The sequence below is a fragment of the Hibiscus syriacus genome, unplaced genomic scaffold (assembly GCF_006381635.1).
Source record: "Hibiscus syriacus cultivar Baekdansim isolate YM2019G1 unplaced genomic scaffold, ASM638163v2 tig00001728_pilon, whole genome shotgun sequence".
NCBI lineage: Eukaryota > Viridiplantae > Streptophyta > Magnoliopsida > Malvales > Malvaceae > Hibiscus > Hibiscus syriacus.
The window spans coordinates 356,036-500,214 of record NW_024061884.1 but is presented as its reverse complement, the minus strand read 5'-3'; the positions used below and the strand labels follow the sequence as shown (position 1 = coordinate 500,214).

The 144,179-nt window shown below is 36.0% G+C and overlaps 3 protein-coding genes, 1 long non-coding RNA gene and 4 pseudogenes across 4 annotated transcripts; 4 read left to right on the top strand and 4 right to left on the bottom strand.

Moving 5' to 3' along the window:
- Nucleotides 1-33,743: 33,743 nt before the first annotated feature.
- On the top strand, nucleotides 33,744-38,422 carry LOC120132659 (annotated as a pseudogene).
- Nucleotides 38,423-53,236: 14,814 nt separating this feature from the next.
- LOC120132408 (uncharacterized protein Mb2253c-like) lies at nucleotides 53,237-54,853 on the bottom strand. Its single transcript, XM_039149174.1, has 2 exons — nucleotides 54,712-54,853; nucleotides 53,237-53,670 (listed from the first exon to the last, which is right to left on the bottom strand). The coding sequence occupies exons 1-2, from the start codon at nucleotides 54,851-54,853 to the stop codon at nucleotides 53,237-53,239; spliced, it is 576 nt and encodes a 191-aa protein (XP_039005105.1).
- An 8,859-nt stretch (nucleotides 54,854-63,712) lies between these two features.
- Nucleotides 63,713-66,940, top strand: LOC120132397 (annotated as a pseudogene).
- A 546-nt stretch (nucleotides 66,941-67,486) lies between these two features.
- On the top strand, nucleotides 67,487-70,375 carry LOC120132755 (annotated as a pseudogene).
- A 5,583-nt stretch (nucleotides 70,376-75,958) lies between these two features.
- On the bottom strand, nucleotides 75,959-79,707 carry LOC120132386 (annotated as a pseudogene).
- Nucleotides 76,731-77,556, top strand: LOC120132652. Its single transcript, XR_005517016.1, has 3 exons — nucleotides 76,731-76,784; nucleotides 77,016-77,128; nucleotides 77,444-77,556. It is a non-coding gene; the product is annotated as an uncharacterized LOC120132652 (long non-coding RNA).
- Nucleotides 79,708-93,410: 13,703 nt separating the features above from the next.
- On the bottom strand, nucleotides 93,411-97,423 carry LOC120132641 (hydroxyproline O-galactosyltransferase HPGT3-like). Its single transcript, XM_039149367.1, has 11 exons — nucleotides 97,080-97,423; nucleotides 96,555-96,618; nucleotides 96,335-96,384; nucleotides 96,134-96,219; nucleotides 95,914-95,971; nucleotides 95,696-95,768; nucleotides 95,333-95,456; nucleotides 95,131-95,218; nucleotides 94,273-94,323; nucleotides 93,984-94,055; nucleotides 93,411-93,627 (listed from the first exon to the last, which is right to left on the bottom strand). Exons 3-11 carry the CDS (start codon nucleotides 96,349-96,351, stop codon nucleotides 93,426-93,428), a joined length of 771 nt encoding a protein of 256 aa, XP_039005298.1. The 5' UTR covers nucleotides 96,352-96,384; nucleotides 96,555-96,618; nucleotides 97,080-97,423; the 3' UTR covers nucleotides 93,411-93,425.
- A 9,472-nt stretch (nucleotides 97,424-106,895) lies between these two features.
- Nucleotides 106,896-132,604, bottom strand: LOC120132365 (ER membrane protein complex subunit 7 homolog). Its single transcript, XM_039149147.1, has 6 exons — nucleotides 132,492-132,604; nucleotides 127,556-127,660; nucleotides 107,666-107,728; nucleotides 107,444-107,566; nucleotides 107,248-107,351; nucleotides 106,896-106,987 (listed from the first exon to the last, which is right to left on the bottom strand). Exons 1-6 carry the CDS (start codon nucleotides 132,602-132,604, stop codon nucleotides 106,896-106,898), a joined length of 600 nt encoding a protein of 199 aa, XP_039005078.1.
- Between the last annotated feature and the right edge of the window lie 11,575 nt (nucleotides 132,605-144,179).

Genomic DNA, 144,179 nt, shown 5'->3' with positions numbered 1-144,179 from the left:
TCATCTTCATTCAAATTCGGTATATGGTAATAACCCAGATTATTCTCAGGGTTAGATACAATATTTTGTATATTTACAGTAGATGGGGTCTTCACTTTTGCAGCGAATGAGTACCCTTGAAGTTCTGGCAAGATTCCAGGTGAGACAACCACTTGTCGGGTAGGTGGCAAAGTTACCCATTCCGATGAACCTGCCCCAGGTGCACTTGTCTGACGTAGGCCAACTAGCTTGGCAATAATCTGATTGACCAAGGAATCTTGGGTCTTTGTAATTGTATCTAGAGTACTCAGATTGCTCTGGTTTATCTTATCTTTTATCTCTCTCTCTGTAACTTCAACATATTTACCTCGAGTTAAGCAATTTCTGCTTCAATCTTCTTCTTTTTTGAGCGGGTGTTATGCGGATGGGGCGTGTCCAATGCTTGAGGTGGTATATCCAGTATTTGTTCCTTTTGATGAGACATGCTTCTGTTAGTGAATGCGAATGTAAAGAAATGAAAATAACAAAATGTAAAATATGTCTAAATGAATTATGCATGCAATGTTCGAGGCATTGATCCAAAAATATGTCTGTTATTATAAATAATCCTTATTGGGGACAAAAGTGTTATTTCTTAAGAGACAAAAACATTTTAAAGTATATTTTGACAGGTTGATTCATCTTTCGCCTTTTTCTATCATCGATTGAATACCTTGTCGAAACGTTCCGGCTCCTCTGGCTAAATCATACAAGTGACGAGCTACTTTTTGCACTTGTCCCCAGAAGTCTCGAATGGCTGCATCTTTGGTTTTCACTCTCTGTTGAGGCTGCACTCAACGAAAGTGCATTTGGAAGTCTCTATTGAAGGGAACTATCTGAAACTCACTTGTTTGTTTCTTGGATTTGTCAACAATGGCCTATTTTCTTTGAAGGGACTCTCCAGGTCAATAACCTTTTTCTCTTCTTGCCCCTGCAACCTTTCCCAGCTTAAAAAGTTAACTTTTGGGGTGCACAATGTAAATCTCAGTCCATCCTGAGTATTTTCTGACCATAGCTGGACTTATGAGCTTTTCATCTCTTATATTATGACCCATTTGTCCATTAATGCAAATTATTTACGTTTAACGAACACATTTTTGGTGGATCAACACCTCTTTTGAATGATGTAAATGATAAAAATGAAAGAAAACCAAAATGAAAAGAGTTAGTGAGGTAAGGATAATAATCAAAACAATAATGAAAATAAAATCCCTACCCCACATATTAATTTTGAACCAGTCCTAACCGCATAAATTTCTAGTTCACATGCTTTGAACAGAAAATAAAGCAGGAAATAATCTCAAAGTAGCCTATGGTTTAAAATGAGGTTTTAGAGTGGGCTCTAATTCCCTGTAGTCTCTCGGTTTAGGTTTTAAAGAAGGTACCAGAGTTCTCCTTCCTGGTGCCCCCTTGGGCTTGTTAGACCCTTAGTCCTAAGCCTATTACAAGCTTATGTGGACTAAGTTAAACTCGAGAGGATACATTCCCTTATGTCTGTACGGTGAATAAATTAACACAAAGACATAAGGTATATGAATCCCGAACGTTACTTGATAGGCCTGTAATACCCCAAAAATTTAGATAATGACCCAAATGCAAAATTTGAAAGTTTGATGGGCAAAAAAGAAAAATTGGGAAAACGTTTAGGGAATTAAGTGATAATTTCCTAAAAATAATTTTATTCCATAATTAGATAGTTTACTCTTGAGAGTGGGGTTTTATAGAAATTATATTTTTTGGATTTAGAATTTTGGTAAAGAAAAATTAGAAAGAGGTAAAGCCGGTAAGGAAACGGTAATTTCAGATCGAATTAGAATTTTACAAAAATTTGAAGGATGTTATAAAATGGTTGGAAATATTATTTTAATATTTTAGATCAGAGAAATTTGGGTTGAAAATGATGAAGGGAGTATTCTACAAGTCTTAGAAAATTTGAGGACCATTTTGTAATTTTTGAAAAGTTGGGGATCGATTTATAAATTCTGGAAAATTGATGGGTTGTTGTGTAAGTGTTATATAATTGATGTACTATGTTGAAAATTGTTGTTTGGGAATTAAAATGAGTGTTAGAATATGAAATATAACTATTTTGGAAGTTTGAAAAGATTTGTGATTTAAGATTTAAGTACAACATTTGCATAGTTGGAGTACTTAAATGTAAATATGCTTTTGTAAAAGAATTTGAATGGTAATAATTTCAATGTTGGAATTATTGGTATTAAGAATCTAAGTGATAAAATAGTGAATGACCATTTGTGTAATTGGAAAAGTTGGTTTCAATGTTAAAAGGAATTAATAAGTGTTAAAGTATTTGGTGGTAAATAGTTTCAAGTATGATTATGGAACTTATTTTGGAAATGCATTTATGTTAGTACAATACTAACACATTTATAGATATGAATCTATATTTTGTACAGATCGTGATTTACTCGGTGTTCAAAGCAAGTCAAGTATAAAAAGGGTTTATTGTGGAACATAGTGAGGCATATATTTTGAAAGATATAAAGTGTCAAGGTGAGTGCAATACATGCATGAAATTATATGTGGATGTTTTATACATCATCAAGAAGACTTTTGATAAGTCGACCTTGTTTATATCAGCATTATATTATGTCATATTTTTATAAATTGACATGACATTGGTATGTCACAGTATGAAATTATAATGCATTGATTATGGGAAATGTGATATTTTACCATGAATGTTATTTCGGGTATGAACTGCCCAATATTAAATATTGATAATATACTTTGTCATGGATGGATTGAATAAAATAGACTATATGCCCAAGTAAGTTAATGAGGGACAGGGTATAGTTGGCATGCCATAGAGTATAGCAGTTGCAGGTTTTATAATAGCACTATAGTGTGTAAGGACATTAAGTGAAGGAAAGGTGGATACGATCTTATGTATCACGTCTGGATTAGCACTATAGCTTAAGCTTAGTGTAGGTGGTGGGCAAGACCTTATGTGTATTATTCGGATTAGCACTATGGCGTAACTTAGTGCAGGTTTAGCACTACGATGCAAGTATTTTACTCGAATACCCAGTGTCTTCAGGGTGTTATATTGGGCTATTGTCTATGGTTTATGGTTTATTGGTTAATAAATGGTAAACATGAAAATAAGTTTACGAGCTTATAGAATAATGACAAGTGTATTGGTAAAATATGCTTACGAGCTTATGAAATAAATGGTAAGTGTATTGGTAAAATAAGCTTACGAACTTATGAAATAAATGGTAAGTATATTGGTAAAATAAGCTTACGAGCTTATGGAATAAATGGTAAGTATATTGGTAGAATAAGCTTACGAGCTTATAGGATAAATGATAAGAAATTTTATATCATTCTTTATCAGTGTAAAATATTGGATATGTTGGTAACATGATTTTATGGCATTGTGATTTGGACATTGAAATTCATGCATGAATTGTATTGCACTGTTTATTATTTTAATTGCCTCGCTAAGTATATACTTAGCGTGTGATGATTTTCACACGTAGGTAAAAAGCCAGTAGTGGAATAAAGAGTTCAAAGTGACATCAAGCATCGAGGAGTATATTACAATATCAGTAAGACATCCTATGATGGAATTTGACTTAGATAGTGGCATGTAATTAATAATGTTCGATTTGTTTTGTTGAACAAATTTAGAAACAAAATGGTAACTTTATGGTGAAGAAAGGTTAAGTTTTTATGAGTTTTATATATATTTGGCTGAAATTACTGTAGCAGTTATTGTAGCAATTACTGTAGCAGTGAATAATACCAACATTAAAATTTTCCAGAATGCTACAGGGGTACCGATACCCTCACTGTTCACTATTTACGGTGCACTGTTCATGGTACTATTCATAAAAATCTTTTGAATTAAATTTGTTATAACGAAACATAATTTATATGATACGATATTTTTATAACATCAGTTACTATTTTAAGAAAATAAATTTTAAATCACTTTTGAATCGGAAAATGGTTTTAGAAATTCGAGTGACATCTATAATCTGTATAGGTATAATTGTACGGGTTATGGGTGTTACAAGGCATATGCGGAGTGTAAATCCTGGTCCATCCTAAGTATTTTCTGAACACAGCTGAACTTATGAGCTTTTCATATATTGTATTATGACCCCCTTTGTCCATTAATGCAAATTATTTACGTTTAACAAACATGTTTTTGGTGGATCAACACCTCTTTTGAATGATGTAAATGATAAAAAATGAAAGAGAACAAAAATGAAAAGAGTTAGTGAGGTAAGGATATCAAAACAATAATGAAAATAAAATCCCTACCCCACATATTAATTTTGAACCAGTCCTAACCGCATAAATTTCTAGTTCACATGCTTTGAATAGAAAATAAAGAAGGTAATAATCTCAAAGCATCCTAGGGTTTGAAATGAGGTTTTGGGGTGGGCTCTAATTCCTTGTAGTCTCCCGGTTTAGCTTCTAAAGAAGGTACCCGAGTTCTCCTTGCTGGTGCCCCCTTGGGCTTGCCAGACCCTTAGTCCTAAGCCTATTAGAAGCTCATGTGGACTAAGTTAAACTCGAGAGGATGCATTCCCTTATGTCTGTGCGGTGAATAAATTCACACGAAGACATAAGGTATATGAATCCCGAAGGTTACTTGCTAGGCCTATGTGGAGAATAAATTCTCACGAAGACGTCGTTTCACCTCCACTTAAAAACCTAGGGTTTGAAATAAGGTTTTGGGGTGGGCTCTAATTCCTTCTAGTCTCCCGGTTTAGGTTCTAAAGAAGGTACATGAGTTCTCCTTGCTGGTACCCCCTTGGGCTTGCCATACCCTTAGTCCTAAGCCTTTTAGAAGCTCATGTGGACTAAGTTAAACTCGAGAGGATACATTCCCTTATGTCTGTGCGGTGAATAAATTCACACGAAGACATAAGGTATATGAATCCCGAAGGTTACTTACTAGGCCTATGTGGAGAATAAATTCTCACGAAGGCGTCGCTTTCACCTCCACTTAAAAATGGTTCGAAGCTCAGGTATAGAGCTTTAGATGAAAACTTTTCAAAAAAATCTGAAATCATTGAAAGAAAACATCAGTACAACTATTTATTTGAAAAATAATCAAAGATAAATAATTGGAATCGTCAAGCTGTCGCAACCGTCTTTCGGGTAGGTTCGGAATTGGGCTTCAACTTGAATGAAATGGTTTGAGTCGACTGATAACTCCGTAAAAAGGTCAAATTTGGGACCTTTTCACTTAAGTTATTGATTGTCTAAAAGCCCATTTAGGATCATATAGATGCATTTAGGAGCATATAGTTGCATGTGGTGAAATTTTGTCTGTCGCGGTATTTTATTTTGTAATCAGTGTTGCATTATGGGGAAGGTATTTTGTTTAATGATATGTAGGATTTGGGAGCAAGGAAAAGAAAAAGGGAAATGCCATGATATAAGGAGACTACTGAGCAAAATGCGATTGTCGCGACATCTCGGACGGTATTTCTGGGCAGAAAAAGTCAAAGAATATATTTTTAGTAAGAGCCATCTGTCATGGCATAGAAAGTGCTTTCTGCAATCAGCATTAAAGGAGGGGCCAGTTACCATCTTTGTACCAACTCTCGCATAAAAAGAATGAACTTTAGGGTGCAAGGGTAATTTTAACACAAAACCCTAGGTTCATTCTCCCCTATAAATAGAAGAAGAAGCCTGACTTTTTAAGGAGAGATTTGGAGATTTTTAGACAGCCGCCAAGAGCCTAAACATTCGGAGAAAAAGTTCTCTCTTTTTCCCGTCAATCGTTTTTGTCGTGGCATTCCTCCGTTGACAGGCTATAGGGAGTGGCGAACTAGGCGTCTGAGAGGAGCTAGATCGCTGGGACTGTTCGTGGTGGCCGAGGGAAGCTCCGGCAGTGCACGTCGAAGGCTTTTCCTCCTTCCCTTTGCTCTTTGCTTTCGTTATTTATTATTTGGGTTGTAAGGAACGGATTAACTTGCTTTGTGCTTGCTTATTTCGAACCCCACCATGAACTAATCCTATTTGGTGGGAATTTATTTTGGATATTTAAGATTTGCTTTAATGAATGATTGTTTTTCTATGTTATAATCTGTTTTGCTTATGAATTTTAATGCCTTAATGTTGTAGGAGCTATGAGAGTAGCCATTCCTTAGGTGATTACTTAGTGTTCGAGAGAATGCCTAAGTAGCATATCCTTAGTATTCGAGAGAAACTAGGGAGGAACCACATAAGCAAGGGTTTCTAGATAGTAACTAGGCCTAATCTACATTAGAGATAAGGCTAGGATTTTATTCGACTAAAAGGAGTTGTGCATGAGCGATAGGTTAGATGTTAATGCTGCCGCAAAAAGGTATTGCCTATACATATCCTGTGATCTGGACCAATAGGATCCCTGCAGTAGCTAACGCAAAGCGGTTTTGCCAAGGCATCTTCAATCTGTCGAGTCCCTTAACTAGAGATAGCATAGAGCACCCTTAGTAAACTTTGTCGGGCAGTTAAGTCATAGAAGTAAAACCATTCTGAGAAGTGGACTTAGATTTTCTTAGGTAACTCCCATCACTCATTCCCATAGTAGCTTGTCGTATGAGGAGTCTAAAGTTCTTATAAGCAAATCCAGTATTTACAGTTTATTTTGCCTTTACATTTTTATTTGATCGCACTAAACACAATCCATTTTGCCACAACATATTCATCTGCTACCACATTGCCATCGTTCCATTTCCATATCATCCATTCATTTTGCCACAGCATCATCATTTGTATATATACCATTTCTAACTTTACTTAGTGACAGAGTAAAGTGCCGTGACAAACTTATTTGATTTCCCCCAATCCATGTGGAGAACGATACTCACTCATCACTTTATTACTTGTTCGATTGTGTATACTTGCACACATATCCGCACCATTTATAGTACTCACAAACAGCGGACAAGTTTTTGGCGCCGTTGCCGGGGATTGGCAACTGGAAGTTAAATTATTTTGTCATAGCATTATTATTTTACTTGTTTATTTATTTATTTAATTTTTTTAAATAGTTTTACTTTTTATTTTCCTTATCTTTTTCAGGTTTTTTTTGCGGTGTATGACCAGAAGACATTCGGACAAGCCATTAGAACCGGTTGAACCTGAGATCGAGAGGCTCTTTAGGAGAAGAAGACGTGATCAACGTGCAAATATGTATCAAATCGGAAATCAAGGCATTGGTCATGAGGATGATCAGAATGTCGGGGCAATTCCAAATGCTGGGAATGCAGCCAGACCTTGTGCCATTCGTGATCACTTAAACCCGATCTTAGATGATTTAAATCCTGGAATTGTGGCACCAGAAATTCAGGCAACCTACTTCGAGCTTAAACCTATCATGTTCAATATGCTGAACTCTATAGGGCAATTTGGGGGCATGCCAAATGAAGATGCCTAGCAGCACATTCGTAACTTCTTGGAGGTTTGTGATTCCTTTCGCCAACAAGGAGTGCACGAAGATGTCTTGAAATTAAAGCTATTTTCGTATTCTCTGTGTGACCGAGCAAGGTCTTGGTTGAGTGGTGTTCCAGCGGGTTCAATGGAGTCTTGGACTGATCTCTGCAAAAAAAATTTGTTGTGGTATAATCCTCCGAACATGAACACCTAACTGAGGAACGACATTGCTTCTTTTCATCAGGCTGATGAAGAATCAATGTATGAGTGCTGGGACCGATATAAAGCTTGCTTCGTAAGTGTTCGAATCATGGTTTTCAAGATTGAACGCAAGTGGTGATGTTCTACAATGGAATTAATGCACCCACGAGGATGATGCTAGATGCCTCGGCAAATGGGACGTTACTTGACAAATCACCAGCAGAGGCATTTGACATTCTGGATCGGATTGCCACCAACGATTATCAATTTCCATCCATAAGGCTTAGACTTGGGCGAAAAACACATGGAGCTTTCGAGCTAGATTCCAAAGATACGGTGTCCACCCAACTTGCTGCTATCACGAACATGTTGAAGAATTTGCAAAGGCCAAGTGAGGTGAGAGAAGTGAAGGCAGCCCATTCAGCACGTTTATTATGCCACGGCAATCACAATGAGAGTGACTGCTCGACCAATCAAGAATCCATCAACTTTGCAGGCAACTTCAACCGAGGCAACAACAACCCTTATTCCAACACATATAATCATGGATGGCGTCAACATCCAAACTTTTCATGGGGAAATCAAGGAACCAGCACTATTCATCAACCAGCTCGGCAGCAGAATTTTAATGACTCCCAGGGATTTCAATCGAATATGCCATGGCATAATTCTCACAAAGGAGGGCCATCTTCATCAAGCACCAGTTCTTTGGAGGTCACAATGCAAGAGTTTATTGCAACAACGAAGATAATGCTGCAAGATCATATGATCTCCATCAAAAATCAAGGAGCCCTGCTTCAGAGCGATAAATCATCATTAAGGGCGCTGGAGAGTCAGGTTGGTCAAATTGCCATGATATTACAAGAACGCAGACCAGGACATCTACCGAGTGACACTGAAGTCACAAAACCTCATGGCCAAAACATTACAGTGTGCTAACTCTCTAAAGTGGTACACAAATTAATGTCGAAGATAAGTTTGGGGGAAGACCGAAGGATGATTCACCCCCTGTAATCATGTAAGTTGAGCAAGAAGTGCTGGAAGAAGCACTAGATGAAGAGGACAAGGCTGAGGATTTGTCAAGTAAAGAAACTGATGGGGAAAATAAAAATGCCAAGGCAACTTCTATTCGCACCCCGTCAGTACAGGAAGCCCGACCCCCACCTCCTTTTCCGCAAAGACTGAAGATGCATAACGAAGATATCCAATTTTAGAAGTTCGTTGACATTCTGAGTCAACTTCAAATCAATGTTCCTTTTTTTGAAGCCATGGAACAAATGCCCACTTATGCTAAATTTCTTAAGGAGGTTGTTACTAAGAAAAGAAAGGCTGAGCAGTACGAGACAATTGCCACGGCAAAAGAATTTTGCTATTCCTTAAGCAAGCTGCCACCGAAGAGACATGATTCGGGTAGTTTTATCATCCCATGTTCGATAGGATACAAATTTGTTGGGAAGGCACTATGTGACCATGGCTCGAGTGTAAACTTGATGCGTAAATCAATTTTCCTAAAGCTTGGGATAGGAAATGCGAGACCCACATCTGTCATTTTGCAATTAGCCGATCGTTCACATGTACGTCCTGAAGGGAGAATTGAAGATGTCATCGTGCGGGTTGACAAATTCGTTTTTCCTGTCGGTTTTCTAATTCTGGACTGTGAGGTTAACACCACAGTACCCATCATCTTGGGGAGACCCTTCCTAGCTACCTGTCGTATTCTCATCGACTGTGAGAATGGTGAGCTGACCATATGAGTGGCCGATCAACATGTCACTATGAATGTCTTCCGATCTCTCAAGTACATGGATGATTATGAAGAATGCCAGAGCATTTTAGAAGTGGATACATTAATCACGAAAGAAGCAAATCAATTTTGCCAGGACAATTTCATTCAGCTGGAACCTAAATGAGGGGCTAATCGAAGACTTAAAGATTGGAGAACCTAATGATTTTTTATCCAAGGAACATAAGACTAGCTTCCTCAAAGCTAACCCAGGTAAGCGCTTTGAACCTCTTAATTTTGAAGAGTTTGTTCCTCCCAAGCCCTCATTACAGCATACTCCTACCCCCAAAACTTAAGAATTTGCCACATCATCTTAAATATACTTATCTGGGTAGTAATGAAACTTTACATGTGATTATTTCGTCTGCCCTTACTCCTAACAAAGAATCTAGTTTGCTAAGTGTTTTGTCACAGCATAAGCGAGCGTTAGGATGGACGATGTCAGATCTGAAGGGAATAAGTCCAATAATCTGCATGCACAAAATCCTGCTGGAAGAATGTCACGACAAATCCATTGAGCCACAGCGCATACTAAATCCAATCATGAAGCAAGTTGTGATGAAGGAGATTCTTAAATGGCTTGACGCTGGCGTAATATACCCTATTTCTGATAGTTCTTGGGTGAGTCCCGTTCAATGTGTGCCAAAGAAGGGAGGCATAACAATGGTGACGAGTGAAGACAACGAGTTGATACCTACTCGCACGGTCACCGGGTGGCGGATTTGCATGGACTACCGCAAGCTCAACAAGGCCACCAAGAAGGATCACTTCCCTTTGCCGTTCATCGATCAAATGCTGGATCGACTTGCTGGCAAGGCATTTTATTGTTTCTTGGATGGATACTCGGGGTATAATCAGATTTTCATCGCACTGGAGGACCAAGAGAAGACAACATTCACGTGTCCTTATGGTACGCAAGCTTTTCAAAGAATGCCTTTTGGACTCTGTAATGCCCAGACAACTTTTCAGCGCTGCAAGCAAGCCATATTTTCAGACATGGTTGAGAATTTTCTGGAAATTTTTATGGATGATTTTTCAGTTTCTGGAGATGATTTTTCAAAAATGCCTCAGTAATTGGACGAAGGTACTGAAGCGATGCGAGGAGACCGATCTCGTGCTGAACTGGGCAAAATTCCACTTCATGGTGACCGAGGGCATTGTTCTTGGCCATAAAATTTCTGCAAAGGGCATTGAGGTGGACAAAGCAAAGATCGAGGTGATCGAGAAGTTACCCCCACCAAATTCTGTCAAGGGCATTCGGAGTTTCCTTGGACATGCTGGATTTTATCGGAGATTCATCAAGGACTTCTCCACAATATCCAAGCCCTTGTGCACCCTGCTGCAACAGAACCACCCGTTCGTGTTCGATCAGAAATACCATGGTGCATTCAAAGAGCTGAAGCAAAGACTTACCTCTGCACTGATCGTGGTTCCCCCATATTGGACGGCAATGTTCGAATTGATGTATGATGCAAGTGATTTTGCAGTGGGAGCTGTACTTGGGCAACGTAGAGGTAAAATTTTTCATGTTATATATTATGCTAGTCGTACCTTGAATGAGGCACAATTGAACTATATACCACTGAGAAAGAATTACTTACCGTGGTATTTGCATTTGACAAGTTTAGGCCATATTTGATAGGGACCAAAGTCATTGTTCACACTGATCACTCAGCTATAAAATATTTAGTGAACAAGAAAGATGCCAAGCCTAGACTTATTAGGTGGATATTACTATTGCAGGAATTTGACTTAGAGGTAATAGATAGGAAAGGTACTGAGAACCAGGATGTAGATCATTTATCTAGGCTAGAGAACATTTCAGAATGCCATGACATTTTCGATATTAAAGAAGAATTCCCTGATGAAAAAACTTTATATGCCATGGCAATTCCGTGGTACGCTGACCTTGTCAATTTTCTTGTTAGTGGTGTTTTTCCTTATGAACTAAACAGCCAGGGCAAGAAGAAGTTTCTGCATGATGCCAAGTTCTATTTTTGGGACGAGCCGTATTTGTTCAAACAATGTGCCGATCAAATGATTCGACGGTGTGTCCCCGAAGAGGAGCAACAAGCCATCTTACACCATTCCATTGCCACACAACACCTTGTGGAGGGCCTTTTGGAGGTGCGAGGACAGCTGCCAAGGTCCTCCAATCAGGCTTCTACTGGCCATTACTATTTAAGGATGCCCACGCATTTTGCAAAGCGTGCGACAGATGCCAGCGCACTGGAAACATTTCCAGACGACACGAAATGCCGCTGTAAAATATTCTGGAGATAGAACTTTTCGATGTTTGGGGCATTGATTTCATGGGACCATTACCATCTTCGTTTGGAGACTTATACATTTTGCTCGCGGTGGATTACGTTTCAAAGTGGGTTGAAGCAATTGCTACACCAAGGAACAACTCTAAGACGGTGCTCAAGTTCCTTTACAAGAACATATTCACTCGATTTGGAGTCCCAAGAGCCATCATTAGCGATGAGGGCACTCACTTTGACAACAAGCTAATTGACAATGCATTACAGAAATATGGAGTGGGACATAAGATTGCCACGGCATATCACCCGCAAACAAATGGGCAAGCTGAAGTGTCCAATCGAGAAGTCAAGCAAATCCTTGAGAAGGTGGTGAACCCTCGAAGGAAAGACTGGTCCCTAAAACTCGATGAAGCACTCTGGGCATACCAGACGCCATTTAAAACACCTTTGGGAATGTCGCCCTTCAAGATGGTATATGGAAAAGCCTGTCACCTTCCAGTTGAGCTAGAACACAAGGCATACTGGGCAATCAAAAAGCTAAACGTCGACGCGCAACTTGCTGGGGAAAAACGACTGCTCGATCTGAATGAAATGGAGGAGTTTCGAGCACAAGAATATGAAAATGCCAAGCTCTACAAGGAAAAAACCAAGAAGTGGCATGAAAAAATGCTTTTGCCTCGACTTTTTCATGTGGGCCAGAAAGTGCTGCTGTTTAACTCTAGGCTCAAACTCTTCCCGAGCAAATTAAAGTCACGTTGGTCAGGACGGGACCATTCGAAGTCCACCATGTTTACCCGTACGGCGCTGTTGATATCAAGAACATGGACGATGGGTCTATCTTTAAAGTCAATGGACAGCGCCTGAAGGCTTACCAAGGAGTCCCACCATTGCGTGACAAGACTGCACTTCTTTTGCATGAAGTTGATACTGGCCCAACATCTTAAGGATGCCGTGACATTTTAGTTTTATTTTTGTGCATAAATAAATGGTTATTTTGTTACTTTTTTATTCAGTTTCCTTTTAATTTACTATTTTATTTTTCTTTGCAAGGTTAGGGTCCATCCAAATTTCAACCATACCAGCATCAAATCATGAACAGTCCAGCTCCACACAATTTCAAAGGCGCACACGTCGTACGACCGCCGCACCACCACAAGCGTAAAGTCAAGGTACCTTGCATTACATTGCATGTCATAACATGTATTTTAATTTTCAATAGTTTTTTTAAGCATTGAGGACAATGATTCTCTCAAGTTTGGGGGAGGTAGGGTTCTTAAATCATTGCATTATAGTATTAGTAGAATGAATATGTCATGACATTAGTAAGTGGTTGAATGGGTTTTCTGGAATAAATTAATGATGCCCGATGATGATGAACTCTTGATGGATATGATTGAATGTACATGACTATTGAGGATGATAGAACCAACTCTAAGACTTGTTTCTTTGAAACCTTTGAATACACGATTGTATATTTTTCATGCTTAAGGAACTTGAATATTTTTTTATAAGAGAACTCTTGCATGTCTTGGCATAAACGATGAAAACCCCACTTTGTAAAAAAAATGAAGCTGTGAATAAATTCTTCGGCATATCTGTAGAGGGACACTCCGCTATGCCATGCCATTTCCTAGAAACTACAAATAAATAAATGGCAGTTATGGTATATGAGTGAATGAAAATAGTCACGGGATGACTCTCTACCTGACTAGCTTAGGGGTGGAAGATATGCTCCCTTTCACCTAGAGTATGGGATGGTAGGTGTGATGGGCTGACTCCCCTCGTAGCAGTGTTAAAAAAAGCAAAAAGGAAAAGAAAACAATGTGGGAGTAAAAATTGTAAATGTCGTGGCAAAACAAGAAAACTTGCGTAGAAAATTTTTAGGTTTGTTAAGCATGGACTGGATACAAACACGCACACACCCACACAAAGAATCTTGCCCTAGGGGACAGTACTTGATTTCTCAAACTAGTCTAACATATTGAAGCCAAATATTCTAAAGGCTGAAATTCTATACCATATAACTATTCTGCTTCTGAACTTGCCAGAGTATTTTTATTTTGCTTAATACTATCCATTGCTTGAGGACAAGCAATAGCTTAAGTTTGGGGGGTGTGATAACTCCGTAAAAAGGTCATATTTTGGACCTTTTCACTTAAGTTATTGATTGTCTAAAAGTCCATTTAGGATCATATAGATACATTTAAGAGCATATAGTTGCATGTGGTGAAATTTTGTCTGTCGCGGCATTTTATTTTGTAATCAGTGTTGCATTATGGGGAAGGTATTTTGTTTAATGATGTGCAAGATTTGGGAGCACGGAAAAACAAAAGGGAAATGCCATGACATAAGGAGACTACTGAGCAAAATACGATTGCCGCGACATCTCGGATGACATTTCTAGGCAGAAAAAGTCAAAGAATATATTTTTAGTAAGAGCCATCTGTCATGGCATAAAAAGTGCTTTCTGCAATCAGCATTAAAGGAGGGGCCAGTTACCATCATTGCACCAACTCTGCATAAAAGGAATGAACTTTAGGGTATAAGGGTAATTTTAACATAAAACCCTAGGTTCATTCTCCCTTATAAATAGAAGAAGAAGCCTGACTTTTTAAGGAGAGATTTGGAGATTTTTAGACAGCCGCCAAGAGCCTAAAAATTCAGAGAAAAAGTTCTCTCTTTTTCCCGTCAATCATTTTTGTCGTGGCATTCCTCCGTTGACAGGCTATAGGGAGTGGCGAACTAGGCGTCCGAGAGGAGCTAGATCGCTGGGACTGTTCGTGGTGGCCGAGGGAAGCTCCGGCAGTGCACGTCGAAGGCTTTTCCTCCTTCCCTTTGCTCTTTGCTTTCGTTATATATTATTTGGGTTGTAAGGAACGGATTAACTTGCTTTGTACTTGCTTATTTCGAACCCCACCATGAACTTATCCTATTTGCTGGGAGTTTATTTTGGATATTTAAGATTTGCTTTAATGAATGATTGTTTTTCTATGTTATAATCTGTTTTGCTTATGAATTTTAATGCCTTAATGTTGTAGGAGCTATGAGAGTAGCCATTCTTAGGTGATTACTTAGTGTTCGAGAGAATGCCTAAGTAGCATATCCTTAGTATTCGAGAGAAACTAGGGAGGAACCACATAAGCAAGGGGTTCTAGATAGTAAATAGGCCTAATCTACCTTAGAGATAAGGCTAGGATTTCATTCGACTAAAAAGAGTTGTGCATGAGCGATAGGTTAGATGTTAATGCTGCCGCAAAAAGGTATTGCCGATACATATCCTGTTATCTGGACTAATAGGATCCCTGCAGTAGCTAACGCCGATCAGTTTTGCCAAGGCATCTTCAATCTGTCGAGTCCCTTAACTAGAGATAGCATAGGGCACCCTTAGTAAACTCTTTCGGGCAGTTAAGGCATAGAAGTAAAACCATTCTGAGAAGTGGACTTAGATTTTCCTAGGTAACTCCCATCACTCATTCCCATAGTAGCTTGTCGTGTGAGGAGTCTAAAGTTCTTATAAGCAAATCCAGTATTTACAGTTTATTTTGCCTTTACATTTTTATTTGATCGCACTACACACAATCCGTTTTGCCACAACATATTCATCTGCTACCAGATTGCCATCGTTCCATTTTCATATCATCCATTCATTTTGCCACAGCATCATCATTTGAATATATACCATCTCTAACTTTACTTAGGTGACAGAGTAAAGTGTCGTGACAAACTTATTTGATTTCCCCCAATCCCTGTGGAGAACGATACTCACTCATCACTTTATTACTTGTTCGATTGTGTATACTTGCACACATATCCGCACCATTTATAGTACTCATACAGAGCGGACATCGCCACCGATCATTTTAAAAACATTTAGGTGGATCGGACAACATCTTACCTGATCTTCCTTTTACCAGAAATGTGTCGGGTTCGGGGGTCAGTTACAGTCAAGGAAGGATTAGCACCCTTGTACTGCCCTTTCGGTACCAATTAATTTGTTGGTTGTCTTAATTGCGAAATTTTGAAATTAAATTAAAATTAAAACCGATTTGAATTACTTACCTTTGATTGGTTGGAATACTTTAAAAAAGTCGAAAATGTTAGATAAAAATAAATATTAAATAAATGAACAAATGAAAAAAATAGGAAAAATAATAAAATAATAAATCAAAGGGAAAATTAAAAATTAAAAATAATTAAAAATAGTAAATAAATCAAAAAATAAAAATAGTTAATATTGAGGAGAGGAAAAAGAAATTAATGAAAAGAAAAAAATTAGATAAAAAACGAAACAAATAAAAACCTTTTTTAATAAAATGGCTAAATAAAAAATATTTAAAAAGATTTTAAAAAAAGAAGAAAAAGAAATAAAAACATAAAAACATAAAATAAAGAAAGTAGAAAAAAATGTAGATTAAACCTTGAATTAAATTAATGAGGGACCGAATTGAAATAACAAATAAATCAGTGATCAATTTTAAAAGAGAATTCGGATTAAAACTAAATTTGGGGCTCAAAACAAATTTATAAAATAAATAGGGGACCCGATTTGTAACTTAACCCTGTACAGAATTATAGAAAGATCCCTCCCCAAAATGACGTAGTTTTGGGGATGGTATTTATTTCCCAAAACCGACCCAAATCCCCTCCAAACTCTCATTTCTCATTTCCACTCTCTCTCTAAGAGAGAGTTCTCTCTAGAATCCATCGCTGGAGGGAAAACTGGCCACCAGCTGGCCATTGACGGCGGCGGCCCGAAAAAACCAAAATCTCCCAAAACGCTTCCCTCTACACCCCTAACACCGATCCAAAGCACAAATCCACGAAAACACCACGAATCGGCGTAGATCTAAGAAAAATCGTTCGAGTTTTCTTACCTTTTTCGGTGGCTTTCTGACTTCCATTGACCCCTTTGTGGTTGATGCTTCGTTTTTTTATTCTGGTTTTTTGTTGTGTATTTGCTTGCTTGGTTTTGCTTCGGTGTTTGGATATTTATGGTTTGTTTTTTGTTTTTGCTTCGATGTTTGGCTATTGATGGGTTCCAGTTGTGTTGTTTTCGGTCTGTTGTGGCTTGATCCTTCTGTTGTTGTTGTGTTTTTGGTACCCCTTTTACAACTTGGTCGGAGGCTTTTATAGCCTGGAATCTGACCGTTGTTGCTCCAACATGGGTGGGTTCTCCACCCGATTCTCCCACTGGTCGTTCGGACGAGTGGTGTTCGTGCAAATGGTTACACCGAACTTGTGAAAATATCATCCGGTTTACAAAATATGCTAGCGTGTGATCGCCACGTGCTCTCACATGCGACGCAGTACTTAATGTTGAAACCCTAACTTGGAATATGTGCTGGGTCAGGCCCACCTGATCGGGTCTGCTGGGTCAAGGTTACCCGATTGGATTTCCCATGGGATTTCAAAAATCATTTGCAAATTTTAATATATATATATATATATATATATATATAATAAAATAAAAAAATATGGACGAATATAAGTGTCTACAATAACAACTGAATATTTTTAATTAAAAAAACAGTTTACAATTAATTTAAATAATAAGTTGTTTAGACAAATAATTTATTTAATTTTCTATCCTTAACAAACTTTTAAAAGATAAATACAAATTATTGTAACTTTAAACTATTGGAGATCTTTAGCCCAATGGTTTGGGTGCCTGTTGCTTTATTCCCCAAGACTCTGGTTTGATTCCTATGAGCACCCTTTATTTTCATTTCAATTGGTGGTGACACGTGTCACCACCTTGATTGGATAGAAAAAATATTTAATTAAATAATTTAAAATTCATAAATAAAACCTTCAAATCATGTATTAGCACGTGTCACGTTCTAATTGGATAGTTACATTTATTTAATTGAATTAAAATAGTGACTAAATTGATAGAATATGTAAGTATTAAGGACCAAATATATATTATGCCAATTTTATTAACAGACACATCACCACCTCTGTTAAAAATTAACGACCCATGGTTTGATTGAATAAATTAAATAGTTGACTGTTCTAATTGATTCAATTGAAAGTCAGGTGGTCACATTGATTTTTTACCATAGTTTAGTGGTCTTCCGCCTTACTTTTAAGTTCTCTTCTGTCTTTATTTCAAAGACGTACCAAACTTTATTAGGAAAATTAATTATTAATTAATCTATACATTTATCTTTTTTCAATTTTGATCAATCTGGAAATAATTGATTGATCTAAATTTAAATTTGATTTGTTAATAAACATAAATGTTTGATTCGAGCTCATTGAATTTAAAATAATTTAGTCTTAAATAACTTGAATTCAAAGTTATTAAAATCTAAAATGATCTGATTTAAAATCTCGAATCTCAATCTTAATTGTCTTGTGCTAAAAGATAATCCGAACTTAAAATCAACTTATGAAGCACACTCCATAGTTGAATCTCATCTGATACTCGTTTCCTTTTAGCCCAATTAGGCCGCACAAGTAACACATTACAGTGAAAACTGAAAAGGTTAAATTATGTAATTAGTCCACCTATTATTCATAAGTTATGATTTAGTCCATATTCTAATTTAACTAAAAAGGGTCAAATTATACATAATTTATGATTTAGTCCATTTTCATCAACAAAATAGCATTATTATTGGCTGTATATACTTTATATGAATCTGGAAAAACAAATTAATATTGTACAAGAAAAGAATCACTCAATTACAGTTTAATATCAATATATATCAGTTTCAAATGATCAAAAGAACCATATACCGCATATCCCAAGAGATACCCTTTATTTATCCCATTGGAGCTGCAAATCTAGCAGAGAAACCAAGGTATCCAGCATCATCTTCTCTATGGACCCCTTCATCAAAGTTGAGTTCATAGCTTTGAATATCGTACAGCATCGTCGTCGACCTTCTTTTCTTGTTGATCCCATAAATACTACACCTTCGAATGAAATTCTTCCACCTTGGACCCGCCAATAACTCCGACATCTCTTGCAGTTTCTTGGCTTTCCTCTTCTCCCAACTCTCTCTGTTCTCTTCGTATTGCAGCAGGTATCCACGCCGCCACCGGAAAAGCCCCCGGAGACACCCACCGCAACCGGATGATGATAAAGGGTCTTCGAAATCTTGGAAGTAGTCTTCGTCTTCTGCTCTGAATGGCCGTGTTTCTTTAGCTTGCGCTGGTTTTTCTGGTGATGTGGCCGCCACGGGATGAAGCGAAGCAAAAGACTTTGTGGGATATCGCTTGGTATAAATAGAAACATCTTACGGGCATCTGCCGGCCATTTACAGCTCACTTGCTTTAGCCTACGTGGATGCAGCTGCTTCTCGGCCGTTGAGAAAGGGCCAATGTGGTCTAACTGGCAATTATATAAATTTATTTATTAAAATAAAAATCCCGCTCCGGCCACTCTCCAACTGGTACTGCAATCATGGGTTCTATCTAGAGGATTTAAGATAACGAGATTAACATATTTATCGATAGCATGTCTAGTTAGATTAACACATCAGCATGGTCGGACAATCTAACAGTTATATAATCTTCGAGCAATCATTTGCACAATCCAAAGGGGTGGTGCATATGTTTAGTTATGTCTAATGTTGTAAAAATGAGATTTAAATCAATTAAATAATCATCCAATTGATTTGATCAATAAAATTGTCAGGTATATTTTTTGTTTGAAAGGTATGGACTTATGATTTTGTTAGGGATAACCATACAATATCGAAACCATTTTTGGGTGGTTCAAAAATGATCATAGCAAGAATATTTGTTTTGAAAACAGGAGTCGCCATCGATCGTTTTAAGTTAGATATGACCGAATATCTTTAAATTGTGTCTGTGTTTAAATACATATAAAATTCGATTTGAGAGTCGGGTGTGTAGGGAAGGTTAGAGCACCTCCACAACACCAAAAAATTGATACCTTTAAAAATACACGATATTCATTTTTATTAGAACTGGGAATATGAATTTAGCATAATTTCAACCTCACATATAATGCAATTTTTAAAGAAATATAGAGGCACACATCATTTGAGGAGGACATTAATCAATTGTGTACAACTAAAGGGTTGTAATCCAGCTACTCAAGACACTGCCTCGTTTAGATATATAACTAAATAACATTGCCTCAATTTAAAAAAGAAAAATAATAATTTTCATGTAATGCAATTTTGGAAAACGTCGCCACGAAGAAAATCATTAGTAGTCGCATATAAAAACATAATAAATGTCTAGACATGAAAACTAACATAGAATCAAAGTCCGATTCGTTAATCAATTTCGAATAACGGTCTAACTTGAAAGTAATTAGGATTTTTAGCCACATTTGATAACCATCTTCACTTTAAGGATTCAACTGAATTAATTTAAAATTAGGCCAAGGTTCATTAATCAATTTTCAAATTATGAGCGCATTCAAAATCAATTGAAAAATTAAAGTCGAATTTATTAATTAGTTACATATTAGAAACAAATTAAATTAATCGATAAATTTACGCCAAATATTAGTTAAGGACCAAATTGAACCTAATTAATAATTTATGCTAAATTAATCAATTATCCTTTAATTAGAACCTAACTAAAACTAATCACAAAACTAATGGTCAAATTCTAAGTGATAAAACCCAACTAGGACCAAGATGCACTTAATTAGAGATTTTAGGCTAAATTCGAGATCACCCAAGTTGCCTAAGTGACCAAATTAAACTAAACAATAAATTTTAGATCATATGTATAAAATTAAAACATATAAATAGGACAAAACAAATACCGTTCAAAGATAGCATGACTTCAATATGGATTGAACCTTTATAAGTTATGACCCAAACACACGTGGGTTACCCAAAACAGAATGAATCAGGCTATTAAAACGGTCCCATATATATAACATATTTTAGATTTTCATTTACCCTAATATTCACCTTCACGTTCATAGCAGCCGTTCTTTCCAACTGAAACACAAGAAATAAAAATGAAAATACTAACCCTTTTACCTTTGATTACATTAGATTGAACCGTTGGATCGAACCGTGATCGGAGTATCTTGATCTTGGCTTTGTCTCTCACTTGTTGATCATTGGATCTTCCAACAAGTACCTCAATCACCGGACTTCGTCCGAATGGGTAAACTCTTCTCGTTTTTTTTCACTCTTCCGACTTCTTCTAACCTTTTTGTTTGTATGACTCTTTTCCGTCGCCGGCTATGATCTCGAGTTGGGCACTACTCGGGTGAAAGAGTGGTGGGCACTAGTGTTATGGACGTGGTAATCGACTGGTTGTGAGAACAGCGTTGAGGTGCTCGACAAAAGGGTTAATGGGTTTGGTATAGAATGATGAGTGTGTGTCTAGACTTGAGTCAAAGTTGGTGTGGCTATCGTTGGTAGAGGAGTGCGGCCGAGAGTGATGGCAGCCAGGTCAATGGGGGATGCTCTACATCGATAGCCATGATCGAGAGGCCAAGACTTTCTCCTCTTCAATTGTTTTTGTTTATATATTTTAGCTCTCGTATCGTTGTTCGTGTCCAAATATCTATGTTTGCTCTACTTTGTGTAGTATCTCTCTTGCTGTGCTTTTCCATTCGTGAAGCCCCCTGCCGTAACCTTCTATTTTTATCCTTCCCACCTGTTGAGCATTTCTTATGATTTATAAGGTAAAATATAGTAGGTCGCACCGGCCAGATATTCAGGGATTCTAGCCGGATTTTCGGGGTTATTGAAATGGTTGAGATACGTGGGAGGAGATTGGACGAGTTTGACTCGGGTTTTATCAGATCCGGGTTAATTGGGTTTTGGTATTTTTACGGAGAAATGGGTCTTGGTTTCTAAGTTTGGGTTTGAATCCAGGCCTACAAATAGATCCGGACAAAATTTGGTAATGACAGTACTGATAAAGATATAGAACTTGTTACAAATCTCCCAGGAGAAGAACTGTGTCATATCAGTGTCCAAAAGACAATGAGCAAAACAAGAATTAACACTAGAATTCATCAGCCATTGCACATACTAACAGTTCCACGATAAAATGAAAACAGACACATGATTAGGAATCAGAAACCACCACTAGTTTGCCTCCTCTGACTAACACAACTAATCTACACTGTCTGCGCAAAACTTGGCCAAATCGAACCGTCTGTTGATCCCTTTCTTTGCCGGTCTATCGGCGACACCATTTTCGTCTCTCTCTACCAATCAGACCAAGTGAACCCCACTTCTGGAAACGGCAACCTTACACACTTCAACTAATTCCTTGAAACCGGCAGGAGCAGACTCTGGATTTTTAATTCAATAGCAACGCTGCAGTCAGATTCAAAAACAAAATCGACAGCTCAAAACCAGTCTGAAGCAAGGAACATACGCAAGCTTCTTTAATGGTTAACATTTTGCAGGAACAGGATCCGAACTGCCAATGGATCGCAAAACCGAATCAACAATTTAGCATTATGATCTCTAAGTAATCCCTATCCCAGCAGGCCTAGTCATTGACTGGCTTATGGCCTAGGTGGTAACTGTATGGTTTTTTCTTAAGGCCTGATATAGGTTTGTTTCATTCGAAATGGTCTCAATATAGGCGAGTTGATGATGGCCCGGGAAATCTATGCCAGTCGATCTGAATTCTGAAACTAGAACTAAAACCCACCTATTTAGGATTGACATGAGACCCGTATCCGATGGGTTCAAGGCTTGATCGGGGTTGAATTTTAAAAAAATGGGTCAGATTGAGTTTCAAATTAAAATTTTATGTTCGGGTCATAGTTGGGTTTAAAGTTTAAAACTACTCGCCGACCTAGGTACTTAAGGTAATATTTTAGTTATTTTTTTAAAGTTTTTTTTTTTTTTACTTTCCTTTGTAATCTCATATCATCGATTGTATTTGCAATAGAAGTGTAGAACAGTCTGAATAGTCCTAAATTTACCCTAATTCCTTTTCAATTTTCTCACAAATTCTTACCCTTTCTTGTGCAAGATTCAATCCTACAATTTCGGTTCATTCTCCTATCGAAAGCCCCAATCTCTTCTTCAGCGGTTCATACTTTCATCGGTTCTTCCTCCAGGGTTGATACCCAGTAATCGACAACAAGAAGTCAACTTAAGAGTAGAACAACTTTAATTTTTAGCATGATAAGTACTTCTTTTCATAATTTTTGGCTTTGTTTGTTTTGCATATGTGAAAATATGCTATTTATGGAACCCATAAAGTGCTATGGAGATTGGAGAACATGTTATCTTATTTCGTGATTTTCTTTTCTTTTGATTTAATATTATAATACTTGCTTAGTTTACTAGTTAAGGTTTAAGGGTACGTTTGGTTCACAGAATGTAAAATTACCAGTGAGAATGTAAGATTACCAGTGGGAATTAGAGGTGCACAAAAAATCCGAATATCCGATTTTGTGCAAAAAATATCCGAAACCGGATTTTCGGATTTGGGAAAAACCGGTTTTTTTTAAACCGGATCGGATATTTTAAAACCGGATAGTATAACCGGTTTGAGAAAAAATTGGACGATCGGATTTTTTACCGGATTAAAAACCGGTTTGAAAAAAATCGGATAAAAAACTGGTTTTTTATCCGGAAAAAAATCCGGTCTGGGGTTTAAAAATCCGGTCTGGGGTTTAAAAATTGGATGACCGATTTTTTACCGGATTAAAAACCGATTTTTTTAAAAAATCGGTTTTTTTCAAACCGAAACCGGTTACACCGGTTACATCATCCGACCCTCCAAACCGGTTATGATCCGAACCGGTTTTTTTTATAAACCGGTTTTTTGGCTTAGTGAAAAAACCGGATTGTTTTTTATCCGATCCGGATCGGATTTAAATCCGGCTATGTGCATCTCTAGTGGGAATGTAAGATTACCAGGGAATAAGATTACTGGGAATGTTGTATTTTGTGTTTGGTTGGCTTAGCAAGAATGTAAGATTACGTGTTTGATTAAGGATTAAAATTATTATGAATGTATTTGACCAAATTGTCTTTATTATATATTTATTTTTTAACAAGTTGGAATATTTATATATTTTCTTTAAAAATTTTAAATTCATAAAATTTATATAATTTTTTTACAAAATTAAAAATATAAAAAAGTTTAATGAAAGGGTAAAATTTTATTTTAACCCCTGAACTTAATATAAAATTTTAATTATAGATTTTTTTTTGTAAATCTAAAATAATTTAAGGATAAATTTGTAATTTAACATTCGTAGAATTTTTATTATTCAATGACAGAAGAATGATATTTTTGAAAGAAAATTTTTTTAAGGGCATTTTAGTCCAAAACGCCGGTAATCCAACAATACCTAAGGAAAGGGAGGTAATGACATTCTCGATAATATACCCCAAAAAATTCACTATTAGTAATCTTACATTACCGGGAATGAGATTCCCGGACTAACCAAACGAGGGAATGTGGATTCCATTCCAATGGGAATCTCACATTCCCCCCTCCAAACGCCTCTAATAGTATGAAGCCATCGATTAATCTACTGTAATCTTCATTCTTAAACTAACCAATTAGTTCTACCAAATTAACTAAAGAGTAAAGATTACAAAAACAGTAATTATTTAATTTTAGGGTAAATTATAGTAATGATCACTGAACTTTTTTGACTCTTGCATTTAGGTCCCCAACTTTTAAAACTTGCAATACAATCCTTTAACATTTAGTCCGTTTACAATATGGTCTCCGACGTAACTGACCGTTTGACGCCGTTACACTACCGTTAGAAGAAGATAGCGTGGCAGTCCTCCAACATTTAATCCGTTTGCAATATGGTTACTGAACTTTTCAGACGTTTGCATTTAGGTCACCTAACTTTTAAAACTTGCAACACAATCCTCAATTTCATTCTAAACCCTAAATTCTAAAATAATATAATTATATTTTAAACCCTAAATTCTAAAATACTTTAATTTAGGTTTGGAATATAATTGAAGTATTTTGAAATTTGGGTTAGAATAATTGAAGTGTTTTGGAATTTTTAACTTGAATTGCTATTTGATAGTGTTTACTTTAATATAAATTTGAGGTTTGTTGCATGCACATCCAACAACTATCGCACTTTGAACATGAAAAGTGCACCTATCACATTTATTGGTAAAAGTAACAATGCCAATTTATCTTGTTCGCAGCTGCCGCACTTTGGTATAACAATTCAGTAGGTTTTGATGGAACTTGAGCATGCACAACCAACGGCTGCGAAAATTGTAAAGAGTTTTAGTTCGTAGAACTACAACATACATCCAAACAATAACTAAAATAAACCAAGAATATCAATTAATAACTCATTCGAAAGGAGAACTTAAAATAAGGGAAAGAGGTTCGATCATAGTCACTCTAAAAGCTAAGGCGTCAAATGAGTTGTTTAAAATAGACATTAGATGCCAAATACAACATTACCAGTTGCAATGTATTAATGGCCTACCCTTTTAACACATAATTGTTTCTAATGCTCCATGTTTAATGTTTCTCAATAGTCAACATGATGAGAATCTAAAGCAAATAGCGGAACTAAAATCCTAGGACCACATAATTCTTGTAAATTCATGGCATGTCATTTCGAAATCGTCTTTCGGGTGGGCCCTGGAATTGGGGCTTCGACATAGGAAAATGGATTGGGAGTCGCCACCGATAATTTTTTACAAAAAATGGGTTGATCGTCTAAAATACCTTTTGTTTTTGCAAAATAACCTCAGGGAGCATAGATATAGAAACAAGTTTCGATATCCTCGTTCCAAAAATACCTTTTGTTTTTGCAAAATAGCCTCAGGGAGCGTAGATATAGAAACAAAGTTTCGAAGAACCCCCTTTTTGGTCATCGACTAAAATATTTCGTGGGTCAAAACAAACCAAACACGTTGATGCATGCAAGAACAAACGGAATAAAGGAAAAAATGCTACCTTTCTTTTATTTGATTTCGGATTTTCCTTGCTTTTTTCGTGACTTTGATAGTATTTTTGTGTGTGTGTTTTTTTTACCTAATAATCGTGAAAAATTTGTCCCCTTGTGTGTTGATTTCAGGGTATTTATACATAATAATGCTATCTTTAGTTCCGAATCTTCAATATTTTACTTGGACTAAAACACTTTTGGTGGTTGTTTGCTTGAGCCGAATGCTTCGGAGATGGAGGCGTGCTGCCGTGAAACTCGATGCTGGGGGTGTGCTACGGCGCCGCTTGGATCGCTAGGCTTCTGGAAACCCTAGCTGGGCTGGTCTGGTTCGCATATGGGCTGCACACGTGGGCTGCTAGAATTGTAAATGGGGTTTATTTGTGACATACATGTATACAAACATAAAAAAATATAAGTATGTATATATAATATAGTTAGTAAATATATAATATAACAACATTATTTAAAACGGATGAAATTTGGTGTCTTCAGTCAGCAATAAAAGAAATTGTAAAACATAGAGGACTGCAACAATATATATATGCCAGAAATGAAGGTGCAATGTGCAATGATCAGACAATATATCAAGTAGTTTGCTCCAAATATACTACCATGTCATAATGTCTTTCGAGTTGCGTGCATGCATAATTGTCTTCTAAAGCTATAATTCATACATATTCAACTGTAAAATTTTCAAAACATGTAAAAAAATCCAGTTCGTTCACGATATATCAGCCCCATAATCAACATGAACTTATTAAAAAAGAATACGAGCTCATAGGCTTCGAAAACCACAGTCAAATCAATACAATTCCAGCAACTATACCAACAGTCTCTCGATTGAGCCTGGCGATTTCACTATATCGATACTCACAACCTTGATTTAAAGAAAAACCAAACAAGAAGGTCAAAAAATTTAGCCTAGGACCCTCTTTTCACTTCTATTATGATGGGCTGAATATCTTTCATAAGGAGTACTAAAAATTTTGATTAAGAAGAAAGAAAGAAAATTAGATGGTTTTGGTTCAAAACACAATATCTCCAGATCTTTGACATGCAGTTCCAGAAACATAAAATTTCAACAAAAAACACACAATTCTTCCTCCATTTTTCTTTGTAAATAAAAAACTAAAAGACAGAGCACTGCTTGGGTTTACAATTTTACATGGTGGAAAACTAAAGAACAAAAACCAAACAAGAGTGCATGTGAGCAAAAGAGATAGAGAGGTGAAGACGTTGTTTGGGATTTCATTATATTTGATCATATGTTGGAAAATCTTTAACCATAAGGATTAAACAAAGAAATTGTTATATGCATTTATACAAAATAATTCCAGCTTTGTTGTTGACTTTCAACAATGATACTTAGTTCATCTTAGTAGTATTTGTCATCTGTATTTTTAACCCATTTATTTCTCACAAGCATTTCATTGAACATCTATGCTGTAACCATCCGCAATACCGGGTTAGTGACCAAATTGTAAAGTTTCAGAATTTGGTGACTAAAGTATAAGAATGAAATAGTTCAATGATTATTGGATATATATGATGAAGGTTATTAGTAATTATTAAAGGAAATAAAGGGCAAAAGGTCAATTGACCAAGAAATGAATTAAAAATGGGATTATAAATGCACGTGGAAAGGGAGAGAATTCTCCAGAGTTCTCTTCTCCTTTCTTCTTCTTCTTCACGTGGAAGCCAAGAGCCAAAGGTAAGTTCTTTGTTATAATTGAATTGTTGATTTTAAGGTTGAGTTTTAATTATTAGATGAACTAAGCTTAAGGAAAGCTTAAATCATCTTAAAAGCAAAGGAAGGTGGAGTTAGGAGAGATTAAAGATTTAGAGTTTACAAATGAAATCTTGGAATAAGTTTATTTCTTAAATTGGAAGTTAAATTTGACTTGTCAATGGTTAAATTAAGAGATTTGGAGTGATAGAATTGGATTTAGAACATATAGAAAATTTGGTAACATGATAGAACAGAACATGCATGTATTGATATATGTTATAAAGTGCATTATAAGTTTTTTTATGCCTCACTAAATCTTCGACTTAGCGTGTGATTGTTTCACACGTAGGGTACAGAAGCAAGAAGAGAAGAGAATAAGAGTTAGACAGGTCAGTACCTCCCTTACAAAATTTCAGATCAAAAAATAGAGGATTTAAATGTTTTTGGTTATTTTGAGTATAGTTGGCATGTACTAATTGGTTGAATTAAATATGCTCTGATTGATTTTGGTTATTGTGGTCAGTTTATGTAACTAAACCTCTTTTACTTTAATGAAATGTTTTAAAAATTTTTGAATTTATCAAGAGTCAAAGTTTGAAAGTCAATGTGATACCTCAGACTCGTATCCGGGTCGGGTACAGGTTGGGGTGTTACATTTAATGGTATCAGAGCTACGGTTTAGTCGATTCTCGGCATAAACCGGAGTCTAGAGTGTCGTATAATGTATACATGCCAACAAAATAGAAAAAAAAATTTCTGATCTGAAATTGTAAGGAATATGCTGTCTTGCTGATAGAATAAGTTTAATAGAATACAATAGAAATGTGATTATAAGAAATGACAAAGTGAATCGATAGCTGACAAATCTGATGGTGATAGCAATTCACCTGCCCTGGCCAGGCAGGATGAAGAGCAAAAACCTCAAAAAGTGTTTTATAAGATTAAAGGTTGATTTCAGAAATTGAAATCATATTCGAATAGTTATAAAAGGTTCTCACTGTTTCGAATCGAAAAAGTGATACAGAGAAGTTTTGTTATAAGTGAATAAGATAGAATATGGTGAGCAACTATCACCATAAGGATGTTAAAAGATCTATGGATATGGTTAGAATTTGTGGAAAGTTCGAGAATAAGTGCATCAGTGACAAGCATAGAAGATATATACAGTCAGAGTTGATGAGTTTGAAATAAAGGAATAGTATTGTGTATTAATAAGAATGTGGATAGAATAAGGGTTTGTATTTTGGATGGAAAGAGTTAGCGTTGGCTAACCAGATTATGTGATGGAAAAGGTATAAAATTTAATATTTTGAGATGTTGTCATGATAAGACAACCAAATATGAAATGGATCTGGATACAATTGTATATTTGGATCATAGTACTGTGGTATAGTAAAGGGAATAAGGATTGGTATATTTGAGTAAAGCTGAGGATTGATAAGAAGAGTTTAGGAATGGGTATATCGATGATCAGTTTATAAGATAAAGTAAGTCAGAATGTTCAGTTGAACAACGGAAATTATAGGATGTATGAGAATGGAGGTGAAATTGACAAGTTAAGTGAACGAATTTTGAGATAATTTCGATTGGAAATGATGTATGTGATTGGTTGATTAGGGTTGTGTTCTAGTTTGGACATATGTTATTGATTAACTGTCAGAATAAAAGTGATAGAGTTATAAGATTGGAATAAAAGGTAAAGTTGAGTTAATCAATTATGATGTGAATCTGAATATAGTTGGGTATTTTGATCAGATAGCTATGATGTAGAAAAGGATATAAGTATTTGCATGGAATTTTAAGAAATAAAAATACAAGTATAAGAAATAGGTTATCAAAGTTATGAGGATGCAATGAAGATTGGTATATAGCGATGAATATAGATGATAAGACAAGAGTATGTGAACATGAAAGGTGAACATGAAAGGAAATATGATTTGTGTATAAGGAATAAATAAAGGAAGAATGGAATAAAGAAATGAAATGGGATTGAGTTAAAGGATCAGTCACGATAAAGGTTATATGGAAGTGTAGATGATAATTTTGGATACAAGTGAGAAAAGAGGGATTGGTGAGGTGAAAAGATTTTATAAAGTGTATGTTGAATCATATTTAAGAAGATTTAAGGTCGTGTTCTTGGTTAAATGATGATGGAAAACGAATTTGGTTATTATTATAAGGTAATTAGAGATGGATTTATGATGTTGATTGATGAAAATGGATTGAACTTGCTAGTTGTTGTTTTAAGTGTAAGTGACATGATATGAATATATATATATAAAGGAAAAAGGTAATTGAAAAGCTAAAGGATTGAAAAGTAAGTTTCTGATGATGAAAAGAAAGATTAATTAAATGAAGCAACATGAGAACTTTATAAGATATGTTTCTATCAAGATGTCCAGTGAAAATTCGAGGACGATTTCTTAAAAAGGAGGGAGATTTGTAACATCCGTAATACCAGGTTAGTGACCAAATTGTAAAGTTTCAGAATTGTGACTAAAGTATAAGAATGAAATAGTTTAATGATTATTGGATATATATGATGAAGGTTATTTAGTAATTATTAAAGGAAATAAAGGGCAAAAGGGTCAATGACCAAGAAATGAATTAAAAATGGGATTATAAATGCACGTGGAAAGGGAGAGAATTCTCCAGAGTTCTCTTCTCCTTTCTTCTTCTTTTTCACGTGGAAGCCAAGAGCCAAAGGTAAGTTTCTTTGTTTATAATTGAATTATTGATTTTAAGGTTGAGTTTTAATTATTAGATGATAACTAAGCTTAAGGAAAGCTTAAATCATCTTAAAAGCAAAGGATGGTGGAGTTAGGAGAGAAAGATTTAGAGTTTACAAATGAAATCTTGGAATAAAGTTCATTTCTTAAATTGGAAGTTAAATTTGACTTGTCAATGGTTAAATTAAGAGATTTGGAGTGATAGAATTGGATTTAGAACATATAGAAAATTTGGTATGATTCTTGAATTACATATGGAAGATAGGATTTTGAGGTTTAAGATGAAATAAATGAATATAGATTGGTTTAAGTATGTGTACTAGAGTTAAGAATGAAAAAGGGGATGATATATGAAGTGTTGAGCTGAAAATGAAGTGATTTTCGAGCTAAAAATATGATTTCTGGGCAAGGGAATCGGTACCCATTCAAGGGGAACCGATACCCCTTCAAACGAACAAAAATTTCCAGAATGTCATGAGGGAATCGATACCCCCTGAGTAGGGAACCGATTCCCCCTAAAGGAAAATTGTAAATATTGGTTTAATAAGTTCGTTTAAGTTGCTAGTATCAAATTACAAGGTGTAGGTATCTAATAATTGTCTTAAATGTATAATTATGTAGATTCAAAGCCTAAACGAGTTCCGGAATCATTGACAAGTAAGATCGATAAAAGGGGAAGATAAGAGATTGGAATGGACTAGTGAGGCCAGATGAGTGCATATTAGTATTATATGATGTTAAATGGAAATAAGACTTGCGACAAGTCTATTTTCTATAGTAAAATGCATGAATTCATAAATAGAAGTATATATGTGTATGATTCATACGTTTGACATGTATTGTATATAGTATTATATGGTTGATGTGAATGTGTGATATGTTATGATGATAAACCATATGATATGATAATAAATTATTGAATATAAAAGATAAGTTATGTGATAAGATCTTTGATATATAATGAAATATTACTACGTGAATAAATGTTATGAGATAATTTAAGTAAAACATGAGAATATGGTAAAAGTGAGTTTATGAGAAAGGATATGAACTAAGTAAGCAAAGTTACATAAATAATATATATTAACCAGGAGACTTGAACTTCAGTGATACTATGAGCATATAAGATAAGATAGAGGAGAATGATTCATATGCTTAAATAAAATTATGATACATTAGTTGTATAATAGAAGCTATGGAGTGATATGAAATGATTATAGGAGTTGTACGGAATTGAGTTAAGTAAATAGATTAAATTGTACATAAAAGAAATAATAGAAGTTATATTCAGGTTTATAAGTATAATGTAGGTTAGGTAATGTAAGTGTATACTAAGAAATAGAGAATAAGGTAGATGATGATGTAAATTATATTATGAATTATGAAGGAATGAGATATAAATATGCAATAAAACTTATGTGTTATACGATAAATATGAACATATGAGAATAAGAGATTAGATAAGTGACTTGGTGATAAAGCTATGACCATGGATTAGGTAAATATGAATAATTTAAGTGATATGTAACTATGAGTATTTGAGTATGTATCCATGTGAGTTGTTTCATGAGGTTATATGAAATATATATGACTATATGAGTATATGAAAAAGAATATAGGTACATGCAAGTTATATCGAAAGGAGTTGTGTAACCATGCTTGATATGTATTACATGTATGGGAATATAAGAGAATAAAGCATAAACTATATGAAAGATATGATTCATGTGATGTGAACCATGTGAGCATATGAGAAAGTGTATAGTTATATGTATTACATGATATATGTGATTTTACAAGAAATGGCATGAGCTATGTGATTACATGATTATAAGAGATCAGACATGTGATAAAGATAATTAATATGCATGTGTGAATATGAAATGATATAAATGACAATGCCCATGTTATGTGTCATGAGAGCTAGGGGTATAGTTGGCATGCCAAGAGTCGAGGGTCTATGTGGTCCTTCGGGACATATGTATTCTTTGGAACATGTGTGAAGTCTGGTGAGACACATACTTGATCCTTGGCATATGTATATGATTCTTAAGGAATGATATGTGGTCCTTCGGGACATATGTGTTTCTGGAACATGTGTGAAGTCTGGTGAGACACATACTTGATCCTTGGCATATGTATATGATTCTTAAGGAATGATATATGGTTCTTCGGGACATATATGTATTCTTTGGAACATGTGTGAAGTCTGGTGAGACACATACTTGATCCCTAGTATATGTATATTCTTAAGGAATGATATGTGGTCCTTATGAACATTATTATATGGCACTACGGTGCAATTCTACGTGGCACTACGGTGCATTCTATGTGGCACTTCGGTGCATTTATATGAGCTGTGGTGACAGCATTAGTGCACAACCTCCATAAACTCACATATCTATAGTTCTCACATATGTACATGGGCTAATCAAGAGATAAAACAAATATATGTTAGTGGTATGATAAATGTTATAGAAATGATATGATGTTGTGTGTATAGTGTTTGATTGAAAAGGTTAAGCATAAAAGTAGGTGATTACATGATAAACTGTTAATGATGAGTTATGTGTATGTATGTATTTACTGTAATTAATCTGATATTTTATATGATAAGAAGAAAGCATGTAATTTGGTATAACATGATAGAACAGAACATGCATGTATTGATATATGTTATAAAGTGCATTATAAGTTTTTTTATGCCTCACTAAGTCTTCGACTTAGCGTGATTGTTTCACACGTAGGGTACATAAGCAAGAAGAGAAGAGAAGAAGAGTTAGACAGGTCAGCACCTCCCTTACAAAATTTCAGATCAGAAAATAGAGGATTTAAATGTTTTTGGTTATTTTGAGTATAGTTGGCATGTACTAATTGGTTGAATTAAATATGCTCTGATTGATTTGGTTATTGTGGTCAGTTTATACAACTAACCTCTTTTACTTTAATGAAATTTTAAAAATTCTTTGAATTTTATCAAGAGTCAAAGTTTGAAAAGTCAATGTGACACCTCAGACTCGTATCCGGGTCGGGTACGGGTTGGGGTGTTACATATGCTTCACCTGAGATGACAGTATCTAACATTACACTTTGAATCGTTGATGGTCCCGATAATCCCTTGGTCGGGTCTTCTCTCAATGGACTCTTATTCAAGTCAACACCTCCACATAATTCAAAGTTAGATTAGAATTTCCCATGCATCCCCGATTGAAAAGTTGCGATGGAAATGAGCAGAGAGAAGCGAAAAAGGAAATTTAAGATCGAAAAGAAATTTGGGGTTTAGAATGAAATTAAGGACTGTGTTGCAAGTTTTAAAAATTGGATCTAAATGTAATCGTCTGAAAAGTTCAGTGACCATATTGCAAACAGACTAAATGTTGGAGGACTACCAAGTCATCTTCTTCTAACGGCAGTGTAACGGCGTCAAACAGCTGGTTACGTCGGGAACCATATTGTAAACGGACTAAATGTTAGACCTAAATGCAAATTCCAAAAAAATTTAGTGACCATTACTATACTTTATCCTTAATTTTATTATTTTGCATTTTCATTCCCACAGTATATGAGTTTTAGATATACAATTCCAGAAAGTATATTCTATTGAGAGAGACCTGTCAAAACAGTAGGTTAAAGAATGAAGAATTAATCAGGTGGTCAGGTCGGGTTTTCAAGCTATAAATCGGATCAAGTTTGAGTAGGAAAAATCTTATTTCATGCAGATTAGGTTGGGTTTCGGGTGGAGAAGTTTTTTCTCGGATCGAATCTGATTGACCAAAGATCCAACCCTACCCTACCATGCCCATCTCCACACCTAATGAATTTTTTTTGAGGTTTACACCTAATGAAACTACGCCTGACATGTTTGGGCCATTATAGACTCCTCTGGAAACTCCGTGGAAAATTTTTAATACTAATTGTCAAGCCACACAAATCAACTAAAACCCACCAAAAATCTCTGCTCTGCCATCCGTCCTCTTCCATGGTAAAGCTAATTCCTTGAACTCTCCTCAATTAATCTGTTTGTTTCTTTCAAAATTTTGTGTTTATAATATTTCCCTTTATTTTCTGCGATGTGCCAAAGTCGCTGCAGCAGCAGGTAGAACAATCACAGTCAGTATCTCTCCAGGATTGCTTGAAGCTACTAAAAGGCGAGAGAGACGAGCAGCGGCTGGGCTGGCTTGCTTCTCGTCACCAATTCACTAAAAGTGACGATCTTGTTTCCCTTAAGCTATCTACGATGCTGTTGGACCTCACTTTTTGGACCGCCTCTTAAGGACCGGTACTGGGTTTATGCTTCTTTTTATCTGATTTTTTTCAATTCTATTTTATGCTTAAATGTACTCTCTTTTGTTTGATTGGTTAAAAAAAGGGTTAGGCAAATGTGTGGTGAGTAGTGGTGATGGTGAAAACCGGGATGCCTATTTGCAGCTGTCAGTTACGATTCTATCAGCGTTTTGTCGAGTTCCTGAGATTGCTTCTTCAAAAGAAATGGTTTCAAAGATTTCAATGGTTTTGGAAGTAATGTCAAAGGAGTAAGCTTTTTATCCACATTCCTCTTTATAGAGTAATCTAGAAATATTCTGTACAAAATACGAATTCTAACTTAGACTGAGCTGATTTTTACTCTAAATTTGCTTTTTCTATATATATGTATTTGAATGCAGATCAGGCTTACCTGTGCTGGAAGAATGCTATGAATTTTTGTACTTGGTGTCAGATGCTTCTGAGGATGGGATGACAGCATTGTACGAGTGTGGAGGGATGAAGGCACTTGCTGTTCAAATGTCCGCTCTGTCAGATGGTAACTTATTTATTTGCTCAATATTCTAGAATTGGCACTTCCAGAGCCTTATATTGTGACAGTCTAAATCATGATGATGGTTGGAAGTTTTAAGTTCGGGGAGAATTTGTTGTTTTGTATTGTGTCTTTGTGTCTTAACTTTTTGGGTACCGATCATGATTAGTTATACGGTGTTTCGGATTTGCAAGTTGAATTTACTGTCTATGTAGAAAAGTTTTAGCATGTGAATTTGTTGCAGGGTCTCATTTGATGGAACTTGTCATGAAGCTTATACAGATGATGCTGAAGAAGCTTTCTCAAGGCATCGTTGAAAATGACCATCTCTCTGAGCTTTCAATAGTTGTAAGTATAGATGTTTTTGTAGCCTTTTTTCCCCTCAATCTTTAGTTCACAAACAAAAAATTTCGATCATTTTCATCATTTCCCTTTCAATTTAGGTGGCAGAAGTAGCAAGACAATTTGCTCTCCTACAAAGTGCCTTAAAGTTTGAAGCACTTCACTTATTGTCTGCCATCTTCTCTTCAGAATATTCGGTATGCACTTCCCCTCCTTTTTATCGAAGAAGTTATTGCTTTGGATGGTTAATCCTTAGGAACCATCTTTCTTTAGACTGATCAGATTTTCACTCGGTACTTTTAGACATTACTTCATGATGCTCTCCGTGTTGTTCCAAATGAGAACTGGTCAAACCATATACGTGATGGTGTTGCAACAATTTTACAGAACCGTGTTGGTATGCTAAACCGAATTTGTTCTATTCCTTCCTGGGTAAAGCTTTCAGTTTTGGTCAATGAAACAAACTGGTATTTAGTTTTTGTTATTTTGATACAGCACCTGCTGAAAAATTTGAGGCCCTTATTCTAGCTGAATCCATGGCATCTATAAAAGGTGAAGGTTGGTTGATTGGTCAGATAATTTGTTCTATTCCTTCCTGGGTAAAGCTTTCAGTTTTGGTCAATGAAACAACTGGTTTATGTTTTTGTTATTTTGATACAGCACCTGCTGAAAAATTTGAGCCCTTATTCTAGCTGAATCCATGGCATCTATAAAAGGTGAAGGTTGGTTGATTGTCAATAAACTGCCTGATGTACAGGAACCTATTCCAGCTGACAGGTAAAGCAGTGCCTGAATTTTTTTTTTTGTTTCTTCTAATGCCACTTTAATGGTCGGGACAGTTCATTATTTGTAAATTTATTTCTCAGGTGTCTATTGCTTGTCTTAGAGTCTTCAGGGTTGAAGTTGCTGTTTTGCTGAACGATCTAGCCTACACAAAATATGAAGCTTCTAAGAGTTCTTCATCACAAGCTGAAACTATAATTTCGAAGCAACAGAAAGTGACTATTGTCTTTTTCTTGTGGGAGAATAATAAATTGATGTCAACCTTAGTGAAACTGAAGGCATGTTAACAATTCGTAGATATACTAGTGTGGCTGTGTTCCATTGCTTATTATACAGTTTTGCTTTTACTACCTTTGAAACTTTTGTTTAGTTTGTTGTAGGGGTTCTTGTTATTTTTCGGTATTACTTTATAAGCTGTTTATTAAGGAATTTTATAAGGAAACTCAATCACAGGTAACCCTGTTGATGAAAGTACTTTCATAAAGGTGATCAATGGACTTGATGAGACAATTGGTGTGGTTCTAGAGTATCTACAAGATGCTAAGGTATGGATAAAATATGATACTAATAATTCTTTCACCTCTTTTATTTACAGTTAACTTTTTGCAGGAACATAGGCAAAAAGTAGGAAATGATCTTCTCGCTTCAGTACGTCTTATTGGGAGGTATTTTTATGCCATTTCATCCAAAGTGTTTACATCATTTCCCTTTGTATATGTATATATATATTATATATATATATGAACAATATCAAGCATTGTATGCTGATTTTTGCACCTAAGATGAATTTTATGTTGACTGATTTTTGTGTTTGGTTTAGCTATCTTGCAGAAACACCCATTGCATGCAAAGATAAAATCGAGGAACTTTTGGGGTATATGCTTTCAGTTGAAGGTGAAGATGATCAAGGTATGGAAAATTAATGCTGTAGTTTTTGATGATTTGATACATATGTCTTTGTTCCGGTTTTATAGTTTGTGACCAGCATTTCTGAATATTTTTGCTGATCAACTTTGATGCAGTCCATTTTACTCTGTATGCTTTCTGCTACCAATGTTGTGTCAAATGACTATGGAAATTGAAGGATGCAAACTTTTGGCCTCTTCTGGAGGTTATAAAGCTGTAAGTATATCTTTCTGACACAAATGCAACCTATATATGCGCAACCATTGTCATACATGGTGTAATCTTCTTATTATCATGTGAAAATATTGGTTTCATTGCAGGTTGTGGATTGCCTCATAAAGTCGATAGAGAAGAACATACATGGGGTTGAGGATGATTGCGTTTTCTTGGCGTGCGATACAATTATGAATTTTCTTTTAAAGGTGGCGGTTGTTGTCATATTGTCGTAAAATACTTTATTTGTGTAATGTATTGACTCCATTTCGTTTATCAACAGAGTGAGCAATTTCCCTTTCCTGAGGATGAATCAATATTTTTTAATCTTTTGAAGGCGCTGGCACTTTGGACAGGTACTGTTTCAGTAATTTCTTTGAGCCAATATCGTGACATGTTACTTTAAGGAAATACTACGGAAAGTGATAACTGATAAATTATTTGATTACTTTCAGTGTAGAATTTTCATGGAATATCATTTGCTTTTACTTCATTTAACTTGCTCTCTAGCATTTCCTGTCTCCGAACGCATTTTCTAAGCAATTGCTGAATTTTTTTGCAGAGAAAACTAATGACCAATCTGTTGTCATGATGGCTTCAAGTATTTGCTCACTGATATTTAATTTGACATCCGAAAATGATCTTCTGAACCATGCTGGTTTTAGTAGCAGCTGTCTCGATAGCCTATCACGACTTGTTGCAAGAAGCTTGGCTTCATGGGGACAGGTAAAAGCTGACGCCAAGTTTATCTGTGTGTATATTTGCTTCATAAGATGTGGAACTAATATTTCGATGTCTTATTATTGTAGGGTATGTCTGATGCTGCCAAAGCAGACATGGATCTACTAGAGATTGTTATTGCAGGTTTGTCCTTTCGTAGTGTGTGTGTATATATCATCGTAAACGTTAGTTTAAGATTGTTTTTGAACTGGCTTCATGCATGCCAATTTTTGATCCTGATGCAGGATATTCTCGATGGGCTGCTCGATTCCCTCAAATACGAAAAGCAGTCGAGGGATAGTTTGATTGACGTAGCTACTTAGTTTCCTTGAAGGTATATGTTATGTGTCCATGGATCTTTACCCTGATGCCGAGCGCCTTCAATGACAATGACGGATGATAATCAATATAAAGGAACAGCAAAGGGAATCTATAGTTTTATCTTCATTCCTCGAGATGGCTTGCCGATGTGTATTCGGAAAGAAACACAGCAGGCCAATGGAACATAGAGACTATGTTCAACCATGGGAAGTGGTCGTTGGGAATCCCTTTTTATTTTGCTGTGTGATCGGCCTAATTTCTTGATTTACATTTGCAAACAATCAATGTAGCATAGTACCGTATTTAACAAAACGTGCACGGACGGTATTGGTTCAGTTAGGCGGATATGGTAATTAGGCTTTGTATCTTATAAAAGTTTTGGCATCCAATGTGATGTTTTAAAGTTCATTAATTGATGGTGTCTCCCATTTTCATAATGAAAAATGACTGCTTGTACAATTTTGTTAGCACTGAATTAAATTAACGATATTGTAAAAGCATTAAACTAAATTATATCAAATTCGTACAAAGGTTAAATTTTAAATTTGAGTATAATAGAGGGATCAAAATCAAAATTCGGCCATTCTCGTTTGGAGATTTTGACCATTCTACCAAGCTCTTGGTCAACACTGAAAACATGATAATGAACAGCTAAAAACGTTTATTTAATCCCAACAGCTGCTTAAACTGCATAATTTATCACTGCTACTTGGTTTAAGAAATAGACAGTTTATCGCACGACTTGCCGCCGTTATAGGTCGTTTCCGCCAGTCCCTTGAGCCGCTCCACCACATACAAAAAGTGCTCCTCCACTAAAAAGAAAAAACAGAGCGTTAATCGTAACATTCTCAGTAGCTCTAATCACCTACAACATCCTAATCTCAGCCAACGCTCCTCTAAAGCAAGAGCTTCCCGGTCCTTCAAGATCATCGAATTTTGACCCATTAATCGAGATGATGCCTCATGGGTAAAATTCAAAGAAGAGGACGTTTCACACGGCCGTGACAGTTTCCGACTCGGTTTACAACTTCGAATAATTTATTAGAGAAAATCCTTTACTTTGAAAAGTAATATCGAGATTTACACATCCTCTGACGAGAAGGCTACCTCTTCTATTTTTTGTCTACAAAAGAATATTTCCTCATCGATTTATCAAAAAAAAAAATAATCGAAATAAACAAATTTATACCAATAATTACATAAAATAATTTCTTTTTTAGGGAAACATATATTGCAAATGTAGAAGTTAGAATTAAAGAAAACAAATAATTAATATTACTTTTAAAATATATTTAATTTATTTTGAGTTCCCGTTCGTTTGAATGGTATCTTGAATCACACTTCTTCCATAAAGTAGTGTTTTTCACATCCATTCTACGACAAAGGTTCTCGAAAGTAGTTTCGAATATATACATAAAAATATATTATCAATATCGAGTAATTTAGGGCATTTTATAAATTTTAATTGGCATTTACAACAATATTAAAATGTTTCTTTATAAATATACATATATTATAAATACATGATATATTGGCATGTGATAACAAAGCAACAAATAAATAAGCAAAAAATAAAAATAAAACAAAGATAGGATAATACAAAGATCAAAACAACAATTTCAAAGTGTAAAACAGAAACTAAATCATAAATTATAACTTACAACAAAAGCCAATTAAGCAACAAGTTACGCTTAAACAATGACTAGAATATAAACAAGGCAAAATGAGAACATAAAAAAAAGAATAGAATCAAATTACACATGACAGCAGCAAGGATCGAAATAAAATAAATAAAAATATCAAGCACAAATCACAAGGAAATAAAAATTTCATTAGTGACTAAAATAGAATAAATTAAAGATCAGTGACTACATTTAAGTAAATGGCAAATCAAAATAGTGACTAAATCAAAATAAAATAGAAACAAGATACCTAAACCAAAGAAAACACCAAAACAAAGTATCTAGTGACTAAAAGACAAGAACACGACCAAGTTTGGGGAACCTAAAGGAGATATTCCCTGGAACTGATGGCTAAAATGCTAAGCAGACTAAAAACGAGGTCTGATATGAAATTAAACCCTAATTTAATGACTAAGATTCGAAAGGTTGCCTAAAGTCTGGGGACATGTGGATAATTAACCCACAACTATGTGACTTAAATGCAAAAACACGCAAAAGATCTAGGGATCTTAGCGTGATTTGCCCAAAACACAAAGGAGGCCTAATATCCCCTCTCTATCGCTTTATTCTACCCAAGAACCAACCCTAAAACAAAATATTTCAACCCCTTCTTCCCCCTCACAATACACGTGACAACCGACCCTCCAAAGATCCAAGGCGTGCGACGTCCCGACCATCGTGTATCGGTGGTCGTTCGCTCCAACTGGCCACCCTGAACTGATTGAGGAACCAAGCCAACCTAATCACGGCCAAAACCGAGACCCCAAATAGCCATTTTTCCTTCTATCTCACTCGATCGAGAACCAAATCGCTCCAAGACCGGTCACCGACACTATTCGATGCCACCTCGACTCATCGACGACCTTGGACTCGAGTAAACGACTTTCCAAAACTCCTCACCGACGACAATAACCCTGAAGATGATCGGGTGAACAGATTCCTTCTCTCCTCTTTTATTTTTTTTATTTTTATTTTTTATATTAAAATACATGCATCAATAATAATGAAGAGGAAGAAACTAAAGTACCTTAAAACTCTTAAAACTTTTTCTGTTGATTCCCAATATTTTTTTGCTATCCTTTACATTGTTTTTGTTTGGGTTATATACCCATTATAGATTGGAAATAAAATAAAAAACTTTGATTGACAGTTGAAGGTGCCGTGATTTGTGGGAGATGGTGACCTTGCTGCTGCAGCAGGGCATAGTGCAGTAGGGTATGGTATTGGTGTAGTAGGCATGGAGATGTAGTGTTGCAGTGGACATGGGGAGCTGGACAGCTGCAGTGGGTGGCCAAACTTGGGTTAAAAAACCCTAACTAGGTCTTGGGTTCGTCTGCGGGCTTCGTTTTTGTTGGGCTCAAACTAGTGGGCTGACTGCAAACTTGTATTTTGGGTTACTCTGTAAAATTGGGCTGTTAATTATGTAAAGTAAAAAAATAAATTACTTAACTATAATTATAATGAAATAAAATAAAAAGTGAGAGTGGGATAATTTTTTTCCTACCATGAAATCCATCTTGCTTTTGGAGATTGAATTCACCGTCTGAAGATGAGAAATCCGAACATGACATTGTTCCTTCACGTTGAGGACGTCTTGGTCATATCTTGATGATTCTTTCTCTCGTTTGAGTTCAAGAAATTTGTAAATGACATCATTCCTTCATGTTGAGGATGTCTGGTCGTATTTTGATTTTGGTTTTACAAGGTTCCTTCTGAATGAGGACGACTAGTCGTTTTTAAAATGTGAATATGAAGACAACATTGTTCCTTCTTGCTGAGGAAGTCTAATTGTCTAGAAAAAAATTTGCCTTTGAAAACAACATTGCTCCTTCACATTGAGGAGAGTTAATCGATGCTCAGGGTCAAATTTAATGATGACATTGCTCCTTCTCGCTAAGGAGATCTGGTCATAGTTGCCATTGATTGATCCGAGATAAATCTTTAAGACACTTTCAAAAGGGTTATATGCCATGATTTCATGTCTGCAATTATTCCCTAAAGATGATCTAAATGCAATTTGATATGGTATACATGAAAAGCCCAATATGATTATGTGCAGTTCGATCATGGCATTTGGGACCTTGTTTAATTTTGGTGGATAGATCTTGATAGTGACACGCAAGATATTCTAAATTTTCATTATATTCTCTCTGACCGAGGTTACTTCCTTAACCTCTTGCTGAAATATTGTGCTTAACTTATTTTCCTTGATCTACCTCGAGGAACAGTCTATCTTGTTCAGTTGGATCTTTGACCGAGAGTTGACATTCCTTTTGAGAAAATTTGAGGTAATCTCATATGTTGCATTCCCCTATTAGGATTTCTTTAATTTCTTCATCTTGTAAGACATAGTTATGCTAAAACTAACTTCTTTGATTTAGACAAACTCCTTTTTCAATGATCTACTCGATGATTTAGGGAAATATTTCTTTTGATCTGCGCTTCCTAGTAAATACTCATTTTGAAATCCCTATACTCTGACATTTTTCAGAGAAATGCATAATAATCGATATTATTATTACTCAGTATTTTGATGCTTATGTAAAGGAACAATGAAATGTATTTAAGTGATTTCATTAAAGATTGGTAAAGAGAAAGTATAATTTTTGGACAAGTGTTTTCTTAAGAAAAAGATGAACATCACAGAAAGAATAAAGGCTGAGTACACTCGATATCAAGTGTTGAGTCCTTCTATTTTCTCACCCCAAGTCTTTTCTAAAAATTAACATGTGTCTAGAAGATTCAAATCGTACTAAGGATGTCTAAGCATGAGAGAATCTCCCTTTACTGTTAGGCTTCCGAGGGAATCCACCATTTACAATCCTGAATATTTGAGTCGTTCATTAGAGATTTCCAACTCGAATCTTCCTTTGGTTTCAAGACGCCAATCTTGAGTTTTCATTTTGAACCCCCTTTTATTTTATTCATTTTTTAGATGTAATATCGCTTGACTGAATCAGAATTCACAGGATTAGACAATTCTTCTCCAACAATTTCAGTTAAAACCAACATTCCTACTGAGAAAGCCTTTTTCATAACATATAGAGCTTCCCAAATTGATATCCACTTCCCTCGAAAGTCTTTTTACGTAGGTATGATCTTTTTCAGCACTATATCCCCTTCATTAAATTCTCAGGGTTTGACATTCTTGTCATAGGCTCGTATCATCCTCTTTTGATATATTTGGTCATGCCATATAGCTCTCAGTCTTTTCTCTTCAATCAAATTCAATTAATCAAACCTATTCTGAATCCAATCATGTTGAAAACATTTTGATGTTTCGATATAACAAATTAAATTAAATGAATTTTAAGATTTCACAAATGATTTTCTAAGTATATTAGATTTAATTACTCGAATATCAAATTATTACTCCAAGTCTTTCAAGATCAATTTCAAACCTTACTAAATGTGTAAAATTGTGTTTTATACTTAAACTTTTTTAAAAACAATTTCCACAAAGAATTTTGAACCAAAATCAAGCCTAAAATCAAATTTTCAAAGTGATGCACCAATTAATTTTTGAAACATCGAATGCATTTTATGCATCGATGCACATACCATGCATCGATGCACTCAGTGCATTTGATGCATCGATGCACAAGACCATGCATCGATGCACTCAGGCTTTTTCAAAACATCGAATGCATTTTATGCATCGATGCACTCTTAGTGCACCGATGTACTGAGAGTCCAACGGTCAAAATATTTGAATTTTACACTGATGCACCGATGCACCTAGGGTATGCATCGATGCATTGACGCTCCCAACTACTTTAATTAATTGTTTTCACACTTAAACGTCTCTATTAACTCCACTAATCATCCCAACATTCAGAATCATTTGAAGGTGTATTTAAACAAAATTAGAAGCCATTGATAAAAAACAAGAAACAACAATCAACAAGAATCAAGAGAGAATCAAAGAGAAAGCATCAAACCTCAAGTTTGAGCATTTCAAGCCTATTTTTCATTCAATATTCATTTTCTTTCAAGAACACTACTTGTACTCAATTGTATTCATTTTTTAGTGTTATTTTCTTTGTTCTAGAATTGTGAAAACAATCTACCTTGTGAGGATTTCCTTGTAAGTTTGCAAATTTGTAATATTCTCTTTGAGAAAGAGTGTTCTCAAGAATTGGGGTATATTATTGAGGGAATTGTAAGGTTATCTCTTTGGTCTCAAAAGAAAGAACAAATTAGTGAATTTGTTGGAAAATCCTTAGTGTGGATAACTAAGGTAGTGGACGTAGACTTTGATTGAGAAAGTCGAACCACTCTAAATCGTTGTGCAATTACTTTCAATTTTCTGCAAAAGCTTCCATAAAAATTTCAATTGCCAATTCACCCCCTCTTGGCTGATTTCTTCGATCGATTAACTCAACAATTGGTATCAGAGCCTCACTCATTTGAAGGTTTAATCACCTCTTGAGGTGATTTGGGAAGAGTTACATCGATTATCAAGTCATTAATGGCATCTACTTCAAATGTCGACTCCGGTCTCGATTCGATGCTCGTCAACAAGACTCCTTTCTTCAATGGAGCTAACTTTGCCTATTAGAAGAATATGATGATGTATTTCATTCAAGCAAGTGACATGGGAGCATGGAATGTTGTAGAAGATGAATATATCAAGCCTCTCACTCATCCAAGATTGTGGAGTGAAGGAGAGACAAGAATGTTCCAGCTCAACTCCAAAGCAATCCATATCATATTTTGTGCTCTTGGACCAGATAAATATGGAAGAGTTTCATCTTGTACAACTGCCAAAGAAATATGGGATAAACTACAAGTCACTCATGAAGGCATCGATGAGGTAAAAGAATCTAAAATTAATCTTCTAACACATAACTATAAAAATTTCAGGATGAAACCAAATGAAGATATCAAAGCTATGACGGATAGATTCTCAACGATTGTCAATGGTCTCAAATAATACGGAGAGATCATTCCAAATGAAAAGCTTGTGAGGAAGTTAGTTTACTCACTTCCAAAATCATGGCAATCCAAGAAGACTACAATCATCGAGGCTAAGAACCTAAATCCTTAACTCTTGAAGAGCTAATCGGTTCCCTCCTCACTCATGAAATAATGATTGAAGATGAGGTGGACCTCGATAAAATTGACGAGACACCAAAGGAGAAGGAGAAGAAGAAAAACATTGGAGTTGCTCTCAAATCCACAAAAGATGAGAGTGATTCGGATGAAGATGACGATGACGAGGAAACATAATTGTTTGCCAAACGATTCAGAAAAATGATGAGACCTTACGAGGAAGAAAATTCAAACGAAATGAAGGCCTCAAAAATGAACCAAAAGAGAATAACCCTATCATTTGTTATGAATGCAAAAAGTCGGGGCATGTCAAATATGATTGCCCATAATTGAAAAGAAAGGGTCAATCAAAAAATAAGCACAAGGCTCATGTGGCTACATGGAGCGATGAAGAGGGTTCTGATGAAGAGGAACAAGAAGTAGCAAACTTGTGCTTGATGACATTCGGGGAAGATTCTAAGGTAACCTCTAACTCATATGAATTTGATGATTTATCTTATGATGAGCTATTAGAGGAATATAATGAGTTGTCTTCGGATTATGAGAAATTGTTTTTAAAATATAAAAATGATGTTTCAAAATTGAAAAATGAAAATAAACTCATATCCAAAACCAACAACGATCTTGAAAGTAAAATCAAAGATTTGCAAATCAAACTATAAGAGTTTGAAAAAAAAAATTGGATTTGCAAAATTTACTTTCAAAGGTCAATGATGATCATCAAAAGAAAATTGATGATCTTAAAACTTCTTTTGATAAAGTTGGAACAAAACGTTTTGAAAATGGAGAAAATTCAAAATCCAACTTTGTTATAAAAAGTTTTAAAAACTACAATCATAGAGGTCCCTGAAGAACCTCTAATGGAAAAAACGTTAGAAGTATATGGGTTCCTAAAGGACTTATTACTACTAAAGATAAATATATTCTACACAAATGGATACCTAAGGGGACTAGGATTTTGGAAACTAATGAATATGGACCCAAAAGAATTTGGGTACCAAAAATTAGAAATTAATCTATGTTTGTAGGAAAAGGAGCATTGCTACAAGGCACGGGAATCAAATTCAAACTCATGGTACCTTGATAGTGGATGCTCAAGACACATGACCGGGGACAAAAGCTGATTCATAGAGCTTAATGCCAAAAATGAAGGAGAAGTGACTTTTGGTGATAATTCAAAAGGTCACATCAAAGGTATAGGTACTATAGGTAATACCTCTTCCATACAAATTAAAATTTTTTATATGTGAATGGATTAAAGCATAATCTCTTAAGTATTAGTCAATTATGTTATAAAGGATTCAATGTCATGTTTGAAACTAATGGTTGTAAAGTTATTGACATTGCATCTAATCGAATTATGCTTGTTGGTCATAGAATAGGAAACATATACATCGTGCATTTAGACTCTATTGATATAACTAATTTATGCCTAGTTGCTAAGGATGAGCATGATAGCTGGTTATGGCATAGGAGACTAGGACATGCTAGTATGAGTGTTTTGCAACGACTAATTCAAGGAAATTTAGTTCGAGGGTTGCCTAAGCTTAAATTTGATAATGATAAAATCTGTGATGCTTGTGCTAAAGGAAAACAAAAGAGAATTTCTTTTAAATCCATTAATGATGTATCAACTAGTAGAGTATTACAATTGATCCATATAGATCTTTTTGGGCCAACTAGGACTACTAGCTTGGGTGGAAAACAATATGCATTTGTCTTGGTAGATGACTATTCTAGATATACTTGGGTTCTATTCTTAATTACTAAAGATGAAGCATTAGAAAAATTTATCACGTTTTCAAAAGTAATCCAAAACGAAAAAGGTTACTCTATAACTAGTGTTAGGAGTGATCATGGAACTGAATTTGAAAATCTTGGATTTACTGATTTTTGTAATTCTAATGGTATTAGTCATAATTTTTTAGCACCTAGAACCCATCAACAAAATGGAGTTATTGAGAGGAAAAATGAAACTTTATAAGAAATGGCTAGAACCATGCTCTGTGAAAATAATTTGCCAAAATATTTTTGGGCGGAAGCCACAAATACCGCTTGTTATGTTGTAAATCGAGTAATGATTAGGCCAATCTTAAAGAAAACTCCATATGAAATTTTCAAAAATTAAAAGCCTAACATTAGCTATTTTCATCCTTTTGGATGTAAATGTTTTGTTTTAAACAACGGTAAAGACAATCTTGGCAAATTTGATGCTAAAGTGATGAAAGAATTTTTTTGGGTTATTCCTTAAATTCTAAATCTTATCGAGTATTTAATAAAAGAACTTTAGTTGTAGAAGAGTCTATACATGTTGTTTTCGATGATAATCCCCTTCCGAGGAAGGATTCTTGTTTGAATGATGATGTAGGTGATGGTGAACATGACGTTGGAGAACCATCATCAAAGGAAGAAACGAAAGATTATGAAACTCAAGATCCTCTCGAGAATCCAACCATTGAAGAAAGGGAAGTATCTTACCCAAGAGAGTACAACTATGTCAAGGATGGTGAGATTATAGGTGATCCATCAAAAGGGGTAACAACTCGATCGTCTCTTAGAAATATTTGTAATTATGTTACATTTATCTCATGCATAGAGCCTAAGAATATTAAAGAAGCATTAAAAGATGAACATTGGATTATGGTTATGCAAGAAGAGTTAAATCAATTTGAGAGAAGTAAAGTATGGACATTAGCTGAAAGGCCTAGTAATAAATCTATTGTAGCTACTAGATGGGTGTTTAGGAATAAGCTTGATGAAAGTGGTAATATAGTGAGAAACAAGGCTAGACTTGTTGCTCAAGGCTATACTCAAGAAGAGGGAATAGATTATGATGGAACATACGCTCCCGTAGCTAGGATGGAAGCAATTAGAATGTTATTAGCATTTGCATATTTCTTGAATTTAAATTATATCAAATGGATGTTAAAAGTGCATTTTTAAATGGTTTTATAAAGGAAGAAGTGTATGTGGAACAACCTCTAATTTTTGAAGATTTAAAATTTTCAAATCATGTTCTTAAATTGACAAAAGCACTTTATGGTTTAAAACAAGCTCCTAGAGCTTGGTATGAAAGATTGTCAAATTTTTTAATTGAAAAAGGTTTTTCAAAAGGGAAGGTTGACACTACATTGTTTTTAAAGCATAAAAGGTAAAGATTTATTAGTAGTTCAAATTTATTTGATGATATAATATTTGGTTCTACTAATGATGTTCGTTGCCAAGAATTTTCTAAGCTAATACAAAGTGAATTCGAGATGAGCATGATGGGGGGGCTCTCATTTTTCTTGGGACTCCAAATAAAGCAAAGAAAAGATGGCATATTCATCAATCAAGCTAAGTACGTTAAAGATATGCTCAAGAAGTTTGGACTGAAAAATGGGAAGCCACATAACACTCCAATGAGCTCATCGACAAAGCTTGACATAGATGAAGGAGGTAAATGTGTGGATGTTAAATTATATAGGTCAATGTTTGGTTCTTTGCTTTATCTAACTGCAAGTAGACCGGACATTATGTTTAGTGTTTGCTTATGTGCTAGATTTCAATCATGCCCTAAGGAATCACATTTACTAGCTGTTAAGAGGATCTTTAGATACCTTAAGGACACTCCTAGTTTAGGACTTTGGTATCCTAGAGACTCTAGCTTTAGCTTACATGTCTTCTCTGATGCGGATTATGGAGGATGAAAATTAGATAGGAAAAGCACCTCCGGTACTTGCCAATTCCTTGGAAATATGCTGATTTTGGTTTTCAAAGAAACAAAATTATGTCGCATTATCTACCACTGAAGCGAAATATATTTCAGTCGGTAGTTGTTGTGCACAAGTTTTATGGACGAAACAACAACTTTTTGATTATGGAATTGAAGTAGGTACCATTCCTATCAAGTGTGACAATACTAGAGCTATTTGTCTCACTAAAAATCTCATCCAACACTCTAGAACTAAGCATATTGAAATTAGAGATCACTTCATTAGAGACCATGTCGCTAAGGAAGATGTAGTTCTAGAATTTGTTGATACTTTGCACCAATTAGCGGATATCTTTACAAAACCTTTAGACAAAGAAAGATTTTGGACACTTAGGAGAGAATTAGGTTTAACTGACTTATCTTCACTTAGTGTTTAAAATGATTTTAGCATTTTTTAAAAATAAAATGAAAAATGCATATAATGATAATTTTTAATTGCATTCATTGCTATTAGTTAGGGGGAGTTTATGTTCTTTAGAGAAAATTAATTTTATGTTCAAATGAAGCTTAAGGATTAATTTGATTGATTGAAAATGATTAATTTTCAATATATTAGTTGCCAATACCACTAGAGCTAATTAATTTAGCATTTTAAGTGTTTGAAACAGATTTTTGACATTTTTGTGCTTCATGCATCGATACACTTAACAGTGCATCGATGCATCCCTTTGAATGTGCATCGATTCATCATGTTGATGCACCGATGCACGCCTTGAATATGCATTGGCATGGGGTTATGCATCGATGCATCCGTCGGGTTTTGGGTTTAAAAGGCTTGTTTTCTTATTTGTTTCAAACCCTAAACCTATATCCTCATCAGTCGTACGCCCCTCTCACTCTCTAAATCCTCTTTTTCTAAAAATCAACGTAATTTTGTCGGAATCTTCAAACTTTTCAACTCCTAATCCTACTTTAATCATCAAATCGTGCAAAACAACATCACATTCCTCTCAAATCCAAAATTTTCAAGGTAATATTTCAAAACTTCTATTTTATTGATTTTTGATCTTAGACTAGTTTTAATTAGTTCTAGATGAACATTATATCGGGCATTGAATGTTTAATGATTACAAACTAGTTTTTACAACTAATTTCATCAAAAACTAACAAATTTTCAAAGATTTTTCTGAATTTTCGAAATAAAAAAAATTATTATATCAAAATCTGAATTTAATTTTTAAATTTGATTTTTGATTTAATTATGTTGTTTTCATGAAAACTATACATATTATGATTATTTTCAAATAGTTTTCAAAACTTGCCCATTAGGATTTGATTTAGCGAACCTTGAATTATTGAGGACTCAGTTGAGTTTTGGGATTGATTAAATTGCATACATGTGTTTCAAATTGCAGGTTATATTTATTTTTCCGATTCCTAAACCATGTCTAATCCCAAACGCCCTAGGACTTCGTCGAGTCGTTCTCGTTCAAACCAACCTCCTAATCCCATTCCTCCTCTACCTTCATCTATTAGGATCTTGTTTTAACACGCCTGAGCGTCGTAGAGACGAATTGTACTCTAGGTACAGAAATTCTTTTCAAACTTATAGAATCTGGAAAGAGCGTATTCCTTCTCTTCAAGCTATGATAGATATTAACTTTGAATACCTTCCGATTCTTAAAGCTTGAAAGTTTGATAAAATGTTTCAGCTCAAACCTATTGTTTATCAATAGTTAGTCCGCATTTTCTATTCCAATGCGATATGTATTCAAAATGAAACTCAATGTGGGACTATAGCCATTAGATCATATCTTTTAGGCCAATATATTAATATTGACCCCACGATTATAGCTTCACGTTTTAGGTTAGATGATGATGGGATATATAATGAGAATGAAACTGTAGATTATCCCTATGTTCCAAATGCTAGTGTTAGTACTCTACGATCTCATCACGATCATTTTCTTCATCTGATGATCTCTTGGTGGTTTAGACCATCCGGAGGTAGGTACTCCACTCTTCGTATTAGGGATTTGTGGTGGATGCACTGTCTCAAGAATAAGATCAAAATCAATCTACCCCATATTATCTTCAGTCAACTAGTTGATTCATAAACATTGTTCCTTCAAAACATGTCGAAACATTAGTTTATGGATGTCTTCTTAGTAACCTCTTTATCAAACTTGGTCTAGACATCTCTCTCGACAATCCTATCCCACTCCAAAACCAAATCAATCTTACTTCCTTGAAGAAAGCGGATTGTAAACAAGACGAGGAAACCAGACTTTGGGTATTTCGACCCAGTAAGCAAACCCTGGGAGCTAGCTCTTCACGAGCTGCTCCTAGCTCTTCTCGTGCTCCTCCTCCTCCTCCGGCACCGGCTGCTGATGATGATCCTAAGTTTCAACAACTTATGCAAGATATCGACTATCACGTTCCAGACGATGAGCCTGCACCGGAACCAGCTCCACAAGAGGATCAAATGCCTCCATATTTTCGTTCGTTTTTGGAGACATTTGATCTACGGTATACTTCCATCGAATCCCACTTAACTACTCACGAAGCAGTAAATCAATGCTTAGACACTTTGGAAGCTCGACAGATGTAATTTCAAAGGGAGATGCTTGCACGCATGGATGCTCTCTCTCTTGAGATGCAAGCCCGATTTCCTCTTTCACCTCTCGATCCCTCTATGGACGAGTAGACCTTATTTTGTTTTGGATCATCTTTGAACTTTTATTGTTAAAACATTTTGAATACTTTGAGGATTATTGTTTTTATTTGGATTGTTTGAAGATATAATTTGGATTCTTTGTGGTTTTAAACTTGATATATATATTTGGTTTGATCTTTATTATTTTGAGCTTAATGATTATTAATTTTTGCATCATATTAGTTCATTTTGACCAATTATGCCATTTCACATTTAATTATGAATATTGCTTATGAAACTAATGACTAATGTTTCTCTTGATTGTGATCTTAGCAGCTTAAGCTATATTACTAATCAATTGGCTAAATATTTTTCACAACCTTGTTTAAATATTTGAGTCTTTTTGATTTAACAAAAAGGGGGAGAAATGTCGTTTTAAATGTTTTAAAGGGGAGAAGTTTATAGTAAGGGGGAGTAGTAATTTCAAAATTGATTTCAAAACTTATCTTTAAAGAAAATCTTAAAATTACACAAATGTTTTGTTATATCAAAAAGGGGGAGATTGTTGAAAACATTTTGATGTTTCGATATAACAAATTAAATTAAATGAATTTTAAGATTTCACAAATGATTTTCTAAGTATATTTGATTTAATTACTCGAATATCAAATTATTACTCCAAGTCTTTCAAGATCAATTTTAAACCTTACTAAATGTGTAAAATTGTGTTTTATACTTAAACTATTTTAAAAACAATTTCCACAAAGTATTTTGAACCAAAATCAAGCCTAAAATCAATTTTTCAAAGTGATGCACCGATGCACCAATCCATGCATCGATGCACCAATTAATTTTTTAAACATCGAATGCATTTTATGCATCGATGCACATACCATGCATCGATGTACTCAGTGCATTTGATGCATCGATGCACAAGACCATGCATCGATGCACTCAGGATTTTTCAAACATCGAATGCATTCTATGCATCGCTGCACTCTTAGTGCACCGATGCACTGAGAGTCCAACGGTTAAAATATTTGAATTTTACACTGATGCACCTAGGGTATGCATCGATGCACTGACGCTCCCAACTGCTTTAATTAATTGTTTTCACACTTAAACGGCTCTATTAACTCCACTAATCATCCCCAATGTTCATAATCATTTGAAGGTGTATTTAAACAATCTTAGAAGCCATTGATAAAAAACAATCAACAAGAATCAAGAGAGAATCAAAGAGAAAGGATCAAACCTCAAGTTTGAGCATTTCAAGCCTATTTTTCATTCAATATTCATTTTGCTTTCAAGAACACTACTTGTACTCAATTGTATTCATTTTTTAGTGTTCTTTTCTTTGTTCTAGAATTGTACAAACAATCTACCTTGTGAGGATTTCCTTGTAAGTTTGCAAAGAAAGAGTGTTATCAAGAATTGGGGTATATTCTTGAGGGAGTTGTAAGGTTATCTCTTTGGCCTCAAAAGAAAAAACAAATTAGTGAATTTGTTGGAAAATCCTTAGTGTGGATAGCTAAGGTAGTGGACGTAGACTTTGATTGAGAAAGTCGAACCACTATAAATCGCTGTGCAATTACTTTAAATTTTCTGCAAAAGCTTCCACAAAAATTTCAATTGTCAATTCACCCCCATCTTGGCTGATTCCGTCGATCGATTAACTCAACAAATCAGTCTCATTTAGTTTCAGCTCCATCAACACTCTCAAAGAAGGGATTTCTACCTTAACAGGCAAAACTACTTTCATCCTATATACTAAAGAGAACGGTGTTGCCCCAGTCGATGTGCAAACAGATGTATAATAAGCAAGCATTGCAAAAGGTAATTTCTCTTTCCAATCTTTATATGTTTAAGTTGTTTTTATGATGATCTTCCTGAGATTTTTATTTGCTGCCTCTACTACCCCATTAATTTTTGGGCGATAAGGAACTTGATATTTCACATAGTGGAGAATGTCATAATACCTCGGGAGACCATCATATTCTTCCTCTTCAATATTGAAACAATGAGTCGTCATTTCTCTTAAACTCATTCGAATGGGCATAATTTAATCTTGATCGTTGGCCTTGAACATGGAAGCTAACGTAGCCAAGGCATCCACCATTCGATTTTCTTCGCGTGGGAGATAGGTGAAAGTAATCTCTTCAAACTCATTGATCAAATCCATCACTAGATTCTTGTATTCTATCAGCTTGGAGTCTTGAGTCATCCATTCTCCGTGAAGTTGGTAAATGACTAGAGCAGAATCACCAAATACTTCCAAGATTTTAATCTTGTGCTCAATTGTAGCTCGAATACCCAAGATACATGCTTCATACTCTTCCATATTGTTTGTACATTCAAAGGCGAGCCGACTAGTAAAAGGATAATTATCTCCTTCAGGTGAAACTAGTATTGCCCCAATTCCATATCCCACGACATTTGAGGCACCATCGAAATTCATTTTCCAAACTTCATCCTTCAAAGCCTCTTCTTCTTCTTCTGTAGCAAATATACTCATTAAGTCCTCATTTGGAAATTTTAATTTTAATGGTTCATAGTCTTCTAATGCTCTGCTTGCTAGAAAATTAGCAATGCCACTTTCTTTTAGTACTTTTTGATTTGTGTACACTATGTCAAATTTAGACAACAATATTTGCCATCTCGCCATTCTTCCAGTTAGAACCGATGATTCCATCATGTACTTTAACGGATCCAACCTTGATATCAACCAAGTGGTGTGATATAACAAATATTGTCTCAGCCTTTTAGTAGTCCATACCAAAGCACATCACAATTTCTCGATCAAAGAATATCGAGTCTCATAGCCAGTGAATTTTTTACTAGGTAATAAATGTCTCGTTATCTTCTTTCAGTTTCATCATGTTGTGCCAATAAACATCCTATTGACTTCTCAAAGAGAGTCAAATATAAGATCAATTCCTTATCTGGGATTAGTTGCATTAAGACCAGAGTGTTTGTCAAGTAATTCTTGATTTTATCAAAATATTCTTGAAAACTATCATCCCATACTCCAGGATTTTGCTTTCTTAGTAAACGAAAGATTGAATCACATTTCTCAGTTAACTGAGAGATTACTTTGGAAATATAATTTAACCTCCTCAAGAATCCCTGTATTTCTTTTTATGTTCGAGGTGGTGGTAGTTCTAAGATTGTTTTGGCTTTATCAAGATCTATTTATATCATTTTTCACCGACTATAAACCCCAATAACTTCCCTGAAGTAACTCTAAAATTGCATTTGACTAGGTTAAGTTTTACCTGATATTTTCATAATTTTATAAATAGATTCTTTAAGACTACCACATGTTCTTATCCAGTTTGTTATTTGACAATCATATCATCCACGTATACCTCTATCTCTTTATGCATCATATCACGAAACAAAGTAACCATGGCTCGTTGATATGTTGCCCCTGCGTTCTTTAATCCAAAGAGCATCACCTTGTAATAAAATGTTCCCCACATTGTCACAAACATCGATTTTTCCTTATCTTCGGGGTCTATCTTGATTTGATTGTACCTTGAGAAGCCATCCATGAAGGAGAAAAGAGCATTTCCAGCTGTATTGTCGCCGAGGGTATCAATGTGTGAGAGCGGGAAATTATCTTTGGGACTTGATCGATTGAGATCTTTGTAGTTAACACACATCCAAACCTTGCCATCTTTCTTTGGAACTGACACTATGTTTGCTACCCATTCAGGGTATTTTGTTACATGTAGGAAACCAGCATCAAACTGTTTCCTCACATATTTCTTTATTTTTAACAACATATATGGCCTTATCCTTTGAATATTTTGTTGCACAGGCTTGCATTCTTGCTTTATTGGCAACTTGTGGACCACAATGTCAGTGTCTAACCCTGACATATCATGATAAGACCAAGAAAACACATCTTTGTATTCTTGTAGAAGGTTTTAGCGTTATTGTCTTATTTTTTATGAGAGCGACATGCCGATCTTGACCTCATTTTTGTCCTCATCTGTCCCCAAATTTATTGTCTCAATTTTCTCTTTATGGGGAAAAATTTGTTTATTTTCATGTTCTATCATTCTAAAATATTTAGGGTTCAACTCGCATTCCTCATCATCCTTACAACCCTCAGATTCTTCAAGACATATGTTATTTTCAAAATCAATTTGTGGTTTGGATATATCTTTATTCGAACAATTGATATCTGGAGGCATGTGAATGGAAAATAGTATATTCATATGTGGACAAGAATTTTATTTCATATTTACCAAAGAAAAACTATGATAAAGAGGTAAATAAATAAGATATTTTCTGTGGAGAAAATGAAGAGAATTCATTATTTCATTAATGTAACGATGAATAACAATCCGTCTTTACAAAAATAACCCTACTTTATTTGGGTAATTATTTGGGTAAAAAAGAGACATGTTTGTTATTATGTATTACTTTGAAGAGTGCTTATAGAATACAACGAGTTCTTCAACAGTGTAGTTGTTCAAAATATAACCATGAGGGCATGGGCGAATCAATGCCAATGACCATTCTCCAGTAGAATCATTTGTTGTTGGCATTGATGCTCAAGCTTCCTATCAAAGCTTCAACTACTACATCTTCTTCACCATCCCACAGCTGTTTCAGTATGTCAGGTAACAAATCCTCCAGCTACAAAAGTCTTAAAGATAGGTGGTATGACCATAGACCCCCAAACAACATCTTCTCTGTCTGCTCTTGCTTTTCTTCTTTCCCTGAGTTTTTGTGCATCCTTGATTCTATCATGATAGATTAAACTATATCTGATACCAAAGTAATTCCTTTTAGGAGATGGGGCTAACCCTTCAGTGATGCCTTGCAGTCTCTTGCCCAAACATTTCCCAATTTTTGCTTCTTGAACTAATGTCTCTTTTAGCTGCATTTTCGTGTTCTTTGAAAGCTGAGGAGTGGGAATTCTTTTGCCTTCAGGAATGAAAGTGGCATTGACAAATTTCAAAGACTGGAACGACGACTCTAGTGCATTCTCATCTACCCCTACATATGGTGCATCAGTGGTGATAGAAGTGATAATATCTTCTTTTACCTTGATGGTCACTAGAGTTCCATCAGTAATAAATCAAACCTTTTGGTGGAGGAAAGAAGGAATTTTTCTATCCATGTGAATCCACGGCCTCCCAAGGAAGCATTTGTAATTTGGATGGATGTCCATGATAACAAAATCCACCTCGAAGGTTATGGGGACAATTCTGAGAGGTATTGTTATCTTCTCCATGATTTTGCGCTCAGTCCCATCAAATGCTTGCATTGCATTGCTAGAAATCCTCATTTGAGTGGTATCCACTAGGAGTCTATTTAATGTATCAAATGGCATGACATTGTTAATTAACACCCCAAAGATAATAACTCCTTTGTAATGAGCGATAATGTGTAATGCATTGCATCTGCCTTTACCTTATTCAGGTATCTTATTATCATAGAAATAAATAAAGTTATATGTATTGATGTGATTTACCATTCTGTCCACACGTTCCACATGTATGTCATTTCCTACAAAGATCTCGTTCAAAAACCTTTATTAGTATATTTCGATGTGCCTTAGAGTATAATAAGAGAGATAACATCAAAATTTGTGCTGGAATTTTATGAAGTTGTTGTACAATATTGTACTCGTTGTGTTTCAAAAACTTCAAAAATTCTTGAGCCTTCTCAATCTTGACAGGTTCATTAATCCTGTCCTCGAGCTCATCAATCATAGCAGCTCTTGCTTTTTTAGCTTTACCAAGGGCGTAGCACCTCCCACTCTTAGTGAAACCTCCAACTTCATCGATCTCTTCTTCATGGTTCTCAGGAGCATTGATTTGGCATATATAATTCCAAGGGACACTCTGATTACTTTTGTAGGGAAAAGGTATCGTTGTCTTGATCAGCACTCTAGATGTTGTACTTCCCTTGCTAGCCTCATAGTTTGGTTTTGATATAACCAGAATTGGTTTCTTTAATTTTCTTTCAACTTCTCCTGAACTCTCTTCTGAAGCATAAACATTTCCTTCATTCTTTATTGTCCATCATTCGAAAAATTGTAATTCCTATTTGTCCATCAATTCCTGGACTATTTGCTTAAAATCTTGACAATCTTGGATTTGATGACCATCTTCGCAATGGTATTCACAAAAACTATCTGATTTTTTAGCTACAAACTTCTTTATGGAACTCAATACCATGTTTTCTTAATTTGATCAAATACCCATTTCAATGGTGTTCTTAGTTCCTCGATCGTTCTCTTAATTCTTCAATTCTCCTCAACATCATTAACTCCTTGGTTTTGGTGGTTTGGAAATGGGTTTGCAGTAGCACATGGTTTCTCTGAGTCGTTGAATGACACCACTTTTCTCTTGATCAGATCCTCTATAACCCTTTTGAAAGCAAGACATTTTTCAATGGTGTGCCCTCAGATATTTGCATGATATTCACATGTCTCATTTTCATTGTACCATTTCGAAAATGGTAATTTGATCAGATACGCGAACTTTGGTGATACCACGTGTACTTTGAATAATCCTTGGAACAATTCACTATAGGTCATCGGAGTTGGAGTAAACAACGCCTTTTCAGTATTATTCTTGAGCTTTACTTCCCCTTGGGATGAAGAATTTCCAACCTTAGTTTTATTCATAGAGAAATTCACATTGTTTACTTCTCATTCTTTTTTTTACAAAGGGTTTTTTCGTAGAGTTTTGACCACTAGTTATTTGCTTTTTTTTAAAGTTCTCTCAATCATTTCTCCACACATCACAATGTTGGAGAAACTCTTGGTTGCCACCCCTAACATGTAATCTATGTAAGGAGACTTTAGCGTATCAATGAACATCGTTATGAACTCCCTTTCAACCAAATATGGATGTACTTGGGCAACAATATCCCTCCAATGTTGTGCATACTGGCAAAAACTTTCATTATGCTTCATTTTATATTCTGAAGAGTAACCCTATCAGGCATCATATCAGTAACCTGTTGGTATTGTTCTTTAAAAACATTTGCTAAATCTTTCCACGACCCTATCATAGCACGGGTTAACTGGTTATACCACCTTACAACTGATCTTGTCAAGCTCACTTGAAAGCAATGAATCAGTAATATATCATCCTTTACAAAACCAGTCATCCTCCTGCAAAACATGGTCAAATGTGCGACGAGACAAGTCTTACCCTGATATTTCTCAAATTAAGGCATTTTAAACTTCGGGGGTAAAATTAAATATGGCACCAAGCTTAATTCTACTGCATCCATCCCATCCTGAGAGCCTTGTATTCCCATTTCTTTGAAAAAGTCTTTGCACTATCCTTTCAGATTTTCTAGTACCTCAGTCTTGGATTTCTCAATTTCTTTGTGATCTATAGCAGTGTATTCATGTGGGCTATTTTGGGGATTTTATTGTAGCCATTTGATCTTTGACGGTAGAAGATCCTGTGGGATGCTCAGTAAGCTTTTCAGGCGAGATAACCAATCTCAGGGTAGATTTCGATACGGCATGTTCAGAATCTTTAACCAATGTTGTACTTGGCTCTTTTGCTATTTAAGCATGTAACCCAGACATTTTAGCCACAATATCATTTGCCATACTAGTTTGGCTTTGCAAGATACAGTCTATGATTGATTTCTGCGATTGTTCCATTTTTTATTCCCATTCTTACTGTATCCTCGACAAATCTTCATGCATTTCCTTTTTTAGTTGTTCGATCTTAGCCTCTATGGTTTTGCTTCAGGTGCGGTGAAGATTTTTATTTTTTCTTTCTAGTATCTTTTATCATATAATCCTCAATGAATTAATTTTATTTTCTCTTAAATATAAATAAGTTATTAGTAATGTATTACGAATGATGAAATGAATGTTTATGCGGAATAAATGATGTAAGTGTAAATACAAATAAAAAGCGTTGATCCTAGCATTAATCATTTTCTAATAACTTTCATTTGATGAAAAGTTTTTCTCATTACAAAGGAGTTTGATTACAGATAAGGTCTAGCCCTTAAGCTCAACTCTACAATTTCATTCATGATTGCGATGATCTCCCTCGTATATTCAGAGATTGGACTAGTTTGGAGTTGGATGATCTCAACCCTGTTAGCCAATTCATTAGTATATCGAACTACTTCACCCATTTGTGCTATGGCCTCACCCATTATACGTTCTCTTTCTCCTACCAAAGAGTGGTAATATTCATACGTGTCTTTCCACCCATCATTGATACAATTGATCTCCTTTTCCAGGTTAGTGATTTGAATCCGACATCGCTAGAGCTCGCCCTTCAACCCTCTGATTTCTTTTCGTAAAGCCTTGTTCTCTTCAAGAGAAACTCTTAAGTCCATGGATGCAGGCAAAACTTGCACTTGAAGTAGAGATTGCTCAAGTTATGAGATGTAGCTTTTAAGCTTGTCATTCATGGCTTGAGATATGTTCAACTCTTCTTCAAACCTTATATGTAACTCTTCCATTTCGCCAGTGAGTTCATCCACTTGCTGACTTTTTGTGGAGAATTTTTGCATACATGACCCAATCTCTGCCTGCTTTCTATCGAGGATAATATTCCAACCCTACCTTTCAGACATATTTCATCATTCTTTTGTTATCTTTCCTCTTCGAGCTCTTGAATTCTTCGTTTTCTTTCTTCAAAATCTTCAAGTATGCTATTCATCTCAGATTCCAACCCTTGGACTCGATTCTTCTCATCTTCCAATTCTTTCAGACCGTCCTCTTTCTTGAATTTCTAAACTTTACGACTCTCTACCTTATATTGCTTTACCAACTCTTTCTTGTCAGCTTTTGATTCCCCTATTTTTGTCTTTATTGACAGTGATCCTTCTTCAGAAGCTAAAAGTATTTTTTCACTTACCATTTGAATTCTCCAGGCTTCATAATCAGACATTAAAATGACATCAACTCTAACTAACTTGGTTCTAAAAGTAAGTCTCCATGATCTGCCACATCTTTGATCTTCTTCTTATAATTGAATTCTTTGTAGTTGAACTCAACATTAGCCATCCCATAGGTTATCGGGACAAACTGTCGAGCACTATATTATCTCATAACTAACAAAGGAGCATATCTGACTCCTCCTTATAGCCCAGAAGCATAATCCAATCAAAGTCTTCATATTTTAATAAAATTTGAGTATGCATCATCCATGGGGTTCGCGATGCTACATTTTGATCCTGCAGATTCCTGAGGAAGTCGATCCATTGGTCTTTATGTGACGTATCACGCCAATCTTTTATAATATACTCAGCAATAGGAGAAAAATCCTTCAAGAAACGATTATAGTTAACTTTCCATTCTTTTCAGAAATGACTTCTTATCTAAATAGTAAGAAACTGAGCGCAACCCATAAAGCACACTCCTCCTAGTCTCCTACAGATGTTCAAAGATCTGAATGTCTTAGGCAGGATTGCAGGAATCGAGTTCAATTCTCTCTTTAATTTTTCAAACAAGTCAACCACAACTAACTCTATGAGACCCAAACATTTAGGAAAAATTACCAAGCCGTAGATCCATAGGGCAAGTACATCTCTTCTTATATTTTCATCCATATGTGCTTCAACTATCTTTTGCAGGTGGAACCACATCACTCATTCACTTTCTCCTTTTCGATGCAGGAGATCAGTCACCCAATTGTCACTTGTGCCCGAGATCTTTGCAAGTTTTGACTTGAAGGATGGCCTTTTTATTGATCTGGAATAGATCTTATCCACTTTAAATTTCGGCAAATTTAATAAAAACTGGAATTCTTCTAGGGTCGGAGTCATGTCCTCTCAATTGAATGTGAAACAATTATAAGTTAGATTCCAGAATTGTATCATGCTTTGAACCAAGATTGGGTCTACAATGACATACATCAAATGAAATATATCTCAATAAACTTGTTGAAATGCCTGATTCTCAGTAAAATTCCAACCCTCGCATATCATTTTCAACCCTTGAAGCTCATTCTGTTTGATGGAGATAGGTGTGTAGTTAGATAATTCTGACACATAGTGCCTTGGAATACTATCTCCTTGCTTTTTTTTTTTGCTTTGCTTTGGACCAATTTCGCATATCTTCAAGATTCTCTTCTTTATTTAGGAAACTTTTCTCCATCGTGAAAGTCTTTCAACTTTACCGACACTCACGAATCAATCGTCTTTTTCTAATTATATACATACAGTATGTAGAAAGAAAAACAAAAAAACAAACAAAACAATTATTCTAGATAAATGTGTAAAGGTAAAAAATATACAGAAAGGTAAACAAATTTAACCTACCCCCATGTTATCTACCCAAACATAATTTATCAAAAATATGTCATACCCAAACATGTTTTCTACCCTCATGTAATTAAAATATAACCGCATATAATTTCTAGTTCACATGCTTTTATTCGAAAGGAATAATCTATTCTACAAGTTCAATAAATAAATAAATAAAAGGTTAGAGTAAGTTTCTCCTTCGTGTACACCTATTTTGGCACTTATCGACGAACAGGGGTTAAGCGTGACTTTATATAGGGTGACCATTCTACGATTCGCTACATACATGGTTTTGGTTCTATCGAAAAAAATGTACTTGAATTGTCCTTATTGCTGGTGGCTCCTTGGGCTACCATACCCCCAATCCTAGCCCGTTATAGGCATAAACAGATTGAATTCGAGGGGATTCACTTCCTTATACCCATACGAAGAATAAATTCATACGAAGGTATAAGGTATGTGTATCCCAGGGTTATTTGCTAAAACTCATACGAAGAATAAATTCTTACGAGAGTAAAGCATTCACCCTGACTTATTTGAAACGAAGGTCGGGTCTAGAGCTCATGACATGTAAATGCTCGTGATGTGTGTGAGGAGAAACATATAAACCTTTGACTAGAAAAGAAACAAAAAAAGCTTGACAAAAACTTTGACAAAGCTGAGAACATAAATTAAAACGTTAATACGACAAAAAATAAAGAAATTATTTGTTTTCACACCCATTCTACGACAAAGGTTCTTGAAAGTAGTTTCATATATATATATATATATATATATATATATATATATATATAGATTATTAATATCGAGCAATTTAGGGTATTTTATAAATTTTAATTGGCATTTACAACAATATTAAAATGCTTCTTTATATATATACATACATATATTATAAATATATGATATATTGGCATGTGATAACAAAGCAACAAATAAATAAGCAAAAAAAAAAAAAAAGATAGGATAATACAAAGACCAAAACAACAATTTCAAAGTGTAAAACAGAAACTAAATCATAAATTATAACTTACAACAAAAGCCAATTAAGCAACAAGTTAAGCTTAAACAATGACTATAATATAAACAAGGCAAAATGAGAACCTAAAAAAAAGAATAGAATCAAATTATACATGGCAGCAGTAAGGACCGAAATAAAAATAAAATAAAAATATCAATCCCAAATCACAAGGAAATAAAAATTTCATTAGTGGTTAAAATAGAATAAATTAAAGATCAGTGACTACATTTAAGTAAATGGCATATCAAAATAGTGACTAAATCAAAATAAAATAGAAACAAGATACCTAAACTAAAGAAAACACCAAAAAAAGTATCTAGTGACTAAAAGGCAAGAACACGACCAAGTTTGGGGGACCTAAAGGTGATTTTCCCCTAGAACTAATGGCTAAAATCTAAACAGGCTAAAAATGAGAATTGAGATGGAATTAAACCCTAATTTAATAACTAAGATTCAAAAGGTTGCCTAAAGTTTTGGGACCTGTGGGTAATTAACCCATAACTATATGACTTAAATGCAAAAACATGTTAAAGGTATAGGGACCTTAGCGTTATTTTCCCAAAAAAACAAAGGAGGCCTAATATCCCCTCTCTTTTGCTTTATTCTACCTGATAACCAACCCTAAAACAAAATATTCCAACCCCTTCTTTCCCCCCCCCCACAATGCACGCGGTGGCCGACCCTCCAAAGATCCAAGGCGTACGACGTCCTGACCACCGTATATCGGTGGTCGTTCGCTCCAACTAGCCACCCCGAACCAACCGAGTAACCAAGCCAACCTAATCACGACCGAAACCAAGAACCCAACTAGCCCCTTTTCCTTCTATCTCACTCCACCGAGAACCATACCGCTCCAAGACCGACCACCGACACTATTCGACGCCACCCCGACTCACCGGTAACCTAGGACTCGAGTAAACGACTCTCCAAAACTCCTCGCTGATGACATCAACCCCGAAGGCGATCGGTGAGCAGGTTCCTTCTCTCATCTTTTTATTTCTTTATTTTCGTTTTTTTAGATTAAAATACATGCATCAATAATAATGAAAAGGAAGAGGCCAAAGTACCTTAGATCTTTTTCTGTTTGATTCCCAATATTTTTTTACTGTCCTTTACATTGTTTTTGCTTAGGTTATATACCCATTACAGATTGGAAATAAAATAAAAAACTTTGATTGGCAGTTGAAGGTGTCGTGATTTGTGGGAGATGGTGACCTTGTTGCTTTAGCATGGTATGGTACTGGTGTAGTAGGCGTGGAGATGGAGTGTTGCAGTGGACATGGAGAGTTGGACAGCTGCAGTGGGTGGCCAAACTTGGGTGAAGAAACCCTAACCGGGTCTTGGGTTCGCCCGCGGGCTTCGTTTTTGTTGGGCCCGAACCAGTGGGCTGACTGCAAACTTGTATTTTGGGCTACTTTGTAAAATTGGGCTGTTAATTATGTAAAGTAAAATAAATAAATTACTTAACTATAATTATAATGAAACAAATAAAAAGTGAAAGTGAGATAAGAAAAATGAATGAAAAATTTTCGGGACAAAATTCAGTGTCTACACTGATCACAGGGTTATATAGTCCTAAACAGACCTTGGGCGTTGGTGCAATGGGTCCAAAAAGGCAGACGTAAAAGAAGAGTGAGAATTCTGATTTTGTTATTTCTATCTCGAGTCTATTGGTCTTTCATTTTTGACTGATTTTTGTGAATCTCATTGTGTACCATGTTCCATGTATCCAGTTATATATTGATGGAAGAGCCAGACCATATCATTGTCAAGCCGATACTGAATTTATCCAAGGCTGGTCACGGCGCTGCATTTCCGTTCTTTTATATTGAACCTAAAAAGTACGAGTCGGTTCTGAGGAAGTACTTCCCTGAGAACAAGGGTCCGATAACCAACATCGACCCCATAGGAAATTCTCCTGTCATTATTGCTAAGGTATGCATTTTGGGTGTTACCTAGTTACAACAGAAGCATTTGCGTTGTCTTGATCTTTCTTTGAACATTATTTAGGATTCACTCGAAAAAATTGCTCCAACTTGGATGAATGTCTCGTTGGCTATGAAGAAAGATCCCGAAACAGATAAAGCTTTTGGTTGGGTGTTTGAAATGTGAGTTTTATCTACTTTTAACTTGTTGTTTAGGGTGCTCCTCTAGTTAATTTTCTTGTTCCGCATTTGTAGGTACGCCTATGCGGTTTGTCTGCCTTGCAGGGTTGGTAACATCTAGCACAAAGATTTCATGATCCAGGTTTGATGGGATTGTCATTCTTTTTTTAACCTATAATATCTTCTTCACACGGTACAAGATGCCAATTGTATCACCTTGTTACCTATAGCTAGCATTTTCGATAGATATCGCCTTTTAGTTTCCGAAGAGCAAGCCTAGGTGAATGTTAGAATGATTTTTGTTTGCAAAACAGATTGGAGTTCTTCAACTTTTCTATGTTCAGTCGAGACTTCTCTCCTTCATACTCTCGTTATAATATTCTGGAATTCTGATTAGATTCGAGAAAAAAGGGCTATGTTCTGGGGTTCTGGAATTCATCTGAAATTTCAATTTCGGTATGCAGATATTTTCCCCGTATTCTTCTTAATAGAACTTGGCTGTTTTGTGACATGTTATTAGCCTCCTTGGGATACAGAAGTTGGTGACAAGTACATCATTCATTTCACTTAGGGTGTGACTATGATTTGAAGGTAACCTATTTTCTGAAATCCCAATCATCTAGATTCAGTTGAACGAAAATGCTTTACCCCAGAATATTAGTTTCCGAGTCGGAAGGAAAAAAGTGTCTTCGTTTACCTATAGTGAAATTTCTTCTGCCCCGATTTTAGGGTAAGTTAACCTACGGAAAGATCGGAGAATGGAGGTTCGATAAAAGAAGTTTCACTACTGCAGCACTGCCAAAAAACCTTCCCCTGCCTCCTCCCGTTGTTCCGCAAAGTGTGGTATGTTCTAACATTCATCCTTCTATAGTATGCATGCAAAGCTAAAATGGAACATTTTATACGTATGCTCTTCTCTCCTACTGTCCTACATCATGCAATGTTGTAATGAAATTACATTGTGGCAGGTAACTCTGGTGAAAATGGTCAACGAAGCCACATCAAACATTCCAAACTGGGGCTCCTAGAAGATTAAAGCTTTTGGAGGATTCAACAAACACGATCTGCAAACATATCGGGGTTTGGGTATAGTCAAGGTCCACAATGGGTTGGATGTTTACAGTTTCTATAGAATCTAAATCCGAATTTGCAAATCTGTTTTAATCCGACGATATTATTTGAATTCGAAATCAAATTAACTTATAATTGTGTTAATTCAGCTAGTTTGGTTTCATTAATTGAAGTTTGCTGAGTTGAGAATGTACATCGTTTGAGTTCTTAGCTGTTGAACATTCTTACGGTCCGGTTCTGGCTTTTATCCCTCTATTTATGCTAAAATTGAATCTTTGTTTGTAACCCAGAAGCAATTGTTTGTGGTAATAGATGATTGTGATAAGGATGTGTTGTAACATATCTTAACAGGTGAAATTAGTGCTGGACTTGCCTATGAAGTTTTCAGCACTGTTTTTATCAGGTGCAGAGAAAAAGAAGAATTTTACTCGAGGGTCCCTATGGTGCCCGTATGTTGTGCTCATTACTCTTTGGTGTTGCCACTTCCAGAAATGGATTAAGGACTGTCAGTTTCTACTTTCGTCTTATGCTATTCCTTCTCTGGTTCTGATCGCTTGTTTTCGGACGCGAATTCTACTGAGAGTCTTCCCATTGGTGGCTGCAAATCTCTTACCATGGCGTTAGCTGATTTCCTTCTGCAATTTTTTCCTAAATTAGTTGCTGTTCGAACTATTCATGGCATTTCCATCTCTTTTACTGATATAGCTTGAATGATGGTGTCACGCATATTGGTACAGAGGCTTTGGATCCAGTATTAATGCTGCTGCCACGCAAAAAAGGTGTAGTGGATATGGATCCAGAGGACTGGTTTTAGTGCCACTGTTTATGGCTTCAAAGGTTCCCTTCTCCTTCGTTTTATCCAGGCTCTATCCTTCCTTTATTTCGTCCTTTTCTGATATACGTCAAAGGGGTTCGGCGGCAGTTTGCCCTGGTTGGTTTTGATTCGTTGATTATGCCTTATAGTTAGGGGCTGTTTTGTTTTGAATCGCAGTTGCTGTGAGTTTGAGGATGTATTTGCATCAGGGGTAGTATTTGTAAATGGTGATACAGGTTATGTTTGCTGCTTGATCGGAGGTGATAGCTTTGCTGTTTTGGGTTTGGTTAGCCATGAGCAATGGTGTTCTGTTAGTGCATCTTAGGCATTCTGGTTTTACAGAGAACTGACGTGGTATTGGGCAGCAGCTGTAGTGGCTTTAATGTGTATTGTGTAGTTGGTAGTTTGGTTCCCATGGTTGGTTGATAGATTTTGTTTCTGCTTCTGATTCATGTATTCTACCTTGTTCACTCCATAACGCACTCTTTTTCCTCCATATAAGTTTAGGGAGGTTTTTGGTTGTGACGTACTTTGTATATTTCATCTATTCAATACAAAGTACATAACTTTTCAAAAAAAAAATTGAATCTTGGTAAGTCCTGTGTTGATGTCCGAATTTTGTATTATTTTTGCATGATTTCTTTTCCAATTAAACTTTATGTAAACTCGATTGGATTTTCACTTTAGCTTGATTGATTAATTAATAATAAAACAAACGAATTTATGTCATTGCTTTAACATAAATGTGTTATCAATTTGGATTTCTTAATAATAGTGTAAGATTAACAAGAATAAATTAAAGTACATGAATTAAATTTGAATTTTTATCAAAGAAGAGGTTCTAATTTCTAAGCTCGAACCAGAGCTATGGTAAAATACCCGGAACAACAACAATTAGACCAAACCGAAGCTTTTATCATAGTGTAGGGACTAGAACAGGAATAAGACCGAATCTTATTTTCATAGGGTGTATTCTTATCAAGGCCCATAGGTTTATTCATCATTAAGCCTTCTGAGAGTATATGCCGTTTTCTTCTTTTTGCAGCATCGTTTTGTTGCGTACCGACTGACTAACGCGGCGCGAGATCATCTTTCCTTCGAATCTTGGATCCTCTAAGTCATCGCATTCTTTTGTTGCCTCAGGTCTTCATTTTGTACTTTTAATCCCTTTCTCCAAACACCGAAGAATTCTCAGCCGACAACCATGGCTTCCTTTACCTCCCTGAAAAGTTCCTCACCGTCGATCCATCGTCTCTCCTTGATCCATCAACGGCTCCAAATCCGACAATTCTCCTCGCTGCCGCTTATCAATTATTCAAACATCAAATCTAACGATAAAGGAACCTGCTGGTATTCTCCAGCTCTTTCCTGAAATGGATCTCGACGATCACACTTGGTTCGAGCTTAGGCTTAGTTTGCTGGTATTCTGTTTCAGCTTTCGATTCAAGTTCTGGTTTTTTCAATAAACGTTTTTTGTCTTTCGCTGATTGGTCTAAGGAACCTGCTGAATCTGCTGTTGACGGTTCAGAAAACGCATTTCGCAACCCAGCTATAGCTCTAAGTTCATTTTCGGAGGTTATTAATCTCTACTTCTAATTTCTCTTTATTTTCTAATCAATAGCAAAATATCCGCTGGTGTTTTAGCCTTTAGATTGAGTTTTGTTCTTGTTTTTTCGTTGCAGAGGAGTATAGAAGAAAGGTTTTCTTCAACTATGAGAAGCGGTTAAGATTGCGGAGTCCACCTGAGAAGGTAAATATATTTTAGTCAGTTGCGTTAAATATCCAAGGTAGGTATAATTTCTAAAAAGAAATTTATTCCTTATAATCATAATTCATAATAATAAGTGTAGTTGGCCAATATTTTTAATTTATTGCATTTAGATTGTAAAGAATTGGAGGATCTGATCTTTGTTCTTCCAGTCCTTTTTTTTTTGGATTCGTAGTTTACTCTTTGCAACTCTTTGGATTCAGTTTCTAATGTTTATTTGTTGTTGAATATGGTATCTTATGAATATTTTGTTGTTTATTCTCTGTCAGGACCTCATAGTATCTTTATGCATACAGGTTTTTGAGTATTTTGCCTCTGTTCTAACTCCAGAAGGAGAATTACTCATGACACCAGCTGTTCTAATGCGGGCAGTTGTTCCTGTTTTTCCTCCTTCTGAATCCCACCTTGTTCGAAATGGATATTTGACAGGGGAAAGGAGTCCGGGCGACTTACGCTGTGATCCTTCGGAACTTTTCATGCTTTTTGATATGGACACTGATGGACGCATCTCTTTCAAGGAGTATGCTGCCTGAATCTCAAAATTTAGTTAGATTATTTGTCTACGTTTGCTTCTTACTTGGATGATACAAACTCTGAACGGTTTATTTGTAACAGATATATATTTTTCATAACATTACTAAGCATCCCCGAGTCAAGTTTTTCCATAGCGTTCAAAATGTTTGATGCAGACAACAATGAGTTAGTATTTCTATATCCATTTGACAACAATTTTGAGCTAGTTGTACCCTTTTATCTTAACAAGTTAGTAATATTGAATATCTGTATATAAGGAGATTGATAAGAAGAGTTTAAGAAAGTGATGGCTTTGATGCGAGCTAATAACAGGCAAGTGGCAGTCCACAGGGATGGACTTCGCACTGGGTTAAAAGTTATGGGTTCTGTGGAAGACGGAGGTCTGGTTGAGTATTTCTTTGGAAAAGATGGAAACACACGCCTTCAACATGGTAAATTTGTTGAATTCATGCGAATGTTGCAGGATGAGGTTAGCCTTTTCTTCCATGTCTAACAAAATCGAAGTCATTTTTCATAAATTTCTTTGTTTCTTACTCTGCCAGATATTGGTGTAATTTTAAGAAAAAATGGATTATGCTGGTCGTGGATGTTTTATGGTATTCTTGGCATGAGACTTGTAGTCCATTGCCTAAAGCTTTGACAAACTTGGACCATTTTCTTGTAGCTTGAGTGATAGGTGTTGAGCCAAAAATCATTTTTGTTTTGATGGTTGAAGGAGTTGATTTTGTAATCAAATTGAAAGGTATTCTTTAACTTGTATGCTCCTGATGCATGGAAAATTGTGCTGAATTTCTTCTCTTATCTTGGGGTTTTCACCTTTTTACAGTCTTTTTAGTTTCTCTCCCACACCAACAAATTTTGACGATTGTCGTGGTTAATGTCTATTGTATTCTGTAGATGCTGAGATTGGAGTTTGATCATTATGACTACATAGCCCAAGGAAGAATATCAGCCAAGGATTTTGCTTTATCCATGGTTGCTTCTGCCGATATGAGTCATTTAGACAGGTTGCTTGAGCGGGTTGATGAATTAAACTATGAACCAAATCTTCGGGAGATTCGGATCAACTTGGATGAATTCAAACATTTTGCTGAGCTACGTAGAAAATTGCAGCCATTTTCGTTGGCCGTTTTCAGTTATGGGAAAATAAATGGTCTACTGACCAAGGATGACTTCAAACGAGCAGCATCTCACGTAAGTCGTGTTGGTTATGATTTCTTCTGTGACCTGTTATAACTTGTCAATAGATAGTTATCAATTTTTTAAAAAGTGATTGAATTAATGGCAGCCCGTGGGCCTGAGTCGTGTTAGTGATTGCCAAATACCTGACTTTTCATAGCATTCATCATGATGAATTGATCTTATGCATATACAGGTCTGCGGCATATCACTTACAGACAACGTTGTTGAGATCATCTTCCATGTATTTGACACCAATCGTGACAGCCATTTAAGCTCAGATGAGTTGGTTAGAGTTTTACTTAAACGAGAACGGGACATTGCTCAACCTGTCGAGTCAGGAATCTTTGGACTTCTATCTTGCTGCTGGCATTGTTCAAAAAATAGCTCCATTGGGCAAGTGATCACCTAATCTATCTCCATATAACCTAAAAGGTTGAAACCATTCTATCTCTCATTGTCGATTGGACTTAATACTTGCGAGTTGAAGCTGGGAAATTAGCTCATACTCAAACCTATCAAGGCGCAATGCATTGTGCCGGTCATTGACTGATCCGGGTGCATCTGCAGAAAGATCCAGTGATTGATATCTCTGACATCAGAAGCAGATGCGAAATCACTGTAAGATGTTAGTGCAAGTTGAGTTTTATGTTCTACATTACCTGAATACGTTACTTAATACTTATAATTGTAACCCTGTTTGGGTTCCCTTTACGTATATGTTACTGTAGACCATGGAACCGGACTCCGGACACTTGTCCTTTATATGTTGTAAATCACACTTGTCTATGTATTTGGATGAACCCCAATAGAAGAATGATCTAAACTTCTTTCTTTGAATACTTATTCTTCAGGTTTGGTTATCCTTTCGTTGTTGTCGTGTACTTTGTTTCTCTCTTTCAAGTTTCTCGTTTAAATCAACGGATATTACATCATCGTCTCATGCAAGATTTTTCCTTGAATCACCCCCTTCAAGAGGTCCGATACCATCTCTCCTAAGAATAAAGAGAAGAACGATGGAAGGTCAGAAGATAACAGATCAGGTCCAGACTTGTGGAACCAGTGCATGAATCCTCTTCACGACGGTAGCTTCTCATCATCGAAATCTAATCATCAATAGATGCCATTGTAATTTTTTGTCCAAATTAAAAAAAAAACTTTGAACACTATTAAAATAATCATTTCTAATAATGAACATGGTCTTGAAGAATTGGAGTATAAGGTGGTCAGCCTATTGTTTCCCAAACAAGACTAGGTTCGTTGTCATTAATTTATTGAAAAAAACCAATGAGAAATTAATATTATTGATCATTGACTTTTTATAAACAATAGACTTACTGAATGGTTGATCTAAACAACATTTTTGAAATAAAAATAATATTTTAACTAGAAATCTTTAACCTAAAGATATAGCAATAGATGCACATACTTGAGATACAAACAAAATCCTTCTATTAAATTCTGAAAGCAAATCAAAAAATGAAATAAAAATTAAAAGTGAAAATCTGCAATTTCTCTCGATGCAAAACTATTCAACTCTGCCTACAACCACCGATGGAACCGAGGAAGCGGATGCCCGGCCACCAGATCCAGGAGACTCCGCTATGGTGATCGACAAACCGGAGGCTTCGGCCCCCTCCTATGCCTCGGTGGTTTCAGGAAACACCACCGATGGCCACACGGAAACGACAAACCAGATGGATGATGAAGGGGAGCTCGATCTCGCAGACGACGACATCATTACTGGCACTCGCGGTTATTACCCTCAGTCCAATTATCTGAACGTGCCTACAAACTGTTGGAGTCGAGCATGACTAGAACGATCATTCTTAAGCTTCTTGGTCGAAACATAGGGCTCCACGCACTCATGAACAGAAGTTTTACGCTATAGAAACCCACCTAACTGTTCACGCTTATGGACTTGGAGAATGACTATTTCATCGCTAAGTTCCAGGATGGCAATGGATAATCTATGGTCAATACTTGACAGTCTAACCATGGACGCGAAACTTTAGCACCTCTCAAGCTTTTCTTTCTACAATTATGGCTTGGGTTCATTTTCCGGGCTTGCCGGAATACATGTTTAATAAGAAAATCCTAACTTGCATCGGCAATATTGTTGGCAGGGTTGCTAAATTGGACTAGCGTAAAGATACAAACAAAAGGAGACGCTTTGCTAGAGTTGCGGTGTACATAGATCTCAAATAGCCACTGGTCTCTCGGATTATGGTGGGTGATAAAATCCACACCGTGGAATTCGAGAATCTTCCCCTTGTCTGTTTCTCCTGTGGAAGATTCAGACACCTTAAAGAAGTGTGCCCGTTCCAAAATAAAGAAGATGATACCAGTCGTAACTCAGATACAAACAATGGGAAAATCCCGGACAAGTCTATAAGTGCTGAAACCAGTCCAACGAAAAATAACCAGACAATTCTAGAGGACAAGACATAATCTGAGAATTCGCCCTGTGGAGCCTGGATGATCATTGAACGGCGCCGGCATATACACCGGCCGGAAAAGGTAACGGTAAACAAAATACTGTTGATAAAAAATGGAGGTTACCAGCTTCCGTAAGAAACTTCCGAATTATAAAATACTAGACTCAATCCAACGACCTCAAGATTAAGAACTTTGTACTCTACCAATTGAGCTGGATGGTCATTTCAACAGCTCTGAATGTCAATGGGAGCTAATTCACAGCCTCCAAATCAGGGAAGGAATTTTAACAAAAATAGCGAAGTTGCCTCAAGTTCAAAGATAGTCAAAGATGCTCCTAGACTTCCAGGAGCGATTGATCCGACCACCTCTATATCCAAAGATTCTCCCTGTCATCAAGCCCCGATCCTCGGCCAAGCTGATAACATTAACAGCCCACAAGTTTCCTATTCTGGAAACACTAGATCACGAGCGGGTATATCTATAATTACTCAAGCACCTAAGGTGGGGCCCGCCATCACTACTTCCTTTCCAACCGCCGCATCATCTGCCACCCACGTTGCATGTCCCATGCATAAAGTGCTCGACCCCACCCCCATGCAAAATGTTCAAGACGTGAATTCAGTTTCAGAACAGTCCTTACCCACGCGATCACCTTCCTCTTCCATGGTTGTCCCGTGACTTCGACGCTGGTAAGCCTTAATGGCTCGTATTTTATCTCTAATACTAATCCTATTTTTGACAATTCCCTAGGTGTTGGAGCGAGCGTCGTGAATGCCTCCCTCAACGCTAAGCTGCATGCGACAGTTTGCTTCAAGGAAGTGACCAGCTCTCATTCTACCACTCCTACCGAACCGCTAAGATACAATAATCCTAAGCGGCCTCCTTCTTCTAAAGAGCAAGTAGCTGCTTTTGGAGTTCGTAATACTAATAAGGGTCTAAAGGTCAAGGCTTCTACTAATCCCAGGATGCCAAATCAAAGTGGCGATGGAAATGGTCCTTAATTCTATCCAAAATCAGGTTAATCCTTAGACAAATAAGTTTATTTTACTTGTTTTTCTCCATTTTTCTTTATATTTACTTATGGACTTCAAACCATTAACTTGGAATTGTCAAGGAAGTGGTGGGATTAAATTCCCCAAAGTGTTTAAAGAGTATGTGCAGAATTTAAAACCCAACATGGTTGCCCTTTTAGAACCTCGCATCAGTAGCCTGAAAGCGGACCGTGCCATTGATAAACTTGGTTTCGATAACTTTTATCGTGTGGAAGTTGTGGGTTTCTCTATAGGAATTTGGATCCTGTGGCGCTTGACCATTATGGTCAAAATGATAGCTGCTCACCACCAGTATTCGTGTTTTGATCTCTAGCAATGGTTTTTCAACCCCTTTCTTACTCACCGCTATTTATGGCCACCAAACCCCGGCCAAGAAGAAAGCGTTTTGGAGGGATCTTAGCCTTTATGCGGGTTAGTAACTCGCCTTGGATCCTTGCTGATGATTTCAAAGCCATCCTTTCTAGTGTGGACAAGAAAGGGGGTGCTCATAGTGGTATGGGCTGCAGACTCTTTCAGGATTTCCTTAACAACTACAATCTCTTGGATCTCTTCTAGTGTGGACAATAAATGGGGTGTTCATAGTGGTATGGGCTGCAGACTCTTTCAGGATTTCCTGGACTCGTGGGGGAGTCTTTGAAAGGCTTGATCTCAAGTTGGCCAATGCTGAGTGGTGCACTCTCGCCCCCTCTTCAACGGTTCATCACCTTCTCCGTATAAAATTTGATCATCGACCTCTCTTTCTTCAAACGTTGGCCCCCTCTCATCGATATTTACAACGATCTTTTCGCTTCCTCGCTGGTTGGACAAAGCACCCGAATTTCACCACTTTTGTGTAAGACAACTGGACCTTCGAGGGGGATATCCACCAATCGGTAAGTAATCTTTTCGAAGCTCTTAAAGTTTGGAATAAAAATATTTTTGGTCACATTATCCAGGAAAAACGAATGCTCAAGAAGCAACTCTCGGATATCCAAGCAGCTCTCGACCTTTATGGCTCCAATCACCTCTACGACGAAGAGTTAAAGGTCCGTACAAAGCTTGAGGAGATTCTAGATCAGGAAGAACTCCTTTGGAAGCAGAAATCCCGAGATAACTGGCTCTCTGAAGGGAATCGGAATACCAAATACTTCCACAGCCGAGCGGTTCTTTGTCGTAACTCCAATCGGATCCAAGCCCTTCGCATCAGTAACGTTGATCGGTGTTACGATAATGATACTCTCCTTAATCAAGCAGTCAAGTTCTTTTCCAACCTCTATCATGATAGTGGCGGTCGCACTGGCACTTTTTCCATCCGCAATGCTTCCCCCGGCTTTCGTCTCCCGACATCTAACTCCTTGACGCTCCGGTTTCTAATGATGAAATTCGGAAGGCTCTTTTTGATATGCATCCTCTCAAGTCCGCCAGAAAAGAAGGCATGCACGCCCTCTTTTATCAGAGTTAGTGGAGTATTTTAGGGCCGCTGTTTGTGAATGGGTCAAAGGAATTTTGAGTGGCAACTTTATTGATCCTGAGATAAATAAGTGTAACACTCCAAATTCCGGATTAGTTTCAGATTTACTCAAGAAGTAAGCGGGTCTCGTGAAATTCATAAGTAAAGATGTTGGACTTAATTGGATTTGACTTTGGGCCCAATTAACCTTAAAAATGAGATTTTAAATTGTAGAAAAGACCTTAAAAATGAGATTTTAAATTGTAGAAAAGCAAGGAAAGATTGATTGTGCAATTTACCTATTTTGCAAAGATGAAGGTTTTATATCTATTCTTTTTTTTTTTCTTTCATTTTGTCTTCCTTCATCTTCTCTAAGCAGTCATAGTTCTAAGATAAGGTTTTGAACCTTTTTCTTGTTATATTTTCGTTCTTAATCCCCTTACAACATAGTTTTAAAGAATCAAAGTATTGGTTTATTTACTAGCTAAAGAAAAGTGGGAGTTTTCATCCAAATCACCAATGAAAGGATTTTGGCTAAGCAAGAAGCTTCATTTAGGGATTCAATCGTCAAGGTAATGTATTTCTAATCTTTTAAAAAATTAAGTTTTCATAAATAATAAGAAATTGTTAAGATTTATACAGTTGAACATTTAATTAGGATTTCACTTTTGATTTATGCCATAAATCATAAATTTGTTTCTTAGTATTATGACACCTTAAGACCCTAAATAACTACTCATAACATTGGTACATGATTTATAACCAAACAATGACCTTTAGGATGAATTTTGAGTGTTTTCAAGCCTAAAATAATTATTTCAGGGTTCCAAACAATATCGATACTGTCCCTGCAGTATCGATATTAAGGTGACAATATCGATATTGAGACCCCATTTTCGCAACAAAATATTTTTTTTGATACCAATACTTATAGAGGTATTGATATTTAACACTAGGGTATTTGTCATAATCATTTTTGAAAATTTTATTATTTTAAAAATAATTATGACTTATAAAGAAAATTGGGATTTTGAATTATTTTGAATTGGAGTGAACAATTATGAAATGTATCTTTCACTTTACACTTTGCCATGACTCCATTCCAGATTCAATTACTATAAAACAAAGAGAGAGTCTTAATTGAAATCACGACCATAATTGATTTGAGAAAGATTTTCTTTTTCATTTCCATCCAGAAACTCATAAAATATTTCTGAATCTGCATCCAGTTCCATGGGAAAGAAAATTAGGGCTTTCCCTCGATTATAGATGGAGAAAATCAGAAGAGCTTCGCATGCAGGATCTTGCACTGATAACCATATGTCCTTTACTGCTCTCTTTTGATTCCATCAAATGCCTAACGATCTTCCTAATCTAGTTTCGGTTCTGGATTTTGCTCATCAATTAAAGGAGTGTTATGCATGGAACAAAGTTTGTCATCAGTTAAATAAAGCTTCAAGAGATGAAAAATTCAATAGTTTAAGTGTTGAATTAGGATATTATTCGATGCTCTGATCTTATGAAGCTTAAAAGGTTAGTAGTTTCGACCTATATTTGCGAATTTGATCAACTAAATGGCTTAGGAAGAGTTGCCTGTTTTTATTGGCCATGTGGTGTTGTTTTGTTCTCAAATTGTTACCCTTCTTATTCTCATATTGCTTTCTATATGCATATATTCTTTTGTCAGCACAAAAGTTAGCAGAAGAGCTTGATGGATGGATTAGGGCTGCTGGCTTACCTAAATCCTCCGATTTAAGATGTGTAATTGCTCCGTAAGTGTGTCATGTCACCTCATTACACGTTTCTCTTGTAACATAATCTAAAATTTTAATACACTGTTGATTTTGTCTGAATGGTGGTTTGGGAATTCAGGCATGCGGGCTATTCATACTCAGATCGAGCTGCTGCATATGCTTTTGGAAACATCGATCCAACAAACATGTGTCTTTTATCATATTTCTCCTCTTTTAATTGCAATAGATCAATATTGCAATTTATGTCATTTCTCAGAATATATCTTCTCTCATAGTTCGAGCCAAATTTTGTTCAATTATCATTTAATGAGTAGAACTTATTTCTCTCTGAATTTATAGTAATTAAATGAAGGATTAACTGCCTCATCAGCTTTATTCATTTCCAAACTTGCTGACGTGAGAAAATTTACAATTTCAGCTCACGGGTATTCCTTCTTGGTCTATCACACCATTATTACACTCCAAAATGTGCTCTCTCGACAGCTACAGTTTACCAGACACCAATAGGGGACCTACCTATTGATTTGGAAGGTGAAGTGTTTTTTATTTCTGTTTGTAGCTCTAATCCCCTTTTTTCTGGCTTATTGGTCAGATTAGCTTTGTTGATAACTTCAACATGTTTTCTATGTTAGTCGCAGCTGATTTGACTGTGGTTTTCGGTTTTATGTGTTGTTTTCTTTCCTCTGAGTTGAGATGAATAGCTTGTGAATTGGCTTTCTGTTGTTTGAAATATTTAATATATTTCTCTCTTCTAACTTTTTATCCCAAAAGCATTGTCGTCCTCGATGTGTTTTAATGTTTCTTCACACTGAACTTAAGCTGAGTCATATTTGTTTAATTTTTCAGTCATTGACGAACTGAAAGCCACAGGAAAATCTGAATCGAAGAATCTCCGAGTAGATGAAACTGAGCATAGCATGGAAATGCACTTGCCATGTCTTTCAGAAGTGTTTGAGGGGTAAATTTCTTCTTTTCCCTTTTGTTCAAAGAGTTTTTACACTTGTTTTTAGTTTAAGATGTGATTTGGGTGATGACTGATCACGATATAGGCATACGGTGAGAATCGTACCCATTTTGGTTGGTGCTCTTAGCGATGAAAATGAAGCAATGTGCGGAAAGTTGTTGGCTAAGTATATTGACGATCCTCGTAATTTCTTCTCAGTCTCATCAGATTTTTGTCACTGGGGTTCTCAGTAATGTTTGATTCAGTCTCTTGTTCCTTGTAACTTTCATCTTCATTAACTGAATTGATATCGGTTATGAGTTTTCTACGTTAACTTTTGCTTTTGGTGCCAGATTCAATTATATGCACTATGACAAGAAGTACGGGGCCATACACAAATCAATCGAGGCCTTGGACAAGATGTGTATGGATATAATAGTGTTAAGAAGTGTGGAATATACACAGTAAAGAATTGCCCTTCATTCATATTAACTGGTACACTGCTTTTATAACAATGGTTTAGCTAACCACTAACCATCTAACAAACTAACTGACTTAGCTAACCAACTTAACAGACTAACCACCTTTACATGCACGTGCTGTATTTTCAGCAGTCTAACATTCCTCCTGCTCTTCCTTTTCTCTTCTTTGACAATAATCTAACATTCCCTCTACTTTTCTTTCTTGATGAAAAGATGAACACTTGAATCGGAAGTGCCGATGCTTCCTCCCGTTCGACTTGAATCGGAAGTGCCGATGGTTCCTTCCGTTCACTTAAATCGGAAGTGCCGATGCTTCCCTCCGTTCGACTTGAATCGGAAGTGCTGTTGCTTCATTCCGTTCGACTTGAATCGGAAGTGCCGATGCTTCCCTCCGTTCGACTTCAATCGATGCAAACTTTTGATGTGAACGAACATTCAACAAAAAATTCTATAAAAAAAAACCTATTCTATAACAACAATGTTTCGCAGCTTAACTACTAACAGTTCTTCATCCTCCTTACACGTAAACCTTGTGCTTCATATTCGTAGCTACACTGATCTGTTGAGAAGCATTTGCAGTATGACCTTCACAATAAAGCCGAGACGCCTTCCGACTTCGATCCTTTAGAAAATGAGAGCACAAAAGAGCAATTGCAAAAAGAATTGGCCAAAAGTTGAGCTTGATGGGATTATCAGAATTGGCCAATATATCTGCAAAAATTACAGAAACGCCTATACGTTGTGGGGTTATCCCATCTCCATCTGCCCTTTTCCTTTCTACCCTTATAAGCTAGCTCGGTTATGCATCCGAACAAACCTGTGAAAGACATTAACATTGCTGCCAAGGAAAATCCCGGCTTACGCACTGAAGCAAGCTGGTCGAAAACTGCATCGAGTCTCATTGATAAGAACTCCACTGGACGCTGTATGGACTGCACGTGATTGATGATTTCATCCAACTCCAACGCTGTGCTCGAGATCGTACTGCATCCTGAAATCAACTCCTGTAGAAGCTTCATGCGTGCATTTATCGTCTCTATCCTTGCTCCCTCAGCTGAGCAATGGCTATCCGTGGCTTCTCCCCAGCGAGATCTAACATGGTCGTAAGGTAGCTTTTCGGTGTTGTCGGAGCTCTCTTCCGCCGCTGTTATTCTTTTCTTTGTCGACCCTTTGACCTTTCCTATGTCTTTTCTCTTGATACTCCGGTTCTCCACCGTTGGATCAGAAACTAACGGCTGAAGTGTCTCGGTCTCTCCCGGCTCGCTCTTCACCGGTTTCTGGTGACTGGCGCTTGAATTGTACGACCTCGGTTCAGGCGAGTTGCTTTTGTTATTGCCGTTGATGTTACCAATATCATCTCCGGTGAACATAGAGAACTTCGCCGCTCGTTCGATTAACCCACTACTAAAAGGAAAATGAAAGCTGCCTTTGAAAACATCAACGTTCGGGGCCGGAGCTGGAGCAGCAATAAGCTTAGACGAGTCCGGAGATTGAATGAGCTGAACGGCTTGGAGAACCGGAGGTTCAAGCAGAGCCGTGAAAGAACTAGCATTATTAGTCACCGGAGCCAACATCAAACGGCAGATTTTATCGGTAACTTGCAGCAACTCGGGTGCCGCCACTTCATCACTCTCCGACGCCGTCTTATTAGATCCAATTCCAGCCGTCCCCTCGTTCAACTCCATGACAGAATTGTAAATTCTAAGTAGCAACTGTGTCAGCAGTTTGCTGACTAGGCCCATTGTGCACCATGAGCGAACCAGAGAGAGAAAGTTTAGAAGCGTGAAACCAAAAATTCCCAGGACTTCGACGAAAGATACCATGTTGAGAAGTATGGTAAATAGAAGAATATAGACTGGTTTATTGATACTATGAATGCATATATGAGTACAAGATTAGTGCTCCTTATATACTACTGCTCTTAGCTGCTAATACAACCACCTAAACTGAACAACTAACCAAAACTAACTTGCTAACAACCTTAGCTGTTATAACAGCTTCAACTTCAGGAAGCTTCTAAGTGTACTGCTAATGTACACGCTGCATTATCTGATTTAGCACGCTAACACAATATATATTGGGGTACGACAACACAATCTTCGGACGTCATCCGATCAGTGTTTTTCTTCCCTCAAGCTTTTCTTTAAACCCTAAATTTCCATCTCCTTTTAAAACCGCCCATCTATATATTCGCAGTGTGGTTCTTTGAGTAATTGGATGTTACTTGTGTCTGCTGCTCAAATTCGAATGTTTTCTTGCTCGTATTCTAATGTTTCGGATGCTGAGGAACAGCTCGACAAAATTTAAGATCAAATTACGAGCAATCGGGTCAGTGCAAAACTACGAGAGACAGTAGCGTGAGTTATGCAGCAAAGGTGGGTTTTTGAATATGCGAACTTATGCAATTTAAAAAACTCAGATTGATTCGAATGTAATGTTGGACTTGCCATTATGCTGTAGTTTGACACACTAATAATGGTGGCACTTGATTTCTCAAGTTATAGGTTTGCCTTCGACTTGATCGACTCATATCCTAATCTGATTTGACCATAAAAGTCGAGAATTCAAGTAACTCGAACCTTGAACCAAATCCTAATTTGATTCGACTGTGAAACTCAAAAAATTGCAACTTACTTGAAGTTAAAGTAATTTAATCAAAACCAAAAAAAAAGATTAACTCAAATTTAAATTAACTTGAAACACATGATATGATTTTGCCTTAATCGACTCAATTTTAATTTAATTCTACTTTAAAAGATCAAAATCTAATCAATTCAATTTGAATGGGCTACCATGCAAATTGATCCGAGTTCAAAATTATTCAAAATCAAAATACTCTGATCAAAATTGACAGTAATTGAACTTAAAATAACTCAAATTCAGAGCTCAAAATAATTTTAACACTTCAAATTTTAAATTGATGTAAACTTAAAAGGATTCGAATTAGAATTATCAATATTTTTAATTCCATAGACAACCCCATATTTACAAGGTATAGAACGTTTACCCTTAATGGCCAATGAAAATCTGAAATGGTCTTAGTTTAATGCATCAACTTCACAATTCACGTTTTATTCTCTCTGATAAAACCAGTACTGATAATAAGTGATCATTTTCTTTAAGATACCTGAATAAATGAATCACCATCGCACAATCGAGCGAAACAAACAACAGAAGAATTAAGTGGAAATATCAGTGTTTATTCGAGAGGAGTTACCTGTGAAAAATTGCAGCTATTACATTGAAGGGATGAAATACTGCTATCGGAATCCGATCGAACTTATTATGCAGGATCATGCTTCTTCCCAATAGTTAGTTCCTTAACACAGATTGCAGATCAACCTGTGTTCACCCTCTTAAATAAATCCTATATATACACATCTACTAAAACGATCCACTAGGCACTCTCGAAAGTACCTTATTGCTGCTGTATTCAGTAATCCGCATGATGTTGCAAATAGTAACGTTGACACTTAAGCCATGTTCTCTTCTCAGGCCAAAGAACACACCTTATCTGAAAATTAGACGGTACAAGATACAGGTTGTTAAAATAAGCTGTGCAAGTTAGTAGCTCCCATGCTCCTTCAATGTATATTTGATAAATAACTTTCGCAAAAGGATAAATATACGTTTGGTATTGAACTTGGCTTCAAGGTGCAATTTGGTACCTAGTCCCCTTTTTCTTTTGTCCAATTAGATACCTAAACCTCCGTCAAGGTTTAATTTGATCTTTAAACTTATTTTTGGACTAATTAGTACCTGAATTTGGTTTTTAGGTTTAAATTGGTACATGAACTTGACTTCATTGTTCAATTTGATTCAAATAAGTCATCTACCATTGGTACCAATTTGGACCAAAAAGTGAAGTTCAAGTACCGGTTTGAACCAATAACTAAGTCAAGTTCAAATACCTAATTGGACCAAAACGTGCCAAATTGGTACCTGAACTTGACTTCATGGTTCTAGTTTATTCAAATAAGTCATTTATCATTAGTACCAATTTGGACCAAAAAGTGAAGTTCAAGTACAAGTTTGAACCAATAAGTCAAGTTCAAGTACCTAATCAGACCTAAAAAAAATTAGGTGCCAAATTGAACCTTAAATTCAAGTTTAGGTACCTAATTGGATCAGAAAAAAAGTTTAGGTACCAAATTTGACCTTGAAGCCAAGTTAGGTATCAAACTATATATTTTACCTGTCATAACCATTTTTTTTAAAAACAATTAAATATTATTTTAAAAAACAATTATGACTTTTATTTTGAAAAATGGTGATTTGGAATTAATTTGGATGAAATTTGATAATGAGTCGCCATCGACCTTTGAATTAGGTAGGTCGAATACCTAAAAACGTATTTTAAAACAATTTAAGAAAAATCGTTTTTTAAGAAAAAAATTGGTCCGCGTTTACCGTAAATTCGATTTAATGGGTATGAGAGTCGATTATGCGTAGAGAAGGATAAGCACCACCATAGCGCCCAAAATTAGTACTGTGTCGCGTACACCCTGTCATAATGATGGAAATTACAAATCGAATATAAAGTTAAAATATAATCAATTTATTGAACATTGATTAATTTGTTTCCAATTGTTTATTAGGAAAAATTCTTTAACTTAAAAAGAAATCTCGAGATCAACAATCCTCCATCAGGAAAGCTATCTTACCTATTTCTTACTAGTAAAAGAATATTCCCTCCTCATTGATTTTAAAAAAATGCAAATTGAAAATAAATTGACTATTGACAATTTACAATAAAATAAAATAAATTACTATTTATAGAAACATGCATTGCATTGTTTAATTTAAAATAAAGATGAATTAATTAAAAAAGTAAAATTGATTTATTTAAAGTTCACACTTTGTTCGAATGTCGTATCAGATCACACTACTTCGACCAAACAGTTCTTTCCACGCTCATTCTACAAATCGGTGTTCTTGAAAACATTCGGGCATCTTAACAAAAATATAATGGAAATAAATGCAATTGGCAATATACGAAATAAAATATTTACATTAAATGAGGCTAAGAACGTTTATTCAATACAATGCATATATTAATACATGAAGGGCTGAAATAAAAATAAATAAACATTACAAACCAAAATAAAATACCAAAAATAAGCATTTAAGGGACCAAAATGAGAATAACAGGAACTTGAAGGAACTAAATAGTAATTATGAACAAATCAGAGCCCTAATCTATATTTTAAACAAATACAAACACCAGAAATGAGAATAACCCATAAATAATGGTTACTGACTAAAATAAATTACACCAGAAACATGGAGGATTAAAATATAATTAAACCTAAAACATTCAATATTAAAACAACAACCAAAACGAATGTTACACAAAATCAGTAAAAAGAATAAACATTTAAATAAATATAATAACAATCATATGGGACTAAAATGAAACATTTACAAACACCATGGCTAGAGGCAAACATTAACAAAAATAGCATAACATGTAAAATGGTGACTTATATACAAAAATTGAAAGATGAGAGCCCAAAACAAAATAATACAATAATTATATTAATGGAAAAAAAGGGATACTAAAAAATCATAAGGACTAAAATAAATATTTACCCCATGTGTGAAATTACAAAATATGTCTCCCTCAAAACGACGCCGTTTCGTATATGGTATATATATTCATCCCTTAAGCCCAAAACCGATCTATTTGCTCATTAGCTTATTTTCCACGTTTTGCATGTGAGAAAGAGAGAGAGAGAGAGAACTCTCTCAAGAGCTTCAACTGGAACCTGCAATTCCCAGTTTATGGCGAGCCTCCGACGTACCGGCCGCCGTTGAGCGGCGACGACCACCGTCCGTCGGCGTCGGAGAAGAGATATGAAGACGTCATTCGAAGTGTCTTCTCGCTAAGGATGCTTGTCCGAGCTTGGTTTGGCCTAAAAATGGCTCAAACGTCATAGATCTATGAAGAAACCCTTCGGTTTCTTCAGCTCCGACAACCCTTGGGTTTCATCGGCGTTCGACCAACGTAAAAACCTTCTCACTCTCTACTTTCTTTTGTTTTCCTCTGTTTTCTCTTTGATATTTTTTATTTCAAATATGATTTTTTTGTTCTTTTCTTCGTCTTCTTGCTCTCTCCTCTATTCTCTCTATTTCTATTTTCTTGAACCCCCTTCTCATTTTCTCTTTCTTTCTTTTATTTGCATGCCTTATATAACCACTGCCGAGGAGATATGATATCATTATCCTATCTCCCTTGATTGACATAAATAAGATTTTCTTTAGATTGCTTTTGTACTTGTTCTGACTATGATTTGTTTTTGTGATTGATGAATGCGTTTTCGGTCATTGTGGATGAAAATATTGGGCGGGAAACATTCGACGGTGGATCATGCGGCTGGAGGACTGAGCGGTGAAGTCCACGCGTCAGTGGGAAGCTGAACAGTTGCTGGGCGGTGACGCATGAAACCCTGGATGAGAAACCCTAGTGGTTTTGGGTGTTGGGCTTGGACAAGGTCGGATCTCGGACCTCATATCTGCTATGTGGGATTGGGTTACTGAGTGGGCTTGCTTATTTGGGCTCCTGATGGGCTGTTGGGTTTTGGGCCTGAACTTGTAATTGGGCTCTGGGTGAGGCTTGTGATTGGGCTCAGGTTTAGGCCTGCAAAAAATATGTAAAATATAAATTAAAATAATAATAAGAATAATAATAATATAATTAATAATATTTTTTAGACCCGAACAAAAACCGGTGTCTACAGCTGCCCCTCTTTGTACATTATTGTATTAACAAGAATATGGCAAAGACGAAAAAGACAACAAGTTTTTGTCTGGTTCTCTTTTTTTGCTCTGAAATTTGATATGTTTGTTATTAGGGATGACACTGCTCATACGTGATGAAGAGTTATGGTCATCAAAGGGTGACACGGCTTCTACGTGATGATGAGATATAGTCGGTGGATGACATGGTTCCTATGCAATGAGGACGACATGTCATCTTTAGAGATGGTGATAACACGGTTCTTACACGATGAGGATGACTGGTTATCTATAGGTGACACGTCTCCTACGTGATGAAGAACTCTGGTCGGTGGATGACACAATTCTTACGTGATGAGGATGACATTCTATCTTTAGGGATGATAACACGGTTCCTACATGATTAGGATGGCTAGTTATCATGGGGTGACACGACTCCTACGTGATGAGGAGGTCTGGTCGGGGGATGACACGGTTCCTACGCGATGAGGACGACTGGCCATCTTTAGGGATTTATTTCAAGAGAAACTGTCTCAAGGGAGACAAAACTTTGTTTCAAGGGAAACATACTCAAAGATTTGTGTTTCAAGAGAAATTGTCTCAAGGGAGACAAAATTTGTTTCAAAGGAAACAAACTCAAAGATTTTGTGTTTCAAGAGAAATTGTCTCAATGGAGACAAAATTTGTTTCAAGAGAAACATTCTCAAAGATTATAAATTTTATTTCCAGTGAAACAACTTTAGAATTTGTGTTTAAAAAAAATGTCTCAAGTGAGACGAAATTTGTTTTGAGAGAAATTATCTCAAGCGAGACAAAATTTTGTTTTTCAAGAAAAGCTATCTCTAGCGAGATGACATTTTGTTTCGAGAGAAATAATCTCAAATGACAACATATAGTCTGCCTATTCCTGTATGTGGAGGAAAGGCCTTCAGAAGATATGATCGTTCACTTCAGGAAGTTGAATCTCCAAAGATGCCCCAACATTCATCATTTCTTGCTTCATCACTGATTCTAAGCATGAGCTTTGTGTTTGAGAGCCGCATGTCAACAACAAAGATCCACTCCAGGGATTGTCTTGTCTGAAAGAATTTTCTTCTTCTTTTATTTTCAAAAGTCTGAAAATATCAATTAAAAGGATGTTAAAAAATGTTTAATCCAAAGTTTGAAAATGTTTCCCCTTTCTAGGTTTTACAAAGACAAAATATAAAACAATAGTTCATTGGATATCACAGAATTAATTACACTTTTAATTCTTCTAAAAATTATAGTTATTTGACAAGTGTCAAGATTAATGCCATCTTTGAGGTATGGTTAAGTAAGGAGGGGATAAAATGTCTCAGGTTATTGTCTTTGGTCAAAAGTTTGATATTCTTAGTTCTTTGATGTTCACTGATCTGATGGGGTAGCTTGTATGCTTCTCTACTGGAGGCATTTTTTGACTCCCAGCTCTCATGATCACACTCTGGTTGTGTGATGCCTTATAAAGGGATTTGTGATATCGCCTTCTATACAATAGCTGCACAGTTATTCAAAATTTACATATTGAACCCCCTTTGTTATTTTTTCTCTATCATGAATTAAAGATTTTAGAAAACCTTTTTTGTAAAAGTTTAATCCTGATGGGCGGGATGAAATATGAAGATAGTCTCTTTTGTTTAGAAATCCATGTATGATTATAAGGGACTTTTAAGGCACGTAATGTAAGCCATGGTTCACGGTTATGAAAGAAAGGGATAAATAGGCTCAAACAAGTGTTTAAGGGTAATTGAACCAAGGATCAATTTGTTCTGATGCCTTAAATCTTGTCTTGCTCGATTTGAATCTACTCGTATGCGTCCTTTATAATCTTGTGGTGAAATGATCTTCTGGTGAATTAATTCTGGAATGATTATGCTTGATCAATCTCATGGTTTGAAGCTCGATGCGTCATTTGACTCGAGGGATTCTTTGCATATGCTTCTTATCTTTTTTTTTCTTGGCTTTTTCTTTTGCTTTCTTCTCTTTGCTCTTTGCTTTTTCTTTTCTTCTTTTCATATGGTTCACCTTTCAGTATCTTATATGGTTTGATGGTTTTCACTAATGCGAGCAGATTTCCTTCACCTTGCCCTGCAGTGTAGAGGGTGATCCTTGGTTAGGGTTGAATCAGAAGAAAATATAACTCAGACTTAAATGGGGACGCAAGGGATATATATTTTATCATTTTGTGAAAGGATAATGAAAGAATGTCGTTCATCATTTCATACACAGAAGTTTTTACAGAAGAGGTATCCCAGGGGGATAGATTTTTAGGATTAATTTTTATTCACTTGAAAACAATATAATTAATGCATGATAAAATTATTTTTGAATTAATTCTTGTTTTTTCTGCTTCTTGCTCTCAACATGTCTTTATGTTCAGGCTCCCTTTCAGAAAATCGATGCGAGATGCCCCAAGTCGTGTCTTTTTGTAGGAGGGTTCATATTCAAGTGAACAATCTTGTACTCAATGCTTTTAGGTTTTTTTGGTAGAAAAATGTCGGTTTTGCATCTAAGAATATAATGGTGACTTTATTGGATCAACGAAAAGTAAGGGTATGACTTTTGTGTCTCGAAAAAGATAAATGCGATATTTCAAGGTCTCAAAGAGAGGTAATGTCAAAATTTGGTCTTTTGGTAGTGACCATGAATTATTTCGAGTAAAGAATCGAGAGATTTTACTTCTGGTTTTGGATGGTATAAGAAAGGTTTAATCTTGTCATATGTCAAAAATCCATAATTCTTGAAGAATTAAGAGAATCTGTAATTCATTTGATATTCAAAGAACTAAAGATTAAAACTCATTCAATTATTCAACCTTAGAAGGTAGCATAAGTTCAATCATTAAAAGATGTTGAGTTAATCGATCGGATGAATCGGCCAAGAGGGGGTGAATTGGCAATTAAAACGTTGGTGGAAGATTTGACAGAGAATTGAAAATATTTTCACATCGATTAAGAGTGGTTCGACTTTCTCAACCAAAGCCTACGTCCACTACCTTAGCTATCCACACTATGTATTTTCCATAAATTCACAAATTTGTCTTTCTTTTGAGGAAAAAGAGTAACCTTACAACTCCCTCAAGAATTATACCCCAAATTCTTGAGAACACTCTCTCCCAAAGAGAAAATTACAAATTTCGCAAACTTTATAGAAAAACCTCACAAGGTAGAATGTTTGCATAATTCTAGAACAAGGAAAGAACACTCAAAGATAAATACAATTAAGCACAAAGTGTGTTCTTGAAAGTAAAATGAATATTGAAAGGAATTTGGCTTGAATTGCACAAACTTAATGTTTGATGCTTTCTCTCTTGTTTCTCTAGCTTTTCTTTGTAATACTTCATGATCAAAGGCTTCAGAACTTGTTTAAATACACATTGGATGAATTCAGACCGTTGGGAATCAAATTGGTGATAATAGAGCCGTTGTAGTGTGAAAATCCTCTTGAAAAAGTTGTTGGAAGTGCATGGATATCGGTACCTTTTCAATGGGTATCGGTACTACCTGTATAAAATTCAAATATTTCGTCCGTTATAAAACCAAGGGTATCAGTACCTCTCAAGGGGGTAGCGATACATCTATGCAAAGAGGTATCGATACCTGTCATGATATCGGTACCCATATTGCAATTTGTTATTCTAGGAGTCAAAATCAACACAAGGGGTATCAGTACCTATGGGCTAGGTATCGGTACCTCTATTTAAAGGGGTATCGGTACCTTGTGGGGTATCTGTACCTCTTTTGCATTCGATGTTTGAGGGGTATCAGTACCTCTTAAGAAGGTATCGATACCTCCTTATTTAAAACTCAATTTTGACTCGATTATGGTTTGAAATACTTTGTAAAAATTATTCCAAAATATATTTTAAGTATAAACCATAATTTTTCGCTAAGTAAGGAGTAAAAATTGATCTTTGAAAACTTGGAGTAATATTTTTGATATCGAATAATTTAATCGAATATATAATTTTGAATCAAATATAAAATCTTAAAATTCAATCTTAAATTTTATTAACACTTTTTTTATATAGAAATATCAAAATTTTTTTCTCAACAAAAGATTAAGCAAATATGAAAGACAGAACAAAAAACGAGTTCAAACAAAACAATGCTCTCAATGCAAGTGGTAGATGCAATGCCCCCATCATTCTTCGATTTCTCATGCCCCCTGAATCCATCAGGTTCTGGATCTTGAGCTTCAGTACCTTACAGTTCTCAGCGGAATGTCCTAAACTTCCTATGTGATAGTTGCATATGATATCAACATCATAGACATCAAAAAAACGAGGACTCTTTTCTTGGATCATCCTGGAAGTCTTAACCCTACAACCAGCTGAACAGGCTCCTACCGTACTGATTTCAGCTTATTCTTTTAATTGTTCGAATCTTACTTCTCTTCTCAATGTGGTGTCACGTGATTAGGACCACTTCATCGAATCCTCCGCGGATTAATTCCATGTTTTTATGAATGATGCATGTGAAAATGCATAAAAAGTAAAATGCAGATGCAAAAATTGTTGATCCCAACTATGAATACCATAGAATAATTTTCACCAGAAATAAAAGCCTTCACATTACAAGACAGTCCATTTCACAGACACGTTTTCGCTTAGATGCTGAGTCTGAAATGGATCGCTATTTCATATCGGATCTTTTTCCTTGAAAATGATGCCCCTCAAGCATTCTATAACCTAACTCTGTTACTGCCCTGGCGGTATTGAAGTCAGTGCGTCGCTCCTTGATGGTTAGTGATGAAATGATCGTATATAAGACTCTACTGCTGGATTACTCCTCGAATCAGTGGATCATCATTTCAGTCTCGAATGTTGCACTATCTTCGAGCAAGTATCATTCTTGGACTCTCTTAACTTCTTTTAACCTTCGATGCATATCTGTGTACGCGACTGTTTAGTTGAAAACTTTTATCTCTTCTTGTGAAGATTTTCTCTCGAATATCCCCTTGTGGATCAACACTTTCGTATTATGTCATGTCGATGAGATGCAATGCAAAAAAAAGATGAAAATGACACAAACAAAAGAAAAGAAATAAGTTAGTATTGGTAAGATAATTGATACATATAAAAATGTTATTCAGAGATGAATATAACACCTACCCGTCATGATATCTACCCGAACATGCTTTTATTAAATAATATTCCTACCCGAATATGTTTTCTACCCAAAATGATTTTTTCAAGAAATTATTCCTAACATCATGGTATCTAGTTCGCATGCTTTTATTCGAAAAGAAATTCATTCTATGAATTTAAAGTAGAATGTAAAGGTTTAGAGACACTCCTCCTTTGTGTACACTTATTTTGGATACCTACTGACGGACAGAGGTTCGGTATGACTACACCTAGGGTGACCATTCTACGGTTCACTATATGCATGGTTTCGACTATATGAGAACAAGGTACCCGAATTGTCTTTGATGTCGCTGCCCCCTTGGGCTACCAAACCCTCGATCCTCACCCATTATAGGTTTTGAACGGAACAAGTTCAATTTGAGGGGATTCACTGCCTTATACCCATACGAGGAATAAATCCCTACGAAGGTATAAGGTATGTATCCCGTGGGTTATTTGCTAAAACTCATACGAAGAATAAATTCTTACGAGAGTAAAGAATTCACCCGACTTATTTGGATCGAAGCTCGAGTCTAGAGCTTATGTCATTCAAATGCACGTGATGTGTGTGAGGAGGAGCGTACAAAGCTTTGACTCTAAAGAAAAAAGAAAACTCTTAATAGAGACTTGAACACTTGCTGAAAACAATGATTTAAAATATTAGTACCACAATTAAAAATGAAGAAATTAAAAAGCTTCAATAAATGGATCATAAGTTAACTATAGACTCGAACTTATAATTTCCACCACAACGTCAATGTGTAAGCGACTTACGGCATAACTCTCTAAAAAAGTCTCTAGTAGAGTCATCAAGCTGTCATAACCATTTTTAAAACAATTAAATATTATTTTAAAAAACAATTATGACTTTTATTTTGAAAATTGGTGATTTGGAATTAATTTGGATGAAATTGGATAAAGAGTCGCCATCGACCTTTGGATTAGGTAGGTCGAATACCTAAAAACGTCTTTTAAAACAATTTTAAGAAAAATTGTTTTTAAGACAAAAATTGGTCTGCATTTACTGGAAATTCGATTTAATGAGTTCGAGAGTCGATTACACATAGGGAAGGATAAGCACCCCAAGCGCCCAAAATTAGTACTATGTCACTTACACGCTGTTGTAATGGTGGAAATTACAAATCGAATATAAAGTTAAAAATATAATCCATTTATTGAACATTGATTAATTTGTTTCGAATTGTTTATTAGGAAAAATTCTTTAACTTGAAAAGAAATCTCGAGATTAGCAATCCTCCATCGGGAAAACTATCTCATCTATTTCTTATCAGTAAAAGAATATTCTCTCCTCATTGATTTAAAAAAAAAATAAATTGAATATAAATTGACTATCGACAATTACAATAAAATAAAATAAATTACTATTTATAGAAACATGCATTGCATTGTTTAATTTAAACTAAATATGAATTAATTAGAAAAGTAAAATCGGTTTATTTCAAGTTCACACTTTGTTCGAATGTCGTATCAGATCGCACTACTTCGACCAAATAGTGCTTTCCACGCTCAGTCTACAAATCGGTGTTCTTGAAAAACATTCAGGTATCTCAACAAAAAATATAATGGAAATAAATGCAATTGGCAATATACGAAATAAAATATTTACATTAAATGTGGCTAAGAGCGTTTATTGAATACAATGTATATATTAATACATGAAGGACTAAAATAAAAATAAATAAACATTAGAAACCAAAATAAAATATAAAAAATAAGCATTTAATGGACCAAAATGAGAATAACAGGAACTTAAAGGAACTAAACAATAATTATGAACAAATCAGAGCCTTAATATATATTTTAAACAAATACAGACACCAGAAATGAGAATAGCCCATAAATAATGTTTACTGACTAAAATAAATTACACCAGAAACATGGAGGATTAAAATATAATTAAACCTAAAACATTCAATATTAAAACAGTGACCAAAACATATGTTACACAAAATCACAGTAAAAAAATAAACATTTAAATAAATATAATAACAATCATATGGGACTAAAATGAAACATTTACAAAAACCATGGCCAGAGTCAAACATTAACAAAAATAGCATAACATGTAAAATGGTGACTTATATACAACAATTGAAAGATGAGAGCCCAAAACAGAATAATAAAATAATTATATTAATGGCAAAAAGGGTATATTACAAAAGACTAAAATAGATATTTACCCCATGCGCAAAATTACAAAACCCATCCCCCTCAAAACAACGTCGTTTCATGTATAGTATATATATCCATCCCTTAAGCCCAAAACCGACCTATTTGCTCATTTGCTTATTTTCCCCGTTTTGCATGAGAGAGAGAGAGAGAGAGAGAGAACTCACTCAAGAGCTTCAACCGAAAGCTGCAATTCCCAGTTTCCGGCGAGCCTCTGCTATGCCGACCGTCGTTGACCGACGATGATCGTCGTCCGCTGGCGTCGGAGAAGAGAGAGGAAGACGTCATTCGAAGCGTCTTCTCGCCATGGATGTTGGTTCGAGCTTGGCTTGGCCTAAAAATGGCTCAAACGCCATAGATCTATGAAGAAACCCTTCGGTTTCTTCAACTTCGATGATCCTTGGCTTTCATCGGTGTTCGATCAAGGTAAAAACCTTCTCACTCTCTACTTTCTTTTGTTTTTCCTTCATTTTCTCTTTGATATTCTTTATTTCAAATATGATTTTTTTGTTCTTTTCTTCGTCTTCTTGCTCTCTCCTTTATTCTCTCCCTATTTTTGTTTTTCTTGAACCCCTTCCCCTTTTCTTTTCTCTTTCTTTTTTTTATTTGCATGCCTCATAGATCCACTGCCGAGGAGATAGGATATCATTATCCTATCTCTCTTGATTGACATAAATAAGATTTTCTTTAGATTGCTTTTGTACTTGCTTTGACTGTGATTTGTTTTTGTGATTGATGGATGCATTTTCGATCACTGTGGGTGACAATATTGGGCGGGAAACATTCGGGGACGGCTCGAGAGTGTTCGGCTGCGGCTCACGCGGCGGGAAGACTGAGCAGTGAAGTCCACGCGCCAGTGGGAAGTTGAACAGTTGCTGGACGGCGGTGCATGGAACCCTAGATGAGAAACCCTAACGGGTTTGGGTGTTGGGCTTAGAGCGGGTCGAATCTCGGGCCTCAGGTCTGCTCTGTGGGATTGGGTTGCTAAGTGGGCTTGCTTTTCTGGGCTCCTGGTGGGTTATTGGGTGCTGGGCCTAAACTTGTAGTTGGGCTTTGGGTGAGGCTTGTGATTGGGCTCAGGTTTAGGCTTGCAAAAAATATGTAAAATGTAAATTAAAATAATAATAATAATATAATTAATAATATTTTTTTTAGACCCGGACAAAAACGGGTGTTTACATTACCCTTCACAAAAATCGAAGGGAGAAATGCAGGCCTCTAATAGCAAACTAGAGAACAAAGGGTAACGACATGGTTATTCTGATGATTAAAGCTGTGTGTTTTGTCTTCATTTTTCTGAAATTGCAATCGTCGATCAAACAAAAAAGATCACACGCACACAAACACACGTGTATATAATACTATATATGGGATCTGTAAAACATTTAAACAAGAGTATATCACAGAGGCAAGTTCACCTTGTTTAATGCTACCGCAGCAAAGACGATTATCATCTATATAAGTTGCTTGGACGCCCATCATCCAAGATCCCACAGATGTATCATCAAAAGCATAAGTCATCAAAGATTCACTGCATTTATTATAAGCTGAAGTAAAATTCAAATCGCATTAAATGGAACCAAGGAATAGTTCACGGCACAAACTTTTCAAAATGAATCTCTGACAAGGTTCAACTTTGCATGTAGTGAAAGTGGTTCGGGATTGACACATAAAGCAGATATGCATTCGCTCATCTACCATTCAGTTCCAGACAAATGCAAACTCTGCACATGGACTGCCATACTCTAACATGACTAGATCCTCTTAAAGCACACAAACTGCTTTAATCACTGGTGTCAAACCTTAGCCCTTCTTCAGTTTCAGAACCTCATAGTAGTGCGTGTATATCGTTCTTTCAAAATTATACATAAACAAATAACAACTAACCTGTTTATATCGATATACCGAACAAGGTTTTTGGAGAGTATAAAAAGGGAACCAGAGGCATGTCGGAAATACCTGAACAGAAGAATGCTAATCAAATTCTCATATAACTGGCAACTATTAAAGAGGATGGGACCTCCTTTCTACAAGATGACACTCAAACAGACACATGCACAGTTGCCCAAAAAATGCAAATTAAATGAATGTTAAGTGATTGTGCGTTTAACACTTATGAGAAACACATAGAAGTACAAATATGGTTGTGCAATCATCCACAAACTAGATAACTTATGATTTCTGATCCCCAAATTTCCACCAATCAGGTTCATACCAATCCTTTCCCCTGAAATCAACAAAATTTAAGTACTCAAAAGCTGAACTGAGATGTAAACAACTCAAGTTTAACGTACCATTTAAAATAATGACTACCTTCTCATATCTAGTTAGGGAAAAGTAAACATAACCAAACATTGAAAGAAGTATAACAAAATTGTCCAGACATGCTGCAATTTGTAGAAACAGAAAAAAATGAATCTCTTATCTTTTATTCATCAGTAGAGAGGGCTATATACACACAACTAATATAGCTAAACTAGGTAACAAAATGTATTACATTTAATACAATATAAGTTAGCCTAGGAATTAGCCTAAGAATTAGTAGCAAATCTGTAACACTCCCCCTCAAGTTGGATAATAGATATTATCATAAATTAGCTCAGATACCATGTAGAAACAGTAAAGAATGAATTTCTCTTATCTTTTATTCATCAGTAGAGAGGGCTATATATACACAACTAATATAGCTAAAATAGGTAACATAATATATTATATTTAATACAATATAAGTTAGCCAAGGAATTAGCCTAAGAATCAGTAGCAAATCTGTAACACAATCAACAAAGTAACAGCTGTGACCGGGAAAAAAGGCACATAGTAGAATTTGATGTTCTCATAGACGCATTATCGATATATTTAATTGGAGTATAGTTATTATTTTCTAGCATCTATAATGGGGATCTGTTCTTGAAAAGATTGAACATGTTAAAAGCAATTGAAGGTACTGGGAAACACATAAAGGACGCTATGGGTGTATATTAAGATCCATCTTGATAAAACAGACAATAACAAACTACATATCAAAGATACATACACTTCAGAAAACACCTCTCCCGACTTCATGCATCCAATATAAGCACTGTCTTGACGGCGTCGGTGTTCAAGAAGTCCAATCAATCCCTCTATCAAGTAGAAAAAAGGGTAGATGATATATCAGAGTTCCAGTGAATAAACATACATAGCCAAGAGACATAAAGTTGTGATATTCTATACAAATAAAAAGCTAGAAATCACACCAAGGTCAATGCCAATTTTATCGTCAACTTTTACATAAAACTCGGCATCCCAATTTTGAACTGCAGTACTGAAGAAGGATTTTACTTTCTTAGGAAGTTCCTCTTGAGCCTCCTCATGACCCTCCTGATAATTCAACGAGGTAAGCATGATCATAATCTACATTTAAGCTAATCAGTTTTCAAGAGGAACAGGGAAATTATATAAAACCCAAAGTTTTGCATCCGATTACGGAGATATTGTGAGAAAGATAGCTATCAACACAGACAAAAGATTTAGCATCCATGCAGGAAGCAGGATATCTAGGCCTTCAAAGAAAAAGCCAATTATAAAATTTGCAATCATATTCAAATTCAATCACTTACAAGTATCAAGAAATCCTTTGTCTTATGATTTTCCTCATTGATATTGCGATCCAAGCTATCACCTCGATTATTTCTACCAATTCCAAAGTAGTTAATCCAATGTTTTATCCCAACAATTGCATCGTTTTTCAATATCAGTGAATGAAACCGGGCAAATAAGATAAATAATTCATATAAAAAACATGAGAATGAAATGAAGGCAGAAGATTATGATATACCTCCGACCAATCACAAATCGTACCACTACCCTTTCCTCCAGTTTTTTTAATGCATCACCTGTCAAATCCAAATGTGGTTAAGATGTGATTTTTTAGCAATGTATATGTTCTAACATGCAACAGCATATTAGTAGTCTAAGTAATATCAGACATAAACTGCAAATCTTGTATAAACTCCAATAACTGCAAGCTTTTTTTTTTTTTTTTGAAAAAGACTCACTTGTTCGCAACTGGTTCTTGAGGTACCCTTGACTCTTAGCTAAGGTCAAATCCATCTCTGCTTCTGCAGTCCTCTTATCTAGATCCCTATAGTTCAAGTCCATTATTAAGCAAGATGCAAAAAAGGGAAAAAAAGATACAGTTGTATTATACCATAAAATTGCGCGACAGGTGCACTAAGAATGATAATTGAGGAACCTACTTGCATCCTAGGACCATCAGCTTATCTTCAACTGTAAGAACCTTTGGTCTCTGCAAATAGTTAAATAGACACATTAATTATTAAGATCTTAAATTACAGTTGTTTCAAAGTTGCAATAATAGAATACTAGGCACATTCTATTTTACAAAACAAATATTAACCGAGAAAATAAGCTACAAGCCTACAACCAGGAAATTTTGTTTGGCTTCTGAGTCCTAACCTGTTCAAGGTTCTTCTTAAGAATATCAGAAATCAATTTTCTGTTCTCTGCATCTTGTCACAACCTAATTTTCATCAAATTTTTGCAAAATAAATAATAAATAAGTAATTATTAGCTACGGAAATATTTTTCCAAAAAAAAATGCTAGGCTGATTTTACTGAATATAAATTTAGATTCTACTATCTTTTTCTTTTTTCTAAATGCAATCCAAATGAATAAACAAATCCAATGAAACTGGCGTAGTGGAACTGGCAACTGAAAAACAAAGACGAAGGTAAAAACACAACCAAATTTTTTGGGGGGGAAAAAGAAAATTTCAGATTAATAAGTTTGTAAACAACGGAAATTGAGTAAAAAGCAATCTAACAAAAATGTTAGGCTGATTTAAATGAGTATAACTTTAGATTCTATGAACCTAATTTTTTTCCCCTAAATACAATCCAAAATGAGAAAAAGATATCTACCGACTGGAGCAGTGGAATTAAATATTGAGAAGCAAAATTGAAGACAGAGAAATAACGAACCGGCAGCGACGTAAAGCCAAGCGACGCAAGAGAGAAAAGCCATCAGCAAAGAAGGACTGGATGTCTGTATATTCTTCGATCTCCATCGTCTCTCTCCTTTCGTTGTCGTAGGTAATCCCTCCATTTCAAACTCTTAACGCAGATACAGAACCAAAGTGGAGAATTAATCGCGATCTCTAATATCTATTTTATAATTCGAGTGATTAAAATGAACGAAGCGAGAAATTTGAGAATGAGAAATGAGTGTAGGGATTCAAATCAATGAAGAAATTACGAAGAATCAGAGAGAGAAGAAAGAGAGGAAAATTTGAAATGAAACTTAAGGGGAGCAAAAGAGAGCGAGAGAGAGAGACCTAAGGAGAGCGGTAATTGACGAATCGTCTTACGCGCCAAGCCCACTTAGATTCGGCCTACGCCTAGCTTGGACAAGCCCTATAGATCAGATCAGGTCAAAGGAATTTGGATAATTATTGTACGCAAGTACGATATCCCGCTTCGCAGGGAATTTTTTTCATTAATAAACACGATAAATAAAAATAGTAAAATATTCTTATTTACTTGTAAATATTCTAGAAAATATATATTTATTATGATTGGAGTACATATCCTTAAAATTTGATTCATTAAACATATATAAAAATATTCTGAAATATATCAATTATAGGTAAAAAATGTGAATTTTTAAGAAAATAATAAAATAAAATTTAGTTTTAAACTTGATAATTTTTTTTAAAGTTTAGTATTTGAATTTTATTTTGGTCCATAAATTATTTAAATGATATAACATTCTGAGGTTATACTTATGTAGATAATAATAGAAGGATTAAGTTAAAAGACTTTAAATATTATTTTTGAATTTGGTAATATATATTTTTTTAAAAATGGATAAAAAGTTTTTTTTTTTTTATAAATCTAGGGTAAATATAATGTAGTATATGTTAAAAAAACTTTCAATCCCTTAAAAACAAAGGTTCATACATCTGCATATGTGATCAAGGATGGGCACAGGACCCGAACCCAACCCGACCCGATCGGGTCAAATTTTAAAAAAAACGAGTTTGGATTAGGTTGGGTTCCGGTCTAGGGTGAAAAATATCCGATCCCAAAAATAATTTAAATTTACCTTATATATTTAGGGAAATTACTATAATAACCCTTATAAATTATTTTTATCAAATTAGATCTATATTTTTATTGAATAAACATAATATATATATTTCGGGTCGGGTTGGGTCGGATTTGGGTTAGATGAAGTCACCCTTAAACTCAGGTCGGGTCAGATTTCGGGTGGAGGCTATATATTTTCGGGTCGGGTCGAGTTGACCTAAACTCGACCCGAACACGACCCATACCCATCCTTCTATGTGATGTTCGAACTCGAGATCTCAAGGGATACTAACAAGTATCTTAACCACTGAGGTCAGGCCCTTGTATAAAAGAATTAATATATATATAAATAATTTGGAGAAAGTGTTTCAAAAAGTATGCAATATAAATATATTTTAAGATTATAATATGTCATATTCAAAGTGTTTATGAAATAAATACGTATATTTACAATCTGATCTACATATTTTAAATATGTTTCACGTCATATTAAATTAATAACAACCACTTTAATGGAAGAATTTGATCGATATAATAATGATGTTTTAAAATTTTAATTAGGATGTCTTAAAATTTTGAAACTAATTAAGAATTTGAACCATTGCTTGTATTGCAATTACTTTTTTTTTTTTTGAATTGTTACTCTAAATTTTTTGATATAAGTGTTGAAGATTAAAAATTCAAATTTGAATTTTTTTTCGATAATACTGAAATAAACAAGACTGAGCTACGGGATTCACCTCCCTCAAAACTATCTCCTCCACCTTACGAGGAGGCTCCAAGTGAATAAACGTTACAATGCTTCTTCCTCTAGCCGTAGCAGCAAGTATGTCTGTAACCATATTAACCTCACTACGTGTAAACTGCACCCTCGTTTTCCACTCTCGAAGCAATAAACCCCTGATTCTCATAACAATTGCACAATTTTCTCCTTCATGTGATGCAACATTGAGAGTTTCATCAGCAACCTACAGTCATTTTCAACTTCTACCTTCCGAAACCCCATATTCCATGCGAGTAACAAGGTGTCATGGATAACCCATTGTCCGGCACTCAAAGCAGTACATACGCCAATGCTTCGTGAGAAACCTCGAATCTAATTTCCATCAGAATCCCGGATCACCCCTCCCGCTACAACCATTTCCAACGAACCTCCCATTGCATCGTCTGCATTTGCTTTCACCCAGCCTAGTTCAGGCTTCTTCCAGCAAGGTTCCTCTTATTGTGAAATACCGTTACCATTTCGACGCACCTCAGCCTCTAGGAAATCATTCCTTAACCGCAAGCAGTGAGTTAAAAAATCACCCCGCTCTACATAATCATGCTGAAATAGAACATAATAACGACACTTCCATATCTTCCAGCATAAAATAAAAAACAGCAAGTATGAATTAAGGTTATTTACTGTCAAGGTATAGTGTGCGTGGCATGTGTGTGCATAAGGTGCCGTGTGTGTGATATGCGTATATGCATGGAAGCAGTTAGCTGAAGAAGTTGGGCTGTGTGTAAAGGTAGTTAAGAATCAGTTTTCAAGCTGTTAGGTTGTTTCAAGTTAGTTACAAATGAGCTATAAATATTAAGTGTAGCTAAGGTGTAAATCATAATAAGAATAACATTGCTTAATAAACAAGTTCTTTAGTTCCAGTTTGTATTTTCTGGTTTGCATCACTACAATACCTAATATGGTATCATTCGCCGATAGTTCCTGAGGTTTCTTCCTCACTGTCTGCGCTTCAAGTGATCCATGGAGTTCATTGCTGGTAAATCCTTCACAAATAAAAAAAGATAATATCATTCTTGATGAATCCAACTTTTTACTTTGGAAGCAACAAATCTTGTTAACTGTTTGAAGTCATCGCTTAGAACGACTACTAATCGGAGCTGCTTGTCCTTTTCCTGCCACGGTGGTCGATGAGCGTGGTGATTTAGTGCCGAATGAACTGCACGAGGAGTATGTGGTGCAAGACAGTGCGCTCGCGTCTTGGCTGCTATCCATGATCAGCCCTCACTTGCTGTCCCAATTTGTTGGAGCGGAGACGACAACGGCGGTCTGGAGCACGATGTTGCAGTTATTTGCCATTCGATCCACCACAGCAGTCATTAGTCTCCACTACAAGCTTCAGTCTATCAAGAAAGGAACCAATAGTATGCGTGTGTATCTAACCCGTATCAAAGAAGTATGTGATTCGTTGGTTTCCTGTGATAGTCCAATTCCACAGGGCTGAATATGTAGCAAGCATATTAAAGGGTCTTCCCCGTGAGTATCAGCCATACATTGCTTTCATAACCACCATGAAAGATTCCTTGTCACTGGACAAGATCTGCTCGATGCTTATCGATGCAGAAACTCAGCTGGCCGGTTTTGATGCCCAAGAAGATTCCCTTCCAATGAGTGCTCATGTAGCTCAGTCCAATTCTGCCTTGAAATTTGCTGGTCATAGCGTGCATGCTCGATCATCTGGATGGTCAAGGCCTGGTGCTGGGGGTAGATTTGGAGGTCGTGGCCATGGTCGACCTCGCGTTCAGTGTTAATTATGTGGGAAGAATGGACACGTGGTTGTTGACTGCTGGTACATGTATGATCAAACGTTCACTGGTAGGTCGTCTGATCGTACCATGTCGCGTGGTGACTCAGGGATAGTTCACTACTCCAGTCTGGATTCTGCTTCAGGTAGTGTGGAAGAATGTACATGTTGTACAAAGGCTCGTGTAGAAGCTCAGGTTTGTTATTCCTCGCAACCGCATTGTCATATAGCCTCCAGCACAAGGGACCACTGGGTAGTCGACTCTGGGGCCTCACACCATGTCACCTCAGATTCGACCAAGGTGCTTAATCAGAAGGGTTTCTTCGGGCCAGGTAAGCTTGTTGTTGGTAATAGAGGTTCGCTTTCTATTTGAGCCATCGGTAACACTGTTTTTGGTTTATCTTCTCGAGCTTTGATGTTGAATGAGCTGCTGCTTGTTCCTAAGATTACTAAAAATCTTCTCTCGGTCTATAAGCTTGCTAGGGACAACCGGGTATATTTCGAGTTTCATGCCTCGTCTTGCTGTGTTCGTGATGAAGATACTGGTGAGGTGCTGCTGCAAGGACAGGAAAAGGATGGACTCTATACATTTCGAGTTGATTGCATTAATAATACACAAGCTTCTTTTGAAGCAAATAATGTTGTTGCTATGCAAAAGTTGTATGAATTGTGGCATAGACGCCTTGGGCATCCTGCACATAGGACCCTTGAGCAGGTATGGAAGATGATTGATGTAAATCTTGAACAAGATGTTAATGGAATTTGTGTTGCTTGCCATATGGGAAAGATCCATAAGCTTCCATTCTCTAATTCGTCCACTACGTATTACTCACCTTTTCAGCTCATGTTTATTGATTTATGGGGACCATCCCCTGTTGCTTCGAATGGTCATAGGTACTATGTTAGTTTTGTCGATGCTTGTACTCGACATACATGGTTATACCTTCTCAAGGATAAGTCTCAAGCTATTCATGCATTTCAACTCTTCCAGCAGGTAGTGCTAACGCAGTTTGGGGTGAAAATTTTGGCTGTTCAAAGCGATTGGGGTGGTGAGTATTGAAGGTTGTCTCGGGTACTTACTGAAGCTGGAGTTGTATATCATGTTACTTGCCCACACACGTCAGAACAAAACGGTATGGTAGAGCGTAAGCACAGACATATAGTTAAACTTGCCTTGGTGCTTCTTGCACAGGCTTCTAAACCAGTTAGCTACTGGCCATATGCGATGATGATAGCGGTACATTTGATTAATCGATTGCCTTCAAAAGTTTTAGCTGGCAGGTCTCCATTTGAATGCATGTTTAGTAAACTGCCCAATTACAACTCACTCAAGGTGTTTGACTGTGGCTGTTTTCCTCACCTGCGTCCTTTCAATAGTCATAAGTTGGATTTTTGATCACAGCCGTACATGTTTCTGGGCGTAAGTCCTCAGCACCGAGGATTTCTTTGCTTAACACCTGATAAACGGGTCATAGTCTCTCGTCACGTGCGCTTTGATGAGTGGCACTTTCCATTTGCTACTACCACGCCTGCTGTTCAGTCATCAATTGGGACACCGTTTAGCCGATAACTTGATATAGTTATGGACACTACCAAGCTGGGCATTGAGAATGTTCACGTGCAAATGTTGCTGCACTGCCTACAGGTGCATCTGATGATAGTGTCATGCGGTCAGACATGGCTAGTGAGTCAACTGATATGTCTGTAGATCCTGGTGCTGATCAATTAGTACCTGAAATTGCTCAAGAGGTTCAATCGTTGCCTGTTGTCAGAACAGAATCTGCAGCTGGTAATAGTCACCCAATGTTAACACGAAGTAAGTGTGGGGTTTTTAAGCCGAATATTTATACTACTTTTTTGATGATAATGTTCCATCCACTATTGAAGAAGCTCTTCAATCAGAACCGTGGACTGCTGCAGTGAATGTTGAGTATTCAGCGTTGCTTTAGAATAATACGTGGACTCTTGTTTCTCTACCTGCTGATCGAAATGTGGTAGGGTGCAAGTGGTTATTTAAACTCAAAAAGAACCCTGACGGGTCTGTGCATAGGCACAAGGCTTGGTTGGTTGCGAGAGGTTTTACACAAGTGCCTGGACTCGATTTCAAAAATACCTTCAGCCCAGTGGTGAAATTCTCAACTGTGTATGTACTTCTTGCCTTGGCAGTTGCAAAAGGCTGGATGTTAAGGCAAGTTGTTGTTAATAATGCGTTTTTGAATGAAGAGGTGTATATGCAGCAGCTTCCAGGGTTCGAATAGTATGTTGTAGATGGTACGCCATTGGAGTGTAAGTTGCAGAAGGCACTCTATGGTCTTCGCCAAGCGCCTCGAAACTGGAATGAAAAGCTGAAGTCGATATTTTTGGACCTAGGTTTTGTGGAGTCAAAGGCGGATGTGTCATTATTTGTTAGACTTCAGAATGATTGTTGTACCTATGCCCTTGTGTATGTATGCTTAGCAATCGGTTTTCACTTAAAGACCTTGGTGAATTGTCATATTTCTTGGGCATAGAAGTCAAGAACTTAGGAGCTGGCTTGATGCTAAACCAGCGAGCTTACATTTGCGAGTTGTTAAAAAAAACTGACATGAGCAAAGCAACTGTTGTGTGTACTCCGATGATTGCTGCGAAGGTTGCTGATCAAGAGGGTAAGCCACTGTCTAATGCTCGAGAGTATCGAAGCATTGTAGGAGCCCTATTATATGTGTGCCATACTCGACCGGATATAGCGTTCGCAGTTAATAAGGTGGCGCAGTTCATGCAGTTCCCTCGAGATGTTCACCTTGTGCTAGTCAAGTGAATCTTGCGATATTTGACAGGCACGCTAGATTATGGCTTGATGTTCTCAAATCATGATGCTTGGCTATGTGTTAAAGGGTTCTTACATGTGGATTGGGCTGGCGATGTCCGTGATCGTAAGTCCATGACCGGTTACTGTGTCTTTCTTGGAGGGAGCTTGGTTGTGTGGAGCTCCAGGAAGCAGAAGACTGCACTGCTCCGTGATCTTGGCTTCTCGGCATCGGATGTACCCGTTATTTGGTGTGATAACACGAGTGCGGTTGATTTGAGTGTAAATCTTTTGTCATGCTCGATCCAAGCATGTTGAACTAGATGTTCACTTTGTGTGTGAGAAGATTGCTGCTGGGCAACTTAGAGTTACTATGTTCCTGCCGAGTATCAGGTGGTTGATGGTCTAACCAAGCCACTCACTAAGCCAGCGTTTGAGCAGTTTCCCAAAAAACTAAGGGTGATGTTTGTTAGGAGAAGGAAGGAAGAAGAAGTGGAGAGAATGTCAAGGTATAGTGTGCGTGGCATGTGTGTGCATAAGGTGCCGTGTGTGTGATATGCGTATATGCATGGAAGCAGTTAGCTGAGGAAGTTGGGCTGTGTGTAAAGGAAGTTAAGAATCAGTTTTCAAACTGTTAGGTTGTTTCAAGTTAGTTACAAATGAGCTATAAGTATTAAGTGTAGCTAAGGTGTAAATCATAATAAGAATAACATTGCTTAATAAACAAGTTCTTCAGTTCCAGTTTGTATTTTCTGGTTTGCATCACTGCAATACCTAATATTTACAGAAAAATCCCCTTGACCTTGAGCATTCATTGAAAGCCATTCCTCACAAGGCATCTCCATAAAATACCGTAGTTTTTCCGATTTAATCACCTTGCGCCAGATTTCAAATGCAAAAGGACAACGACGTAATACATAATTCATATCCTCCTCCTCTCGATGACATAAACCACACACTGTCGAGTTTACCAGTTCTCTTCGATAACTTTCCTCATTAGCGAGCAACCCCCCACGTAAAGCCACCCACAAGAAAACTCGAAGCTGTTGTGGACCATTTAATTTCCACACAAACTGCCATCGATTTGTACTGACACTACTCTCAGGAGGTGTCAACGCCTTGTATGTTGATCGAGTTGAGAAAGTGTGGATGTGTTCCCATCTCCTCCTAGGAGCGTCATCACCAAAAGATTGTTCGGGCGGGCAAATAGCAGCGATACAATCGCAAATTCGAACAGGTAACACTGTTCTTAAAGAATTCCAATCCCATTGACCTGAAGGCGTAACCATCACATTTACTGGTCTCGGTGGAGGAGGCTCACCATTTTGATAAAATGCTATAAATGTTTCAGTGTTATCAATCCAATTATCATACCGAAAATCTTTAATCGCTTCATTCTGAACATTCCAAAAGATACTCTTCCTTAAATCATCCCACATACAAGTCAATCCTTTCCATAACCTTGAGCATCTTTGTCTAGTTATAGAATCAGGTATCCGATCATTCCAACGATATTTACTTTTGAGCACTCGAACCCACAGCTTGTCCGCTCCTTCAATCAATTGCATACCAATTTTCATTAGAAACGCCTTATTTTGCCTATCTAGGTTCTTCATGCCCAATCCACCATTTTGTACCGGAAGTTTAATCATATCCCATCGAACCAATGCCAAGCTATTCAATCCTTAGCATTCCACACAAATCTTCTTATCATTTTCTCTATAGTATCACACGCCTCTTTTGGAAGCCAGGTCACCTGCATAGCATATGAAGGAATCGTCTGAAGAACAACTTTAGCAAGAGTAATTCGCCCTGTTAGCGATAAAGTTTTTGCTGCCCACCCGGATAGTCTTTGTTTTACTTTTTCCACGAGGTAACTAAAAGTGGCCTTAGTCACTGCTATGTAACAAAGGAACTCCCAAATCAAGTTCTTCAAATTTCTATCACAATTTTTAGAGAAGAATACCTTAGTTTTCTCTTCACTTACTCGATGGTCGGAGCTTGCGCAGAAAAGTTCCATAGCTCCCCCTATAACTGTAGCTTGATCAAGGGAGGCTTCTGAGAAAGAATCAAATCGTCAACAAAAAACAAATACGATATCCGAGGGCCATTGCGAAATAAATGAATATGCTTCCAGGCTCCTTCAACACGATTATTTATTGCATGGGAGAGACGTTCCATACATAGGACAAATAAGTAAGGTGATAGTGGATCACCCTGACGGATTCCCCTCGTAGGATTAAAACTTTCCGATACACTGCCATTCCATAACACCTGTGTAGAAACTGTAGTAACACACTTCATAATCCATCTGATAAACCTGTTCGGAAGCCCTACTTCAACTAAAGTTTCCTCGATGAAGTCTCATTCCAGTCGATCATAAGCTTTCTCCAAGTCCACTTTGATAGCCATCCAAGCCTTCAATCTGAACTTGATATTCATCGAGTGAATCACTTTTTGAGCAAGAATTATGTTATCAGTTATGTTCCTCCCCGGTACAAAGCTTGATTGATTAGGAGCCACCCAGTCCGGAAGAAACTGCTTTAGGCGATTAACCAATAACTTGGTTATTATTTTATATGGTACCGTGCATAAACTTATAGGCTGGAACTGAGAAATTCTTTCCGGTACCTCAACCTTAGTAATCACCACCAACAAAGTCTTGTTTGCCCATTCATGGAAGATATCCTTCTCCATAAACCAGTCACGAATTGCAGCAAGCTTTCTGCCTAAACGCTCTAATTTTTTTTTTGTAAAAACACCGCCTGATATCCGTCTATTCCCGGAGCCTTAAAAGGCTCCATCATGAAGACCGTTTGGCACACCTCCTCAATACTCACCTTACGGATCAGAGCATTTAATCTACTTGCTTCAACCTGTCGGAACCCCCTGAAATTGCACTGGGGGAAGCCGCTCGATTTGTAGAAGTGAATAACTTGCGGAAAAAATTAACAGCATGTCTTTGAAGCAAATCTTGGTCATCACACCATTGCCCATCATCTAGCTGATAAATTAATTGGAAGAGTCGTCCTTACAATAAGTATATGCAGTTTTTGATCTGAATTAATCAATTGATAAATAAGATATAATAGCTATAATATATATATATAATTCTGAAATAATTCTATGTTCCTCAAAAGTTGATAATTCTCTAGTTCAAAGATTGTCAAGTAACGAATAGGTGGTAAAACAAGTTAAAGTAGGAAAATGTGAAGGATTCATAACTACAAAAGGAATTTGAGATGGCTCAAAGGAAATCAAAGGATATCGACGTCCATTGTTTTATCAAGCAAGCAATGAAGATTGGGGTAAGGAAGAATACCAACCGTCCAAGCTTGACTTTTGAACCATCCCTTCGCATCTACCAACCATAGAGTTTATGGTTCCTGATCAAATCACTTAATTCCTCACACCTCCAGGTAGCAAAGTAGACATAGAATGAGCTCCTTGGCCTCTCATTTCCTCGTGAGCTCGTCTCATTTCTTCGGGATCTATTGGAACAAACAATATGTTGAAAATAAAATTAGTAAAAACTTACATTTCAAGCTACCCTTTGAGAAGAGCAGTTTTTTACTGTGTTACTCGAATTCAGGTGGGAGTGTCAGATATGAATAAATACATATCTAATATGATATAGTTAGACACAAATACTTGAACATAGGATTTTCAGCTAACTGTCATGAGGGGAAGGTAGAGGTAGTCACATGAGAAAGTTGGAAATACAACTCAACTAGTGATAAGAGTACTTCACCCATGTTTTCCACTAATTTGGGCATAAAAAATGCAACCACCATCATAAATCCCAACATGAGACCCATTGGACTTTTCAGAAGAGACTTTATGGAGAAAGGTTCCCTAGCTTGCAACATAAACATAAATATGAGGCAAAACCATAGATAACAACTTAAAAGCAAAAGGAAACATAAACATGAATACCAAAAGGTTACTCAACCTCATAATATTGTTCATTTCTCAATGGCTTTAAAACCAATTCGCTGAGACCCCTCTTGTTCTCTGTCAAGGCTGCATGTACCTTGCCCGGGTTTCTGGCACTAACATCGACTCGAACCCAAGAAAGTTTAAAATAAATCAATGTTAAAGGGGAAATGAAAAACACAAGAATAACTACATGGAAAGTCAAGAGACTGGTGAGAAATAAAAAGCTTACTGGAGAAAAGAAATAGCCCATTGCAACTACTTCAATCAAATGAGTCCCTGATGGTACATAGTAACTATAGGCATTTATATTAAGGAAGCAAAACACCACAGTATGATGCGACATCTCCTATTAAGACATATTTTAGAAACAAATAAAGTAGTCACAGGAAGCTCACGTGGGTTAGGAGTTTACAATAAAGAAGGTAATGGTCTCCATCTGTTGTCTACAGTTTCAGGATTTTTAGGGCAGTTCTGCATGTTCAGCACATTTCAGTAAGATTTTCACTACCTGCGCTGTTTTGTTATTTTTTCAAAGCTTTAGGAATCTTGGATTTAAATATTTTCTTGTTTATTTTATTTTAAACAGGGTAGATAAGTGTTTAAGATTATTGCACTCAGTTTGTAAATAAATTACATTTCATCTAATAAAATTCTGAAGTTCCTACCAGTTTGGTACCAGAGCAGGTTGATCCATTATGACCATCACCTATTTATCTGCTAAGCCACTTCAACTACAACAAGATTTGTTTCACCTAATACCGATCCCGTAGCCACTCAAGTTGCTTCCATCGGTGAAAACAAGCCAAATATAAAGCATTAACACCAGCTTGCTTCTTGCAACCATTACCTATACCTGCTCAAACATGGGAAGACATTTCACTGGATTTTATTTTTGGACTTCCTCGATCTGGTGGCTATGACATTATATCAGAGGTCGTGGACCATCTCTCATTTTATTCCTCTCTAACCTTTATACTGCCAAATCTGTTGCTGAAACTTTTTGCAAGGAAATAGTGAGGCTAAATAGTCCCCCAAAATCGATTTTATTAGACTGCTATATGGTTTTCCTCAGTGCTTTCCGGAAAGAACTTTTTCGGGTAAGCAACACCACCAAGCTTCGGATGGGTACCGCCTATCATCCCGAATCTGACTGCCAAATGGAAATGATTAAAAGGTGCCTTGAAATTTACCTCAGATGTTTTGCTCAAGTGTAGCAACGAACTTGGAGTAATGACTTATCCTGAGCTGAATTCTCCTTTAATACTGGTTACCATTCCTTTGTTATGTTTGGCTTTAAATCAAATTTGGCAAGTTGGAAAATTCATCTTGGTTGGTGGCCAACTTATTGGAAAATTCATCTTTGGTAGATGACCAACTTTGCATATGGGAATTTCATCTTTGGTCCCTAAAATATTAGGTTATTTATAAGTTTAGTCTTTAAAACTAAACTACAAATATGCCTAAGTATTTCATTAGAAATAATCCCAAAAACAAGTTCTCTATTCCTCTTATTTTCTCCAATCTCTCACTTTGGGAATTCTAAAGAATTTCATTTGTTGTAATATTTGTTGACAGTGAAGTTATCATCCGCTGTGGTGCCCGAGGAGTAGACGATATTCTCGTCGAACCTCGTAAATTTGGAGTGTTCTCTCCTTTATGGTTTTTTATTCGGTTTTCAAATCGTGTTTCAATATTCAATAGTTTGACGGGTTTATCCGTTGTGCAACCTTTGGTGGTTTTTGATCTTAACATTTTAGGTCAATTTTGAAACTACGTTCGTGTGGGAAATAACTCGGTTTCCCCAACAATTGGCATCAGAGCTTCGGTTGAGGTTATCCTCATACTCCTGTTGCTGAAAAGATACAGTTCGTGCTATTGAATATTATTCTTTAGAATTAAAATGCCAAAATACGGATCAATTGAGACATCAAGCTCTTCATCTGGACCGGTGAGGAGGATGATGTCAAGTGCAAATTTCTCAGTGGAGTTGTTCGATGGATCTAGTCATTTTGGCATGTGACAAGGCGAGGTGTTAGACGCTTTATTCCAACAAGGTCTAGGTATCGCCATTGAGGAAGCAAAGGCCGAATATATGGAGGAGAAAGAATGAGGAACAATCAATCGTTTGACATGCAACACGATTCGATCTTGTCTTTCCAAGGAGCAGAAGTATGGCTATAAGAACGAGACTTTTGCAAGTAAGATGTGGAAAGCATTGGAGGAAAAATTCCTAAAGAAAAGCTCTTAGAATCCTCTCCATATGAAGAAAAGATTGTTCATATTTGATTATCAACCAGGCACCAATATGAATGAACACATCACTGCGTTCAATGAGCTAGTGGCAGACTTATTGGGCATGGATGAAACCTTCAAAGATGAAGATTTGGCTTTAATGTTGTTGTCATCTCTTCTAGATGAATTTGAGCACATTGAGACAACGTTACTTCATGGTAAGGATAATGTTACCCTTAAAGATGTAACTGTGCTTGTATAGTTATGAGCCAGGAAGAAAACCAAGAAGGAGAGCAAGTACGAAGAGCAGAGGCCATGGTGGCAAGAGGTCACTCAAAAAGTCAAAAGCCAAAGGGGAGAGGGAGATCAAAGTCGAAGTCCAGACTGGAAAAAGATGAATGTGACTTTTGTCATGAGAAAGGCCATTGGAAGAAAGATTGTTCGAAGCTGAAGAAGAAAGGAAAAGCTGCTCCAGATGCATGTGTTGAAGAGCATGATGCAAATGATTCTGACATATCATTGGTTGATTCATCAACAACATTCCATTCAGATGAGTGGATATTAGATTCGAGTTGTACCCATCATATGTCCCCTAATCGGGAGTGGTTCTCTAATTTAGTAGAACTAAATGTAGGAGTTGTTTATATGGGCAATGATAAAGCCTCTAAAACTGTTGGGATATGTTCAATTCGATTGAAGAATCAAGATGGATCAACCACAGTTCTAACTGATGTCCGATACGTGCCCAATTTGAAGAAAAATCTCATCTCGTTGGGAGCCTTGGAATCCAAAGGCTCAGTAGTCACTATGAGAGATGGAGTTTTAAAAGTTACATCTGGCACACTTGTGATGATGAAGGGCATCAGGAAAAATAATTTGTATTACTACCAAGGTAGTACAATTATTGGAGCAGTTACAGCAGCTTCCAGAGGTGATGATTTGGACACAACCCAGTTGTGGCATGTGCGGTTGGGACATGCTGGAGAGAAATCCTTGCAAATTTTGGCAAAGAAAGGATTGTTGAAATGTGCAAAGGCTTGCAAATTGAACTTTTACGAGCATTTTGTTCTGGGAAAGCAGAAGAGAGTGAATTTTGGCACCAATATACATAATACAAAAAGTATTATGGATTATATTCACTCATATGTATGGGGTCCTTCAAAGACACCGTCTTTGGGAAAAACCATTATTTTGTAACTTTTGTAATGACTTTTCCAGAAGAGTTTGGGTGTATCCGACGAAGTTAAAGATGAAGTGCTTCGAATTTTCCTTAAATGGAAAAATATGATCGAGAACCAAACTAGTAGAAAGATCAAACGTCTTAGGACAGAGAATAGAGGGGAATATAAAAGTGGCCCATTCTTTGAAGTTTACCATGAATATGGTATTGTTCGACACTTCACTGTTAGAAATACACCACAATAAAATGGGGTGACAGAGTGTATGAATCGAACACTATTGGAGAAAGTTTGATGTATGTTGTCTAATACTGGGTTAAGTAAGGCATTTTGGGCTAAGGCTGTGACATATGCTGGCCATCTCTTTAATTATCTATCATCATCAACGATAGGAGGAAAAACACCATTGGAGGTATGGTCTGAAAAATCTACTACTGATTATGATTCCTTACATGTATATAAATCCACTACTTATTATCATGTGAATGAATCTAAGCTTGATCCGAGAGCAAAGAAGGATCTTTTTATGGGAATCACCCATAGAGTGAAGGGATTCCGCCTTTGGTGTTTAGACACCAAGAAGATAATTTATAGCAGAGATGTTACCTTTGATGAATCTGCCCTAGTAAAGAAGGTAACAAATGAAGCTGTCCAGATAAGTAGTACTCTGCAACAGGTGGAGCATACTCCAAAACAGGTGGAGTTTCAACAGACGATGATCCCAGAAGTTGTTGCAGATGATTCTTCAAATCCAATATAAGAATCAGAAGATGAAGAGGTTCAAACCCAAGAACCATTGAAGACACCAGAACCACTTACAGTTACAAGGAAAAGGAGAGAAATTCGTAAACTTGCTCGATTTATTGATATGGTGGCCTATGCTCTTCCAGTTGTTGATGATGATATCCCTATCACTTACCAAGAAGAATACAAAGCTTGGAAAGTGATAAGTGGAAAAGTGCCATGGATAAAGAAATACAATCTCTCCAAAAGAATAACACTTGGAAACTGGCATAATTACTGAAAGGTAAAAGAGAAATTGGATGCAAGTGGGTATCTGCAAATAAAGATGGATCTCATAGCAAGAAAGATGTTCGCTACAAGGCAAGGTTAATAGCTAAAGGCTACGCTTAAAAGGAGGGAATCGACTACAATAAAGTATTTTCCCCTGTTGTGAAACATTCCTCCATTAGAATATTGTTGGCCTTAGTAGCACAGTTGAATTTGGAGCTAGCTCAACTTGATGTAAAGAAAACTTTCTTGCACGGTGATTTAGAAGAGGAGATCTATATGACGCAACGAGAAGGTTATAAAGATGGTGGTTGTGAGAAATATGTTTGTAAGCTGAACAAATCTCTATATGGATTGAAGTAATCTCCGAGGTAATGGTAAAAGCGATTTTATAGCTTTATGAGGAGGCAAAAGTACACTAGAAGCAAATATGATCATTATGTGTATTTGTAAAAGCTCAAAGATAGATCTTTCATTTATCTTCTCTTGTACGTTGACGATATAATGATCGCTTCGAAGAGTCAAAAGGAGATAGACAAATTAAAGGCTCAGTTAAATCATGAGTTTGAGATGAAAGATCTAGGTGAGGCCAAGAAGATTCTTAGTATAGAGATAAGCAGAGATAGACAAAGAGGGAAGCTTTGTTTAACTTAGAAGCAATATCTGAGAAAGGTATTACAATGTTTTGGCATGAATGAAAATACAAAACATATAAGTATCCCACTAGCTTCTTATTTGAAACTTAGTTCTCAGTTATCTCCTAAAACTAACAAAGAACGAGTATATAGCAAAAGTTCCATATGCTAATGCAGTTGGGAGCTTGATGTATGCAATGGTGTGTACGCGTCCTGACATTTCACAAGCAATTGGAGTTATGAGCAGGTACATGCATGATCCTGGGAAAGGACATTGATAACCTGTGAAATAGATTCCACGGTATCTCCAACAAACTGTGGATGTTGATTTAGTTTTTTAACATGATGAAGCACTTGGCCAGTGTGTGGTTGGATATGTTGATTCCGACTATGCTAGTGATTTGGATAAATGTCGATCAACTATTGGGTATTTGTTTACTCTTGCTAAAGCCTCAGCAAGTTGGAAGTCTAGTTTACAATCTACGGTGGCTTTGTCTACTGCAGAGGCAGAATACATGGCAGTTTCAGAGGCTATGAAAGACAAAATTTGGATTAATGGGTTGATGGAAGACTTGGGAGTTGTTCAAAGTCACATTAGTCTCTATTGTGACAGTCAGAGCGCTATTCACTTAGCGAAAAATCAAGTTTAACATTCAAGGACTAAGCATATCGATGTGAGGTATCACTTTGTGCGAGAGATCTTTGAAGAAGGAAATATTCTACTTCAGAAAATTGCAACATTAGAAAATCCTGCATATATGATGACCAAGGTGGTAACAGTAATCAAGTTCAATCATTGTTTGAACTTGATTAACATCCTGAAAGTATGAATACCTTCGGGTGTGTGGCGCTTGTGAGTGCAATTAGAGGCACAATATCAAATTTGGGGAGTTGAAGAAGTTGAGTAGGCTTGGTAACTTCAAGTAAAGGTGGAGATTTGTTATGTTTGGCTTGAAATCAAATTTGGCAAGTTGGAAAATTCATCTTGGTTGGTGGCCAACTTATTGGAAAATTCATCTTAGTTGGTGGCCAACTTATTGGAAAATTCATATTTGGTAAGTGGCCAACTTTGCATATGGGAATTTCATCTTTGGTCCATAAAATATTAGGTTATTTATAAGTTTAGTCCTTAAAACTCAACTATAAATAGACCTATGTATTTCATTAGAAATCATCCCAAAAACAATTTCTCTATTCCTCTTGTTTTCTTCATTCTCTCACTTTGGGAATTCTAAAGAATTCTATTTGTTGTAATATTTGTTGATAGTGAAGTTATCATCCGGTGTGGTGCCCGAGCAGTAGACGATATTCTCGTAGAACCTCGTAAATTTGGTGTGTTCTCTCTTTTATTGTTTTTTATTTGATTTTCCATTGTGTTTCAATATTCAATAATTTGACGGGTTTATCCGCTGTGCAACCTTTGGTGGTTTTGATCTTGACATTTTAGGTCAATTTCGAAACTATGTTCGTGTGGGAAATAACCCGGTTTCCCCAATAATTGGCATCTGAGCTTCAGTTGAGGTTATCCTCGTGGTCCTGTTGCTGAAAAGATACAGTTCGTTCTATTGAATATTGTTGTTAGAATTAAAATGCCAAATACGGATCAGTTGAGACATCAAGCTCTTCATCTGGACCAGTGAGGAGGAGGATGTCAAATGCAAATTTCTTGGTGAAGTTGTTCGATGGATGCGATAATTTTAACATGTGGCAAGGTGAGGTGTTAGACGCTTTATTCCAACAAGGTGTAGACATTGCCATTGAGGAAGAAAAGCCCGAATATATGGAGGAGAAAGAATGGAGAACAATCAGTTGTATGGCATGCAACACGATTCGATCTTATTTTTCCAGGGAGCAGAAGTATGGCTACAAGAACGAGACTTCTGCAAGTAAGATGTGGAAAGCATTGGAGGAAAAATTACTAAAGAAAAACTCTCAGAATTGTCTCCACATAAAGAAAAGATTGTTCAGATTTGATTATCAACTAGGCTACAGTATGAATGAACATATCACTGCGTTCAATGAGCTAGTGACAGACTTATTAGGCATGGATGAAACCTTCAAAGATAAAGATTTGGCTTTGATGTTGTTGTCATCTCTTCCAGATGAATTTGAGCACATTGAGACAACGTTACTTCATGGTAAGGATAATGTTACCCTTAAAGATGTAACTGCTGCTTTGTATAGTTATGAGATCAGGAAGAAAACCAAGAAGGAGAGCAAGTACGAAGGAGCAGAGGCCATGGTGGCAAGAGGTCGCTCAAAAAGTTAAAAACAAAAGTGTAGAGGAATATCAAAGTCAAAATCCAGACTGGGAAAAGATGAATGTGCCTTTTGTCATGAGAAAGGCCATTGGAAGGAAGATTGTCCGAAGCTGAAGAAGAAAGGAAAAGCTGCTCCAGATGCATGTGTTGCAGAGCATGATGCAAATGATTCTGACATATCATTGGTTACTTCAGCAACAACATTCCATTCAGATGAGTGGATATTAGATTCGAGTTGTACCTATCATATGTCCCCTAATCAGAAGTGGTTCTCCGATTTAGTAGAACTAAATGCAAAGAGTTGTTTATATGGGCAATGATAATGCGTGTAACACTATTATGATAGGTTCAATTCGATTCAAGAATCAAGATGGATCAACCAGAGTTCTAACTGATGTGCGGTACGTGCCCGATTTGAAGAAAAATCTCATCTTGTTGGGAGCCTTGGAATCCAAAGGCTCAGTAGTCACTATGAGAGATGGAGTTTTAAAAGTCACATCTGACGCACTTGCGATGTTGAAAGGCATCGGGAAAAATAATTTGTATTACTAACAATGTAGTACAATTATTGGAGCAGTTGTAGAAGCTTCCGGAGGTGATGATTTGGACACAACCCAGTTGTGGCATATGCGGTTGGGACATGCTGGAGAGAAATCCTTGCAAATTTTGGAAAAGAAAGGATTGTTGAAAGGTACAAAGGCTTGCAAATTAAACTTTTACGAGCATTGTGTTATGGGAATGCAGAAGAGAGTGAATTTTGGCACCAATATACATAATACAAAAGGTATTGTGGATTATATTCACTCAGATGTATGGGGTCCTTCAAAGACACCCGTCTTTGGGAGGAAACCATTATTTTGTAACTTTTGTATATGACTTTTCTAGAAGATTTTGGGTGTATCCGATGAAGTCTAAAGATGCAGTACTTCGAATTTTCCTTAAATGGAAAAATATGATCGAGAACTAGACTGGTAGAAAGATCAAACGTCTTAGGACGGAGAATGGAGGAGAATATAAAAGTGTCACATTCTTTGACGTTTGCCATGAGTATGGTATTGTTCCACCTTCACTGTTAGAAATACACCACAACAGAATGAGGTGGCAGAGTGTATGAATCGAACACTATTGGAGAAAGTTTGATGTATGTTGTCTAATGCTGGGTTAAGTAAGGCATTTTTGGGTTGAGGCTATGACATATGCTGTGTTGGGACCGTTGGAGCACCCCATGGCGTAGCGGAAACAAAACTCGACGGTCTCACCAGCGATCCAAGTACGAAGAACTGAAATCGGGAGGAAGGGATGTGAATTCTTACAACGGGTTCCTTGAAAAACAACAAGGACAACAATGCCTACTGGTTGTATAGATCGGTTCGAATTGTAAGCCTCCACGAAATCACGTCTCGGCCTCTACTCAGTTCACCCAATTGAGAGCAATAATTTTCTTCCCCAAAATTGTTTTGAGAGAAAAATGGCTGAAGGTTTTGTGTGTGTATTCTAAAACGGCTGCTAAACCTAACATACCCTTTTATAGCCAAGTTACCCTAATCATATTAGGGTTTTATTATTTCAAATTAATTAAATCTATATTAATTAATTAGAATTTAATAATACTTTTATATCCAGTTACCCTAATCATATTAGGATTTTATTATTTCAAATTAATTAAATCTATATTTAATTAATTGAAATTAAATATTCGGATTATTAAAACATATATTTAATTAACTCTAGATATATTTTAATAATATACAAAAATTTTACATCTTTGCTCATTTCAATCCTAGGTGTGACCCTGTAGGTTATGTAACGTTAGCAGTAATTATTAGAACAATTCTAATATTACATACAATGAGTGACATCTAGCAATATATCATTGTCACCTAAGTTACAAGAAAATATGATTCGACATATCATCTTGGTGATTAACTCTTTCATGTATTACATCCTTATGTCCTTATATCTAGAATAGGCACAAGTCTTAGAATAGTCACACTTGTATAGCCCATCTATTGTTTCTTGATATTTAGAGTAGACTTTAAATAACGAATAGTTTATGACATCTCATATCAACTTGTTCAAGCATGGCCATGCGTTTCTAATTTTACTCAATCAAGTGGCCTGTGATATATTCCTATTATGTAGGAAGGACAATCCTATCTTAATCATACACACCCACTACATATATGAGATCTATTCAATAACAGTCTTTATAGAGCAACCAGTTACAGAGCTTGTTTAGCTGCATCAAAACATACAACAATATATGTTGGGATAATATTGATCTCAAGTTTGAGGATCATACATATAGTCATCACCATGAGCAATGTTATGACTGTCACATAATAATCCAAGACATATGCTCATGACGGGTCAATCGAATTCATGATCATGTATCAATTTTGACATCTCTATGTCAATGACAACTCGTTGTCATCAATCAATAACATGTTATCTTAAGCGTATTATTATTGTCCATGCCCATAATATACTTGACTAGGGATCTTTTAATAATAACAATTATGTATGGACTTTATTATCTCCAGTTTATGTTAAACACATATATAAATGAAAATAATAGTGGTAATGCCTTTATTCAATAAATCGATAAATAAAGTATATTACAATCATCATATAATTGGTCTTTGGGCATACTCTAACAATCTCCCACTAGCACTAAGACCAATCACTCACATATCTAATACCGAGTGACTCGGTGTGACGATCATGCCTCTGCTGTGTAAGAGGATTCGTCAAGGGATCAACAATGTTGTTATCCGTGTGTACTCTACATATTTCCACATCTCCTCGATCAATGATCTCTCGAATGAGATGAAAGTGCCTAAGAATATGTTTGGATCGTTGATGAGATTTGGGTTCCTTTGCTTATGCAATGGCTCTATTATTGTCACAATGTCACAATGGAGTTCTACAACATCTGGTATGCTGGGAACAACCCCTAATTCCGATATGAACTTCTTGATCCAAACAACCTCTTTTATTGTTTCACTGGCTGCAATGTATTCTTCCTCTGTTGTAGAATCAACTACTGTGTTTTGCTTCGAATTTTTCCAGCTCACAGCACCTCCATTAAGATAAAACACAAAACCCGATTGCAATCATGAGTCATCCTTGTCAGTTTGGAAGCTGGCATCAATATAACCTTTTATACTAAGTTCTTTCTCCCCTCAATAAACACGAAATTTATCCTAAGTTTTTCTTAAGTACTTAAGGATATTTTTAATCGTAACCCAGTGATTTTCACCAGGGTTTGCTTGATATAGACTCATCATGCTTAGAGAATACGATACATCTGGTCGAGTACATATCATGGCATACATTATAGAACCAATAGCTGAAGCATATGGAATCTTATTCATTCATTATCTTTCTAGTGGAGTTGAAGGACACATTTCCTTAGAAAGAGAAATGCCATGTCTTATAGGCAAAATCCTTTCTTGGATTCTTCCATACTGAACCTTTTCAGTACTTTGTCTATATGTACTTTGACTCAGACCTAGAAGTCGTCTTGATCTATCTCTATAGATCTTAACTCCTAAGATATACGTTGCCTCAGCCAAATCTTTCATAGAAAAACAACTACTTAACCAAGTCTTAATAGACTGTAAAGTAGGTATATCATTTCCTATGATGAGTATGTCATCTACATACAAGATTAGGAAAGAAACAATGCTCCCACTAGCCTTCTTATAAACACAAGGCTCATCTCATTTCTGATAAAGCCAAACTCTTTGATTGCATCATTGAAACGAAGATTCCAGCTTCGAGAAGCTTGCTTAGCCCATAATAGACCTTTGTAGCTTACAAACCTTTCCAGTATTCCTGGAAAGACAAAACCTTCTGGTTGTGTCATATACACATCCACATCAAGTTTTCCATTAAGGGGAGAATATTTCGTCATAGTCTGCACCATGAACTTGTCAAAAACCTTTAGCGAATAATCGCTCCTTGTATGTTTGTATATTACCATCTATGTCAGTTTTCTTCTTGAAAACCCATTTACACCCTATAGGTTTGACCAGGTGGTTTAACCAAAGTCCATACTTGGTTTACTGACATGGAATCCATCTCAGATGTCTTGGCTTCAAGCCATTTCTCAAAGACTGGGCTAGACACTTCCTCTTGATAAGTCATGGGCTCATCTTGATCTATAAGAAGAACATCTCCATGTGTCGTAACGAGAAATCCAAATCTCTCAGGTGCACGATGTTCTCTTGTGGATCTACGCAGTGATTATGTTTCTAAATCTATTGAATGCTCCTCAACAACTTGTGAAACATGCTCAACTTCAGGTTCATTTATCTGTTGCTCTTGAACTTCTCCAAGTTCAATATTTCTACCCTTCCCTTTCTTTGAGAGAAATTCTCTTTTGAGAAAAACTCATGTTCGAGCAACAATCACTTTGTTCTCGTTAGGGTTGAAGAAATAGTATCCCTTAGTTTCTTTAGGATATCCAACAAATATACACTTGTGAGATTTAGGTTCGAGATTTGTAGACATCTGATGTTTTACATAAGCTTCATAACCCCAAATCTTCATAAACATACTGAGACGTTTCTTAGTCTATATCTCGTATGGTGTCTTTTGAACCGATTTAGATGAAACACGATTTAGTGTGAAAGCGGATGTTTCAAGTGCATGTCCCCAAAAAGAATTCGGAAGATCACTATGACTCATCATCGATCGAACCATGTCTAATAGTGTTCGATTTCTTCTTTCAGAAACTCCATTCCACTGTAGTGTACCAGGTGGTGTAAGGTTTGAGACAATCCCACATTCTTTCAGGAGTTCATCAGACTCTATGCTTAAGTATTCTCCACCTGGATCTGATCTAAGTGCCTTAATACTCTTTCCTAGTTGATTTTGTACTTCATTTTTAAATTCCATAAACTTTTCAAGGGCTTCAGATTTATGGCACTTAAGATTAATATACCCATACCGACTGAAGTCATCGGTAAAAGTAATGAAGTAATGGAATCCACCTCTGGCTTGTGTATTCATTGGTCTACATACATCACTATATATTAACCCCAATAAATCACTTTCTCGCTCACCTTTACTATTAAAATGAACTTTAATAATTTTTCCCAACAAGCAAGATTCGCATATATCATATTGTTCGAAAACAAATGAATCTAAGAATCCATCTTTATGGAGTTTTAATATGTGTTTCTCACTTATATGGCCTAAACGACAATGCCAAAGATAAGTTTGATTCGAGTCATTTGTTTTTGATCTCTTAGTATTTATATTATAAATGGTGTTTTCTTGATCCAAAATATAGAGACCATTAACCAATTGTGTCAAACCATAAAAAACAATATCGAGATAAAAGAACAACAATTATTCTTAATAATAATCTCAAAACCAATCTTGTCCAAACATGAAATAGAAATAATGTTCTTAGTCAAACTAGGCACATAATAATAATCCTCTAAATTTAAATCAAGTCCACTAGGCAAAGATAAAACATATGTCCCTATAGATAATTCAGCAACTCTTGCTCTATTTCCCACTCATAGGTCAACGTCTCCTTTAGCCAGATTCCTTCTCTTTTGCAGTCCCTGTACAAAAGTACAAATATGAGAACCACAACCGGTATCTAATACCTAAGAGTAGATGTTGACAAATTATCAATAACATAAATACATGAAACAAACGTTCTGTTTTCTTTTGCCTTTTTGACCTCTTCAAGGTAAACATGGCAGTTTCTCTTCCAGTGTCCGGTCTTATCGCAATAGAAACATTTTCCTTCTTTGCTAACTCCCCTCTTGGGTTTCAATGCATTTTTCCCTTTTTGTTTGGTCTTACCATTGCCCTTAGACTTTTCCACTACCTTTTCTTTCCTTTCCTTTGTCCTTGTGGACCATCAGAATGGGCTTAGGTCCAACCTTTTTCATGTTACTCTCAGCAGTTAGTAACATGCCAAGTAACTGTGGTAAAGTCTTGTTAATTTCATTCATGTTGAAATTAAGGACAAATTGGCTAAAACTATCTGGCAACGATTGCAGGATAACAACGGTAGCCAATTCATCTTTGAGAGGAAATCTCAGCTTTTCCAACGTTTGGATGTAACCCATCATCTTGATTACATGAGCTCCTACAGGAGTTCCCTCTGCCATTTTGTATTGAAATAGAGCTTTAGAGGTCTCATATCTCTCTTGACGTTCTTTCCCTTCATATATTTCTTTGAGATTTTGAATCATCTCATATGCAACCATGTCCTCATGTTGCTTCTGAAGCTCAAGAGTCATGGTGGCAAGCACTAGACATCCAACATCTAACATATCATCCATATGTTTCTTGAATTTGTCTTTGTCATCTTTTGAAGCATTAGTTGTCGCTTCATCAGGAGCATGTTCCTCAATGACATATTCCTTCCTTTCCTGTTTGAGAACAATTCTCAAATTACGAAACCAGTCAAGGAAGTTTATGCCATTAAGTTTATCCTTCTCAAGGAGTGATCGCAGTGATAAAGTATTGTTTTCCATTAAATCTACAACAATGGAAATATTAAAGTAAGTAAATTTACCGAATTAAAATTTATAAATAGGAATTATTTACAAATTACTCCACTATTTTATTCAAAATTAAAAAACCCTCTTTATTTTAATTTCAAAAAATTCAACGAAAATTTTTCTAGTGGTGAGGATCCATAATACATCAATTTCCTAAATCAACTTTGGCTTTTCTTTTAGGATATTGATTATTTAGGTAAGTAACACTTGACTAGTTACATCTCATGTAACTCCTCATTTTGGTGAACAACTTTTGTTCAAGTCATCTCATGACTTATCCAAATATTTAACCTCAAGGTTTCTAATCCTATTAGAATAACCTAGCTAAGTTATTAGCAATATTTCAACGTGAATATCACTTGCTTATTCTTCTCATTTAACCAAGATAGATTTATGTGCCAATACTTTGGCAAACCCCACATATCGATCAAAGCCTTAACGAGGTTAAATATTAGACGGTTAAGTTAACTTAGATTATAAAGAGGGATTTGCGTAATTATCTCATCATTGTTCGTTTTAAAATTAGGCCCTTATTGATCTCATCAATATTTATTCTTATTTTATCATTTGATGCATTGCATACATAACAAATATAGCAATAAATAAGATGCAATGGTTATAGCCCAAAACAATGATTAAGGTGGCCCATCCTAAGCTAATGGGAGAACTAAGAACCCTAAAGCCTAAGAATGCTCTCTAGGTATATTCTCTCCATTCTTTTGCTCCTTGTGAATCTTCACAGGTTTACAATTTTAAAAGAAACTCGTTTTACATACGAGGGAGTAAGATGAGAAGAGAAATACAAAAGAGATATAGAAAGGCACGGCTCGCAGACCGTATTTCAAATTAAACCATTATAAAGTGAACAAGGGTTATAACCATGCATGTCAAACACCGTGCAAAACAAACATATCATATATATATACACGTTCTTACATCTTGTTCAAAAAATAATAATAAATTTTTTAATATGGGCATTCAATTTGTACTGCTGATGAGGGGTCAAGGGGAGAAGCCCCTTGCAGGGTCTAGGGGTGGAGCCCCTACAGCCGGTGGGATTTTTTTTGAAAAACAGTACTTCTGTTTCCATGGGAAAACTTCATGATTTGATAACAATTATCAACAAATCGTGCTTTTGGGATTTTCAATCCCGAATGTTTTCTGCATCGAACAACCATTGTTCCACTTCCAAACGCGATCTGCTATCGCACCCCACAGATCATCCAACAACAAACCGATTGAAAATCATATTAACAATTAACATATTAATCGTTGCGGTTACGATTTGAATAATATATCAACATAGTTCTGAAATCGATAAACTAGAACATGCATCTCATACATATCGCATCAACCAAAAATTTAACCCAAATTCAATCGTACAAGTAGCTATGATGCCACTGTTGGGATCGTCAGCGCACCCCATGGCGTAGCAGAAACAAACTCGACTGTCTCACCAGCGATCCAAGTACGAAAAACTAAAATTGGGAGGAAGGGATGCGAATACTTACAATGGGTCCCTTGAAAAACAACAAGGACAACAATGACTACTGGTGGTATAGATCTTTCGAATCGTAAGCCTCCACGAAAACACTTCTCGGCCTCTATCAGTTCACCCAATTGAGAGCAATTTTCTTCCCCCAAAGTGTTTTGAGAGAAAATGGCTGAAGGTTTTGTGTATATGTTCTAAACCGGCTGCTAGACCTAACACACCCTTTTATAGCTAAGTTACCCTAATCATATTAGGGTTTTATTATTTCAAATTAATTAAATCTATATTTAATTAATTGGAATTTAATAATCATTTTATATCCAAGTTACCCTAATCATATTATGGATTTATTATTCAAATTAATTAAATCTATATTTAATTAATTGAAATTAAATATTCGGGATTATTAAAAATATATTTATTAACTCTAGATATATTTTAGTAACATACAAAAAATTTACATCTTTGCTCGTTTCAATCCTAGGTGTGACCCTGTAGGTTCTTCTAACGTTAGCAGTAATTATTAGAATAATTCTAATATTACATACAATGAGTGACATCTAGTAATATATCATTGTCACCTAAGTTACAGGAAAATATGATTCGACATGTCATCTTGGTGATTAACTCTTTCATGTATTATATCCTTATGTCCTTTATATATAGAATTAGCACAAGTCTTAGAATAGTCACACTTGTATAGCCCATCTATTGTTTCTTGATATCTAGAATAGACTTTAATTAACGAATAGTTATGATATCTCATATCAAGTTATTCGAGCATGACCTGCGTTTCTAGTCTTACTCAACAAGTGGCTTGTGATATATTTCCTATTATGTATGAATGACAAATCCTATCTTACTCATACACACCCACTACATATATGAGATATATTCAAAACAGTCTTTATAGAGCAACCAGTTACGGACTTGTTTAGCTGCATCAAACATACACAATATATGTTGGGATATTGATTCTCAAGTCTGAGGATCATACATATAGTCATCACCATGAGCAATGTTATGATTGTCACATAATAATCCAAACATTGCTCATGGGGGTCAATCCAATACTTGTTCTCTAACAACAATAATCATGTATCAATTCTGACATCTCTATGTCAATGACAACTCGTTGTCATCAATCAATAACATGTTAGTCTTAAGTGTATTATTATTGTCCATGCCCATAATAATACTTGACTAGGGATCTTTTAATAATAACAATTATGTCATTATATGAACTTATATCTTCCAGTTTATGTTAAACACATATATACTGAAAATAATAGTGGCAATGCCTTTATTCAATAAAATGGTCTTGGGCATACTCTAACATGCTGGCCATCTCATCAATCGTCTGCCATCATCAGCGATGAGAGAAAAAAACTATTGGAGGTATAGTTTGGAAAACCTGCTACTGATTATGATTCCTTACATGTATTTAGATCTACTGCTTATTATCACGTGAAGGAATCTAAGATTGATCCGAGAGCAAAGAAGGTTTTCTTTATGGAAATCACCCATGGAGTGAAGGGATTCTACCTTTGGTGTTTAGACACCAAGAAGATGATTTATAGCAGAGATGTTACCTTTGATGAATCTGCCATAGTAAAAAAGGTAACAAATGAAGCTGTCCAGACAATTAGTACTCCGAAGTAGGTGGAGCATACTCCAAAACAGGTAAAGTTTCAGCAGACGATGATCCCAGAAGTTAATGCAGCTGATTCTTCAAATCGAATAGAAGAATCAGAAGATGTAGAGGTTCAAATGCAAGAACCATTGGAGACTCCAGAATCACTTGCAGTTACAAGGCTTGGGAGAGAAATTCGTAGACCTGCTCGATTTGTTGATATGGTGGCCTATGCTCTTCCAGTTGTTGTTGATGATATCTCTATCACTTACCAAGAATCAATACAAAGCTTGAAAAGTAATAAGTGGAAAAGTTTCATGGATGAATAAATGCAATCTCTCCAAAAGAACAACACTTGTAAATTTGTACAATTACAGAAAGGTAAAAGAGCAATTGGATGCAAGTGGGTAATTGCAAAGAAAGATGGATCTCATAGCAAGAAAGATGTTTGCTGCAAGGAAAGGTTGGTAGCTAAAGGCTACGCTCAAAAGGAGGAAATCGACTACAATGAATTATTTTCCCCTGTTGTGAAATATTCCTCCATTAGAATATTGTTGGCCTTAGTAGCACAGTTGAATTTGGAGCTAGCTCAACTTGATGGAAAGACGACTTTCATACATGGTGATTTAGAAGAGGAGATCTATATGACGCAGCCAGAAGGATACAAAGATGGTGGTTTGAGAAATATGTTGTAAGCTGAACAAATATCTATATGGATTGAAGCAATCTCTGAGGTAGTGGTACAAGTGATTTGATAGCTTTATGAGGAGACAAAAGTACACTATAAGAAAATATGATCATTATATGTATTTACAAAAGGTCAAAGATGGATCTTTCTTTTATCTTCTCTTGTACGTTGACGATATGTTGATCGCTTCGAAGATTCAAAAGGAGAGATATAAATCAAAGGCTCAGTTGAATCATCTTTGTTTAACTCAAAAGCAGTATCTGAGAAAGGTATTACAATGTTTTGGCATGAATGAAAATACCAAACATGTAAGTATCCCACTAGCTTCTTATTTAAAACTTAGTTCTCAGTTATCTCCTGAAACTAACGAAGAACGAGAGTATATGGCAAAAGTTCCATATACTAATGTAGTTGGGAGCTTGATGTATGCAATGTATATGCGTCCTGGCATTTCACAAGCATTGGAGTTGTGACCAGGTACATGCATGATCCTGGAAAAGGACATTGACAGGACATTGACAACCTGTGAAATGGATTCTACGGTATCTCCAACAAACTGTGGATGTTGGTTTAGTTTTTGAACAGATAAAGCACTTGGCCAGTGTGGTTGGATATGTTGATTCCGACTATGCTGGTGATTTGGATAAACGTCGACCAATACTGGGTATTGTTTACTCTTGCTAAGCCCCAGTAAGTTGAAAGTCTACTTTGCAATCTACGGTGGCTTTGTCTACTACAGAGGCAGAATACATGGTAGTTTTTAGAGGATGTGAAGGAAGCGATTTGGCTTAATGGGTTGATGGAAGACTTGGGAGTTGTTCAAAGTCACATTAGTCTCTATTGTGATAGTCATAACGCTATTCACTTAGCGAAAATCAAGTCTACCATTAAAGGACTAAGCATATCGATGTGAGGTATCACCTGTGTGGGAGATCTTGAAGAAGGAAAGATTCTACTTCAGAAAATTACAACAGCAAAAATCCTACAGATATGATAACCAAGGTGGTAACAGTAATCAAGTTCAATCATAGTTTGAACTTGATTAACATCCTGAAATTATGAACACCTTCGGGTGTGTCACGCTTGTGAGCACATTAGAGGCACAACATCAAATTTGGGGAGTTTAATTTGAACTTGATTAACATCCTGAAATTATGAACACCTTCGGGTGTGTCACGCTTGTGCACAATTAGAGGCAACATCAAATTTGGGGAGTTTAAGAAGTTGAGTAGGCTTGGTAACTTCAAGCCAAGGTGGAGATTTTGTTATGTTTAGCTTGAAATCAAATTTGGTAAGTGAAAAATTCATCTTGGTTGGTAGCTAACTTATTGGAAAATTCATCTTGGTTGGTGGCCAACTTATTGAAAAAATCATCTTTGGTAGGGTGACCAACTTTGCATATGAGAATTTCATATTTTATTTTAGTCCTTAAAACTCAACTATAAATAGGCCTAAGTATTTCATAGAAATCATCCCAAAAACAAGTTCTCTCTTCCTCTTTTTTCTTCATTCTCTCACTTTGGGAATTCTAAAGATTCCTTTGTTGTAATATTTGTTGATAGTGAAGTTCTCATCCGGTGTGGTGCCGAGGAGAAGACGATATTCTCGTCGAACCTCGTAAATTTGGTATGTCTCTCTATTATTTTTATTTAGTTTTCTATTGTGTTTCATATTCAATAGTTTGACGGGTTTATCTGCTGTGCAACCTTTGGTGGTTTTGATCTTGACATTTTAGGTCAATTTTGAAACTACGTTCGTGGGAAATAACCCGGTTTCCCCAACATCCTCCACTGGCACCACCCTTTAGTATATGGTCGGGACCCTCCTGCAGTTATCTCTATCCGTTCCTGGCAAAAACTCACATTTTAACCTTGAACATCGACTCCTTGAACGTGGTACTATGATGAATATTTTAAAAGACAACTCGTCAAAGCTTAAAATCAAAAGAACTGCAAGCTGATACTCATAGACGTCACATCTTTTAGATTGATGATTGTCTTCCTGCATTTACAACCTTACCGCCAGCAATCTCTAACACATTGAAAGTATGTCAAGCTATCTCTTCGTTCTTTGGGCGTTACAAAGTTGTCCAGTAAGTTGGACCAATTGCATATGAGCTTGAGTTACCCGAGACCACAAACGGCCATCCAATTTTCATGTTTCATTGTTGTGTCCTGCTCATGGACTACCAACACCTGCTGCTTCTGTACCTCTTCCCATCAATGCCGAATGAGAACTAATTCTCTTTCCGGAAAAAATACCATCTTCGTTGGGTTTTCTTGTATTGAAGTCTTGCTATCCATAAGGACTAAATTGGTTGAGTGTTTAAGATTCTTGCACTTAGTTTGTATGTAAAAACAACATTGAAAGGGCAAGGAAAGGAAAAAGTAAATAACTAAAACATATGGGATTTCAATCAGCAATATGCATAAGAAGAGATAAACGATAGAATACAATGAAAAATATCCATCATGTCCACGTAAGTACATTTGGCCACCATTCAGTATAACTTTGACATTTGAAATCCTACCGGACAAAGCAAACCCTTTTGTAGCAAAACTTACAAAACAAAGTCATCAGTTGACAGTTGCATCATTACAGAAACAGATAGAAAGGAAACATGTAGGCCATATCGTGTTATTCTAGAGACTAAACAATACCTCGATGGAGAAATATTTTATATTATATTTCGTTTAGATTTTTTTTCTTTTCAAGTCTTTCGAGTTTTTACGAGCATCAATTCATGATTTTGAGTCAAGTTCGATAATACTTACACCGTTAGCACTGCCAAGAAAGATAAACATTAATTTTAAAATGAACAACAATATGTTTGTACATTTTTCCATTTGTTTCTTTCAAAAAGAAATTCCTCAAGAATTTTCTCTAAAAAGATAGTATCCGCGCGGACGTGTCGAAGACACGTATTACCACGACCATGACCCCGAGCCGAGCCGTGCCGAGTCGAGCCGCGTCCAGGGTCCCTCTTGTTCTCTTTCACTTAACAAGAAAGTGGGAAATCAAAACCATAAATATCATTCCTAATAGTGTCCAATACTATGTGGATTGAGCATTACCAACATTCCCCACTAATATGAAAGAATTCTTCTAAAACTCGAAAATAAACTTTCCAGAAGAGCAATAGCGAGATTAGTTACTTAAGCACTAGTGAACGTATCTGGAACTAGTACATAGTGATGATGAGCAATCATCTCTTAGATATGTGAAACTAGTATGAAACTTTCTAAGATGTGGGTAAACTCAAAACATAACTAACCTCTTCATCCACCTAAGTCCTCGATGTGTAAGATATATATACAAAAGTATATATTGGCCATCTCACCTCATGATTCTAGTAAGTGTGCTAGAAAAATGACCCAACATTTTTCATAGAAGGTGGCTAACCCTTCTCACTTACATAGGTTATTTCATCAAGTTTATCTCGACATAAACCACCCTTTAAAATAGATATGAAATAATTAAGAGCTTTTATAATAGCTCAACCTCACAAAGGGTAGGGTGACTTCTTCAAGTTCATTATTAATGAACCACCCAAACTCTGGGCTAAGAAGTCATTAAGAATAAATATTCAACCACATTATCGGTAAATACAATAAGTTCTTCTCACTAGAACCATCCAAATACTTGGATTTAAATTTATTAAGAGTTTAACAAACTTACCCTTTCTGTCGGTAAGTTCATTATTTCCTTCTCACTTGGAAAACCCACTCACTCTGGGTTATGAACTTATTAAGAATAGATATTCAGCCAAAATCGGTAAATTCATTAAATCTTTCTCACTAAGACACCCAAAGCCTGGGCTATGAATTTATTAAGAGCACTTAAGCTCCTAGGCATGCACATTATTCATAGGGATAGGCAGTAGAAATGTGCACTATGAGTCTTTCCATGGTTTGTTTGACCACATGGAACTTAGATAACTAAGTTGGGTATCCACCATGAATTCCTCAACCAATGGGCTTGAGACCATCCCCCTCGACAAATCTAGGACCAGCTTCCGACTTAACCTTGGTAAGTGGATCTGCTAGGTTCCTTTCCGACTTCACATACTCTAAAGAGAGCACTTCATTCTTTATTAAGTGTCTAACTTATTCATGTCTTATGCGAATATGTCTTTTTACCATTGTAAGCTTGGTTCTTAGCCACACATATCGCAGCTTGTGAATCACACAACAATGAAACTGGAGGAGTCGGTCTTCCCTACAACAGAATATTTGCTAACAAGCTTCTGAGCTACTCGACTTCTTGCCAACTAGGTCAAGATCTATAAACTCTGACTGTATGGTAGAACAAGCAATACAAGTCTGCTTTGATGATTTCCACGAGATTGCTGCTCCACCCAAAGTAAAAACATACTCGCTCATAGAGCTTACCTCATCATTATCAGAAACCCAGTTGGCATCATAATATCCTTCCAGTACCACAAGAAAGCCAACGAACTCAAGTTTCTAATCCAAAGTACCCTTAAGATACTTCAGTAAGCGTTTAAGAGCAATCCAGTATTCATCACTCGGATTATGAGTATATCTACTCAGTCTACTCATAGCATAAGCAATATCAGGCCGAGTATAGTTCATTAAGAACATTAAGCTTCTAATTAATTTAGCATATTCGTTTGGGAAACGCTACTTCCTTTATTCTTAGCAAGATATATGCTAGGGTCATAAGGAGTTCGAACAGGGACGACATGTCAAATTTCTTTAGCACTTTCTCTATATAATGTGCTTGACTTAAAGAAAATCCCTTTTCACTTTTGGTAACTTTGACTCCTAAGATTACATCTACTTCTCCCAAATTTGTCATCTCAAACTTTGTGGACAAAAACTCTTAACTTTGTTAATGGACTCAATTAGAACTGAAAATCAACATGTCATCAACATACAAGCTATGATGACACATTCAGTGCCAAACATCTTCGAATACACACAAGCATCCGAACCATTCACAAAAAACCAAAACTAAGAATAGTTTTATGAAATTTCCATACCACTGTTTAGGAGCCTGCTTAAGTCCATAAAGTGTCTTTTTAAGTCTACAGACTTTGCCTTCATACCAGGTGCTTCAAAACCTAGTGGTTGCTCCATGTAAATCTTCTCATCCAGATCCTCATTCAAGAAAGTAGTCTTAACATCCATTTAATGTACCTGCAACTCATTAATAGAGGCTAGCAAAAATAATGCATGAATCGTTGAGATTTTCATAACGGGAGAGTATGTATCAAAGTAGTCTAAACCAAACCTTTGAGTGAACCCTTTGACGACTAACCTTACCTTGTACCGCTGAATCAAACCATCTGACCTCAGTTTCTTCCGGAAGACCCATTTATTGCAGATTGGTTTGAATCCCTTAGGCAAGTCAACTAATTCCCAAGTATGATTAGACATTATCGATTCTAGTTCATCATTAATAGCGCTTTTCTAGAAACTAGCATTGATAGATCTTATAGCTTCTTCAAAAGTTTTAGGATCCTCATCTAACAGAACAATTTGAGCTATAGGATCTGAAATGGACTCTAAATCATTTATCTTAAAAATAAAGGAAGTAATAAAGTATGGTCCAAAAGAGGTTTCAACTCTTTGCCTTTTACTTCTTCTAGGCTCGAAATCATTTTGTTGAGAAGACCTAGCAGGAATACTAGAAGAAGTGGATGGAATATATTCTATTTGTGTTTCGACATTTATTCTCGGTTCCTTTAAAGGAAAAGTATTTTCAAAGAAAACAACATCTCTTGACTCACAAAAATAATAATCTTGCAAAAGCATGAATCTATATGCAACACTATTTATAGCATACCCTATAAAACCTGCATCAACGGTTTTAGGTCCGATGGTGGACTTCTTAAAGTCTGGTAAACCCACTTTGGCCAGACACCCCCACACTTTTAGGTATTGTAAATTAGAAGCGTATCCTTTCCACAATTTATATGGGGTAGAATCTAATTTCTTATGAGGAACTCGATTCAAGATATGAGTTACCGATAGAATGGCTTCCCCCCACATGTTATTAGATAACCCTGAACTTATTAGTAAATAATTCATCATCTTTTTTAAAGTTCTATTTTCCCTTTTGACTATACCATTCTATTGAGGAAAATAAGGGGCTGAAGTTTCATGAATTATGCCATTCTTTTCACAAATATCTTTTAAGAAATTAGATCCATATTCACCACATCTATCAGATCTAACCCGTTTGATTCTCTATCTAACTGATTTTCAACTTCTACCTTATAAATAAGAAAGAAGTTTTCAGCTTCATCTTTAGTCCTTAGGAGATAAACTTTTGTATATCTTGAGCAATCATCTACAAAAGCTATGTAGTAGTGTTTTCCTCTTTTACTTTCAGTGTTTCTAAATATGCTAGATCAGTATCAATGAGTTCTAACAGCTCAATCTTTATATTAGAAACAGTCTTAAAGTGAGATCTAGTATGCTTAGCTTCTACACAAATTTCACATTTGTTAAAGCTAGTTGTATCTAGTTTAGGCAGAACATTCATATTTATCAATTTCTTTAAAAACATGAATATTCACGTGTCCTAATCTAGCATGCCACATATAAATGGATTCAACAATATAAGAAGAAGTGGTAGCTTTATTTTCATTAAATTGAGTTTCTATGACAAATAAACCATTGCTTAAAAACCCTTTTCCCAACATAATCACCATTTCGGGAAAGTACAAGTTTATCTGCCTCAAAAACTAACTTAATGCTGCCTTATTCAGAAGCCTACCACTTATCAAATTTTTACGCAAGGCAGGTACATACATAACATATTTAAAGCCAGAGTTTTACCAGAGGTCAGCTTGAGTAAAATCTTGCCTTTGCCTATCACTTCAGAGCTGCTAGAGTTCCCCATGTACACATGTTCACCTACGTTCCTATCCTCGAATTCGGTGAAAAACTCATTCCTTGCATAGAAATGCTTTAAAGTGCTAGTGTCAACAACCCATTCAGAACAGTTTTCCACTAGATTGACTTCTGAGACCACCGCATCAATGATTTAATCATCTTCTTCTACAACGTGCATCTGTGGCTTGTTTTCATTCTGGCGGTCTGAGAAGTGTTGGCATTGGTAAGCTTTGTGTCCGGGTAAACTGCAGACATAACACTTGAGCCTTTTTCCTTCAGGTTTTGCCTTTCCTGACTTCTTGAAGTTAGTAGCCTTCTAGGATTTTATTTTCTTGTCTTGATTCCCACGTTTCATGATCTTCTTGAATTTAGACTCAACCAAGTTAGCTCTAAAAGATAAATTACTCATAGAATTAGTAAGTTTATTTTTCAAACGGTTGGCTTATTCAATCTTCATATGGCCCACGAGCTCTTCAAGCAAAATTTCTCTCTTCTTTTGCTTAAGAGAGTTAAGGTAGTCAGACCAGGACTTGGGCAGCTTCCCAATGAGAACATTTGCATACAATACCTCATATATTTGCATGCCTTTGGCGATGATATCGGCGACTAAGTTCTCATAGTCATGGACTTGATCCATTATCGGTTTGTCGCCTGTCATCTGGAATTTGAGCCATTCGTCGACAACGTACTTCTTGATGCCCGCATCGTCCGCACCATACTTTTTCTCGAGAGTGTCCCATATTGCCTTGGCACTCATTTCTCTAAGAAACATATCAAACAGTTTATTTGACATGTGAATGAGCAGATGTCCTCGCACCATTTTGTTGTCTTTCTCATATTTCTTGTAGGTAGCGAGAGCGGCGGTGACAGTTGCTAAGGCATCATCATTCAGAACCACATCCATGTCATTACCGACAACTGGGGTTGGCGGCATGGTAGATGGTGGCTTGAGTAGCACGAAGTCAAGATCAAGTTGCTCGAAGAATATCAAGATTCTTTGGGACCACCTTCTATAATTCTTTCCATCAATTGCATCGAGCTTGGAAAGATCGGGAATAAGTTTGCTCAAAGGTGTTGACATGATTGTAGTATATAGAATTCGTTTCTAAATTGTTGTAAATATGAAACTGCAAAACCACACCGTTAGAAGTGACATGAAAGATAAACAGTAATTTAAAAGGAACAGATACGTAAACCATGTCGTGGTAAAACCACTGCCTTAGAAACAAATTCTCCACGATGTGTGTAATCGCTACAGTAGGCGGACCGTCCCCCGAGGTTAATACGGTCGCTCCGAATTTTGTACACCCGAAACCGGAGTGGACTGCTGGTGGTATTGCTCTTCTTATCGAAAAGCACACAGAGATAATATCTAGAAAACACTTGGAGAGTGAATTTTGAAATGTTGAGAGTGAGTTGAGAAGCTGAATTCAGCTCTATATTTATAGGCTAGAAATAGGATTAAAATCGTCCATAAAAAATCAGGATTAAAATCATTCTTTTGTAACAACTGAAACATTTATATGAACCTGACTTAAAAATAGTCAAGGTTCATTGTATCATCTGAACTCCTGATATTAACAGCTTGTCCCATTTGTACAAAGATAGAAATCAATCCAGATATATCTTAACGTTTTTTTAAATTAGGAAAAAAACGTTTTTGTTTAATTAGGAAAAAACTGTTTAATTTTTGGTAACTCATAAACCAACTGTTATCATTTGAATTTAAACAGTCCTCAGCAGCCTATAAATATCAGTTGAAATCTTTCACATTTTTCCATTTGTTTCTTTCAAAAAGAAATTTCTCAAGAATTTTCTCTAAAAAGATTGTATCAGTGCATACGTGTCGAAGACACGTATTACCACGACCACGACCACGACCACGAGCCGAGACGAGACGGACGGTGGCGGCGGCGGTGCACGAGAGTCCCCCTTGTTCTCTTTCACTCAACAAGGAAGTGGGAAATCCAAACCATAAATACCCAATCCCAATAATGTTTCCAATACTATGTGGGATTGAGCATTACCAACAATACTCGAACTCGACTTGACTCATTTACAACCCTAATTAGTTCATGAGTTGGGCTTTTTATGTTTAAATGATTTTTTTGGTAAAAAAAGATAATTATTACCATGTGTATCTTAGAAACCTTCCTACACCTAGGGCTGTAAATGAGACGAGACAGATCGCGAGCTACTCGAGATCGACTCGATCAAGGCTCGATAAATACTCAGATCGAATGGACTCGACTTGCGCTCGACTCGAGTTCTTAACGAGCCGAAACGAACTACTCGATATTCGACTCGAAAAGCTCGTGAGCTACTCGAAAAAATATTATATTATAATTTTAGATTTTTTAAAATTACTTTATTAAAAATATATTTAAAATACATTATTGATAATTATTAAAGTTTAAAAATATATAAAAAATTCTATAATACAACTACCCTCAAATTTTAATTTTTTTTAATTAACCAGCCCAAGTCCAATTGTTACATTGTATATTACTAAAAGAAAAATAAAAGTCCATTTAATTAAGTACATGTTAAATTACACGTGTTTGGTTGATTTTTTTTCTTTTTTTAACTTTTTACTGCACAAGTACTTGACAACGTGGAAAAATAAAATAAAAAATAAGAAAAAACAGCCAAACAATAGAAAAATTGAAAATGGTTAAAAAATATTTTTGAATAAATATTCTTATATTTATTTTAAATTAATAAAAAAATATTTATTTAATGACAAATATTTAATATATTTCTAAATAATATTTTAATAACTATTTTTTTAAATTGTTGTTATATTTTAAGGTTTGGGGTTCAAATATCATAAATATCAAGGGTTTGAGCATTTAATATCAAGATACTATATTGTACTTACCTCATAAATCATTACCAAGTCGATTAATTAATGTATTTGTAATGAAACCTAAACCCTAATCCCTAAACCTTAATCCCTAAGTCTTAAACCCTAAACCCAATTATGTGATAGGGGTTAAGTTATGCACATGAAGGTAACATACAAATTATGTAAAATGATGTTATGTGACTCCTAAATAAATCATTTGCATACTTATATAAACATATCAATATGCAAAATAAATATACACAACTTGCTGATTGAGACATGATTTTATCATATCTTAATGATGACTATCGACACTGTTATTGCTTTCAATCACTAACTCACCAACATAATATTTCTAGAACTGACTCGACGACATAATGTAAACCGATTAAATAATTTTTTATTCATGCTCATTTTTAGAGTATTTTAGTTTAAAACATTTATTTTGGCGAAAAGAACCATATTTTATAGCATTGAAGGTTTGTTGGCTAATCGTTTTCATCAAATGAATTGACACTTTTGTCTCAAAATGAAATATTAGGATAAAAAATTTAATTTTTTAACTAAATTAACTATTTAGTTAAATGATAAAGATATTTTTTTATCACTATACATTTTAATCATCATAAGTCATAGGTGAGATTTAAGCTTAAAATTAATTCAATTCATTAATCAGTTTCGAATTGAAATAACTTTTAACAAATATTATTATTATTTTTTAATCGTTCATTAATTAAACATTTCAATGTTTGATCATATTTTATCATACCCTAGTCAACATGTTAATATCAATATCATACAATCACCAATTTTTTTAATGAAAAATGATGAGTTTGAATCATATGAATAGTCGAGTGATCATTTTATAACTTTTAATGGTTGAAGGACTCAACAACATAACATCCTATAGTCATTGGACTATTTTATAACTTTTAATAGCCATGAGACTATTTTATAACTTTTAATAGCCATGAGACTATTTATGTACTTTACCCTATTATTTTCATATGATCTTTATTTTCAATGACTTGATAAAAATAAATTTAAAAATATTATATGGAATTAATAATCAACCGATATGAAGATTAAAAAAATGTTAATATATTTAATGTGAAATTAATATATTTAGATGGGAAAAATTTTAAAAATATTATATAAATAATTGATAAAATAATATTCTAATTCTGAACCACGATCAACATGCAGTTTTCTTGGATCTAAATTTTCCTTCGTTCAGCAATGAAACTATCTACTATTAATCGAAACCCGTCGTTGTTCATCTCATCCAGCGATTTCCTCGGCGATTCAGTAGTTGAAACCATCAGTTCTCTGCCCATCATTGCCATCTCTGATCTTTTGAACTGCCGGCGGGGACGTCAGTTTCCAGATTCTGAGAGCATCGATCGTGTTATTTCGTACTCTTTTCGATTGACTTTTTCAATTGAAGTTATTACAGGCTTTGGCTTTGTCACTGTTAGTGCTAGGCTCATCGTCGAAGATTGTTGTTGTTGTTGTTGTTGTCGTTTACGTGGTGAAAGGGAACATTTTGTCTCTACAACAGCAACCGCATTTTCCACTAGGACGATTTGCTTCTCCACCGTGGTCTCCTTCGCGCCGTTGGTAACAGCAACCGCATTTTCTGCCACGACAATTTATCTGTCCACTGTGGTGTCATCAACGACTGCGGATGCGGGCATAATACTCTGGCGAGAGTTGACATACTCTTCGTAGATATCAGATTATTTCTGGGTCTGTTTTTGGCTAGACAGAAGACAAACGATGAGGATGATGATGTTTAAAATAATGAAGACCGGAAGAGGCTCATTAAGAGTGTTGTCAAAACGCATGCGAAGATATCCTGTGACCCGGACGATGTCGGGAATCAAAGTGGGGAACCAAGACCATGATGTAAAAAGAAACACCAACAAAAACCCGATAAATTGAAGACCAGACCTTAGCTTATTCTCCATGTTGTATCTCCATAGAGCATCCTCTTTCTCTGCCTTAACATTGTCAAATTCGAAGGAATCCATTTTTTGTTTAGCGAGACACTTACGAGGGTAAATGTAGGAGAAGGTTTAAGGGTTGCTTTCAAAACGGTGGGTACTTGATGATTCGGTGCTTTGGAATACGAATGATTTGAACAGATCTGATGATGCTAGCGATAGATGATGCTGAAGGTGGCAAATAAGATGGAGGAGATGCAGCATACGGGAAGTCTATGACAAACCTTTCCCTCTCTTCGTCAGGATCTATTACTCAAGTCTTGTGTGCATGTTCAGTACTTCAGATGGTTTGAGTTGATATCCCACATCGGTGGTTCTTGGGGAATAAGGGGTAAAGTGAGTGTACAAAAGGGGATGGATTTTCAGCAAATAAAACTTAACCCGTTGAGATTGAATCGAGCTCAAAATCGAGCTTCAATCGAGCTCAAATCTCAAGCTTCAATCGAGCTCTTGATTTTTTTGAGTTCGAGCCTTTTGGAGTTCGAGTCGAGCATGAAAATTTTAGGCTCGCGAGTTTTCGAGTCGAGTCGAGCCTACATTTAAAGTTTTCGAGCTCGGCTCGTTTACACCCCTACCTACACCTAGTTAGAGGAAAAGAGTATACATGTTAATAACACAAAAACAACAATACTAATCAAAACAAAATATTATTGTTTAAATGATTATTTAAAATAGTAATTAAAAATAAAAATTATATTTATAAAATATTAAAATATTAAAAAAATTAAAATTAAAATATTTATATTATATAATATTAAGTATCTAGCTGAGTTAGTATCATGAGCTAATGCATTGTTGTGATGATAAAATTTAGTTTTTATTATAAAGGAGAGGGATTACTTGGATCTCAAGACCTAATGTTAATCGAGATTGTGAGTGCATTGAGGAACTGTCAACACACACACCCCACTAACATTCTCATTTTTAGCACGATATCAAAGGGGTAAACCACTCTTTCATTACCTTATCCCGAAAAGTATTAAGGATTTTAGACTGATTAGCCTTGTCGAAGGAATTATCTAGGAGATTACGGCAATGTATGGATTCGGTTGTTGGCTCTTCCCAATTAGCCTTCATTCCGGGAAGGCATATTATGGACTGTTCGTTTATTACGAACGAGGGGATTGATTATTGAAGAAGGAAAGACCATGAAGGAATATCATTTAAGTTGACTTCAAGAAAGTGTATGACTTAATTGAATGGAGTATATTGCTGAAAATCATGGATAGTATGGGGTTTGGGCAGAGATGGAGATTGGACAAAATGTGTTTGTCTATGGCTTCAATTTCATTTTTAGTGAATTGTTCTCCTTCGGATGAGTTTCAGATTATGAGGGATCTTCGACAGGGTTGCTCTCTTTTTCTTCTTCTTTTTATTTTGGTTGATGAATTATTGAGCTTGATGTTGTCGAAGGCATTGTCTTTAGGCTTGTTTAGAGGATTTGATATTGGAAGTCTGGTAATTCCTTTAAGCTCTCTCACCTCCAATTTACAACGATATATTAATCTTTTGTAACGCTTCGATCGGGGAGTTGAAGAATGTGAGTAGGGTGCTTTTTGATCTTTGAGATGATGTATGACTTGCAAATTAATTTATCCAAGAGCAGGTTATTCGAAATCAACATGAATGAAGGGATCCTTAGTGAGTGGTTGCTATAATAGGGTGCATAGTGGGTTCTTTTCCAATAGATTATTTGGGGTTACCTTTTGGGCAAAGAAAAAATCAGCATCATTATGGGACCCGGTTATTCAAAAATTTTACAAGAAATTAGTTGGGTGGAAGTCATCTTCTTTGTTTATTGCTGTAGAGTTGTGTTGATAAAATTGATTCTTTGTTCCATGCCGACATATTTCATGTCAATTTTCAGAATGCTAAATTGTGTATTGAAGAAGCTTAATTCAATTATGGCAAAATTTCTTTGGGGGAATTCGGTTACCAAAAGTAGAATTCATTGGGTTAACGGTCTACTGTTTGCAAGCCTAAGGTTTTGGGAGGGCTTAGGGTTCCAAATTTAGAGCTTACGAACAAAGAGTTATTGGGAAAATGGACGTGAAAATTTGCTAATGAGAAAAACACTTGGTGGAAAAGGATTATTTGCTGCAATAACAAAATTGATTCTAATTTAATATGGTTGGAAAGTTCGGCCTCTTACAAAGCATCTTGGATATAGAAGGGGTTGTTAAAAATTGTTGTTCGAATGATGAATTTGGAGTTTGTTTGCGGAGTAATTTAAAATGAAGGTGGGAAATAGGGATTCAATTTTGTTTTGGCATGATGCTTGGCATGATGGAGTTATATTGAAAGAGCGTTTTCCAAGGTTGTTCACTCTTTCGATTAACAAACAAGAGAATATTGCTAATTTCAGGAAATTAAACTCCTCAGACTGTTTTTAGGACATTCAAATAAGAAGAAATCTTGCCAATTGGGAGATGTTGCAATGGGATGAACTTATTTCATTGTTGTATAATTTTAATCCCTCGCCTTTGATTGATGACAACTTTGTGTGGTTAGGAGAATGTGATGGTTGTTTCTCAGTTAAATCTTGTCTTAGAATCTTTCTTGACAATTCGAATGACATTTTTTATTATCAAGACATGTGTGGTCTGGTATGGCTCCTCCTTGAGTTGAACCTTTTGTCTGGTAGGTGGTGCAAAAAAAGTAGCAGTCAAAGTGGATTTAATTAAATGTGGGGTGCAAGGGAGAGAATATCCTTCTTGTCCGTTTTGCGGGCTGGCTTAAGAAATTGTTTTTCATTTGTTTGTTTCATGTAAAGTGTCTTGGGGTTTATGGGTGAGATTTTTGCGACTTTGGGAAGTCTCTTTTCTATTTCTGGGTGTCTTACAACACTGATTTTTGGTTAGTTTAACCTTGTGTCTAAATCAATCATTTGGGGTTCATACCAAGAGTCATTTTGTGGACAATTTGGAATATAGGGAATGAGATCATATTTAACAAAGGGAAGCTGGATTTTGCATTGTTATCATTTCTCTCGAGGTATAGAGTAACAGCATGGTTTACCTCAAAATTTCCGAAAGTGCTTATTTCTTTTGATAGCCTAATGGGGGATCATTTATTAGTTGATTGAGTTTCGAATCCTGATAGGATCCCTTCAAATTTGGTGAGATGGTCTCTGCCTCCAATCGGTTTTGCTAAAGTGAACGTGGATGGTGCTATGGATAGAATGTAGTTGAAAGGTGGCATCGGAGGGTTTCTTAGAGATGAGAAATGTGTGGTGTTGGGATCATTCTCTGAGAGAGTTGGTTCTGGCCCTCTTATTATGGCATAATTGTTAGCAATTAAGAGATGGTTGTTGCTTTTCTTGGAATCATGGATGTCGGTGATCAAAGACTTATTTTAGAATTCAATTGTGTTGTGCCTGTGGATTAGATCAAGAATCCTGTTACCACCACCCCATTGTTCTTTCCCATAATTAAAAATATCACCTCGATTGTGGTTGATAAAGTTGTTATTGTTAGGCATGTGTTGAGAGAAACGAATTAGGAAGAGGATGAATTTGTTAAGTTGGGGATAGGCTAATTGGTTTGGGTATTTTTGTTGCATTGAGTGTGTAGTATTTGGGGAACTTTGTTTATTTTTATAATTGTGTTTTGCTTGCAAATGTCAATTGTCTTTAGGATATAGTTTTTATGAGTTCGACTTGGTAATTGTTGTGTTTCTATAGTTTATTGTAGTTCATTGTTGAGGTGATAGTCAAGGTTGTTTGGTTGTATTGTATTTTTCTTATACTTGGATTTGTGCAATAAAATTTTGAGGCACTCTTTTCCTCCTTCCAATGTTTGTTGAGCCACTCTTGTTGCTTGATAGTTATAAAGGGGGTTTTAATGAGGCCTTCCTTTTTATAAAAAAAAGTACCATTACAAGATTGGTGAAGGTGATTCATTTCGAGAATTTTGGTTTCATACACCTCCAAAGATTGATCCAGATTCTCCTTTTACATTTGGAATTATTGGTAAGATGTCATTAGAATATTAATCAACGTAGTAATGAATAATCTTGTTTCTTCAAGCTCAAATGAAAAATATGATGTTTAATTTGTATATTCCAGATGGTTTGCTTTGAGACTCCAAAAATATATATAGACAATATGCAAAAACAAATTACTTCTTGAGTTTTTCTCATCCTTATTTGGTTTTGTATGTTATAGGTGATTTGGGTCAAACATATAATTCTCTTTCAACTCTGGATCATTACATGCAGAGTGGATGACAATCTGTCTTATTTCTTAGTGATCTCTCTTATGTTGATAGATACCAATTCAATTATGTTGGTAGTTGATGGGATTCATGAGGTCGTTTTATTGTGAGAAGTGTTGCTTATCAACCATGGATATGGTAAGCTGGGAATCATGAAATATAATACATTGCAGATGTGGTAATGCCTCGGTTCTGCATCTTAAATTTCTTATACACATGTCTTTTTCCTTTTATTATAACTTCTATTTTACGTCCAGAACTTATGTTATAATGATTGTTTGTGGCATTAATACCTTTAAGGTATTATAACAGTATATCTTCCTTCAGCCTTTCCTGATATTTGAGATATAATAACTGGTTTCTTTACCACTGTATTCTATGCACTTCTTTGAGAATAAAGATATAAGAAACCCTTTTGAATTATGTAATTCATTTTTTTCTTTCGGGTAAGCAAACTGCACAGACCCATGTATCTAGACAATAGTTTATCTTCATTTTTGTTCTTTCCTCACATGTTTTTTTTGTACGTGTGTGTCAGGGAGAAGTTATTTTATTTAAATCATACTGTTGTAGTTGGAGAAGAAAGGAAAGATCGAGGAAAGGAGAAGGATTCGAATGGATAGGAATTGGGTATGGAGGAGGAACGAGGGTTAGGGATTATGGAATGTGATTTAGGAATTGGAATGAAAGATGGAATTGAAGCATAAGGAGAAATGGGATTGAGGTTACCTGGGGCGTTGAAGTAGGCCGAAGATGACCAAAGAAAAGTAGAGAAGCCCAATTTGAGTGGCCCAGTACTTGCAACAGCAAACAAATGATATAGATCAGTCTGTTATGCAGCTTGTTAGCATAGAATGCCAGCTGGCATTCTTAGATTCTCTGTACCAGCTGTAACTAAATAAAAATGATGTGTAATCAACAATTTTCCTTATGCAATGAATGAATGACTGATTTCTTCTCTCAATTCTCTCATTCTTTTCTTAAACCTCGTTCTATTTCTTCTATTCCATAACAAATTGGTAATCAGAGCTAAGATTCTGGCAAAAAAAATTTTTGAGGGCATGCCAAAGAATAACCAATCTATGGCAGAATCGAATTTAGCTGGGATTCAGAAACAGATTGCAGACCTTGCTGCTTTGGTGAAACAAGGTCAAAATGAGATTAATCCACCTAAATGGTGGGAGAATCAGGAAAACATGATTACTACATTGGAGGCAAGGATGGCCACGAATCACGATTATGTGGAAGATATACTAAAGATCTTAACTAGCAGAAATGGTGAACAGGAGCAATCTTCAGGGGATCAGGTATTCACTCCTAATAGCTCTAAAGATGGGGAGAAAAATCCTGTTTTGGTAATTGTAGTTAAGGATAAATCAAGATTCTCTTATAAAACTGATGAACCTAGAACTTTGAAGGATAAGCCTAATGCTTGTTTAGCCCTTAAGAACAGTTCTAGGCCTGAGAATCAAATGGGTGAAAACCGTCAAACTAAACCTAGTATGCTGGGGCTGGAAACTGAAAATAGAGGACCAGGGGGATCATTTAGCAGTTCAGGGAGTATGTGGCATAGACCTAAAATTGAACTGCCATTTTTTGAAGGATTAAATCCTAGGGGGTGGCTTCAAAAGTGCCTTAAGTATTTTTCCCTATGCAATGTTTATGTAGAACAGAGAGTTGAGGTGGCTACTATGTATCTCATAGGAAAAGCAGAAATATGGTTTGATGGCTATATTATGCAGAATCATCATGTAACTTGGCATGAGTTTGAAGCTGATCTTTGTCATAGATTTAGTGATAGATCTTTTTCTGACATTGTGGAGGAATTCACTAAGTTAACTCAAAAGGGATCTATTGAGGATTATCAGAAGAAGTTTGAGGAGTTACAACCTCATATGCTTTTGCATAATCCTACTTTAACTGAGGAAATATTTGTTTCACTTTTTGTTAGTGGACTCAGAGATGATATTAAGAATAGGGTCAAGGCTTTAGATCCTAAGAATCTGTCTGAAGCAAGTAAGCAAGCTAAACTCTATGAACTATCTGTGGAGTTTGAGAATAGAAGATTGAGGCCTTCTTTTAAAAACCCAACCTACCCAAACCCCACTACTGTTGCTAAACCATCTTTACTGCCAGCAAATACAAAGTCTGCAGTGATACAAAATCCTAAACAAACTCTTATTGACTATAGAAGGCAGAATAATCTCTGCTTTAAATGTGGTGAAAAATACATTCCTGGTCATCAATGTAAAAACAGACATCTGAATATGATTACTGAGGAAAGTGATGCTCCTATAGTGGAATATTTTTCCTACAGATTCAGAACAGTCTCAACAACTAGAAGAAGAAACCTTGGAAATCTCTATGAATGCTATTACTGGTTCTATTCCTAAATGGGTTGATGCTGGCATTCAAATTATTACCCCCTATCCTTTGGCCATTACTATGGCTAATGGCCAACATCTATTCAATACTGCTAGATGCAATAAAGTACAGTGGCAAATGCAGGGACATACTTTTTTGCATGATTTTCGATTGCTTAAATTGGGTGGAAGTGATATGGTTTTAGGGGTGGATTGGATGAAGTTATTCACTCCAATTTTAATGGACTTTAAGTTTTGATCATGAAGGAAAGCATATTTGTATTCAAGGACAACAACCCTTAACTGAGTTACAGTAGATTTCAGGGGCTACTTTACTTAAAATGAGTGCAGGAGATTATGATATTTTGGGCCATATTGTCCTATTGACTATAGCAGGACATCCTACTTTTATTCCTATGGAAGTGCAACATGTACTGGACCAATATAGTACAGTTTTTGCTGAACCTGAAGGTTTACCTCCACAGAGGTCTCATGACCATGCAATTTCACTTAAACCCAATGCCACACCAGTAAATTTAAGGCCCTACAGATTTCCTCATAATCAAAAAGATGAGGTAGAAAAACAGATAACTTCTATGCTTTCTTCTTCTGTTATTCAACCTAGTAGGAGCCCTTTTGCCTCTCCCTGTCTTCTTATAAAAAAGAAGGATGGCACATGGAGATTTTGTGTGGATTACAGGCAATTAAACAGCCTGACTATCAAAGATAAGTTTCTTATTCCTATTGTAGAAGATTTATTGGATGAGCTACATGAGGCTGT

Bases quoted from the DNA above. Each gene is read 5' to 3' on its own strand.
- LOC120132408 (XM_039149174.1), bottom strand. From the start codon at position 54,853: ATGGCAAGGTTTGGATGTGTGTTAACTACAAAGATCTCAATCGATCAA. The intron at 53,671-54,711 runs GTACAATCAAAT...TATTTGCTACAG, and splicing joins TTCATGGATGGCTTCTCAAG to AAGAAGAAGAAGAGGCTTTG.
- LOC120132641 (XM_039149367.1), bottom strand. The intron at 95,972-96,133 runs GTGAGTCTTTTT...TGGATTTGACAG, and splicing joins CAAGAACCAGTTGCGAACAA to GTGATGCATTAAAAAAACTG. The intron at 94,056-94,272 runs ATAAGTTATCTA...TCTTCTGTTCAG, and splicing joins AAATTTGGGGATCAGAAATC to GTATTTCCGACATGCCTCTG.
- LOC120132365 (XM_039149147.1), bottom strand. From the start codon at position 132,604: ATGGATCAAGTCCATGACTATGAGAACTTAGTCGCCGATATCATCGCC. The intron at 107,729-127,555 runs GTATTCTATCGT...AAATGCCTATAG, and splicing joins CATGATGGATATTTTTCATT to TTACTATGTACCATCAGGGA. The intron at 106,988-107,247 runs GTGAAGTACTCT...TTGTTCCAATAG, and splicing joins CAAATTAGTGGAAAACATGG to ATCCCGAAGAAATGAGACGA.